A 144179-nucleotide genomic window follows, 5' to 3' on the forward strand; every position below is an offset into this window, starting at 1 on the left:
AACGCGAATGTTTAATTTCTTACCACACTCTTTCTTTCCCAGCCATTGCAATATTCAGGAAATAAAAAAAGTAAAGTAATACAACTTACAGGTTATCATAACTGATCTACATTTATCTTAGTGTGGCTAAATCAATCGCTAGCCCATTAACCTAACCTAAAATAACCTACAAAAAACCTTGTATAAGGAACTCACAATTTCATAACGCTTTTATTGATTCAAATATACCCGCTTTCAATCGCCTCCTTGTTAAAAAAAAATACGGCTTCATTGTCTCTTAAACACGTTAAACTTATTTTTTTAAATTTGGAGTATGAAAAGTATCTTATCGAAAATTAAAAAGTTAAAAGATTCACATACATGCATTACTATTCAAATGAATCATTTTTTTCTTGTCAAGTAGATATGCAAACGTTTTCTTGTTTTTAAATATAAGCAGGTGTTTAAAGTATACTTTGCGGCACTTACTTCCGATTGCTGTTTATGCTTAGCCTTAATGTAGCCAAAGCAACAACCACATTCCGAATTTCCGAAAAAACATACGCAATTACACAAACCATTTATTCTCGTCTTAAGTAGCTCCTAGATGTCACTCAAATAGCCTAAGAGAACAACGAAAGAAAATCTAAACGAAATTCTGAAACGTGTGAAAGAATAAGCACTAAAACAAAATCTTCTTCTCTCTACTATTATTGTGAATGATCCAATTAAATAGCGTTATCCATCATCTATTGCCATTGTTGTACAATCAACTTCGGGTGTCGGCTGTCATTTAATTTCATAAATTTATGACTAATAAGAATTGAAATTTATCAAATAAACTTCTCAAAAACATTCTTCAGTGTTGTGTGTTTAAATTGAAATCAAAATAATTTAACTTTCAATTGATTATCATGTTGTAATTTTTCAATAAAATAACTTGTGTGTGTTTTTGTTTGATGCATTTTTATTTTCATGCATCGAGAGGAGAGCAGAGCAAAGAAAAAGATAATAAAACACCTACACAAAACGACTCATCTCTTTCTAGCATAAATTGAGTAAGAGTCGAACTGCTTCTGCTTGTGCGTTTCTTCTGTCATATTTTATTTCGGAGTTGCTCTCGGTGGGTTCTTTTTCTCGCTCATTCTTTGCATTCAGTTGGAAAGCAGAGATCGAGACAAGTTGAGTGTGAATTTTTGTGTCTTCGCCGAGTGGGTGAAGAAAAGGAAATAAAAATAAAATAAATAATTGCATTGTGCAGTTAAAATCAATTAAACAAAATAAAAGTGCATTTAATTTGTCATTTCGAAAACAAATCTGTCGAAAAATAAAGAAAATAAGTTTAATTTGAAATTATTTTCAAGATCCCTGACAATCGTTTTCGTTACCTATCCCTTTTCCGTCTCGTCGAAAAAGGATTTTTTCTTGTGCAGCAGCAGGCAAGCAAGTAGAGTGCAAACGGGATGACGTACTATTTTCTTCCGTGTGTCTGAATGAGACGAAAAGTCTGTATCGTCTGGAAAAGGGGTTAGACGAACCTCCTTCCTCCTCTTAATTTTGCTTGTGCTTGTGTACTAAAGATTCAGATTGTGAATACTTTTCCTTGTCGTTTGCGTTGCGTTGCGTTTTGTTCTCCTATATTTTTGTTGTTTAATTTTTAATATTTGCTTGCCTCGTGTGGCAAATCTTGTCCGCGTCCGAGAGATAGCAATTTTTAAGGATTATCTTTATCCTCCACTCGAATCGATTTCGAATAACATGGATTCCTTGTCCTAAAAAGGATAAAGCAGCAAAATATCTATAACCCAACTAAGGACCCAAGAGGGCGCTTCCCAGAGCCATAAAATAAACTTTAATCGACCGGTGAAGGAGACGACGACGAAGAACGACGGTGAGTAATGTCAAAAGCCAAACAAAAAAATCAATAAAAATATCTTTTTTCTTACTCAATTAAATTTTCTTATTCCCTGAAGAAGTTCTGGGGAATAAAAACCAACAAAATTAAGGAATCGAAAATCATTCGGAAGTTGAAAACCATTCTTTTAGGTATCTATGAAATTTATTCTGCGGTCTATCTGGGAAATCATTTCAAAAGTCAATGGATACAAAAATTAATCCATAAAATGTGTAGGGATGTGCAAAAGATTATTACTTAAACAGACGGGGGTAGTTGGGAATGTGTGCTGAGTGAGGGGGTGTTGTTGTTCCTGTTTTGCGGGAAAACAATAGAAAAAAAAGGAACAGACGCAGTGCCTCGTAGCTCGTATCTGTCATCGTTTTGTTGCTGCTGCTCGCTGGATATGGTGCGGTGCTTACTGCTTAGTGCATGCGATAGACTTTACTTTGCATAGAAAATCGCAGCAGACGCCTTGTCTGGAGTTCTGGGATTGGGATGACTGCTGGGGGTGAGTGCACATGATGCTTGGCTGTGATGTTGTTGTTTTTGTTGGTGTTAGTTGGTCTCTTGTGTGATTTGTCATGAAAGACACAAAAGAGCATCCACCATCATTGACGTCGACATCGTCGTTGTCGTCGGCTCGCAGTGAACCAAGCACACAAGAATGGTTTTACGAGCCTTACCAGACAGACAGATGACTGCGATGGCAATGGCGATGTTGATGTCAACCATCAACCAAGTGTTGTTGGCAGCACAATCGCAACGGAAATGCACTTTAAATGGTGCTCTGCTTTGCACTTATTTTTCATACAAAAAAAAGAAACAAAACTAAAAGCAAAATTGATATTTTTCATTTTGAACTACTGTCAGTTGTGATTCGATTCGTTTTGTGGACGTGAATGCTTCACTCCGTTCGCGTCGTGGGTTGTCGTCTGAACCAACGACAACGTGGTTGTGCTGCTGCTGCTTGTGGTTGGTTATTGCAGAAATATCTCGCTTTGGATATTAAATAGGCAGACAGACAAACAGCAATTGGAAAGAGCGAGTGATTCAATTAGGATTTAATCGATATTCTGGTTTGTTGTTAGATCGACCGGCAGGTATTTTTATTTTCAGTCCATAAATGGAAGCCATAAACTCTTGCAGCTTGCAGCAGCTACAAAAACCAAAACCATTGACAAATTCTGTTGGGTGACTATGACTACGTATATCAACCTACCTACCTATCGACTGACGACTGTTTTGAATGTGTTCCAATTAGCGTTTTGAATTGGTATTTTGAAATTGTGCAGCAATCAGAACTATAGTTAGTTAGACAACTCATCCATAATTAATATGAGGAAAGTATCTAACTATGAACAAAGAAGTGCATTACATTAGTTTCTATTGTTTTAACCACATCAAAATAAAATATTGCAGAACTTTCAATAATTATAAGCAACAATAACATACAAATGCCTTAATAAAGTAGGGAAGCAGCCACTTATTATTTTTTGTTTGTTTTTTAATTGATACGTTTTTACAAACTCTATTAGATTTATTTTATTTATATTTAAGTAAGTTTCATTTTTGGTTTGAGTGTTTACTTACTTATTTACTTAAGGTGGCGCTACAGTCCTGTGTGATAGGGCCTCACTTATCAAACTTCTCCATCTAGCTCGGTCCCTAGCTTAATGTCTCCAGACATAGGTCACTTTCCACTTGTGCGCGCCACCTGATCCGCGGTCATCCTCTACTGCGCTGTCCTGTGGGTATGGAATTGAAGGCTTTCCGGGCCGAACCTTTGGTATCCATGCTCTACGTGACACGGCCATCTTAGTCGTTGGACTTTTACTCTTCTCGCTGTACAGCCGGTACATCTCGTCGTTCCATCTTCTGCTCCACTTACCTTCTATGCATAAGGGACCGTAGATCACACAAAGAACTTTTCTCTCGAAACTACCCAAGGTGCTTCCATCCACTTTTGTCATAGTTCATGCTCCTGCACATACGGTGCAGGAGCGGGATGATTTGGGTCTTATATAGCGACACTTTGGTCCCTCGAGAGAGGGCTATGCTTTCATAGTCCAAACAAACAGCGGTTAGCAAGAGTTATTCTTCATTTGATCTCAGCACTGGTGTTGTTTTCTGGGTTCATTGCGGGTCTAGGTAGACAAAGTCCTTAAATTTACGTTTGTCGATGGTGACGTTTTGACCGAGACATCGGTATTGTAAGTCCTTTTTTGACGACAGCATGTACTTTGTTTTGCACTCATTAACCTATAAACCCATTTTTGCCGCCTCTGCCTTAATAATCACAAAAGCCCCATTGACATTACGCTGAGTTCTTCCGAATATGTCAATGTCATCACTCATCAGTATATGGTAGTAATAGGACAGATTTTTGGAAGATAGTGCCTCTAGTGTTGAAGTGTAAGCTCTGCACTATTGTTTCAAGTACGATATTAAAAAATCGCACAACAGCGCATCACCTTGTCTAAAAACTTTTTTGACATCGAACCTTTATGGAGCAGCGTGAATTCTCCATGGTCATCCTAATACTAAGGTACAATTTATCGGGCATGCTTTCTTCGGATCATATCTTACAGGTAAGTTGGTATATGCTCCTAACCAAATTATCAACATTCAAGCCACCTGCTCCAGCGGCTTTGTAAGACTTCATCTTAGGTTTGGGCATTTAAACTATTGAATAATTGTAATCCTTCATATACAAGTTAGATAAAGTCTAACGTTCAGCTTACCTATGTATAAGCAGATCGCTTCGCACGACCCTATCTGCGGCACTGGACACCTTACTCTACCTAACACCTCTTGACATTTTTAACAAACATATAGCTGCAAGCTCTGCTATTCGCCTCAAAGCTTCGTCGCAGTGTATTAACAACAACATTTGCCACTCCGTAATTCTTAGGTATTTAGAATCAATTCCAAAGCACACAGACTACACCATTCCCCAAATACAATTCGACAGAAACTTCCAGATCTTTCTGGGAGGATAGGTCATACTAGGTAGACGAGTCAATCCATTTTTATGTAGATGGTTCAAAACCAAAAGAAAGTGTTGGTGGAGGTATGTAGTCTGAACGATTGAAATTAAGTCTGTCATTTCAGGTGGAACTATTGCCGATAAAAGAAGTCTTGTCCTGGCTTAGAGAAAAGGTGATATCAACATCTGATATGCGTATTTTCTCAGATAGTCAGGCCGCTATCAAATCTCTGGACTTTGTCTACAAACTCTATAACAAGCCATAACTGTCGATCATCTTTAATGGAGATGGCACAACAGTTTAGTACCTATTCACCTTTGCTGGGTGCCGGGCCATAGAGACATTCCAGGTAACTGTAAGGCAGATGAATTCGCCGGGAACGTAACAATACAGCCCATTCTACCACGTTGGCAAATGCTGGCATACCAATCGGTCCTCCAAGAGTAATTCTTGTGCTTTCTCAAATTCGTCGTTTGGATTCGGCATATAAACTGTAGGTCCCTTCTGGTAGCATTACTCGTACACAGGAATGGTTGTAAGTCACTAGGCCCTGGTTCTTCATGGACTGTTGTGCCACCCAATTTATTTCATTTTTACCCATCGAAACTAGATTTATTTAAAGTCATTACGAATTTCAGACTTATTACCAAAATCACCTATATTAAAACCACCGCTGGCTGTAAGCATCAACATTAAGATTTTACACTATCATTTAAAGCTTTTGATTTAGGACTGATTCGAGCTAGTTTGCTGATCTTTTGAAGAGCGAGGCAATCATGGGAGGAAGTGTTCTTCCTTCACCTGAAAAGATCGTTATGTTTTTTTTTTTCATTTGCTGTCTTGATTCCGAAGAGATATTTAATACCATTCGGAGCAATGGCGTTACCAGTTTTTGGAGTCATACTTAATTTCGTTTTATGGATATTAATAATCTTGAACAGTTTTCAAAGTACATAAGTGCTTAATTTATGAGCTAGTTTCTAATTTTTCATTCTTGTCTTGTCAAAGCACTGGTCAAGTATCAAATTTCCAAAGTCTAGTTTATGTTTTATGGTGAACTCGATCCTGATATAATTGGGAGTTTATTTCTACGGATTTCAAATAAGGCTTGTTTGCCTTTATCTTATTCTCAGCAAATATAATAATATGTTTGGATCATATTTAAGTCGCTTAAGACAACGATAACAATAAATTATTGATCAAAGCAATAAGTGATAATGATAAAATTATACAACAAGTGCTCTAAATTTGAATAGGTGTTTTCCATATCGGGCCACGAAATTTTCTTAATGAAAAGAGATGGACGACAAAATGAAAACTTTGAATTTTAACAATTGTTTTGCAGCAAAAGTTACAAAATAGGAGCAGTTATCATTTTGCGAAGTCAGTTAAGAACGAAATATCGAGTTGCTTATCTCCGGTCTGGGCGGTTGACAAAGATCAACTACGGTTATTTTTGTGTCCTATCTATGGCCTTCTCAAAATTAACAACAAACATAATTTTTTTAAGTTTATTTTAAATGATATATGCCTTTTGAAAATATTAACCCCTCAATTTTTCACTGAAACCATATTGTGATCGGAAATTTACTATAGATTTAGATTGAAAATTCATACAAAAACTTATGTTATTCAACACGACGCAAACAAATTAATTTCTCAAAAGCGAGCACAGACACAAAAGTTTAGTAATACGAATTCAATAATTGCATCAACTTTACTAACCTATTTTACCTAATGTTTAACTTTGGTGCACTTTACGATTTGATCTCGATTGTTTTAAACAGGTTTTTGAGAATATCCTGTGACTTTCTAAATAGGTAATGTTTTTTAAGTGCAAGTAAAATCTACCTACCTTAAGTTAAGGGGGTCGTATACCTTCGCACTACTGCTGGTGCGACGGAGTCGAACGGCTGGTACGATATCTTAGCTTCAGAATCTTGAAACTATTACAATTTTTTTACTTAATTTTAAGAACGTTGATTAGGTCTAGACACAAGGTTTTTTGAATATTTGAAAATTTCAAAAAATAGCAGCGATTTGAAAAAAAAATAATATTTTTTTACCATATTTTTCAATCTATTTTTTGAAAAAAGCTTGTGCCTAGACCTAGCGAGATGTTTTGAGAATAAGTAACGCTTTACAGATTTAGGACATCTTTTAAAGTTTCGTCAAAATCTTGCCAACACTTTTAAAAAACACTACTTTTGGGAAAAAGCTTTTAAAGATAAATGTTACAATGTAAATATGCAGGATTGGGCCGGATTTGAGGGTCTATATATCGTAAACCAGCTTGCTTTCGATCATATCCTTCACGGAGCATGTTTTTAGTTATGTCTTCATTATAAATAAATAAGCATGTAGAACACTTAAGGGGGTATTCTGGTCTAGAGACATGAATTTTAGGTAATTTTTGAAGTGCTGTAGAAAAAAGCAAGCAACAATTTTGCCATCAATTTTTGTATACATTATTTATTTACATTAGAAGCATACAAAAAAAAAATAAAAAAGTAAAAAAAAAATCAAAATTACGTTAGTTATCAGCTGATGGAGTGGTGCGTCTCAAAAATTTGGTGCGTGACAATACCCACGATTTTAACCCTCCTTGGAATCTGAAATCAAAAACTAAAAAAGATTATTAATCTACAATAATGTCGCAATGTCTGGAACTACGAAAAAGTTACAAACAGTTTTTTTTACAAAATGGCGGCTGTCTAAAGAAAAATACAAAAAATTTACCATTTTTTTGAACATTCTTCGATTTGTTAAAAATAGTAAAAATGAAAATTTGGGGATGGCCGTAGTTCCGGACGTAGACAAGTCCCTAAAGAAGACTCTCTTAAAATTTCAAGTAAATCGGTTCGGCAGCACCTGAGAAATCGTGGGTATCAGATTCAAAAAGGCAGTTCTGAGAAAAACGCGTTTAAAGTACCCCATTTTTTCTTTTGTTCTATTAGTTGCAGCCCAAACGATTTGGATAGCTGCTCAGCAAAATACTTATTTCTCCGAAAATAATTTGAATTTGGAAAAATCCTCGCGTAGACATATTCTTAAATAGTTAAACAATGAAAATATGAAAAGAAAAAAAATCGATTTTTTTTAATTTCTAGACCAGAATACCCCCTTAATAATTAAAATATGGTTTCTGGTAAAAATTATACAATGGCCGCCCTAGTCCATTGGAGTAGAATCTGTTGAAGCTTTTGGGCCGGAAGGAACATTTTACAGACTACAGAAAAAGCCATGATTGCTTGCATTAGTCAATGAAAGTTGCAATAATATACCAGATCCCATTGTGTTGGATCTTCGGCTCAGTATTACTAGGACAAACAAAATGTTAGGGTTGGTTTATTACAAAAGTTTGATGACAAAGTATTTAAAATTAAGTACCGATGTTATTACTCTAGAAAGTCAAAAAAAAAACAATATAGTACAAGAAATTTTCGTTATTTTATTGTACAGCTATAAAAAAATACTTTTTTATTATTTTGAATACAGTTAAAAGTTTAAGTAATAAAAAGATATAAAAACAACATTTCAACTCAAGAAATTATACACCAGTTTAGTTTTGGCCGACACTGTACCTTTGCCGTGCATTGCCCTGCTATTACATTTAAATTAAATGATCGGTGATGTCTTTACCGACCTTGAAAAACCCACACATTACTGTAAGAATACAAACAAAAATCTAAATCTAATTTATGGCCATCACTCAATTGTTTATATCCATCAAAGCCTTAAATCTAATTAAATATTTCTTTTATTGTCTTCTTTGTGCTTTTTACATTTGTTACTACTTACTCAATTATCTTGTAAAAGATGTTTTCTTTATGATTCTGAAATCAAATTCATAACTTTTAGCTTTAAAATAACTTCAAGGAAGGAAGGTACAAAAAATTACATAATAATGATACCTCCTAGGTTTCACTTAACCTCGGTCAATGGCCCTTTTAGAAATCCAACCAAGAAAAAAAGAGCAAGTTTTCAACTTTTATTTGTTATCGTTCAGACGACAGAGGCCAACCAAATATCCTACTTAATAGTACTTTTTCCACTTAGGTATATGTACAATGTACATATGTACTTTCATAGCTTAAGAACTCCACAAGCTTCCTTACATTTTCTAGGTGGAAGTCAGTTTTTTTTTCTACTGTAAATGGTCTTTTTAGTGGCACTCTTTGCGTAGCTCTTCTAGGAACGTTCTGTTTTTTTTTTCTTTAATTTGTTTTCTTATATTCCAACTTGCAATAAAGTGAAAATATGAATTTTAGGCAAAATGTCACGTACTGCCTGAGTCGGAATGAAATCTATACTTCAGGGGTGGGTGTTGAAAAGAATCTCTTGTAAGGGTTCTACCTATTTTAACTTACCTACCTTCCTTCCTGTCGGGTGGTTCTTCAATGTTGAATGTGGTTTTAGCTTCTTTACTTTCTGATGCTAAAGGCGATTTGGTGATATCAGAAAGGAAGTACAAAAGTATATATAGGTATAACTGAAAATAGTGTTGAACATGATATTCCACCTATTCCAGCAAGTTTTACAAATACCTATATATGTATTTTATATTTGACAATATGACTTGAGGTAAAGTTTCTGCGAATTTTTAAATTGTTAAATTGAACAATATGGTGTAAGGTGACATTGAGTAAAATTGAGAATTTTTGTTTTATTTACAAAAAAAGTGCACTTCTTCGTCGTATGAACTTACCTCGCGAGCTTTGATCATTTTCGATAAAACGAGATGTTCTATGAATCAAATGGATCATTTAATAATAAATTATTCTTATCGGTTCTAATACCAAATAGTATAAGGCAACAGACTAAATACGTGGTCAACTTGAAGGTTTTTCGATCAAAGGTTTAGGATTGTTTTTCCTGGTATTACATTCATGCAGTGCAGAGACGCTTACAGCTGTAAAATTGGTAGGAATTAATTCTAAAGAAACGACTATTATTATATATAATAATTAATCCGATGAAAATTTGCGTTCATATGGAAGTTCCAGCAACTAAAAGACCCGAAACATACCATTAGAATCACTCGAAAACATTTTTCAGCTGGATACATCACTATTTTTAAATGATAATCTGCAAGTACAAGCCTTAAAAGAATTAAAATTCTTTTAACTTTCTTTTATTTTATTTGTTTAAACATTAAAGTCGCTTTGAAAGCTTTACTTCTGATGTACCCCAGACAATTTCTTGAATCTGAGGAGAGAATACGGCCCGAAATTCTAGAGCAAAAATCTTTTGCAAAGAAATACTAAATCTATTTTCAGGTGATATCTGAAAATTAAATAATATATTGGCAGTAGATACAAATTTGCAAGTTGTTTTCCATCAGATGTCCTCTACTTCTGATGGAAGGCTTCTTCATGCTATAAAAAGGAATATATTAAATTTTTAAAAATGAGTGTTCTATGCAGTTATGTTATGGTTCGGACCCTTTAATAGTGTAAATATAATTTAATAAATAATTATGCGAAGAAACTTCTTAGAGTATATACAACCCGCATTGGTTAAAAAAAAATAAACCAAACCATACTTTTTCGAAATTACAATTTCACTAAAAGGCCATGTTTTTGAAATATCTACATTAACAAAATCGAATGTTTTTAAACCTTGATTTGAACCTAGAAACTAGGTTCTAAGAACAAATTGAGGACATCATTTTGAACCTAAAAAATTAGTTAGTTTTCGATAATTCTCATTAGTTTCGCGATGACTTAAAGGTTTTCATATGACTCTTTATGAAACATTGAAAAATCCTGAATGTTATGCTTATTTGGTTTTGATTCGCGCTTCAAAATCGGAACTCATATTTTAGCTATATGCACATAATTAAAATTTTTTTTTCAATATATTTTTAAAATTTGATGTCAAAATCTACCGCAAAATTTGTCTTTCCGGAAAAGAAAATAAGATAATGAATGTTGTGGTATTTACAGATTTCGAAAATCATCACCAATTTTCCTGAAAAAATACGTCAGGAATTAAAATAGCTTCAAGAAGCGTATTATAAGTTTTATTTTTATTTAGATTGGTTTTGAAGTCGAATTCGAACTAAGCCCATAAAAACCATAGTATAAATAGTGTGCCCAATATAGAACCTTTTTAACTAGTGTATCGGTCCAAACTAAATACGAAGAAAATTTAGGTCATGATCTAACAGAATTTTGTTTTTAAAAATAAGCACACACAGAAAGTGATAATACTACCCTTATTACGTAAGCACAGTGTCAGCACTAGGAAAGGGAGAGAGGGGTTGAAAGGAGGTATCGGTGCACATTTGTTATGAATTCTTGAATATTGCAATGGCTGGGAAAGACAGAATTTGGCAAGGCATTCCACATTCACATTGTACGGCTAAAGATCGATTATCTGTACTTGACAGTACGACCGAAGGTGGGCTCGAGGATATATTGATGAGCTTTCTCAGAAGCGCTAGTATTACGGTTGAACTGTTTAAGGGAGGAATGCAACTGGCTACTACTACCTCATCTACTTTAAGTCAGTTTCTTACTCGCCAATGTTTATGTCATAAACCTTAAGTCGGGAGAAAGAGACAAAATTGAATGCGCATTTGACAAATATTAGTGAATACTTTGAGATTACAATCAAATCCAATTTTGCAAACTTCAATCATTAAAGAAAGATTCTGTCAAAAATTTTGTATGACTCAAACATAGTTGTTAAGTTTAACTAAAAATGTCTATTGTGACTCATGTCGTTTTATGAAAAAGTTATAAAACGACGAGGCTCCGGGGGCGATAGTTTACTTATCAGTAAATAGATTCTTTCTATATTGCGAAGAAGGGTGAAGCGATAAAAGAACACTGAAGGTTACTATTTTATTTGAACACAATTTGTTCGCTTCTATAACAGTGTCGTTTTAATTAAATTACCACCATAATAACTATTCAGAGTGATTTTAAACTTTACGTAGCCTCTAATTAAAGTCAATATTAATAAGTGATTATTATATTAATGGGGTAATGATTAACTGCACTTTTCAGATCTACTGTGCCCCCCTAAGCAAATGTACTATAGGATGCTCAAACTACAGCACACCATCCATATTGTTTTCTTTGATAAATTTAGTTATTTGTCAATTTTTAAGAAGAATTGATATATAGCTTCTTTATTTCTATTAGAAAATATCTCTGAGATCTATTATCAACCCAATATATGGTCTGGTGTCGTCTCCTAGTCATTTCAAATGGCAAACTAAATTGTCTGTTCAACTTTCAGCAACCGGTGAGGCGACCTGTTATATTCATAGATTATACCGATTTAGTGCGATACAAGATTGAAATCGCTTATAGTTGTGGCCTGTATTAGTCTGGTGAGTTAATTCCAAACTTTTCATCTTTTGGTAATTTCTCAAATGAAGTTAAACATACAAAGTTTTCGAAACATCAGTTAACCACAAGCGCTGCATTAATCCGCGGATAATTTTGCAGCTCTCTTTTTGGAATCTTCGCTTAGGGAAGAGTGATTTTTAGTCACTCTTCCCCTTCCCCAATGTGGGTCCTTTCGACATCTATATTTTAACTCGTTCTTCTATCATCCATCTTTTTACGAGCCTCTTAGTGGGGTTACCACATAGTGAGAAGCTTTAGTTACAATCTATTAAATGCACCACTTAAACCTATTGTTCATTCATTGCACCTGGAGCCTTGCATTGGCGGTGAATCGTTTTGCTAGAAAGTTTGCCATTTTCCAATTATTGCCTTCGCTTTCGCCTTCTTTGTATTGAATTCGACCAACTAACGAATTCGAAGGCGAATTTGAAATGTCATAATATTTGTTGGCGAGTTGAAATCCGACAGATTTTTTTTGGGTGATTCACAGGCGAAATTGTTTATTATTTTTCACTGTTCGATTTCGTGGATTCATTCATTATTGTAGTAATATAAAAACGTCAGTTAGCTTAATTATAATTTTCTTATAATTTATCCACAATAAAATATAAAATTTTAAAATTCATTCATTCTCCTGGGCACCCGTTATCTTGATGATTCCTGGGATGCTTCCCTTTTAGAATAAATTACGCCATAATTGATTCTATATTTTAAACCTCGAGCTGAAGGCCCTGGTAACTAAGGCTTTGATAAAAATTTATTGAATTTTGTAATTATATTATTGTTTAATAAAGTATAATAATAATAATAATATTTTAAATGTAATATTGTTTATTGAATAAATCACCGCAAATTTCACAAAAACCAATCAAAACAAAATTTATTGAAAGCTGTCAAACCAAGTGTCAAATCACTGGAATATAGGAAGAAAAAGTCAAACCAGAAGTGTAAAATCACTGGAATATAGGAAGAACTATTTTCGGTTCACCGCGAATTTGTTAATAATGAAATACGCTAGTCGAATTTGGAAGGTCGAATTGGAAACGATCCGCCGCGAACCTCATAATAAGGTCCCTAGGTTTTTCCAAAGTTCGTACCAGTAGCTTTTGATAAGGAGGGTAATTTTGAATTGCTTATTTTTGTGAGCTTAATCAGGGGTGGAATCGGCTAAGATGATATTTGACTGTTATATTTTTGGTAGCCAAATTGACTATCACTGAGTTTTCTGTGAAAGATGATTCAACTCGATTGAACAAACAAGCTCGAATTGTCACAATTCATTGTTGCTATTGTGAAATTTTAAAATGATTCCTATAAAAAGTCTAAAAAGAATCAAATTGGATGTATGTATTGTTATAACATTCATACTTTTCTTGTGCTGTTTTGAATGTAATAAGCTTTGTGTGGAAGCTCAAAAATGCCATATTTGTTGGAAAATTAGTATCATTTTTTGTTTTGAAAGCTTTTTAGCTATTAATTTGACTATGACCTAACATATTTATAGATCAATTTCGATTATTTTGATTGTCATATATCAACAATCCCCCAGCTTTGGGCCCAGGCGGTATTCTCCCTTGACTTTTAGTTGATCGACCCGTTTCGTATGTATGGTTTTGCTCATTTAATCCGGCTTAGGATTTCCACAATTTAGGAACCATGCAAATTTCATATCCATTCGGGATCACATCACGCTGAATGTTTAATTTAGTGTAGTTGTTTTAGGTTTATTATTTTTTGCCAAAATTGGTCCAACGAGTAGATAGAGAACGGTTAGTCCGTCAGATCAGAAATGCACATAACATTATTCGAATATAAGTTCCAGGTAAATTCTCAAAACCTCTTATCGGCTCTACGAAATTCAAGTCACCTATTTTTGATGGAACAATTTCTTTTGATGTATGGTAAAGTTTTAATAACACTTTGATTTGTCCGTCATAACACAAGCGGATACTATCAATTCGGGTAATACCAAAGTCAGGAGGTAAGATGAACACCACTGCAAGGTGACTGCCACGCGACAACAAAACCTTCAATGAAAAACACACTAATAATTATCTGTAATTCGCCAGCGAAAAACGAAGAAGAAAGAAATTACCCGATTTTTTACATAATTTTCATATTTCAAACAAGTTTTCATTTGTAAAGAATTCAACATAAAGCTATTTAGATAAAATATATAATTTTAATATGAATACAATTCCATTCAAATGCCATGTCTGTCAACATCCATACAAAAAATGTCTGTTTAAGTTTAGAAAAATTAAAAAAATAAACGAGCCAACATTTTTTAATTACTTTAATTTGGTATACAAGGGAAAATAGTTTTCTCGCCTCGCGAGCCTTAACATACATAAATCCTATCCCGCCAGCCCCCTTCCTCATTCAAACATGAAACAATACTTATGCTCCCTCTTGTAGGTTCCTTCCTTCCGTCATGTTTTTCTTTTGTGGATCATAGGTACCTAACTCTTTTACACTGCTCTTGGCTCTTCTAAATGGAATACAAGTAGCAATACAAAATAAGAAAATAAAACTAACAGTTTTTAAATGTGAATATGTAGTATAAATATATGTATGTAGTTATGTAGTGTATAATATGAATTACAATGAGAAAGTTTTCTTATTCTGAGTTTTTCATTTAAGTTTTGTTTTTGTTTTGTTGTAATTGCGGTATTGTAGTGGCACAGGGTGTTAATGCCCACTATGAATAATAAACACGGTGTGATGTACTTTCTCGTAGAAGGAAAAGTTAAGAGTAGAGAATAGAGTTTTTGTTTGTTTATTTCTTGAGAGTGAAACATTAAAACCTCATAATTTCCATTACTAGCCATTAAACATGGCTGAAACAACGACATTTTATTATTACTTTAATCTTTTTTTAAGCGTTTTTAAAACATGGTTCATTGTACATTTTTTGGTGGGATAATGATTATGATGGTAAAATTATGAATAATAAAAATATAATATTTATTTTGTTTTCCTTAGCATTAGTCTTCGACTATATGTTATGTACATACATAAATGCATGACTTGGGAAAACAAATGAAATATGAAAAGCTTGACAGAGAGACAGACAGACAGAGTAATTTCGGTTACTTTTGTTTTTGTTAACATGGATTTGACGGCTTTATGAAATTTAGATTTTTGTTTATAGAATATCAGTTATCTCTAGGGAACTTGCTTCCCAAGTCAGAATGATGTTAAGGGATGTAATTCAACTCAAGTAAAGTAAGTACCGCGAGCCTGGTAAAAGTAGGTTATCAAACACAGATCAGCTGAAATAATGGGCGAGGCAAAAGCAAGTTTCTTTAAAATGCAATAAAATTCATATTTTTCAATGTTTAATGGCTTTATTAGTTAGAGCAAACGCAACTTCTTTCAAGTGCCGAATTGTTGACATGACAAAAAATTGACATCGTCAAGACGGCTCGATTGAGTTGTTGTCCAAATCTTTGTCTTTAATTTAAATTGAGTAAAAGTTGGTTAACATGGATCTGTTATCAGCCTCATTATCGAAGAGAAGAATGGTCTGATGAGGCCACCATTCTACAATTCGCACAATCTGTGATTGCATTGACTTTTTGGCAATAACGTGCAGGTCTTTCGGGCCCCATGTCAGAGGCTTTGGGTTTAACACCTAAAGTTTTATCACAGGTACTGCCTCTTGCGAGTAATTGAAAAGAGTAATACTTGAAAAGTGCTTTCTCCAATTATTAAGATGCTTCAATTTTGTTTGCTGATGTATCCGATGAGATGAAAATGATTTACGTAAGAAAAGATGATAGGGCGGAGAATAAAGTTTGCTTGGGGATATTTCCCATCGACTTAAATCAAAACTCAAATTATTGATGTAAACAAATTGCAAGAGCTATGTTTATATTTTTTACATTTCCAGTTTTTGAAAATAGAAAAAACCTGTGGGAATTAAGAAAACCGTTGCCCAATTCAAGCCAATGCAGGGGCCAATCTGCGAAACAAGAGGTCATTCGTCTTTAATTGCTGATTTATCGTACGCTAATGAATGTTGTCCACTATTACATTCATCTCAAGATTTTTTTGGAGATGCCTGCATCATTTTGACCAAAACTTCTTTCAAAAACGCAATGTTAGGGTTCAACAGAACTCATTTTCGAACTATATTTTTAAAACAAGCAAACATTTTTCGCTTAGCGTTTAACTAATCATTTGGTTCTGAGGATTTATGATAATGACTTTCAATCAATATTTAAAAAAACGAAATTGGTGTAGTTGTCAAAATAAACCGCTAAATGGCCAACCCTGTAGATACCCACACAACTTATGAAACCTAACCTTCAAGAATTTTTACTCTTCATTTAGCAAAAAAATAATTCAAGAAAGAAATTATATAATCTGAATATTATGAAAATAAATTAAAACTAAAATAAAATGTTCCATTAAATTTACTCGTTTTAAATGTTTGGCATAAGTAAGTAGCATAAATCACTTGGCTTATTATTAACATTATTTTCTTTTTCTTCTATAGGCACTTAGTGAGTACTGGCAATACAAAACTAAAGATTTAAAAATGTTCATCTACAAATCAAAAGTATTAAATGGATTTTCTTTTTTACACTTTAAAACAGCCGCAGACGGGGCCCCACTTTGGCATTATTCCCATGAGTTGAGTATGAAAAAAAATAAAGAAAAGATCCCACTAATTAATCAAAATTCAAATTAACGTTTTTGTTCTTCTTCACGCCTTGCATTTCAATGGGGAAATGCAGCAAGTTTTAAATTTCGATGTCATTAAAAAAGTTTCACCGCATGTAGTTCAGCTTCAGCACGTGAAAGCATGTTCATTGCGCTCGGCTCGGGCCGATACGATGCAAAAGTTCAATGTCGGTTTTCTCGTGTAATTGATTTTTCATTAGTTTTTTTTTTTTTTCTTCATCATTCTATTATTTTGTGGTTTGTGCGAACGACAACTACGTAGGTAAGATAGGTATGTCCTATTTTTACTACGACGAGACTATAGTGAAGAACACTTAGGATTGGAAAAATTAATTAGTAATGAAATGGAAAAGATATTAGCAGCTATGCAATGCTACCTACTGAATTTTATGCCCTGCCCTTAACCCGCATGTATTTCTTATCCGTTCCTTTCTATGCTGCAAGGCTGAAGGCAAAACAAAACAAAATACGAACAAAAAAGTAAACGAGAACATTGTGTCGACAATGACAGGAATTGTGGTTTTGAACGCCACAATTCTCGGAATTAAAACAGACAACAAGCTGAAGAGAGGTATAACTAGACCTACATATAATATTAACGTCCGTCGTCGTCGCTCACCCGTAGGTACAACATGCTTACGATTTGCATAAGAAATTTATTTGCGGCCAACACAACTGGAACAACTTTAGTCTCACAAGTTCATATTATTATTGCGCACTTTAAAAGGAATAAGGGTCGTTACAGTGTCATTTTAATAATAGAACAAGATTATTCTTTTAAGTGCACAGCACATAGATAATGAATAATGCATGTTTGGTTGTGTGTTTGGTCTTTGGTGTATGTATATTTGAATGAGGGGTACGAACACGACATTGACCAGCTGGAAGAACTTCTTTTTCTCTATAACTGACAGTATCAGGTTATGCGATTTGACATTGGTTTTGCATAATTTGAAGGCAGAAGGAAGATTTTATGACAAAAGATGATACGTCAATTGGCATTAGAATTTTATTATTATTAGTGACACACTTTTGACCTAGAGATTATTCAAATTGGTAGAAACTGCCATCGAACCCCTATGTTTTTGAAAAGGAAAAAAGAAAACAACCTTTGAAAAACAAAACAATTAAATAAAGATTACTGAAAATCGTGTTCATGGTAGGTATTATGGTTCAAGGATAAATTCTAGGTAACTAAACTTTTAAGTTGAAGGTATCGATTCAGTGCGGATATTGCTTAATTAAAGACCAAAGGAATTAATTTCTTCCTTGTAATTGTTTTCCTAAAAGAAGGGAGCATCGGAATGTAATAAATCAAGGAGAAGATTTCTTAATAGTTTAGTAAAAGTGTAGAAAGATTGTATGTTATACTGTGTAGGGGCCTATTTCACGAAACACTTTTTACAAAAAATTATATCCTACAAAGTAAAAGTGAAAAGTGTTTTACAAAATTTGCAAAGTGAAAAGACTTTCACTTTTCAAATATTCTGACTTTATTTAAAAAGTAAAAGTGTTTCATAAATTTAAAGTTCAACTTTTCAATTGATTCTTATCTTGGAAAGTTGCCAAGTAAATCTTAATAGTGTTTATTAAGATCAAATATGCATTTAAAAAAATCTGTGAATCAGTATCTATTATGGTTCCGTCAACACATCCAGCTACATGAAGAAATTCTCCTTAAGAAAAAAAATGTAAGGCTATGTCAGAACATTTTTGTGACCAGAAGACGGTTGCTTTGCTTATTCCGTGCATAGATGCAACACCGTAATATTGGGCTCCGTTCCTAGCTCAATGAGACTTAAACACATATGCCGTTGGCTATTGAATTAAAGTTTATTTATAGTTTAAGAAAACACAAATTCGATGGTAGTTTTTGTTAATCGAAAACTCTTCGATTGAAAAAATCGTTTACGATATCGAAATTAATTCATAGTTTCACTACTCTTTGGTCACTATCATTAACTTGTTTGTTTTTAAAATATTCTTAAAAACGGTTCTTTTTTGTATTAATAATTTACAGGAGCTTTTTTAAAGAAATCTTATTTAGATATAAATTGTCAAATTCATTTCAAGGTTAAGATGTAGATGCATTGATAAAACCTCCAAAAATCAGACATTATTGAAATTGAGACGAATCAACGAGTTAACCCAAAAATCTAAAATACATGTTATTTGATAAATTCGTCAAACTATAAAAATTTATATTTAGTTTGATAAAACAAAAAGAAGAAATACTTTGCAAAATAGCAAAACTTTGCACTTTGCAAATTTGAGTTTGGTAAATGGTATTTTGTACAGAGGAAAACCTTTCAATTCAGTAATTTCCTCTTTTCACATTTGCGTTTGCAATGTTGCAAAGTGAAAAATGTGTTAGACAACTCAGGAACGGACTTGGTAGTGAGATTACTCCACGGAGGATCCATATTAAAAAAAAATATAATAAAATTGTTTGCAAAAAATAAAACGCAATAATTGTGATTAGTGGAAGTATAGTTTTCCTCCGGCATTTTTGGTTGCTCTAATTTTTGCAATGAAACAATTAAGTTACATTAACTTTTTCAACGTTTCGGCAGGGATTAGTTAGATCAATGGGATAGAAATACAATAAAGTTTGCTCACTCAAAAAAAATAGGAAAAAGATTCATTTAATTAATATAAATTAAAAATAAAACTATAAATATAATTAGCACTTCGAAGAATGAAGTTAAGTCTAAATTGAATAAAGCTCAAATTGCTTTTAAGAAGAAAGAAGAGAGCAATATGCAGCAGAAATGTTTTTTGGTCTTGTTGTTTTTGTTACTGAGAATATGTAATGTTTCTAACGTGTATCGTTTCGAAAAATATTTCTCTGTCTGTAGAACTTCCACGTCCTCAAAGTTTCACCGCTTTCAATGCTGTGACTGGCCAGGGCTGTCTTCTAAGAATTTTCTAGCTTTATGTCGGACTTATGATTCGAGATGCGTTGTTTAAGAAGTTGTTTTGTGGTCCCCAATATAACACAGGTTGCACGGTTCATTTGATTTACCATTGCAGTTAATTTTGTAGATCACATCTGTTTGTTTGTCCTTATCAGGTTTCGTCTTTAGTTTACTAAAACAATGGTCAAGTGTTTTATTGATTTAAAAGCAAAGCAAACCTCTGTCAATTTTTTGGAAATGGATTTTTGAAATTCTCGGATAGAGTTGGGACGTAAACCATGGTTTTGTGGTGCGTTCTAACGGGTTTATTAATATTTTCTCGTGGAATTTGTATTTTAAAAGGAGACTTCTAATTATAGTAGAAGGATAACCATTATCACTTAAGATTTTGATGAATTCTTTCTCGTTGGCGACGTGGAATCTTACATCACTTATTTAAAAAAATTAAATTCAGAAGGTTGGACGCGCAGTATTAATGATAATATGCCTTGCTTGGTTTGATCGGAAATTAACTAGTATTCCAGATGCTGTTGGTTTTTGATACCAGGCGAAAGCAAACGATTTTCTTTACGGTAGATTTTTACACCTAAGAAAGATATTGTTTTGTTAACCTCATTTTAAATTGTGAATTGAATTTTTGGGTGGAATCCGTTTAGAGTTTTAAGTACCTCCTCTATGTTTCCATTATCCATTATTGCAAATATGTCGTCAACATATTTTGCTATGAACGCAGGTTTTTCTTCGATTTTATTTAAAACATGGTCCAAAACCAGATCTGCAATAGTCGGAGATGGTGGGTTGCCTATTGGCATCCCAAAAATCATAACTATTACAAAAATTGGTCAATAAATGAACTCAATTAAAACGCAATAAGTTCAGTTTCCGAAAATACACTGTCTGTTTTTTAGATACAAACCGGTTTTAAAAAGACCAAGAAGTGTCATATGTATCCATAGTAGACCCTCCAAATTCAGTGTTGATTATGAGGCTCTTAAGGGCCTATGTGACTGCCATATTGTTTTAAATTGTTAGAATTTTAAAATTAGATTTTTTAGGCATTGAGCTATTTTGGTATCATATGGGTCCTACGTAGACCACATGACAATTTTATCGAAAGGCCTCGTTAAACTTTTAGTTTATCCCCATAGTACTACTATATGAACAACTTGCCCAACGGTTCATAACCTGAATGGTCAATGTTATTTTGTTGTGCCCAAAGGGTCCAAACAGTTCTTTGGTAATTTTAACAAAATGTGTAATTTGGCTTGCCGCTCTTTGGAAATCTTTTGACATTAAAAACCATTCACACAAAATGTATATTATTATAGTAAAAACGTCTTTGTAGGTTCCCGTAAACCTTTTGGTGTAAATTGGCGGATTGTAAACTGAACCAATCGAGTCAAATTAGTTCATGATTTTGTGAATAATTCTCTCTTAATTTCATAAAACACTTGAGTCCTCTACTTTAATATATCAAATCAAACCAATCAAATACCAAGCGTAGCTTTACTAGTATGACCATAATCTCCTGTAAAAATGTTTTGTAGTCAAATTAGGTAAACATGACCCCATTATACGAGACTTTTTAATACTGTACGGAAAGCTTTAGGAAGAACGTCGGCAACATTAAATAGGGCACACTCGGGAGTGCGACACACACATGACATCTATTGGCTTAATGTACGTTTGTTGAAACAATTTATTCGGATCATTTGATTGTTATTTTTGAGGGATGGTAATGCTAACTTGACAATTTTTGTTCGTTCACGATCACGACATTTAATCCAGTTATTAGTTTTCTAAAATTTGAAACTGGTAATGCTAACTTGACAAAAATTTGTAGGTGGGTTAGGGAAAACAAAATCAAAACAAGAACAAAACTGGAACACCAAAAGATATTGAAAGCAATTAAACATACTATCGATCAAGCCTAATAGAAGACTGGCTAATAGAAGTGTTGGTTTTCTGGAAAACGGTTTTAAGTATTTATTTATTAAATTCGTTAAAGAAACTAACGTAAGAACTTAAGACTAATATTACATTTATTCTTAGATTTATAGATTTACAATGTTTTAAGCAATTTGCAAAAAAAAAGCTAAACTGAAGTGATGAAAAAATTTACTTTAAATGTTTTACTTTCAAAACCATCGCTTACGGAATGTAGCAAAAAGTAATACTTGTTGTGAACTGTTGTGTTGGGACTGTTTTTAAAATAGTTAGTTCTGCGTGATGTTGGACGTAAAGGAACTTGTCTTCTAATACTTGAACAGCTAAAAATAAAGTTTAATTGTTCCAAAATTGATGGTGCTATGGCTGACCCATTGATTAATTTTATAGTAAAGCACAGCTGAATGTACTCTCTGTGTTTAGAATGCAATGGAAGATTTATGAGCTTGAGCCTATGATTGTACGGTGCAAGTTCGAGCCTATTGGACTATGGGAAGAAATGGAGGCAGACGTGCATGAATCTTCTTTGTACTCCTTCTATTCTTATTATATGGACTGAATAAAAGGGAGCCCATATTATGTAGCCATATTCCAATATTGGTCCTACAAATGTTATAAACGGTGATTTTTTAAGAGCTTGAGAACTTTAAAAAAAAAAAAAAACGCATAAAATTTGCAAAATCTCATCGATTCTTTATTTGAAACGTTAGATTGGTCCATGACATTTACTTTTTGAAGATAATTTCATTTAAATGTTGACCGCGGCTGCGTCTAAGGTGGTCCATTCGGAAAGTCCAATCTTGGGTAACTTTTTCGAGCATTTCGGCCGGAATAGCCCGAATTTCTTCGGAAATGTTGTCTTCCAAAGCTGGAATAGTTGCTGGCTTATTTGTGTAGACTTTAGACTTGACGTAGCCCCACAAAAAATAGTCTAAAGGCGTCAAATCGCATGATCTTGGTGGCCAACTTACCGGTCCATTCCTTGAGATGAATTGTTCTCCGAAGTTTTCCCTCAAAATGGCCATAGAATCGCGAGCTGTGTGGCATGTAGCGCCATCTTGTTGAAACCACATGTCAACCAAGTTCAGTTCTTCCATTTTTGGCAACAAAAAGTTTGTTAGCATTGAACAATAGCGATCGCCATTCACCGTAACGTTGCGTCCAACAGCATCTTTGAAAAAATACGGTCCAATGATTCCACCAGCGTACAAACCACACCAAACAGTGCATTTTTCGGGATGCATGGGCAGTTCTTGAACGGCTTCTGGTTGCTCTTCACTCCAAATGCGGCAATTTTGCTTATTTACGTAGCCATTCAACCAGAAATGAGCCTCATCGCTGAACAAAATTTGTCGATAAAAAAGCGGATTTTCTGCCAACTTTTCTAGGGCCCATTCACTGAAAATTCGACGTTGTGGCAGATCGTTCGGCTTCAGTTCTTGCACGAGCTGTATTTTATACGGTTTTACACCAAGATCTTTGCGTAAAATCTTCCATGTGGTCGAATAACCCAAAACCCAATTGCTGCGAACGGCGACGAATCGACATTTCACGGTCTTCAGCAACACTCTCAGAAACAGACGCAATATTCTCTTCTGTACGCACTGTACGCATTCGTGTGGTTGGTTTAATGTCCAATAAAGTAAACTGAGTGCGAAACTTGGTCACAATCGCATTAATTGTTTGCTCACTTGGTCGATTATGTAGACCATAAATCGGACGTAAAGCGCGAAACACATTTCGAACCGAACACTGATTTTGGTAATAAAATTCAATGATTTGCAAGCGTTTCTCGTTAGTAAGTCTATTCATGATGAAATGTCAAAGCATACTGAGCATCTTTCTCTTTGACACCATGTCTGAAATCCCGCGTGATCTGTCAAATACTAATGCATGAAAATCCTAACCTCAAAAAAATCACCCTTTATAAAGAAGTTGAGAACATAAGGGTCATGTGAAAACCGTTTTATAAATCCGAGTGTCTTATTTGCTTTTTTTTGTTATAATTTCGTCATAATGATTTGTAAAAGTTAATTTTGAGTCAAGAATAATACCTAGGTCAGAGAAAATAGAGAGTTTAGTCAAATAAGAAGAGTCTAATTGATAATTGAAAGTCAAAACATTTTGTTTGCGTGTGAAAAACATTGATTTACATTTGTCTTTGTCTAGTAAAAGCTTATTTCTAAAACACCATTCGCGAAAACTGTTTAGATCATTTTGTAGTAGTAAACAGTCGTCAAGTGAGTCAATACGTTTGAAAATTTTAATGTCATCATCGTAAATTAAAACAGACGAGCTTTTATAACAGAAGATATGTCGTTAATGTACAAAATAAACAGTAAATTACCTAAGTGGCTACCTTGTGGTACACCAGAGTTGGTATACAAATAAGACTGCTCATTCCTAAAAAATTAAGTTTTAGGATCTATTATATAAGTACGACGAAACCCATCTAACAAATTTATCGTTAAAGCCTTGTGATTTAAGTTTGGAAGTTAATGTTTTATGGCACAATTTATCAAAGGCCTTACTGAAGACACATTCAACTTGTTTCCGTTTTTCAAACGAATCTAAACAAAGAGAACTGAAATCAAGGAGGTTAGTAACTACTGACTTATTTTGAACAAAACCATGTTTACCGTCGCAAATTATAGACTTACAATTAAACGATATGAATTTACAAATAATGGACTCAAATAACTTAGCGATGACGGAAAGTTTTGCAATAGGACGATCATTTTATATTTCATTTTTACTACCCTTTTTATGTATCGGTGTTATGTACTAACTCTTCCAAATTTCAGGAAAAATTGAAGATTTGAGCGAATATGAAGAGGACAGGATAAATAGGATACGCATTTTTTCAAAGTATAAGAAGGTACACCATTTGGACCAGGGCTATAACAAACGTCAAGTTCTGAAGCTTCGAACGATTTCATCCTCAGAGATCCAAAGACTAACTGAATTCAGATGAGGGAAATTTTGTGAGAGGGCCAATACCTCAGGCGTTTGGCAGAAGTTCGCTACTTCGAAGCATCTTCGAAAAAAATTTCATTTGAAATTTTTTCAGTCATGTTTTAAGTTTGTTGTTGAAAGACAAGCAGTTTGGATACCCGTCAGTATTTCTCTTACTATTAACATAGCTTCAATAGTTTTTGGGTTGTTTTTTATGTCGGTCTTAGTATTTAAAATACATTCATTATAAAGAATATTTGAATAGTCAATAGAAATATTTCTTAGCTCATTGTATATTACCAAGTCATTATCAGCTTTTGTTTTATTATATTTAATCCAGGCCTTTTTTCTTTTTAAGTTTTTTAGGCAAGAAGTCAAATCATGAAGGAGGTTTAGAAATATTGCGCGGCTTTCGCAATGATGTGGTCTCATAAAAAAAGTTAAAGAGAACACAGTAGAATTTATAGCACATAGCATTAATGTCACAGTTTTTAAACAAATGAATCCAGTTAACATTACATAACAGGTTCATTAAGCTGGGTGATGTCGGTCTTCTTCGACAAGTAGGGTATTGGCTGAATTTACAGAAATATCAGCATTGAGTGTGTCCGAGAAGAATACTAGGTCCAATATTTTGTTAAAGTTGTTGGCAATCCCATTAAATAGGCTAAGTCCACATGAGGAAAGACCGTCAATTGTCAAGAGTTCGTTGGTAGAGGACATGTTTATAGAGATAGATAGTTCTCATGCATCTGTTTAGTCCAGATCAAGTTTGGAAGATTGAAATCTCCTAAGACAACTAACTCGTCTTGTGGCTCGATTTGATCGTTTTTTTTTTGTCTATTCAAATAATTAAGTTTTCATAAACGTTGTTAGGAGAGCTTGGTGGTATATATGTATGTGGCGATAATGTAAAGCAGTCCTGTCTCAGTTTTAACTTTTATGCAAATCATTTCTACATCAGATTGATGAAAGTCGTATTAAATACTTCTCAATTAAATGTAACAGAAACATCTCAATGCTCATGTCATTCATTACGAGCTAAAGGCAATAAGACGGCTATTTTTTCCACACTTAATCATAATCGGATCTTATTGTGTTTTGACTTTTTTAAAAACTAATTTTCTTACGCCGCCGTGCCGTTTCAATATAATTTGTTTTTATTTTTAATGAGGAAACAAAATCAAAAGCGTCGTTTCTGATAAGAACTTTTTTTTACGATTGCACTATACTCAAATGATGAGTTTCCTAAATATTACTAAGAACATTCTTTTGAAACAAAAATGATAACGGTTGTGTGTATTTATAAATTGTTTGGAATTTTTCCTTGTGTCATTCTTCATGCACAAGGTAATCGCTTGCTTAAAGATAACAAAACAACGACCATAATGTCACCATATCGATTTGTTGTCATATTCCATAGAATGTTTCATTGTTTCTACAAAAAAGTGAATGACTCCTTACGAAATTTTACCTTCAATGAAATGTTTTCTAAAAAAGTAAAATAAAAATCCACACAATTTCTATAAGTTCAATATCCTAAATACCTGAAATGGATATCAAACAGCCAAACTTATTTTATTTTGCCAACCCCATAGCCATCATTATCATCATCGTCATCCGTTTATAAGTTCTAGAGCTTTGTTTGGTGTCAATTTATTACGCAATTCCCTACACCAACCCCCTAAAATGGTTTGTGTCACACTAGCTCATTGTAATTCTATGGCTAGCTCTTGTTTCGCATGGCCTATTGAATATCAAAATCATATTAGAGTCGCATCGTTTGGTGTGGGCCGGTCCATGAATGATTATCGTATAAAGATATAGAAGTTCATATATATGTATATTATATATATTATGACAGTGCGCGAAAATGATTAGATACTCCTTTTGCGTGCAACGTTCAAGTTGTGTATAGTCAGTCTCTAATTTCCGGTTGTATTTATTCCAATCACGAATTCGCTTTTGAACCAAGACACTAATTGTGCGGAGAAAGGTGATTGATATCTCGGGCTTGTTTATATTTTTGTGTTGTATGTTGTTTCTTAAAACGATTGAAGGAAATTGACCTGTTAAGTAGTGTTATAGTATGTATGTATGTAGTTAGTAGTTTAAAGTTTAGTTTCGGCAAGGAAGTGTGTCATCATCATCATTGGTTGTACTGTTAACTTTTAATTATGATAGCGTCTCTAAATATGTGGTTATTGTGAGGAAATACTCTTAATAGGGTGTTAGAATAAGACTTGGTTAATTATATTGTTTGTTAGCTTTAAACTTTATTTAGGTTACTTCCTTAGGTTTTCGGAAATGCCTTAATACCTATACCTATAGGGTGTTTCATAACGCGACATATGTATGTTCCCACTACTCCTGTAAGGTTTCCGACGATGAGTTTGAGCTCCATCCAGCTCTTATCGTACTCCGATTTGTCTTCCTCCTTGAGTGAGTGGATTCCAATGCATTGCGTGTCCTGCAACGCAGTCATTGCGTTTTCAAAGTGTAATTGACTGTCACTTGCGCCTTCATATAATGGTGTCAATAGTTATGTTTTGGATAAACGATTGGGCCAGAAAACCCGAAAGATGTTTTGTAGGTACCTTATTATGATAGTTTGCAGTTCTCTGATAATCTTTGTTGTTATTTTCCATTCGTATAGCAGTGCTGATTCAAAGTTTGAGTGGAACAGTTGTAGCTTTTCCTTCAAAATAATAGACAACATCCCGTAAGTCTCCTTAGATTTTTCTCGTGCGGCTAACGATATGTTGTTCGTTTCTGCCATTAATTGAGACAATGTTTCCAAGATAATGTGTAATGGGAACTCTTTACTTTTACTATTGGTTGTTCAGCAATGTTTATCAGAGAGGATGACTGGAAGGTTCCGAGGCTGAACATCTAAATTTGTCCCATGTTGATTTTCAGCCCCACGATTTCTGCGTCTTTCTCTACCCTTGTTGTCATATAATTGAGATCCATTATCCATTCCTGACAACATTACTCGCACACAGGAATGGTTGAGAGTTGTAAGTCACTAGGCCCTAGTTCTCAACGGACTGTTGCGCCACCCAATTTAATTTAATTTAATTATCCTATCAGGTAGCAATCATACATCGCCTACGGGCCTAGATGATTGAGATATGTTTTCAGAGTTTTATTCCTCCGTTTTCTGTCAAGGCTGCTCGCAACACACCACTTCTTTTTAAACTCCTTTGACAGGTTATAAAAAGGTAAAATTACCTCTTATTTATTCAAAATTTGTAATGAATTGGTTTCTATTTCAGTTGTATTTTGGAGTAATTAGAGGGGCTGTAGAAATTTGCCTTTTAATGTTCGCACACTCGTTTGAGACATCGGAATGATATAATTGGGTCTCACTTCAAAAAGCCAAATCGGAGAGCATGAGAAACGCTTTATAAGTATTCATGTTTTCAAATTATCCGTATGGGGAAAGTTTCAAGGAACATAACTAAACTCTGAAACGACTTTATCTATACAAATAAATACATTTGATGGCGCTCCAGCTTTTAAAGAAGCAGGATCTTTTCACTACAAATCCGGCCAATTATTTATTCTAATTAATAAGAAGGACTATTCATGACAAAAAACCAGGAAAAATTCAATGTTTCCCAGGAAAACAATGAAAATAGACCTCTATTATGATAGACTTTCGGACTATCTATCAAGACAATTATACTGAAGATAGGTTCCAAGAATGATTTTAACAGTTCAATACTTACGTCAAGTTTTCGATTTGTCTTTATCGGCCGTAGGGAGTAGATGAATTTTGCCTGGAAATTCATTATATTGAAGATCTGGGGAGTCATTCCGTAATTTAAACGATTATCATTAAAGATATCGTCAATAATTTGCTTCACCTAACTTTGTCACTTCTCCAAATTATATAACAGCGATGACGAACCGAACTCTTCTGTAAGGGAGATAGAACCACTCGGCGAAGCAGATCAACAATTCCGCCTACCCGCCCTCGACGAAGTAAAGATAGCTATAGCTGCCGAACTATTCAAAGCAGCAGGCGATGACTTGGTAGGGAGCATGCACCAACTCATTTGCAAAATATGGTCGGAGAAAAACATGCCCGATGATTTGAATCTCAGCGTAGTGTGCCCGATACATAAGAAAGGAGACCCTCTAAACTGCGCCAACTACACAGGCATCAGTCTCCTTAACATTGCATATAAGATCCTTTTTGCCGTATTATGTGAACGTCTGAAGCCGTTCGTCAATAACCTGATACCAGTGTGGCTTCAGACCAGGAAAGTCCACTATCGACCAAATATTCACACTACTGCAGATCTTGGAAAAAAGCCAGGAGCTTCAAATCGATACCCACCATCTCTTTATCGATTTTAAAACCGCGTATGACAGCATCCATAGGGAAGAGCTCTATAGAGCAATGTCAAACTTATCCGTTTTTGCAGAACGACGATGGAGAATGCACGCTGCTCTATCAAGGTCGGAAAAGATCTCACTGATGCATTTGATGTCAAAAAAGGTTTTAGACAAGGCGATGCATTGTGCAAAACTCAACCGTCAACACTAGAGACACAATCTTCAAAAAGGTCTATCCAACTACTCGGATACGCAGATGATATTGACATAATTGGAAGATCAAAGCGTGATGTCATTGGAGCGTTTTTGAGCATTGCGACGGAAGCGTAGAAGATGAGTTAAGTGGTCAATGAGGGCGCAAGATCAAGTATATGCTGTCATCAAAAAAGAACATTGAACAACAACGTCTTGGACAAAACGTCACCATGGACAGCTATAACTTTGAGGTAGTTAAGGACTTTGTCTACCTAGGCACCACTTTTAACACAGACAACGACATCAGCGCTGAAATTAAACGAAGAATAACTCTTGCAAATCGCTGCTTCTTTGGACTTAGAAGGCAATTGAGAAGTAAAGTCCTCTCTCGAGCATCTAAAATCACCATCTATAAGACAATCATCATCCCGGTTCTTATTTAGGGCGCTGAGGCCTCGAGCCTGTCAAAGAAAGATGAGAGCGTCTTAGGATGCTTCGAGAGAAAAATTCTTCGGGTGATTTTTGGTAACGTACGAATAGATAGAAAATGGAGGAGAAGATATAACGACGAACTGTACGGGCTGTACAGCGACACTGACCTAGTTAACAATATTAAAGTCCAACGGCTTAGATGGGTGAAGACCTCAACCAACTTGGCGTGCGAAACTGGAGACAGCTAGCTAGGGACAGAGCTGGCTGGAGACGCATGTTCGTTGAGGCCCAGGTCTGCCCGGACTGTAGCGTTACCTTAAGTAAGTAATTAAGTAACCGCTTAATAATTTAGAAAACATGTTGATTTGATATTTTTTATATATTGCAAGTAAACGTCTCACTAAAACATTAAAAAACGGTTCTATAATTGTCTGTTTTCATTTTGTTCGGACATATGGGTCAATGTTCCGAAAAAAAAATATAATGCAAACAATATCGCTTTAATTTCTCTACTATTCCAAAAGTTCAAAGACCATCAGATAATGTTGAATCATTTTACTTTCATCTACGTTATACACCTTTTCGTACAGTCCATTGTCAAAAATAATGTACATCTTAACAAGGGCGTTCTCAACAAAGATTACGTTGGCGTTGTTAATGGACAAGCAAATATAATTATGGAACGCAACACATTATTTGTTTTCATTATACATACATATCTTCGTTTATGCATAATAATTGCTACTATTGAGAGTCCACACTCTTCTATTTGACCTTCCGCACTTGGAACTACTTTATGTCTACATAAGTATATCAATGAACACAAAAGGCAACACAAGGCTTTAGTTATAATAATTCAAGCTGAAGAAGGTCATTCGGGATGTCAAAAATTGAAAACCAAATCTATACAAATTTTAAATGTGACCTAGATACTTAACTACTACGACGACGACGAAGACGACCGACCTATTAAAAACCCTCCCACTTATAGATCATCTTCATCATCAATTGAAAGCTGATGTGATGTGTAACTCGCTCGCTTGTTGACGCCCTATCGGAAGCATAATTATTAAAACTATAAGCTTGTCTATGATAATTTGATTGATGATTGCATATTCCTTAAGTAATGCTTTAACATGTCAATTTAAACGGAGAACCACTACTTCAAAACTGACATGAACAGCAAGGCATTCATGGCATTTCAAAAACATGTTTGTTCGCTTAAATTCATTTCTCGACTTGTATATGGAGAAGAAGAAGGTATGTATAAGTTTGTTTATACATATAAATTGCTACTATATATCTGCCGCAGATGCTACCAATTTCAAAACATACACTCGACTCGTGTTATATACTCGACTCGTACATAAAAGTTTGATGTGATGTGAGGAATAATTGCTTGCTCGTGCCCTGGCCTGGTATAGTTTTTCGCGCTTCTGCCTGCTGATGTCTAGAGACGCGGCTAACGCGGTTCCTTTCGGTAATTAAAATCGAAATTATTTCGGAAGAATGATGTAATGATTTTGGTTTTTGTACACGGACATGCTTCAAAGAGGGGTTTCGTGGAGGGGTGGTAGTACAAAGTAGCGAATGAGACATTTAGGCATGAATTATTCCAGTTCCAGCGCAATAGTTAAGAGCGGTTTCGTCGTAGTCGTCATCGTCATCGGCGATTACATCCATCCACCACACATAAACATAAACATACATAAGGCAGCTGCATGTTTATTTGAGGCAACCAAATAGCTTCGGGAAGTAATCCCAGTAGGAAATTTCAAAAAATTCATCGGTGAATCACCAACTTTTTCCTTGGTGAATGGAAGCTACACCCCATGAAAACATGGTGAAAACATCAGTGAAATTAACATGGGGATTGGATTGGCGTTCACCAAGTTGTGAATTTCATGGTGACTGTTCAGAGAGGAAATCACCAAGCAAGTGCATTTGGTGTATTCCAAAGTGAATTTTAGTTGATGAAAAATACCGTGAATTCACACCGGGGAAATCACTGGGTTAGTGGAGTTGCTGATATACTTGTGTACTTTACATTGGTGAAAAATGTGATGAATGTTCACCAAGGAATTCACTTTGCAAAATTGAAGGCCTTTTTCATAAATGAATATTGACCAGTGGTTTCCTTAGGGAAGCCAATGTAACTCATTCACTAATGCAAATTGACCTGGTGAAAAATGTCGTGAATGTGCATAAATGAAGTCAATCATGTTTTTATTATCGAATTATTTTTTACTCATACCTAAATCTTTGGATACAAATATTAAAAAAAAAACAGCCATGTAAATTTTTATGATTTTATTGAAAAAAATGCTGCGAATGAGCAGATTCCATTTTTTAGCTGCTCCGCGGTGACACACAAACTTTTAATGTCCGCTCTCATTTCGTCTATCATATCTTGTTGATTCTATACAAAATGTAAAGCAGATATATAGAAATTTAATTTAATAAAATAATAATAGTTATAATTACCGTTTTCTTAAAAATCCGCCTTGGCTGCTTTGTGGGTGAAAATTCAATGGAGTCCATTGCCGACTGTTTAGATCCGGAAGCCTTTAAAAAAAGAGCAATAAAATAGGATTAGATAATTGTAGAAAGGGATTTGTAATTTAAATGAAATTACCTGAATATTTTTCTTGTCCATTTGAACACAAATTCTACCAATTTACCAAAATATTCACTTTTTTACAATTATAATTTATTTTCTAAACTCTTTTTAATAACTTTAAGCTTTACTCACTTGTTGACACTATGAACAATGAAATTCAACTGAAAACTGTTTCTCGAAAAAACAACAATGCTCTCAAAAAAAAAATCACTTACCCCGAACCAAAAATACTCCATTACCAAGATCGGAATCTTTCGTACGTTTCACTCTCCCAAACCCGTTTGTTTACATTGTTGTATTTGTAATTTTGACAATTAGTCCATGAATAGATGTGAGAACAAACAAAAAAAAAACGATGCCGTGGGCTAGCGGCACTTTGCAAAGCAAAAACAAAATGGGGAGGTTAATATGTTTTTTTCAGGTTTTTCTTTTCACTTTTTTCGATGAAAAAGCCAGTTCTAAGTTTTAATTTTGCAGTCATTTTGTTGATAGCGAACCAATGTACATTTTTGTCTTGAAAAAAACATGTTCAACATCATTTTATTGTAATTAATTCACTAATTTAGAATAATCACTACGAAATTCTTCAAATTTCATAATTAACCTCGAATTATTGTATCAAAGATGCGTTCGAAGAACCATCAAATTAAGGGTGCGAGCGCAATTTATTGAATTCTACTAAATTTACGTAAATGAACGGCTCAAATATTTATTTTGCAATTAAAATCTGTATTAAATTAATTAATCGAAGTATGTAAATAGTTTTCTCCATAATTTAAGTTTGGGACTATTTTTCAATTTCATTTTGATTAATAAATATTAAATTTAAAAAAAAAAGAAGTATAAGCGAAAAATACCGTAGCTATGCATAACATTCTTGATTGATGGAAGCGTACGTGTATTTGCTATCAAACAAAACTATATAACACATCAAAGGAACATCAATGTTTAAAAAAAAATAATCAGAACAGTTATAGCGAACCTGTTTAATAAATGCAGAGCGAATAAAATGCAAATTTTGACATTTATCACAAAATTAAAATGTCAAAAACCGTTCTGAATTCATGCACAACTCATTCAAAAGATCATGTATTCGACTTGAATGTTTATTCTTGACGTACAGAAGTTTTTTTTAGTAAATTCCCACAGTTTAACGCATAATATAATTTTCATTGGTTCCTTAAAAATTTTTAATTACCAAAGTTCAAGTTTAATTATTATTTTTTGAAGGGTATGTATCGTAAAAATGCTGCTTATAATGAAAAAAATAATGAGAATTAATGAATAAAATTAATTTGAAGTCAATGTCTTCTATTATTCCCGAGACATCGAAAACCAAACATCAATTTTTACCAATTTTCCGTATTTTTTTTTTTGTATATTTTAATTTGTATGAAAAATCGGATTTTTATTTAAAAAAAATGTGTGTCGAATGTCGAAAACAATATTTTCTGTGAGAATAAATTAGTTTGAAGCCTATTTTTTAATTTTTATAAAGATATTCGAGTTGAAAATAAATTGTTAACAAGTTTTAATAATGTTCTTTTTAGGTTTTTATTTTTTGTAAAAAATCTACCAATTCGATTTGTCTCAAAATTTTACTGAATATAAAATTAGTTTAAAGCCATAATCTAAATTTTTTGAAGATATTAAAATCGAAGACCAATTTTTACCAACTTTTAATAATTTTTGTTTAGGTTTTTATTTTTTGTAAACAAAACTGTCAATTAAATTTTTCTCAAAATTTTACTGAATGTTGAAAACAATAAAAGTATTTCTTAAAGATAAAATTAGTTTAAAGCCATGAACTCAAATTTTTATAAAGATATTTGAGTCGAAAATCAATTTTTACTAACTTTGAGAAAAACAGAAAATTCGATTTTTCTCAACATTTTACGAGATGTCAAAAACGTTATTAATCGTTCCACAAAATTATTTTGGAGATACAATCATTTTGTATTTTTCTTACATATATCACGTTCTTCTTCTTTAGTATCACGTTGCAATATATTATATACAATTTAATTCAACTCTTTTGCATTTTTTTTTAGCCAAACTTTAGCCAAAACTGCTATGGAAAAAAAAAACAAACACGCAATTTTGTTCAGAGTCCTTTCTGCATTATTATCTGTATACAAAATTTATTTGAAGTCGATATCTCTTTTTGATTTCGACTCTAGGGACCTCGAAACTTCGAAAAATGTCAAAATTTTCATTTTGACAAATCGGACCGATTACAAAAACTTCCTATGGGAAGTTAATACTAAAAAGACTTTATTTTTTCCAAAATTTGTACTTAACCCAAGTTGTCATTTTCCAACGACTTTCTGCATCAACCTCATTCAATTAGTCTAAGGTAAATATAGACGTTTTTTTATTTACCTTCCAACTACACTTCAATTTAAAAATTATTATTCATAGTTTAATGTATGAAATGTATAATTAATCAAAAGATACAATTTAATGCATTTCCACACCACCTTAGACTTACAAATTATTTTCTATGTGTAAATACTTTTTTTGGGAAAAGAAGTTTGTGCAAGCATAGAAAATAATATTAAGTCAAGAGGTATGCATTTTGGCGCGTTAACCGATTTTTTTTCTATTGGGTGTTCGGTTTCCCCTGTAGGCCTATTGCACCCAAACTGAAATAAAAAAAGTTAGTTAAATCTATTTATTGCACTCATTTAGTTTGTATTGTGTGTAACCCTATTGCCTATTTCTATTCCCTAAAGATGCTTTACACAAAGCAACTTATTTTTAAAACATGGTTCTCTCAAATCTCTATTCCAAAATCTAACTACAAACAAAATTCTAACTCTAACATAGTACCTAAAAAAGAAATTTTCAGGAATGTTCCTGCAACAAACAAAACTAAAATTTGGTTTCAATACCTCTAACATTTTTCGAAGAACATCGTTTTCATGAGCAACGGTGGCGAATAAATTGCAAAACTGTTTTTCTATATCTAAAACATAATCATAAAAATTTGAAGGTGGAGCTAAAAGCAATTATCAAACTGCTTAAATGATGAAAATACTAACCTAATTGAAGATTCTGAACTAGCTAAAGTTGGCAATGGAACTTCACAAGTATGCTTCTCGTAGCATTGTCTGTACAACCAACCGCAGACATAAGCAAAACTATTTTCTTTTAAGAAATTAGTTATACTTATATCATCAGTTAAAGTGGCTGTAATACTACTTAAAGGTTCTTTGTCGGAGGGTAAGCAAACCTGCTTAGACACATTGTCTTTAAAAAAACTATCTAACTCTATAAAATTTAATTGCTCACAGTTCCCGGACTTGACAACCCTCAAATATCTAAGTCCCCAAAGCTGTTGAAAAATGGTCACAAAAGAATACGGAGACACCCGCCTATTGTTTCCACCTGAACTTCTAACGTCGCCAAAAAAATGCTCTAAGCAATCCTGATTAAGGTGTCTCGTTAGTATGTAACTAAAATTACATACCTTTAAATGTTCCCACATGGATAAAAGTGCCTCAATGTTAAGTAGCCAACCTTTTATGAACGAAAATTTGTTTGTTACATTCTTACCGCCGAACTCAATGACCTTAAATGAATGTAACATTTTTTTCGCGTCCTGCAGAAATTTTAACTGGTCTTCAGTACAACTGAACTTTGATTGAAAACGATTTCCAAAAGATTTCATAGACGAATTGAAAATATCAAAAATGTCGTTGAAAAAGTAGACCAATTCTGCAGTGCCTTTCATTGTATTAAAGCTTCCTCCTGAGCTGTATAAAGTACTGAGTGCTGAACCTACGGTATGGCTAAAAACTTGGGTGGCATAACGAACTTTCATTCGTTGAAATGTATTGGGATGAATATGATCAATAGTCAGCTTTGGGGCGCAACGCAAACTTAGTTTTGAATCTAAATTGTACAACTTTTCTATATCCTTCCAAGTGGCAGAAGAAGATTCACCAGAACAGGTGAAGGATATGTTATTTTTAAGAAGACAATTTCTTGAGCTTTTTATTAAATGGGGTGCATCGTAAAAACAAAAAATTTTTTGTTTGTCTCCCCCTAGCTCTATCTCAAAATATGGCTTGTCACTACTTATACCAAGTTCTCGGTGGAGGCCCCGAAAGTTTGCTCCTTGGTCAGAAACTACATGAAGTGGGATAAAACCACTTATTTGAAGTGCTTTTATGCACTTAAACAAAAGCTTTTTAAGCATAACGGACGGACAGGCGGAACGGACAAAATAATAAGCTATGGGATGTTTCCATCTCTTAGCTATGCCCTGGGCCATGATAACTAAAACGTTGTTAGCAGGCCATTGTGTTCTTAACTCATCTAACCCATAATCCTCAAATCCTATTATTCTATCTGTTTTCCCACAATACCTTAATTCTGTTTTCAATGACATTTCGTCCATTGAAATTGAACAATACCTAAACATGAAGGGGGCCTGGCTCATTTTAAGCTCTAAGCTTTTAATATTGAAATCAATATTACCAGGTTGGTTTGGCCAATTAGATATAAACGAACTAAGTGTTTTATCTGAAGGCAATCCTAAAGTCTCACGCATTAATCTGTAAGTTACTGGCGAAGTAAATTTTACTGAAAGTGCTAGTAACTTCATTTCGTAAGAATACCTAAAGCCTTTTGGCTGTTTTTTGTTATTATTTCTGAAATTTGTCACGATAACGTAGAGTCCATCAGACAAACTTTCCTTTAATTCCCTTTCAAAACAATCCTTAGCGGATTCTAAGCTAACCTTTAAGTTCTTAACTTGCTCTTCTAGCCTTAAAATGTGAGCATCCTTTTCCCTAACAGTCCGTTCAAGACTATCATTCCGGCTTTCGGAATCTAAAAGATTTTTCTGGGTAGCTCTTAAAGTGCTTCGCAAAAATTCTTTTTGTGGGGTATTATTTCTTAAATGTAATGAAGTTTGTGTAAATGCATCCCTTACCTGAGTAACAAACACATTTTCATCAATTTCTCTTTGGGGCTGTTCCTCTGTACCTGTTGGGAAAAAAAAGTCTTCATTATTTAGTTCTTGAGGAATATTCAATTCTTCAGGATGAAGAATTGATGTATCCCGAATGTCTAAATGTGGAATGTCAGGCATAGCACATCTGGATAACCGATTTTTGGCTGTACTTGTGAACATTATATCGGAAAAATGGTTTTCACACACTCTATGGCTTTTTAACAGGACATTCAGATTAAGCCGCTGTCGCCATAGCTCTCTGCTGCTACGTTAAGAAATAAATAAATAAAATCAAGTTTTTGAAAAAAACAATTATGACTTTCATACGATTTTTTGATGAAATAGGTACTATATAGAAATTTTTAGAAAAACGAATTTAAATTGAAAGTGGTTGTGAGAAACACTTAGAGGAGGATAATTATGACTTAGAACCGTTGGAATTATGGGAAAGGATCAAATAGTTTCGGAACGGCAGGACTTTGTAAGTGGGATTTCATGCATTTCATACGATTTTTTGATGAAATAGGTACTATATAGAAATTTTTAGAAAAACGAATTTAAATTGAAAGTGGTTGTGAGAAACACTTAGAGGAGGATAATTATGACTTAGAACCGTTGGAATTATGGGAAAGGATCAAATAGTTTCGGAACGGCAGGACTTTGTAAGTGGGATTTCATGCATTTCATACGATTTTTTGATGAAATAGGTACTATATAGAAATTTTTAGAAAAACGAATTTAAATTGAAAGTGGTTGTGAGAAACACTTAGAGGAGGATAATTATGACTTAGAACCGTTGGAATTATGTAAAAGGATCAAAAAATTTCGGAACGGTAGGACTTTGTAGTTTGGATAAGCCTAGGGAAAAGTAGAACAAGGTACATTTTCGTTGCGTTTATTTGGAACAAAGATTCAATCGATTTTTTAATTGTTTAAACCATAGCAGCATGGTGGTTCGATTAAGTTTAGTTAATTAAACATATTAATCAATTTATTACCTGTTATCATCAGGAGCACCGAAAGTATGGTTGAAAAATTTACAACCAAGGATGCATACGCGTTTCTTTCGTGATTTGTCCATATTTTGCATATGAAAATGAAAAGCTACGGTACGTCAATTTAACACTATGATTTAAATCCAATTTGTTTTTAAAAAAACAATTTTGATAGCTTTTATAAAAAATCAACAAGTTCGTATTGGAATTGAATTCAAAATTCAATGAAATTATTGAAGTTTCATAATTCACCACGAAAAATAACAGTTAATATTCCGTAGGAAAATTTTCCAAAGTGCTTATTTGGGGTGCCTCCACACTTTGTTTAAATTGGTTTATAGAAAATAAAACAAGCATTTTTAATATTATTGCATTTTAATAATTTCATTCCATTTGAGTGCTATGCACAGACAAAAACATCTTGTTTACTTCTTTAAGCGTTAAAATGATTGCTACTCAAGATATTTTAATACATTTTTTTATAAAATTGAATCAGTGGCAGTAAAATGTTTGAGGAAAACAAACGAATGTTCTATTAAAATGGTGATACAGTCTAGTTATTAAATATTATAAAAAATCAAATATATATTAAAGCATACCTAATGTTTGACAATATGAAAAAAAAATATATATATATTCCATATTTTTATTTTATAAAATATAAAATAACATTGCAGTATAGAAATAGAGTTCCAAAAATTAAAGGAAATTCATAAAATACACAAAAATTGCAATGATTTTTCTTTAGCATTTTTGGTTATTATGCAGAATTATTCAACAGACTTGCTTATGTCTGTTTTGTTGTTCTACAAAGTATTGAGTTACACTTTTGTCCATTTCTAATTATACTTAACCAGTTGCAGCTCATATTGCGTTCGCAAATAATTTAAGTAAACAAAATACAGTACTAATAAATCATTAAATATGTATTTGGTCAGTTTTATTTTAAGTAATATACATTTACAACATTTATTTGGATTGAAATTAAAAAGCTATATAAATCTTCCAATTTAAGACCATGTCAGCACTTCAGATTCTGTTGGTTAGGATTGTTTAGTTTTTGAACGAGGCCATAAAACATTCAAAATAAAGCATTTAGATGTGCCTGCAGACTATAATGAAGCATTTTGATGGGCCGGAACACTAAATGTGAGAATGTGTTTGGTTTTTGCATCATTTCACGCACACTTTCTCACATTTAATGTGTCCTTAGCTTGTAGGCAAACCGAAATGTCAGTCTGAGATTCCGATCTTGGTAATGGAGTATTTTTGCCCCGAACACTGTGCGTTGTTGTTGGAAATAACTTTGTTTCTAAGCAAACCAGGCTGACGATCGCGAATCGAAGTTTTTATGATATGTAAAAAACCCGAACATTGCAATCCTTCAACCATGCGTCGCCATCACCGTCGGTCGTTGTTGTTGGAAATAACTTTGTTTCTCGAAGCAAACCAGGCTGACGAACGGGAACGGCAATTTTTTATTGTATGTAAAAAACCCGAGCATTGAAATTCTAAAACTGAAGCCAATCTCCGTATTATTCAGTGCCAGGTAGAGAAGAAAAAGGCAAATATAAACAAAAACAAAACACCCATCTCGTGCTTCATATCGGGAATGAAATATTTTACAAGGAAAAAGATAGGGTGGATTGTATAATCATAGGAAAAACGCAATGCCTTTCAGTAAGGATTTCATTGCATGCTATTCCTAAATGATTCGAGTAGCTGATTTCCTTGGCGATTTCACACAAAATTTTCATTGGTGAGCAAATTTCCTACTGGGATGAGGAAGAGCAAGAACAAGTGTGCCCAAATATTTAACCTCAATATAGTTTTTGATATGGCGTAATATAATTTTGTGTTCCGAAAATTGAGTGAAACTACAATAGACATGAGCTTAGTGTATACGGAAATCAATTAAAAATGATGGTCAAGTTTTGTGTGGATTACATTTCAACCCTAAAGCTTCAAATAATTGAAGAAAGTCTAATTGTATAATTATTGAAGCATGTCTTTGATACCTCACCATGTCATTGGATCTATACAGATACACGATACAACGGAAGCTACCAAGTTACTGGGTTGGATGAATTCCGATTGTGTGGTCTTCTCATTGTTTGTTTCTAGTTGATAGTGCATAATACTCGAGACTGGGAGATGGGTCATTAATGCTTAATTATTTCGATTGTGCATTTTCATTATACGCTATGCACATAAACCTACATCTCGAGTAAATAAATGCAACTGAATTAATGAACTTAATTCCGCCTCAGCACAGACATTACAATCATCATAATATCGTATCGAAAGAAGAAAATAAATTGCCTTTTCTGTTTTACATATAATTAAGCTTAAAAAGTTGGTGTATGTCATGAAAGTTTATGATTGAGCCAAGTATTCATCATCATCATCGTACTCGTATTTGGATATAGCTGGTATAGTTTGGTACAAGTTACAATATTATACATTTCGATATTATAATACTCCGTGGCATAACTCTGGTAATCATACTTTAATTGCAATTTGTTGTTCTGAAAGTTGTGTACCTATATTTGGAAGGTATAATATGGTTGCATAAGTATCTAGAAAATTACACAAAGTTATGGGGTGGCAGAAAGTTTTTTTTGCTTCTTATTTTGGGAAATTAACGATGTGGCAGCTACAATTGATAGTTGGATAATGAGCACCTAGTTTTGCCAGTAAGCATAGTAAGTTTAATAGGACTTTTGACGGCCTTAAAGGAACGTTGAAACTTTTAGGTGGCCTTGCGATAAGAACAGTTGGAGAGGTGTACAACTGTACAAGTAACGTCGAAGCTAAATAAGGTTAGTCCTTATTCCACTCTATTTTCAAAATAGCTTCCTTTAATTTATCTATATCTATATATTTATATATAAAAATCAATGTCACTTTTCGTTGTAATGTTATAACTCAATAATGCCTTTACCGATTTGGCTAATTTAAATTTTGGTCTTGAATTATTCGTGAAAGTCCAGAGATTGCAGATAAATTTGTGTTATTGACCTATGTATGTATGTATATACAAAATTATAATTATAACTACAATATCAGACATAAATAATTTACATCATAAATTAGAGTTATCGTCGGCGGCGGCAAAAATTAAAATCAGTAACAGTCAGAATAACAATAAATAGGTACCACAAAAAAGGTGGTAAGTTTGGTAAAAAGCAATTTGTTGCAAATTTTCACAATTTCCCATAGACAAAACCCAAGTTTAATAACATTTTCACAAGCATTATCTTTCATTGAGTTCATTTTGACATTTCAGTTATCTAATAATAAAAACGATAAAAGAGACGATAGTGACAAAGTTACTTACTTACTTACTTAAGGTGGCGCTACATTCCGGGCAGACCTGGGCCTCAACCAACATGCGTCTCCAGCCAGCTCGGTCCCTAGCTAGCTGTCTCTAGTTTCGCACGCCAAGTTGGTTGAGGTCTTCACCCATCTACGCCGTTGGACTTTAATTCTGTTAACTAGGTCAGTATCGCTGTACAGCCCGTACAGTTCTTCGTTATATCTTCTCCTCCATCTATGCGTGCGGGACCAACAATCACCCGAAGAATTTTTCTCTAGAAGCATCCTAAGACGCTCTCATCTTTCTTTGACAGGGTCCAGACCTCAGCGCCATAAATGAGAACCGGGATGATGAGTGTCTTATAGATGGTGTTTTTAGATGCTCGAGAGAGGACTTTACTTCTCAATTGCGATTTGCAAGAGTTATTCTTCGTTTGATCTGTGGTCGTTGTTGTCTGTGTTAATAGCGGTGCCTAGGTAGACAAAGTCCTTAACTACCTCGAAGTTATAGCTGTCTTTGTTCAATGTCCTTTTTCGATGACAGCATATACTTGGTCCTGCCCTCATTTACCAATAAACTCATCTTCTTCGCTTACGTCGCAATGCTCAAAAACGCTCCACTGACATCACGCTTTGATCTTCCAATTATGTCAATATCATCTGCGTATCCGAGTAATTGGATGGCCCTTTGGAAGATTGTGCCTCTAGTGTTGACGGTTGAGTTTTGTACAATTCTTTCCAAAACGATGTTGAAGAAGTCGCATGACAGTGCATCGCCTTGTCTAAAACCTTTTTTGACATCAAATGCATCGGTGAGATCTTTTCCGTGCGTTCTCCATCGTCATTCTGCACAAACGGATAAGTTTGACAGGGATGCCAAAACCAGACATTGCTCTGTAGAGCTCTTCCCTATGGATGCTGTCATACGCAGCTTTAAAATCGATAAAGAGATGGTGGGTATCGGTTTGAAGCTCCTTGGTTTTTTCCAAGATCTGCCGTAGTGTGAATATTTGGGCGATAGTGGACTTTCCTGGTCTGAAGCCACACTGATAAGGACCAATCAGGTTGTTGACGAATGGCTTCAGACGTTCACATAACACAGCAGAGAGGATCTTATACGCAATGTTAAGGAGACTGATGCCTCTGTAGTTGGCGCAGTTTAAAGGGTCTCATTTCTTATGTATAGGGCACACTAAATCTGAGATTCTACTCATCGGGCATTCTTTCTTCCGACCATATTTTGCAGATGAGTTGGTGCATGCTCCCTACCAAGTCATCGCCTGCTGCTTTGAATAGTTCGGCAGCGATGCCGTCAGCTCCAGCAGCTTTGTTTGACTTAAGTTTAGATATAGCTATCTTTACTTCGTCAAGGTCGGGTAGGCGGAATTGTTGATCTGCGTCCCCTAGGTTGAGTGGTTCTATCTCCCTTACAGCGGAATTCGGTTCGTTATATAATTTGGAGAAGTGGTCTTTCCATATTCTCAACATAGACTGCGGTTCTACTACGATATTCACCTGATCGTCTTTACAGGCTTCGGTTCGGGCTGGTACCTTTTTTCCTGTTGTGACATCCCTCTATCTCCTCGATCGCTCGCTTCTCATGCTCTCTTTTTTTCCATCTAAGAAGCCGGTGTTCCTCTCTCCTCTTCTGCTCGTAGAGCTCGCAAGCAGCTCTAGTCCTTTTGTGCAGCGCCGTTTTGTGCGCTTGCCGGCATCGTCGTCAAACCAGGGGTTTCGCTGTGGTAGCCGTGTGAAACCTAGCACTTCAGAGGCGGCATCGCTGATGGCTACAGAGCAATGTTGCCACTGGTTTTTAATGCTTAATGCAGGCAGCATAGGACTCCTTAAGAGGTTATTAGAGCCTCGATCGGAAAAGGACATGGCAGTCTCTTGCGATTGTAGCCGTCTAACGTCGAATCTTCTCACAGTACTTCCTTGTTTTGGCTTGGATCGGGATATCTGTAGCCGTACCTTGGCTACAACGAGGTAGTGGTCCGAGTCAATGTTGACCCCTCGGAATGTTTGGATATCCTGGATACTGGAGAAGTGTCGTGTCGTGCGTCGATCGCGAAATCGATCAGCCTGAATCCGTTGTGGGAGGTGGTGTCGTGCAGGCTGTATCTCCCGATTGTTCCACCAAAGATGTCTTCTCTTCCTAGCTTGGCATTAAAATCTCCTAAGACAGTTTTAATGTCATAGCCAGGGCACTGCTCATATCTCTTGTCCAAGAGCTCGAAGAATATGTCTTTGGTGTCTTCATCTTTCTCCTCTGTTGGGGCATGCGCGCATATTAGGCTTATATTAGCGAATTTAGCCTTGATGCGGATTGTCGTGATGCCCTCGCTCGCACTATTAAAACTCAACACTTTTTGCCTGAGTCTAGTTGCAACAACAAATCCACACCCAAATAGACGCTGTCTTTGTTCTTGGTAGCAGTCGCCGTAATATACATCGCAGTCTTTTAGTTTTCGTTTGCCCGGTCCATCCCATCGCATTTCTTGGATGGCGGTAATATCTGATTGCAGCAGTTTAGTGCTTCCGCTAATTGTTCAGCTGCACGTGGTCTGTTAAGGGACCTAACACCGTTTGCTTTGGTTGTTAATAGTGAATCCGTCCGTATCCGAGGCTTGTTGGTGCTTCGCAACTAAGGTATTTTTTACGTGGCCAGGAAGTCACCCCGACGGCACAACCCCCAACCTGTAGGGCCAGATCCTTAGTATAACTCCAAGGATTTGGAGAAAGTTAGTCAAGTAAAATTTTCCTTCATGTAAAGAAGTCCCAAAAATCAGCTGATCATATGCTCTAGATACCTATCTTCTGCACCATCAACTAAAGGTTAATATTTGTGCAGTAAAGTCCAAAGTTAAAAATTAGTGACATCTGAAAAATTAACAAATTGCCTTGGTCTTAATTTTAGTTTCAAGAATGCATTTTTTTAACTGGAAATTAAGAACCCTCTAACATCTGAAAGTACCTAGTACCTAAAAGCTTTTTGATTTGTGAATGCAGTTGCGCTAATTTGACAGTTGACATGACACTTTTTAGAAATGACAATCATTTCTATTCTGTTAAATCAATCATATTTATTGTTCCGCAGTTGTATTATGCAATTATTATCTTGTTATGTCACTTTACTCGGTCATTGACACTTGAATCTGACGTAATCAACTATTTGACACATATAGAACCCAAAGAGCCAATCATCCAAAGTTCGACCTCGAATTCGTATTTTATTTTCGTATAATTTATTCAGCTATTATGACTTTTCTATTCGGAGTACACTGTACGTGCATTTAGGTGTAGTTTTAGTTTTTCAACTTGAATGGGCTGGTGCAGGCAGATTCAAAAACGATATAAAACACCCACCAGGGGTTGATATATACAAAAATGCATGAAGCAGAGGCATGATGCATATCATGTAAAAGCTTTAGGTAGTTAGTCAGTAGGTCGACCGGTGTTTATAGTTCTTATATTTTTTTTCTATTTACGGGCCTTGTTGACGTTGGTGGTGCTGCTGCTTTGCATGTTTTTCACGTCAATTTTTTTATATTGAATGACTGTGGCGCTTCCGAATGCTGTTAAGCATTCAAATGTACACACTCTTTAGTGTTTTGCTTTGATGGAAAGACGGGCAAAGTAGATAGGTAGATGTGTGTATTGTTGATGCTCCTACTTTATACAATACCACAGCAAAGATTTAGTTGTTATATTATGGAACATGGTCGTTTTTAGGTGGCTCTTGTGGTGGGAACTGCCACATTAATTGAGGTTAGCTCATGCAAAGTTATGGAATTAGGTTGGCTGGGGTCAGGGATTAGAGCCGACGACGAGGTACAGATATAGATAGCTCATTATTTTGAATTGATGGGTCTTGTTTCTTTGAATGTCCGGCTTATATACTAAACCTATATCCGGCTTAAAAGGCGCATGACAAGTTGATGCATATATACACTACACACCTAACATAATTTCGAGGAGGTAAAAAAAGGTAAAAACTGAAAAATATGTAGGTTGGTATGTTCTATACGAACATATACATATGTTCATTTATACTCCTTGTTTTTTAAGAGCTTGTCTTGCATCAATAATGTATTGAATGTGTGTTGTGGTTTTAAAATATAAAAGGTAGGAATGGTACCGTACCTGCATAGCATTGTATAAAATACCTACATTATTAAAAATTTCCAGGAATTTTACGATGATAAAACTTTTTGTTTTGCTCATCTTTATGATCCTAAATTGTGTATAACTGTATATGTAATGTCAGAAATCAAAGGATGAACAAAATATGTAAATTATGGAAAACATGCGTTTGGAATTTCCATTTTTTATGAAAAAAAAAATCATATTTTATCTTGTTTTAAGTTGGATTTTTTATTTGTTGATATTGTTTTTGTTTTTTGTTAAAAAAGTTGATGATTTCAAGAGTTTACATAACGCTTTGCACGAGTTTTAAAATATTTTCTAACTCAAAAACAAACTTCTGACAACAAAAGTACAAAGATAAAACGCATTAATCTTTAAGCCTGTTTATATAAATTGTATGCCTTTGAATAAACGCAATCCTGAAAATGAGGTAAACGTTTTTATACGTTGACATTTGAATTGGCTTTTTAAATAAAAATATAGAAATGTTTATATAAAATAAAAAATAAGGGACCAAAATGGCTTCCTTGTGGAACATCAGAGTTGAATGGGGATAGTTCAGAGTGCTTTTTCTAAAAGCAACTTCAGCTTTTTAATGAAAATGAATTAATTTTATGAATTTATCATGTCATATTAAACAGATCACAATAAGAACAAAGCAAAATATTTACAATTTTTGAATGCCATAAAGAAAACTAATTCTTCGTGTAATTTTTTTAATTTCGAGTTTTGTATCAGTTTGTCACCATGATCACGTTCTTTAAGATCGTTAGATTGTTGCTATATGGCTACGCAATAGACCGTGCTTACCCGAAAACAAGATTCGTTAAAATCCAACATTTCTCAAGTTACCATACAAAAAACCTCAACAGTATTGAATGATGTGAATCGTCCCGAAATGTCAATTTGTATGATATTGGCTGCGTTCAATCTCGGGTTTGATAGGGGCATTAAAATACCTTGTTAAAGGAGTTGGATAGCTGTCAAAAAATAAAAACAACTTTCAGCTGTTCACAAAAGGCAGAGAAACATTTAAGCTTCGGAGTCAAAATTGTTGTAAGATAAAACATTTATTGGATACTTCAACTGATTCAACGGACGATGATTAACTGATAGGTGCGTAACAAATGTGCATCTACAAAACAAGAACAAAATAAGTCAATTTTGAAGTTTAAAAATTAAATCATCATTACCTTCTAAAATTCGGAGGCAAATAGCTTCTTCATCGTCTATTACATATGTACATATACATCTTCAAATACAACTTCAACTAACATTTTGTATCTTTTTATTTACCAACAAATACAAAAAGCTGAAATCAATTTTCAAGTTTCTTGAAATTCAACCATTTGTTGAATCAGCTGTTCTGTCACATACCTACATCACCCAGAAACTCTTAGATACCTTTGGATTCTTTTTTTGACACCTCAGCTGTTTTTGATCAGCTGTTATTTTGCACGTAAAATACTAACAAAAAGGTATCCGGATACCCTTTCTGTCCGAAATTGATTGCAGCCATTGTGTTCCCACTTAAAGGCGAATTGCAAACTTTATATCAATCGAAAATCGCTGTGTTTTTTTATTTAAATTTACTTTTGATTCTACATTTAAAACTCAATTTATAATTCAGTGCTCAGTTGACAGCTTATTTGAGCTAAAGTTGATTGTTAAGGACTATTAACATGAGAGCGACAATCGAATAAACGAACATTCTTCCATGATGACATTTCTTTCAACACAACAAAGGCTATAATGACAGTTTTAAGCAGTATTCACATAACCGATGAGTGAATTACATAATGTGAATTTATATACGTTTGAAGACATATTTCCACACAAATTCTTAACAAAACGACAGCAATATAGTTTCTATTTGATTTATCATACATACTTTTACTTTTCAATATAACATATTAATAAATTTAATAAAACAAATTTATTCGTCGCGAAAAAAATTGATACGAACTGTCAAACTTTATTCGCGTCGTTCCACATTATCCACACTAGTAACGAATAAAATAATGGAGCGTACTTAACCTAAAAAATCATTCTTGTTTTGGTTTCGGTGGTGAATGGTGTTTGGCTGTGGCTTCATTCGCGACAAATTAAAAACTCTCATGTGAAAGAAACGTCAAAATAGACGAATATTCGTTTATTCGTTGGTCGTTGGTCGTTGGTCGTGCTCATGTGAATAGTGCTTTAAGGTAAAGGTTAGCAAACATTTTATTCGTTAAAATGTGGATCGTATGTGGAACGTGAATAATGTTTGACAGTTCGTTACAATTAGATTGAAAAAGTTAATTTAATTACCTTATCGTTAACTGCAGCTATGTTTTTTCATTTTTTGTTTTAAATTTGCTCAGAATTAAGGTTTATAAATAATCACATTTATACTTATTATAAAAGAAGATTATCCGAACGGTTAAAATTGATTTTTAAGAGCAACACTTACACATTTTAAGAGTCGATGGAACTTTGTAGTTTATTTTACAATATTGACAGATACTTACTTTTTACTTTAGTTGGCGCTACAGGGCACTGTGCTCCTAGGCACTTTCGCCAGCTTACTCGATCTCTAGCTTGATGCCTTCAGTTTCGAATACCAAGATCCCTCAGGTTCGGCGTTGAATACCTTAGCTTCAATGTTCATTAGCTCGCCATGTCCTAGCCATCTTAAGCATTGAACACACAGTTTTTTTACCAGCGGCAAGTTGCTGTACAGCTCGTATAACTCCTGATTAGATCTCTGTCAGATGATACTTTGCAACCGGACAGCGCATCGCCTTGTCGAAGTCCTCTGGTGGTTTCAGTCGAGTCTCTTCCAATTTTGACGTACCAACGATCATTTTCCACCGTTACCCTGATAAGTCGTGTCAGTTTGGTAGGGATACTAAAACTCAACACGGCACGGTATAGTTCGTTTCCGTCTACACTGCCATAAGCTGCTTTAAAATCGATGAAAAGATGGTGTGTTTCGATGTTATGTTCGTGGGTCTATTCCAGGATTTGGCGTAAAGTGAAAATTTGGTCGATGGTAGATTTTCCAGGCCTGAAGCCACACTAGTAAGGGCCAATTAGTTCGTCAGTATATGGCTTCAGGCGTTCACATAATATGCTAGACAAGATCTTGTATGCGATGTTAAAAAGGCTAATGCCTCTTTAGTTGGCGCAGAAAAAGCGGTAACCTTTTTTATGGATTGGGCGGATGGTGCTTAAGTTCCACTCGTCGGGAATGCTTTCTTCCAACCAAATTTTAATAACTAGATGGTGCATGCTTCTTACCAGATCTGATCCAGCGTACTTAAAAGGCTCCGCTTGCAGACCGTCATCACCGGCCGCTTTGTTCGACTTCAGCCTGGTGATTGCTAGTTTGATCTCACTCTGGTCGAGTGGGGATCGTCAACCAAATAGCTGGTCGCTGGCGGAATCGTCGACTTCATCACCATTCAGCAGCTGGTTGAAATGATCTCTCCAGATTTTTAGCATTGACTGCGTCTTGACTACGGTATTCCCCTCCTTATCTTTGCAGCTTCAGGGCGGCTAGTGAATCCCGTTGTTTTCTCTTTGACTCTTCTAAAAAAGCTCCGCACCTGTTTCCTGTTAAAACATTCCTGCATCTCCTCGGCTTCACGCTGCTCATGGGATTTTTTCTTTCTTCTGAGCAAGCAGTTCTCATCCCTTCTCTTGTCGACGTAAGGCTGGCGGGAAGATCGTGTCCTCCTTTGCTGCCACAATCTGTATGCCTCTGTTTTGGCTTTGTTTGCCTAAGTACATTCAGAGTCAAACCCGGGGTTCCTTGGTGGCGGCTGTGAGAAACCTAGCACCTCTTCTACAGCATTCCTGATGGATTATTTTCAAAGCTGCCAGTGGGTCTCTGGGCACATCTCGTCCGTTGTAGGGTTTCTCGCAAGCTCTAGAGATACTCGGTCGGCAAAGGCATTTAACATTGAATCTTCTCCTCGAGGTTGTTGTTCGCCTGAGAGCGTCCATGGATATTCGTACGCACAGTTTAGCACTAACTAGGTAGTATGCTAGAGGAGTGTCTTCTGTCAATAGCAACATGTTCGATTTGGTTGCAGGTTCGATCATTGGAGGACCGCCAAGTACCTTTGTAGATATCTGGGCGAGGGAATCTGGTGCTACTCAACACCATGTTTTTCTCGGCTTGGAAGTCGATAAGCCTGAGCCCGTTTCCAGATGTGATGTCATGTAGGCTATGTCTTTCGATTGACCTACTAAAGATGCCCTCGTTACCAATTGTGGCATTAAAATCTTCCAGGAGAATTTTAACGTCGTTTTTGGGACATTGCTAATATTTTTTAGCGAGGAGCTCGTAGAATTCTTCTTTGGTATTGTCATCCGTCTTTTCCGTCACGTCGGGGCATGCGCGCTGATAAGGCTAAGGTGGTGTAATTTGGCCTTAATGCGGATTGTCATCCAATAGTAGAAATCACAGCATTCAATCCTATTGTCTGGCCCATTCCATCGCATTTCCTGGAGGGCTTTAACATCAGCTTTGGCGAGCTGCTCTGCTTTGCGTGGCCGGTTGAGTGTACGCACATTCCATGTACATATACGTAAATCGTTGTCTGTTTTTCGTTTGCGAGGGGGAGGGGTTTGTCAACATTATCAGTACATTCATCCGAAGCTATTACTTGTGTTTTCATCACACTTTAAAATTCCCTTTCATGGCCGGCTTGTGAGGCCTGCGCATGACTGTAATCGTTAGAGCTGGTTCTTCAGAGCGATATCTAGTCTTCTGCTCCTACTTCCTAAAAAGGTAACTCAGGTGACACAGCTCTGCATCCGATGGATCCAACGTTCGTCGTTAAGTCACCTTTCGGCTATTCAGCGGGCAGGGGCACCACTAAAAGGTGACGATACGATTTTGCACCTACAATATTGACAGATATGTCAATATCCAAACGTTGGAATTGACATTTTTTCATTGAAAGACATTTGGCTATTGTCAGTTCATTGACAGCTATTGATAAAACGCTGACTAACTGCCTGAGCACATTAGGTAACTGGAACTGCATGTTACAGCTGCAAGACTGTCGAAAAGTGTCGTACTTACTATTTTTTACGTGCACACATGAAGCATGCAAATTTTTGACATTTCATGTTTCAGCTGTTTAATATTTTGTTAGACTAGTTCCACAAAACCTCAGCCAAAAACGACTTCACAATAAACAGTCAAATGCGCTGACAGATACGATATTTCTCCATAAGCTGTGAAATGTCAAAATTTATGGACGAAAAAGTTAAAAGTTGGTGAACCTTCGTAGCAAACACTGCAGTTGCGTTGCGTTATGTACGTAACATTCATTTCAGTATTTCGACAATCACCTGTACTTAGCTTAAGAAGTTTTTAGAGTCGCTAGTTAACTTCCTATAGGAAGTTATTGTAATGGGTCCAATTTGTCAAATTGAAAATTTTGACATTTCTCGACGTTTCAAGGTTCCTAGAGTCGAAATAAAAGATTTTTAGAAAGATGTGGCGACGTTTTTTTCGTCGTCCATAGCTTAATAACAAGAAAAGATATCGACCTCAAATAAATGTTGTTATGCTGATAAAAAGGCAGAAAGAGCTCTCAAGAAAATTGCGTGGGCGGTTTTTTTACCATAGCATTTTAAAAAAGGTGACAATTTTGGTTAACCCTAAATATCTCACGAACCAATGACTTGAATTAAATTTTATATAATATATTGTAACGTGATATCAAAGAAGTAAATTTTTTTAAAAAAAATTCATTTAACGGTTTTTTTTTATAAAACGAAAAAACTGGAAAAAAAATGTGTAACCTTGAAAATTTTACGAATAAAAAATGATTTTATCTCCAAAACTATTTTGTGCTACAAAGAACTTCTGGTAAAATTTTGAGAAAAATCGAGTTGACAGTTTTTTTTATAAAAAATAAAATCCTAAAAAAAAAAACATTACTCAAAGTTGGTAAAAATTGAATTTCAACTCAAATATCTTTTCAAAAAATTGAGATTATGGCTTTGAACTAATTTTATATTATAAGAATATATTATTTCAACATATATTGTTTTCAACATTCGGTAAAATTTTTAGAAAAATCTAATTGACAGTTTTTTTTTACAAAAAATAAAAACTTAAAAGAAAAATTTAACAAAAGTTGGTAAAAATTGATTTCGACTCAAATATCTTGTCAAAACTTTGGCTTTAGACAAAAAATATTGTTGTCAATACTTAATAAAATGTTGAGGAAAATCAATTTGTTTACAAAAAATAAAAACCTAACAAAACAACAATACTAAAACTTGGTAAAAATTTACTTTTACTTTTTTTTAATTAAAAAAAAAATGTTGTCTTCAAATTCAAAAAATTAGTTCGTAAATTTGGTAAAAATTGAAGTTCGGTTCTTAATATCTCTCAAATTAAGTTCATTCATCTAATTTGTAAAAATTTGAAAAATACTACTAAAATTGGTAAAAATGTGTTATTGACAAAAAATCTATTTAACAAAACTAGTTTGTTAAACTAAACTATTTCTTTATATGAAAAACATTGTTGGTAATATTCAAATGTTTAAGAATAATTCAACTAACAACCAACCCTCTAAACTTTTAAGCAAGACAAATAGACAGACGGGATGGGAAGTTATCATTGACGGTCGCATCCCATCCTCTTTTTTCAAATTGGCGTGTATACTTGGTAACCCTGCTGACATATAAAATAGAGTAAGTTACACCATCTAAAAATCTGCTTATCACTCCACGTGAAGCCTTTAAACGTGCTTGCAATCAAACCCTTGTCACAAAAAAAAAACGTTCACGAAATTATATACTATACTGTAGTACTGCATAATTTGATGGAGAGTGGGAATTGATTAACCTCTTGCCAATATTTGCCAAAAAAGTCAAAGCACATGGCCCTGGAACCATACACGCTGGTGTAGTGTATAAAGTATATAAATAAGCTAACATCCGTGTCGCCAATTTGTCGTCTAACCATAGATATAGATAAAATCGTACCAACTAACTATAGTCCCTTGCCATATTTGGGGGAAAAGTAACAATTTTAATATGCAAATTTCTATCAAAGACTGCGTCCAATATACAATCTATTCGTTAGTCATTCATTCATTTATGTACTTCTATCAGCAAGCAACTTCGTTTACAAACTCTATACATATTTTTAGATATGTTTATGGAATTTACATATTATTTGCTGCCTACAAAGTGTATGTGGTATTACTCATGCAAAGCTTTGCTGCTAAAAGACACCCATGTGAATACGTCAAAAAAGGCAATTTACGACACCCATTAATAAATTAATCCAGTCGCAATCGGAAAGAAGCAATTTATTTATGATTGCACGCGCACTTGTAACGCGACTCCAATCGTCGAAATCAAGATAATGTTCTTTTTCAATGCAATTTCCTGTTGCTTAAAAAACTCATTCTTGGACGATTGTTTACTTTTGAGATTTACATCAGAAACAAGTGAACTTATTTTGAGTTTTGTTTTTTGTGTCTTCACTGTAAAAACAGTTCCTGTTTAAACAACCATCTGTCAAATTTAAAAAAAAAAAGTCTGTGTTCGTTGCAAAAGCAAAAGCAGCTGTCACATTGTGTCTTCTTTCATTCTGACAATATGAGTGGATGGAAATACAAATTTTCTGAGGAGATGATAAATTCCTTTTTGTTTGTTTGGTTTTATAAAGTTTCTCATCATTTATAATAGTGTGCTCGTAGAATCCCCGACAATTCTAAAGTGTCCTTTTCTTTTTGTTGGGTCGATTTTGAATTCTTTTGTATTTGAAATTCAGTGCATTTCTGCAGGTGATGTATCTTTTTCTTGTGTCTCTTGATGAAATGAAATTGAAAAATTATTTATTTCCTCGTGAGTTGGTTGTTCTGTTAGGATAGGATCTCAACTGAAGCACTATCAAGGATGGGATAACGACTTCCCTTATCCTCTTGGAAATGATTAATATTAATGTTTAGCATCAGAATTAAATCGCAATGAAATTGTATCTGACAGTTGCTTTTTATATGTATTTTATTGTCCTTAGTTGATATTGAGTATTTCGTAGATGCATAAGAGGGTATTCTTTGCAGAAATAGAAGTTTATTACAAAATTATGTCATCCCAATCCCGTCACTGATGAATTAATTAATATTATTTTCACTTCTAGTACTTCTATTGTATTCGTTTTTACTTCTAGTACTTTATTAAGTTTACAAATATATATTGCAAATAATACATTTTTAGAACAATTCAACTCAACAATAATATATACAACATTTTAAAACAATAAGTAGAAGTTTTGGTGTAGGTTACCTCAGAATAATTTCTATGCGATTGTTTGACAGGTCATTTAAAAAGTCATCCTGTAAAACGAAATTTATTTAATTATTTTTGTTTTATTTTTTTTCAGGATGATTCGGAAATTAGGAAAACAGAAGTGGAGATGTAAGTATAGTTCTAAGTTTTAATATCAAAACAAAAAAATATTTTAAAAATCAACATTTTTACCGACTTTATTCGATCCAAAGGATATTTCAGCTGTTGTCAAACAGAAGGTGTTTTATTGTCATCATGTATGTATCAATGGCTGCGTTCAAACTCAGACAGATAGGATTTTCGGATGACTTTTTGTTAGTGTTTTAAGTTTAAAATAACAGATGATCAAAAGCACTGAGATGTCAAAAAAATAAATCCAAAGCTATCCAAAAATGTCTGGGGTGTGTAGGTATCTGACAGAACAGCTGATTAAATGGTTGAATTTCAAGAAGCTTGAAAATTGATTTCAGCTTTTTGTATTTGAGGATGTTCTGTTCTGCTCATTCAGAAAAAATCCACCTATCATTTCAATTTTTTATAATATTTTTAAAGGGCGTGTTCAAAAGACACGTATTTTTTTCGAATACTTTTGAAAATGCAAGTCAAGTTAAAAAATTAATAGAAACATATTTTCGCTCATTCTAAGTTTTTTCATTGTTAACGGTTTTATTTTAAGCGGGTCACGAGTTCCGTAATTTTCGGAAATAAAGCGAACAGCCAAAGCCAAACGATAATTTTTTTTTGAACAATGTCTCGACAACGAAATAATGTGATTCAACGGAAATAATTTTTAATCAGATAAACCAAACTATTATACTAAGCTTATTTCTCCTGCCAGATTTCCCTTCCTTCCTTAACCAATTTTCCTTCTTTTCCTCTCCTGTATCTCAAAGAGTATATTCCTTTAGCTTACAAAAAAGTGAGTGGCTTTTTCCAAGCCTGGATGAACCCAACTCAGTGACTTGGGTTTCGGTCGCGTCATTTTTTCAGCAACGCTCAGCTTGTTTGCGTGAGTGTGCCAACGCAGTTGCAAACCCAGTAGTCTTCTCTTACTCACACTTTAATCTCCACAGCTTAATGCAAGTCATCCCTGAATTCGCCGCGTTCTACTCTGACTTGTAGAGTGCGGGAATGCAGTGGGTGCATTCAGCCACCTAACATCCCCGATTCAATTTTGAATGAAAGAAAAGAAATATGATTGTTCACCCCACCGATATTTCCCAGCAAAACAAATATAATTGTGGAAACTTGATGGAAATTAGTAAGTTTCGATTAATAACAATTGTGGGAAGAGAAATGTAGCAGAAGTTCGCTACACGCGTTTTAAAGTTATTTCGTTTGACTTTCGCGCTGATTTGGGGAAATAGGGACTTACGTTATCGTTCCATCTTGTACATTTAAGTATAATGAGGGTGTAAAAGTTGGGCTTGAAGCCATTCTCCCATGGAGTAACTTCGGCATTCGGAGACCAAGTGTCAACCGTGCCAATTTTGGTTTACTGGAGTCAGACCATCCGTCTGACACTTATGGTGGTAATTATGCTCATTCTTTGGGGACTGGCTGTCACCCGTTCTTAGCATTTGACAAGACCGCCCGTCTGTCACTTTAGTTAAAGTAGAAAGCTTATCCACTTTATGTATGTAAAATCGACATCAATGATTATGTTTCTTTCCAAAGTACTGAGAGAGTGAACCGATGGCTGATGGACCATGGCTGCCCGTCTCTCTCTCAGTAGATTGTAGAAAACACCTGTAGGAATGGAGGAGGGAGGGACAAGAATTTGGATGACGGAGAGAATGGTTCTTGTCACGGTAATTTTTACTGTGACATCATTATCGAATTTTACGTAAACAACCTCGATATTTAACATACTCCCATTAAAATTTGAACGGTTCTAAAAAAAAAAACAGTAACATGTAGCCCGTCGAGAGGGAGGGGGAGGGGTAGTAAACCCCCCGGGCTCGCGATTTTCTAGGGGCCCGTAAAATTGAAAGCAATTAGGAGAGTGTTTTTTTTTTTCAATATATTCATTCATCATTAACATACCTATTTCAACTTTTTTTAGGGGCGCGATTATTATTGGCTTACACAGTTTTAAAATGTATGCACAAGTTTGAATGCGTCCTGATTTCTTCGATTTGGTTCAAAGTTCTTAGCGTTTTAAATGAAAGAAGTGTCATTCTTCAAGCCAAAAACATGACTATTGATTCGAAATCTCGACAGCTTGTTCTCCTATTTGAACATTATTCGAAATGGATGGGATCAAATTTTATCTGAATGCAAAGCAGTTGCTACTAGATTGAGTGATGTTTCAGAATCGTTCCACTCGAACCGAAAAAGGCAATTAAAGAGACATATTGAAGAAAATCGAGGAGCCGGACAGCAAATGGAAACAGACGAAGAAATACATTTTAAGAGAAACACCTTTTACGTCATAGTTGATTCAATTATATCTGGAATTTCTCGTCGGGACGATGATGAAAAAAAAAAATTAGATAGATAAATAGATATAGTACATTGTTTAGAAAAATAATTAGGAAAAATCGTTAAGGCTTGGCTATGCCGTCTGCCGATTGACTTCTGTTGAAAAATTAACAATGTTTATCTAATTAAAGTTTTTTTTGAATCAGCATTTAGAATAGCATTTTAGAATAATAAAAGGATTCGTTTATAATTTGATTCCGATAAGACATTGCTCTCAGTTTTTCATCTAAATTTGCAATAAGATACTGGAGGTCTTCATCGCAGTCATTACCATTTTCAACTATTCGAAAGTCTGTTCTACACTATGCAGCAAAGTCTTCTAGCTTCTTATACCACAGATTTTTGGGAGTCTTTCATCTGGCATATTAAAAACTTTTTTCATATAATCAATATGACATATAATAGTTTTGATGAAGAGCTGTGGCAATGCTGTCTCAATTGAGATCATATAGTTTGGGGTGTTTTTCGGTAAACGAAAGCATCTTTTAATGAAGACCCAATAAAGTTTTTTGACCGTTTCAAACGTCTCCCCTCCCCATACCTGTGCTGCATACATCATAATAGATTCCGCCACTGCAACAAAGACCTTATATTCAACACTATGTGATATCAACTGATATTAGCTGGGTTGAGAAGCATTTCTTCTATGTTGCGGATATTGCACTATTAGATTTAATCAGCTTTTCTTTAAGGTATGTTTCCATATTAAGATTGCTTACTTACTTACTTAAGGTGGCGCTACAGTCCGGGGCGGACCTAAGCCTCAACCAACATGCGTCTCCAGCCAGCTCGGTCCCTAGCTAGCTGTCTCCAATTTCGCACGCCAAGCTGGAGCGTTGATGTCCATCCGCTCTACATGACCTAGCCATCTTAAGATTGCTGGTTATGGTAAATCCTAGATATTTAAAGGATTTAACAATCTCGATTGGTTCTCTGTTATAATGCCATTTCTCATTCCTGGCTGTTCTACCAGAACCATTCCGGAATATCATCACCTTGGATTGGCTCAAATTGACTTTCAGCTTCCATAACCTGCAATACACATTAAGTCAGTTAATCATCAACTGTAGGGTTTCGGTCGAGTAAGTAAACAATATGACGCCATCTGCAAAAAGCAAGGCTTTGATGGGTGTCCTCGATAATTCAATACCACCAGGAAGAAAATCAATCAGGTCCTCTATGAACAAGGCAAACAAATTTGGACTTAAATTGCAACCTTGTAATGAACTTATTGCTAAGGGATTGCCAGTTAACTAGATAGCAATTTGAAAAGTATTTAACAATTTACTAAGAGAGTCCAAAACTTTAAACCTTTTCTAATTGTAAATTGCTTAGTGTTTTTTATTAAAACAACGAGCACCCAAACTTGTCTAAAACGTAAAAATAAACAAAGCAACTTCCCTTCGGACCTTTTAATTGGAATTCCCAGCTGGTGACTGAATCATTCCATCCACTGCTCTTGTAAGAATAATTGCAAACTGCTAAAAGTTAAAACAGCGATTCCGTGATTTTAACTTTACAAACTGTTGAGAGATAGTAAAGCATCTCTGACATGAGCTACTAACTGCAAAGTTCGAATATTTTCTTTTCTTTCACATGAACTTTATTTCTATTCGCAGACAGCGACGAATTGTAAATTTTGTCTTCATATTTTTCTCAGCCATGATCTTTCACACAAAAAACAAGACAAGAGTGGTATAATTTTGAGGTTAAGTTGAGCGCGAACAATTTATTCGTTGCAGTGTGGATGGTATGTGGAACGCGAAAGAGTTTGACAGTTCGTAGCAACCACACTCCAGTTCGTTACTACCAAAACTATACCACTCTTGTTTTGTTTGTGGAATAGGGTAATTATAAATTGACAGTTTGTAGCTGTCTGCGAATAGAAATAAAGCTCATGTGAAAGGAAAGTCAAAATATGCGAACATCCACAGTTCGCGGTTCGCAGTTCGTAGCTCAGATGCTTTAGCGGTTTGACAGACATAACAATAAATATGTAAATGTGCTTTATAGAAAACTTCATCAGATTGTAATATGTATTTCATGCTGTTATCTACTCGCTTCAGCTATCTGATTATGTTTTCATTGCACATACTAACTAACGGCTATTTAGCAATATTTTCCATTTAACAAAGTTTTAGTTTGTGTTCTAAAGATTTATACTGTTTGAATTGTAATTTGAGTTTTCTTATATTAATATAAATATAATGATTTAGTGATGACTGCTGACATGTGATTTTATGGAATCTTGGATTGTCATTTAGTGACTTTTGCTATTTCAGACTTGTAAAAAGCTATTTATTGGCTGCGTTCAATCTCGTTTTGGATAGGGTATCTTGGATAGGTGGATAGGTTTTTAGATACCTTGTTGAACGAGTTGGATAGCTGTATTGAGATAGCTGTCAAAAAATAAACACAACTCTCAGTTGTTCACAAAAAGCAGAGACACATTAAAGGTTCAAAGTCAAAATTGTTCTAAGATAAAACATTTTATGGATAATTCAACTGATTCGTCGGACGATGATGAATTGATAGGTGCGTAACAATTTAATAAAATTTGTCATCTACAAAACGAGAACAAAATAAGTCAATTTTGTAGTTTTAAAAATAGATCATAATTACCTTCCAAAATTCGGAGGCAAATATCTTCTATATCGTCTATTATGTACAGAACATCCTCAAATACAACTTCAACTAACATTTTGTTTACCAACAAATACAAAAAGCTGTAATCAATTTTAAAATTTCTTGAAATTCAATCATCTGTTGAATCAGCTGTTCTGTCAGATAACTATATACCCCATAAATTCTTGGATCACTTTGGATTCCTTTTTTTGACATCTCATCTTTTTTTGATCAGCTGTTATTTTACACGTAAAAGAATAACAAAAAGGTATCCGGATACCCTATCTGTCTGAGATTGAACGCAGCCATTGACGTCTTCTATCTGTCACTGTCAGATTGTTATTTCGTAAAGTCTTCAATTCAAGGAACAACTTTGTTCTTTTTTTGTGTTTCTTATTTTGTTATATGCTGCTTATATGTCTCTTTTAGTATACCTTTATAAAAACTCAGATTATTGAAAAACTGTATTAATCTAATTTAAATAAATATAAATTCTTGATAAAAACAAAAACCCCATAAGCAGCTTTAAACTATAGCGACAGGTTGATGGGGATCGATTACACGCGTTTTTTTTTCTGTCCATTTTCCCGGAATCCACAGCTTAATTCTTTATAAATTCTAAACGGTTTACTGTTTTCTACACTTAATTCGAGCGCTGAATAAATAAAACTTTATGCCAAGTTTTTTCTTTCTTTTCCGTTTGTTCGATATCATATTATAATTGGATTAATGTATAGACATCACTTCTTTGCCTAGTTATCGTCTTTGGCTGTCTGCAACCTACATTTTCCACATTTTAACTCAAACTTTAAGCACCTCCACAAAGTATAGACAACCTCAAAGTTCCAGCTAATTAAGGTTATTTTTATAGAGGCATAACCAAATTAGATGATTTTCCAATCTTTTTTTTTGATGGGCTGGGCTGCAACAACCGACCGACGAAGACGAGCGACGTCGACGACATGGTGGTGGAAGCTCCATTGGGGACAAATAATCGATATCTAGTTAGATGGAAAATCATCTTTGCAACGACTTAAGTGTGAAATCGACACATCAATGGGAATTAGCACTGGAACCACTAAATTTGATAGTAATAGGCGAAGGAGGTCGTTGTAACGACGATGGGATAATGGCAATCAATGTTTCATTCATGCTCTTAAAAAACAGTCATTTGGAAGTTTTTGAAATGAAAAACAGAAAAACATTTCTAGGTCAACGAGTATACGGTCTGCCTTCGCATCGATTTTAGATTATTTTGGTTTGTGCAAATAAATTTTACAGACAAAAAAAAGAATTTTGAATTAAAATAAACAAAACTTAAAATACTTGCCACAATTTGGGGTGAGCAAATGCAAATGAGAATAATTCAATTGTGATTGCCAACGAGAGGGGGTTGGATCAGTGTATAATGGACAACTTTATGTAATCAAAAAAAAGAAAAGATTGTTCACACACATAAACAGAGGCTATTGCTTTTGTTTAATTTAAGACGATTTTTATTTTTTGAGATGGTTTGCATTATGACGAAGCTCTTATGAGATTTTAATAAAGAAAAATTCTTGTTGAAAAGATGAAAGCAATTTCATAGTGGAATCTTTAATATTTCTGCCAGATTTTTAAAAATTAAATATTTTATTTATTTGAGCTGTTCTCCTTCCTGTTTAAAACGTTTTTTTTCCCGTAATTTTTCCATTATTTTTGGACTATTTTTAACTTTCGATAGAATTGCTTTTATTTTTTTGTGGTTGTGAACTTTTGATAGATATAAATAATACTTCAAGCTAATCTTTGATTAAAGAAATTATCTTTTAATTTAAAATGTTTCATTCCAAAATTTGAATAGATTATTTTAATTGGAAGATTATAGAAATTAAATAAAAATTGTCTCAATTATGATGAATTGGGTTTATGCACGGAAATAGCCGCGTTTTATTGGTAAGTGTGGCAGCAATGTAAAATATAACAGGAAAAACAACGCAAATCGCTCATTCAAAATATTTAAGAGGTTTGATTTTAAATAGCCCGGTATTTAAGCAGATATCATTTTTAAAGCTATAATCTTTTGAAATTTGACACTACTTGATAACGAAATTAGAAGGCTAAACGCTTTAAAAACGCATAACCATTGTTAAAATTCACTACAGAAATGGAAAAAACTCTGCCGTCACAACTAATCAATAGCGATTTAAAATTTCTTTATCCGTTTTTAGAAATCAAAATGAAACAACTTATTGGAAAACAATTAAATATACATGCATTTCCACTAAGGACTTGACAACTTGCCTAAGCAGAGAACGTACGTCGCGTAGCACAGTAGTGCGAGAGGGGAAAAAAGTCATATTTATTCTTTTAAACTTTATGTTAAAGTACTCTTAGATAACCCGAACGTATGATTTAAAAGTATTTTCTTACATATATATTGTATGTTCTGATTTACAAGCCCTCAAAGTTGAAAAATAATTTTACTCAAATCGCGAACCGTATTTTCAACAAATTTTGAGATTTTTTTTCCGAAATTCCTTTAAATAACTTCTCTGGCTTCTTAAATCCTTTAATTGGTCTATTTTCGATTTTTTTTTATCCGATGGAAATCTTCAAAAGACACTCGGTAAGAATCGGTACCGAGTAGTGTGGGACTCTTACCGCACTAAAACCACCGGTGAATCAGGACCAACCTATGAAAGATCGACAAATGATTTTTATTTCTTAATTTTTAAATCGCATTGGGTTAAGTTTAAGGTTATTACACTTTCCCGTAGCTTTTAGCCCATCAGCTCATGAGGCTTAATTCTTCTTAATCTCCGAACATTGTCTCGTACATTTAATACGGTCTCCATTTCAGAGTTAGTATGACTTTGCAGTCGCTGATTGTGTGATACAGCGTGTTTCTTAACCACTTCTGTAACCATTTCAATTTGAAGGTCACGATGTAGCTCGCTATTTCTTATATACCAAGGGGCATTTATTATTCCACGAAGGACCTTGCTTTGGAATTTTTAGATGGGTTCAGCATTTGTTTTCTTTGTACAGCCCCATAGTTGGATGCCATATGTCCAAACGGGTTTCAATACTTGCTTATATAACATTAGTTTGTTCTGGATAGATAGGTCAAAGTTCTTTCCTATTAACCAGTACATTTTTCTGTACTTCAAGTTTAGTTCTTCTCTTTTCTTTTTGATGTGTTCTTTCCATTTAAGCTTTGCATCCAAATTCATTCCAAGCTATTTGGCGGTATTGGAGTAAGTTACTTCTGTACTGTTTATAAAAATTGGAACATTGTTTATGTTTTTGTTTGTAAAGTTTATATGCGTCGATTTTGTTTCGTTTAATTTGATACGCCATTTGTGCGTCCAATCACTAACTTTATCGACTGCATTTTGCAATTTTTGTGTAGCCTTCGTAACGGATTTATCTGGCACCAATATTACAGTATCATCAGCAAAGGTGGCCATGATAGCGTTGATGTCCACTGGAATATCCCTTGTATATAACAGATACAAGGTTGGTCCTAGGACACTCCCTTGTGGTACACCGGCTTCAATTTTCTTAAGTTCCGAGTAATTTTGGTCGTACCGTACTCTAAAGAGTCGGTTCGTAACATAGGATTTCAGCATTTCGTAGTACTGCCTGGGGAAGTCCCTATGCAGTTTGTACTTAAGCCCCAAGTGCCAAACCTTGTCAAAAGCTTTAGCAACATCTAAGAATACAGACGAGCATACTTGTTATTTTTCAAGTGCCTTTTCCACAACATCCGTAATTCGATGCACTTGGTCTATCGTGGAATGTTTATTTCTAAATCCAAACTGATGGCTCGGAATTAGTCTTCTTTCTTCAATTATTTTGCTAAGCCTTTTCAGTAGCAGTTTTTCAAAAACTTTTGCAATGATTGGTATAAGCGATATTGGTCTGTAAGATGTAACTTCTGTTGGTGGCTTACCTTGTTTAGGTATAACAATGACTTCCGCAATTTTCCAATGATGTGGCACATTCTTAGTTCAAGGCATGCGTTTATTATAAATTGGAGTTTCTTGAAGGCTATAAGAGGCATTTCTTTCAGAACCTGGTGATTTTTTGTTTGACAACTTTTGTTGACACATTCTTCTTATTTCTTTGAGCGTGACAAAAGGTATTTCACATTCGTCGTTTCTGTCAACAAACTGTAAGGGATCTGTAGCTGTGCTTGCTGGGAATGGCTTGAAAACATTCGCGAGATGTTAAGCGAAGAGATCAGCCTTTTGTTTCGGGTTTCCGATCCATTTACCATCTTGAGATTTTATCGGCGGGTTTTGTGTCTGAGGTCTTTTTAGGCGCTTAGCTGCTTTCCATAAGGAGTATTCTGTAGAAGCATCCGTCGTCAGACTTTTCAGGAATCTACTTAGTGAATCATTTTTAAAATCAAAGATTCTTTTTTTTTAATTCGTTGTTAAGACGGTTAAAAACTACCTTATCATCTGGGAATCTCTTCTTCTAGCTCTTCTTTTTTCCAATATCAACTCCTTTATTTCGATAGGATATTTTATTTCTTTTTCTCTCGCATTCGAAATAGTTGGAGTACTTTCTTCTGCAGCCTGCTGCACATCAGCAATAAATTGTTCTACTTCATGATCAATTTGTTCAATTGTTTGCATAGGGGATCTTAGGTTTATAGAATTTTCAAGTTTGTCTCTGAATTCGTTCCAGCTTGGGATTACTTTTTTCTATTATTTCTGTTTCGCTCAGTGATAAAATTACTGGAGTATGATCTGATGATAAATCGTAATTACCTTCGACACTTATATGATTTCGTTTAGTACCTTTAACTACGAAAAAGTCTATAAGGTTGGCGAACCAGAAGAATAAAATTCGCAGTTGTATTTTCAGCCTGCTTGGTATAGCTGTTTACCTTTTGTTGTTATGAGCCTAGATCCCCATCGGGTGTGTTTAGCATTGAAGTCGCCACCAACAAGGAAGTTATGTCCTAACAAATGTAGAAGTTCTGCATAGTCTTCTTCAGTTGGAGAGCGCCTCGGAGGGCAGTATATAGCTGCTATTTTGAATTCTTTCTTTTTTATACCAATACTAATTGTTACTTACATGTTTTCTTTAGTAAACTTTGGTTCTTCATAGTGTGTTTAAGCACTTTTTTATAAATATTGCTGATCCTCCCCTAGCTTTGTCAGCTGGGTGCGGAGCGTGATAACATGTATAGTTTGGTAATTTATTATCAAGACTTTGTTCGATAGCGAGGTGGGTTTCGGACACCAAACAAATGTCTATATGCTCTATGTCTAAAAAGATGTTTAGTTCTGATACATGCTGTAAAATACCGTTTGCATTCCATGTTGCGATTTTGAGTGTTCTGTCCATCATTGTTTTCTATGTTTAAATCTTGTTGGTCAATCCTTTTCAGGATGAGTTCCAGCATTTCCTCATTCTTCCGCACATTTTTTACAATCTGGGAATAGGATTTATTTTCATCACTTTTGCTTAGTGCAATTGCTTTTCCCGGTTGATTTTTAGTAATGTTATCGACCGTTACTTTTTTGCTTTCAACTACTGGTTTTGTGTTGGTTAAGTTTCTAAACTAAAAAAAATATTGATTAAAAAAAAGGGCCAAAAGCTATCAAGAAAGTAAGTATGCCGGCATATGCTCCATACATTCATGTTAAAGCATTCACTCTTCCAATTACAGTAAGATGCGTTGGCCTTGTTTCAGCAACGCCCTAGCGAGAGAACTTCGTTCGAGTGATATAGCCCCACCAAACAACAGAAACCTGACAAATACAGAAATTGACCAACATTTACAACAGATGGACGAAACAATGAAACGAACGATGGAACGTACAACACCAAGTACAAAGAATTGGACCAAATGGACGCTTACAGAAACGCTGACGCACTGCGAAGGCACAAGAGTGACTTACTGACAAGACTCAAAAACTTGTACAGACGACTTAGAGACTCACATGACTTGGAGGTTAGGACACTGAAGTCGTGAATAAAAAATGTCAATGTGTTGATTAAGGAGAACTACAGGTTATCAATAAACAGGCACTGGGACCACAAGATCCGGTCAGTTAATTGAGTGACCCTAGTATGTTCCCCAAAATCAACAAGATATTCAGGAAGAAGAACTACAGTGACCTTCCGAGTCTGAAACTCCAAAGAACCGAAGAGAACAAAGACGTACTCAGGACAGCGCAAATAGATCCAAAAGAAGCCATCTTTGACGATTGAAGATCCACAGGAAAAAGTGGAGGCGATGGGAGCAAGTGTACAAGGTGAATGTTAGCATTCGCCCCAACCACGACCTGGAAACCAGAGCCCTACTTAATCACTTTTACCTTCGAAATGATATGACACAATGGCGATCTGAGAACCTCGGTTTCATGCGGTTCGATGACGATTCCTTTGCAAATGCCATAATCGCTGAGCAAACGGGAAAAAATCCCTTGTTCGTGACGGAGGTTTTTTTTTTGATTTTTTTGGCTAAGTGGGCTGCGGACAGCAAAATAATTTCAGATAAACAGTTCGGGTTCAAGGCGGGTCATGACACAATTCATGCTGCGTCTTAACTAGTTTCTGATATCCAATGGAATAAATCAAAACAACAATGCACAGGTGCTGTTCTGGTTGATTTGGAAAAGGCCTTTGACACCGTATGGTTAGAGGGTCTTTACCTAAAACTGAGCAGGCTTGGCATAAGCAAGCCATTGTTGTATATACTTTATGATATGCTTAACGGTAGAAAGGTTGTTGTCAAAAGTGGCAATTTAACTTTTACCACAACATTCTCAATTAGAAATGGTCTTCAACAGGGAGCAGTGAATTCGCCAATTCTCTTCAGCATTTACAACAGCTATCTGATAGGTAGTCTTACTAAGGCAATTGCGTACGCCGACGATCTAATTGCGTACAGAACGGCCCGAAAGGTTGAGGTTATTAGAATTCTCTTGCAGCGTGATTTCTACAAGATTCAGTGATATTGCGACGACTGGAAACTCAAAATAAATGTCGGAGACAATTCTGTTCCGTAATCCGTTGGCTGGGGCCACGAGGGATACGTTCAAGAATTGGCGCAAGATGGTCATCGTTGATCTTCACGGGCAGCCATTAGCGAGCAAAAGTGTAGTGAAGTACCTCGGTAGCTGGTTAGATCAGTATTTATATTTCGACAGACATATAAATGCTGCTCTGACCAGGGCCAGAGGAGCCTTCGCTCTGACGAAACGGTCCTATACAACGGGGCTTGAATCAACAAAATTGACAATTTCGAGATAAAACTCGTTCGAGGTCACATTAAAAGAGCTATGTGTTCGACCAACAATTTAATTTTCCGGGCGTTCTATCCGAACGACGAGTATTTTAAAAGTGCACGCTTGAGCGGCTTCATTCCACCAGTGGCTTTCCTGCGGTCTGATACAGGATAGATTGGCAGTTCCGCTAATCTACCACGTCAGACGACGAACCGTGGATAGTCGACTCCTGTACAATCGGGACGTCAGTAGGGCTGTGTCCGAACGGGACCGAACTGATAGGGTGAAGCAGGAGAACTAGTTTTAGTGGCTTCAATCGGCACTTGATAGTGAGTAATCGGGATGGGGTTTTAAGCCTTGGCCGGCTTACATACTTGTTTATAGTTTAAGGGTTTAGTTTTAAGTAGAATAGGCATGGTGGCACAAAACGAATTATTAATATAAGTTTGTTTTTCAAATAAAATACAAAAATATATAAAATTTAATTGAAGTAAAATAGATCTTAGGGCCGAAAGGCATTAGTATTAAGTGTTCTATTTTAACTTAGAGTGTCCGTATGGGACCAGTAAGTTAGTTGTAAGTTATGGATAATTAGGCTAGTTTTATGAATTTTTGTCTAGCTTTAAGATAGGTTTAAGGTTTAATTAACAAAAATGAACTAAAAAAAGTGCGTTGGACTGTCATGCAAGAGGTCTTGGGTTCGATCCCTGTCTGTGCCATCTAACTTTTTTCACGGGTGCTGCCTCTTGCGAGGTATTGACAAATCTTCCAAGAGTAATTCTTGTCATGAAAAGTGCTTCTCAAAGTAGCCGTTCGGATTCGGCATATCAACAGTATATCCCCTCCGTCTCTGACAGCATTACTCGCGAACAGGAATGGTTGAGAGTTGTAAGTCTCTAGGCCCTGGTTCTTCATGGACTGTTGCGCCACCTTATTTATTTATTTTTTCTCCAGTAGGTTGGACACCTAGTTCGTATGAGCAAAGAGGATAAGGTTCGGAAAGTCCTTTGTAGTAAATTTTATGGTAAGTGATAACGTGACAAAACATGCTTACGATAGAGAGATGGCGTAGACCAGGACGCTCGAAGCCCTGTTGCTCGCAACTGGATGGCATCGGCTCGCGATTAGGATAAATGGAAAAATTAAGTATATGAGGCCTGTATCGGATCCCGGTTGTCAATGATGATGATAATGTTGGACCTCTTTCAGCCCCACGCAGACTTTTATGTAATTATAGTTATCTCCAAGCCGCACGCCCTGCAGGCTGGAACTTAAAATTTGTTATTATAATCTTCATTTATTTATGAGTAAGAATAGATATTATAATAATAATTTAAGTTAACAGCAGCAGCTTACAAAATTCCGTAAACTCGCTTTTCTTGTCGAAATCACGCTGCAAGAGAATTCTAATAACCTCAACCTTTTGGGCCGTTCTGTACGCAATTAGATCGTCGGCGTACGCAATTGCCTTAGTAAGACTACCTATCAGATAGCTGTTGTAAATGCTGAAGAGAATTGGCGAATTCACTGCTCCCTGTTGAAGACCATTTCTAATTGAGAATGTTGTGGTAAAAGTTAAATTGCCACTTTTGACAACAACCTTTCTACCGTTAAGCATATCAAAAAGTATATACAACAATGGCTTGCTTATGCCAAGCCTGCTCAGTTTTAGGTAAAGACCCTCTAACCATACGGTGTCAAAGGCCTTCTCCAAATCAACCAGAACAGCACCTGTGCATTGTTGTTTTGATTTATTCCATTGGATATCAGAAACGAGTTTAGACGCAGCATGAATTGTGTCATGACCCGCCTTGAACCCGAACTGTTTATCCGGAATTACTTTGCTGTCAGCAGCCCACTTAGTCAGAGCCCTATTAATGATTTTTTCGAAAACTTTGCTGATGCTCGGAAGAAGACTTATCGACCGAAGATTTGACGGGTTGGAGTTGTCCTTTCCCTTTTTCGGGAGAGGATGAACCACAGCAGTCTTCCAATGCTCTGGATAATATGCACTATTCAGTGCATTGTTGAAGAGTGTGGTGTAAATGTCAATTGCTTCCATCGGTAAATGTCTTAGTACAACGTTGGATATACCATCGACACCTGCTGACTTTTTGTTTTTTATTGAATTAAAGATGAGCTGAAGCTCAACCTTCGTCACTAACAAGGGACTTGGTCCCGTTTGCTCGGCGATTATGGCATTTGCCAAGGAATCGTCATTGAACCGCATGAAACCGCGGTTCTCAGATCGCCAATGTGTGATATCATTACGGAGGTAAAAGTGGTTAAGTAGGGCTCTGTTTTCCAGGTCGTGGTTGGGGCGAATGCTAACATTCACCTTGTACACTTGCTGAAAAGCAGCTCCCACCGCCTCCACTTTTTCCTTCGGATCTTCAATTATGTAAAAGTCATCGTCAAAGATGGCTTCATCTGGATCTATTTGCGCTGTCCTTAGTACGTTTCTGTTCTCTTCAGTTCTTTGGAGTTTAAGACACGGAAGATCATTATCGTTTTTTTTCCTGAATATCTTGTTGATTTTGGGGAACATACTAGGGTCACTCGAATTAACTGACCGGATCTACAGTCCAACGCACTAACCATCATGCCACGGGTACTACAGTAAGTCTACTAAAGTAACGATCACAAGTGATATCTAAATAGCGCTCACAAAAAAAATGTGATAGAGCAGGTTAAGTCGACATAAGGGACTTGACGGTAAGGCAAGTTTCTGGTATCTGATTGGTCAGCTCCCAAAAAATTGTCTCCAAATTAAGCCAACTTTAATGAAAAGTTAGTGAAAAAAAATCTCCCTTACTATCAGGTCAAGTCTATTTATGTCAGAATGACAGTTGATCACGTTTTTTCATTCAACTGAAAGCTGGACTTTATTACACTGTGATTTATTTAATACATTTCGTGATGGAATTGTAGCTTGCCTGAGGAGTATAAAATGTTTTTGATAGTTTTTTAGTGAAGTAAAGTTCCAAGTTTAAAAGTTATGACACATTTGTAAACTAACTAGTTGCTTTAGTCAAAATCTACGTTCAAAGAATAATAAAGATATTATCTCAAGCGATACAAAGACTGGCACAATCAAGTTGCTGGTGGAAGCGAGTGCTGACGATGTTGTTAAACCTTCTATTGAACGATGTGTTGCTGTTGCTGGTGGAGATGATGACCTGAGTAATGATGTTTATGTTGTTGAGAAGCTGAGCACATGCTTGTAGATGATGTTGTGGCATATGCATTAAATGCTGAAGTAAGCTTCAAGGAAGCGATGCAGGGACAAAACTGTGATGAGTGGAAGAACGTCATATTTGATGAATTGAAAAGCTCAATTAAAAATGATACCTGGGAGTTGATTCATGAGCAGGCGATGCGAATCAAGGTCAGATGCCGGTTTGTATTAACAAACAAACGAAATCAAGATGGTTTTGTGACGAGAAGAAACGCCCGCCTTGTAGCGAAATATCAACTGAAGGTTCATCAGGTTGATATAACATCAGCTTTATTAAATAGTTCATTAAACGAAGAAATTCATATGAAGCCTCCGCCTTTGCTGGTAGATATCTTGGGGGGAATAATCCAAAGTGAATCAAAAACTAACATCACTGCTCAGAAGGCAAAAGTCATGTTGCAATCATTCCGTGACGAAAAACAGGTGTGTTTGCTGAAAAAGACCCTATATGGCTTAAAACAAGCCGGCTTTCAGTTGAACCTTAAATTTGACCAAAAGCTTCAAAATTGGGACTTAAAGCGACAAATTCTGATCCACGCGTTTACGTAGCGTGGAAAAATGGAAACATCCTGATTATTTCCATTTATGTTAACGATGTGCTTCTAAGGCTCGAAGGATGTGAACTGGATTTACTCAATTAAAAGTAAACTGATGATGGGTTTTGAAGTAAAAGACCTTGGAGAGGCTAAATATTGTCTCGATATCGAAATAAATGAAGATTCAAACTCCATTTCCATAAGTCAAAAGAGATACATTCACAAGTTATTGCAAAGATTTGCCATGGATCAAGCCAAACCACTTGCCATTCCCATGCAGCCTAACTCAAGACTTGTGAAGGATGAAAATTCGCCAGGAAAAGAAAGTCGCCCATATAAAGAGTTAATTGTGGGATTGATGTATGCTGCTGTTTGTTCCAGGCCAGATATATCTCATTCAACTAGTGTTTTTGCCCAGTTCAACAACTGTTACACGGATATTCATTGGGGTGCTGCAAAGCGCTATTTTCAAGGAACAATTGACTTTGGATTGCGATATTCTTCAAATCAAAAAGGTGTTCTTGGATTCGTTGATTCTGATTGACCGAGGTGCGTGATAGATAAAAGGTTATACACTGGATACGCCTTTACATTTTCTAATGCAGTCTAAAGCTGGAAGTCTCAAAAACAAAGGACACTGGCTCTGTCCTCCAACGAGGCTGAATACATGGGTATCTCAGAGGCTATGAGGAGGCTATTCATCTTAGAACTTTTCTTAAAGAACTTAATCTTTAAAGCTTGGAAAAGATCACTTTATACAACGCTAATCGTGGTGCCGGACTTCTTGCTCAGAACCATGTTTTTCATCAAAGGATTAAGCATATAGACATCTGACACCATTTTATTCGGGATGTCTTATCTCAAGCTAACATAAAGCTCGAATACATACCAAGTGAGGAAATGATGATGTTCTAACCAAGGCCCAACCTACACCAATGCATTACCATTGCCTTTCAAGACTTGGAATAATCAAGGTTTGAGCATTTCATTGAGCGGGCGTGTTGGACATACCTGGCAATTCTCTGCTTAAACTTTTGGATTCTTTTTTCTGCTTTGATCTTCCGAGGTGTAAAGTTATACAACAATTAAATTTATCTTTAAATATAAAAGTAATTACTGTGCCTTTTTATTAATTAAAGAATCTACCTAAATCCCTTGATTTTCATCAATCTACTTTACACAAGAAACTGTTATCATAAGGCCATTAACTTTGTACTTTTATTTTGATAAACTATTGGGACCACTTGAAAATTTCACTATGGCAACATTAACTTGATAATTCTTATTGCAAATTGTTTCATCAAATCGATTGGGTTTAATCACTTTTTAAATTCGGGAAAACCTGTGATAATCATCACAACCAATATTATTGGATATGAGGGAATACATTTTTAATTTTGGATAAAAAAAGGAAGAGGGCTATTATTATAAAAATTCGAGGAAAAGTGAATGATCAAGCTGAAAAAGCTGATATCAAACCTTAAGAGAAAAAGTTTTTCGCACAAAAGAACGTTGATACAATTTATAAATAATAAATTAATAATATATTATTTTTTTCGTGAATTCACTCATTTACACATATGAAGCTTTTTGAAGTCTTTGATTGCGTTTATTAAATTAAGAAGTTACATTTTCGAAAAGGACACAAAAATAAAATTTTATCAACCCTATTTTTCATGTGTGCTTGAATGATGTCGCTTCATAACTTTCGACTTCAACATCTGAAATGTCCCTTTGTAACCCGAAAATCAATTTTGCATTCAGTATTATTTAAAATTGGCACTTCGATTGCATATTCAATGAACTTTCTATATAATCTAACCTTTCTTCATTTTCTTTATTTTTGAAGCATCTTACTGCAAAATACTCGTTCATATATAAAAAGCATTCATCTTTATCGTCAAACAGGAGCAAGGTTAATTCTCCATAGTCATTTACAACAGGGTTTTATACTATTTGGTCCTCTTAAACAGATAGCATCAGGCAATCTATCAGAATCAATTTTCTATCGATTGTGGATATTTTCAGAAGTGAAATGTAATCAATATCACTATGGAGGAGTAAAATATGGGAACACTATTTATTTTTACATCACTTTTCATTCATCAACGTCAAGTATTGCTCTAAAATTCCAGTGATGTTATTAAACAAACAAAATTCTACATTGAAAAAAAGATGTTCATAGACTTTTAAGACTTAAAATTAAATGAAAGGTTTAAAAAAGAGAGAAAAGTTCTTCGTGTGATCTACAGTCCCGTATGCATCGAAGGGGAGTGGAGGAGAAGATGGAACGACGACGAGCTGCACGGGCTGTACAGCGACGTAGACTTAAGGCTCAACTATAATAGACTTATGCCCAATTTCATTAACAGCTTTTAAACATTTAACAGGTTATAAACTGTAAAATGGGATATTTTGGTTTCACCAAGCATTTTTAAAGTAAACAAGCTTTTAAACACCTTTTAAAACTAAATGCCCATTTTTGGCTCACTAAATTTTAAAAGTGTCATTAAAAAATGAATATGACAGATTGACGGCTGATGTTTTGTTTTGTAAAATTTGTATTCTCAATATTTGGAGATACAGAATGAATAGGTAAACAAATTCAATTCATCACTATTTATAATATCATTTTTATGATTTTAATTATTAATTAGAATATGAGATTGGTCATCTTCATCTGACGAAGAAGACGAACATATAGTTATTCGCCGTTCAAGAGTATTCCGCGTTAACAAGAATCCATTTTCAGAATATGATGATATTGACTTCAAAATGAGGTTCCGACGTTCCAAAGCATCTGTGGATCAGTTGTTGAGTTTGTTTGGTCATTATTGTGACTTGCAAAGAGGCGGTGGCTGATGTTAGTGGCGTGGTATTTATACGGTGCTTGCTCTGTGGTTACGGTACGGTGCTGCCGTTATGTGGCGTGTGTTGCAATGTACCGCAACAATACTGCTAATTTACTCCACGAATTGTTTATTATTAAAGATTTTTTGTAAACAGAATTTAATTATAATTCGACGTCGGGGTCACCAATATTGTGATTTGCAAATTAAAACAAGTTGAATCCACAAGTTCAAATCACAATTTATTATTTTTCCTTTTTTATCGTCTCTTCAGTTCAGATGCCACCAGTTGAATGGCGTCTTTTATTTTTTCATGTCGTCAATAGCATATAATATATATATATACATACACATCTAAGTCTGAGACATACTGGGTTTGAGATATACTTGATTTCTTCTCTCTATTCTTTGGCGACTCAAGCGCCATTGGTTAAATTGGGAAGTTCAAATTGTGGATTGCTCACACTTGGTTTTGTCACTACAGTCATCATTTGGAGCATAAAACTAAGCGAAATAAACCCGTCAGTGCCTTAAATCAAGTGCTTATTACTTTAAGATTTTATGCCACAGGATCTTTCCAAATCTGCGTTAGAGATATGTTTAATATCTCAAAATCAACTGTTTGTCGCATCGTACGAAAAGTAACCCGCCATATAGCATTGATGAGACCGCAATTTATTACACTTCCTACTGATCGTCATGATATGATGACCGTTCAAAACAAATATTCTACGGCTTGGCTAGATTTCCGAAAGTTATAGGTGCAATCGATTGCACACACATCAGAATTCAGTCACCGGGTGGAGCGGAATGAGAAGTTTATAGGAACAGAAAAGGATGGTTTTCAATTAATACTCAATGCGTATGTGACAGTAATTTGAAATTCATTGATGTTGTGGCACAGGGCCAGGAAGTGGGCATAATGCTAATATTTTTGACGATTCACTTCTCCATGGATTTCCAAATTGTTACCTACTTGGTGATGGTGGCTATCCATGTAGAAATTATTTATTGACCCCAATACTAAATCCTAATACTACAGCTCAGATTGATTGTGAAGGTTGGTTCCAACCCTTTTGGTCATTCTTCCTTTTGCTCTTGCCGAAGTTCTTTGAAGTTGGTGGAGCAGGTGGCGATAACGCAATGATTTCACTAATGTCGTTCGACGGAGTAAGTATTTGGAATTCTTCCAAGTACTCCGGAAGTACATCAACGGAATCACTTTCTACTTTGCTGTTAAAGTCCGCATTGGAATCGTATACGTTGTCTTCGGGAGTGAACTGCAATCCCCCCAACAGTTGCTCAAATGACTTTACGTTTTTGAAAGAAAAACAAGCTATTCCTTAACTCAAGTTTTGAGTGTTGAAATTCTTTTGCTTCTTACTCTATGAGTGGACATTGTTTTCTTCGTCTTATGCTTCAAGGACTCATATGTGCTTCTTAACTGCACAAAACTCCTTTCGCCCGAGGTTGTTACTGTGAAGTTAAAGATATTTGTAATCTCCTGCCAAGTTTTGTTTTTTTTTTTTTATCCACAGTCACCCCATCTGTGGCTTTATTTTCTATTGTGTTCTTAAATTAGGCAACAATATCTATCAACCCATTTTTTTCAGCCTCGGTATAATTTCTAACTCGTTATCTTTTTTTTTAAATTCGTTGTCATATATTATTTTTGAACGGCACTATTATTGAAACGGTTTGTTTTTGATTTTGAAGTAGTTTATATTTTGCGATTCTTGTCATTTATTTCAACATATAATGCTTTCTCTTTTTTTCTCACACAATTCGGTTAATAGAAAGAAAAAAGGAGTTTTATTTTTGCAGGGTTGTGAAAAGGACTCTATTTTAACAAAAATATCCCTGAAATTTCCCATTTTAAGCTTGGTGAAACTGACACAATTTAAAGGCCTGATAAAATTAAAAAAGCTTTTAGATAAAAGTGCTTTTAGTGTTTCTTTATGAAATCGGGCATTAATTTCGCTAACTAAAATGGATCGAGCTTAAGCAAATGTCAAATTTGAAACGCATTTGCTTAAGTTACTTGATTCCATAATGGTTACTTTTTGTTTTGACGATAACTTCTGATAACTTTTAGTTCGGTTTTGACATTAGCTTACTTTCGGTTAAGTCTATTATAGTTGGGTTTTTAGCCAGAGGGGTTATTATGAAAAACGAAACTCGTTCAAAATAAGGCTTATTCGTTAAATTGCGATTAGGAAAAACGATTGTAGTAGCACTCAATCGTCAAATTGCTATTAAGAAAAACAAGAATCTTAAAAATAACGATACTCGTATTTTTATATACGGGTGCCTTCAGCTCTCGTTCAGCTTTCGTTTTTAGGCAATTGTCAAATTTCATACATTTTTTTATTTTTGTTTGGTTGGTTTTGTTTTGCTAAGTGAGCAAAAAAATGTAAGTAAATAATAAATAAAATTGTGAAAAACATAAAAATAAGTTATTTCTAACCTTCTAGGCCTACAACTAATGCTAACTAGTTGAATTTGCTGGTAGCTTTTATAGAAACCAATCCAAGCATAGCAATAAATTACTTGCCGACGAACCAAAGCCAAATCCAAAATTCTTTGGAAGGCTTTGACTGATAAGCTAAATGCATGCGGTCCTCCAGAGAAACCAATGGATGATTGGAAAATGTTTCCTTAAAACAAAACTTTGTGTTTATGATTAATTCTATTCTTCTTTAGGTATGGAAAGATTTTAGGTACAATCTTAAGCGCAAAATGCGTGGAAATTTGCTGCATCGAAGTGGCACAGGGGGTGGCCCGAATAAGCTAAAAAAATATTCAGAAAATGAAAAAATAGTAATTGCGATTCTAGAACTAAATGAGGCAGTGGCAGGTAATTTATCAGGGAAAAATTCGGTGATCCGACTGATGCGAATATTCAATTAGCGATCGGCAGCAGCACCATTGTTAATGTGACTATGGACGAAGCCAATGAGCAGGAAGTTCTTCTCGCTATATAAGGAAGTCCTGTCCGGTTCCTCTTTGGTAACCACCCTCGGCCAGAAACCGAATGTCGCAGCTAATTTTAATACATTTGTGATGTATGTAGAATTGTTACTTGGAAGGTGAGGATCGATCTCTTCTAATATATATTTGAATGTGATCTTGTTTAAACGATAAAGAAGCTTGAACCTGGCAAATATTTTAGGAGTTTTTTTATACTAGATGGAAAGGATTTCACTTTACTCACGTTGAGCTAGGAAGTCTCATTGGGTTGTTTTATACGCATTTCCTCTTCTTCGTTAGTTGGGATTCATCTTCGCTTTTAAGAAAATAATCGCAGTGAAAAAATATTTTATAGAATTAAATTAAATGCAAATTAAATTTATTTTTAAAACTTCCTCGACTTTATTTATATTTTGACATTTGTTAATAGGAGTGAAGTTAGTTGATCCTTTAAACAATTATAATTTTTCGTTTTTGCGTGGCAACTTTTTTGTATATTTTTTCACCATGACTTTCGTTTCTTCGAGGTTCGTTTTTTCTGTCGGTAGTTTCGTCATTCATAAAAAATGCCCAAAAGGGTAAAAATCCAACGACTAAGATGGCTGGGTCACTTAGAGCGTATGGAAACCAATGCTCCGGCCCGGAAAGTCTTCGAATCCACACCCATAAAACAGTGCAGTAGACCGCGAATCAGGTGGCGAGCACAAGTGGAAAATAAAATAACTCAACTTGGAGCGCTAAGCTGGAGCTAGATGGAGTAGTTTGTTGGGTGAGGCCCTAGTTCACACAGGACTGTAGCGCCATCTTAAGTAAGTAAGTAAGATTAAACAATGTATGGAAACCTGGAGATAGCTCATGAACTTTTTAAAAAAGCCCATATTTTGTTCAAAATAAGAAAAATTGATAAAAAACAAAGAAATGAAGCAGGAATTCCGGATAAACCTCAAGCCTGAGATAATTCTTCTCATATTTATCAAATAACATCCCTGATCAGCACCCACTTTTCTCCAACTCTCATCTTGATATGAATGTACTCGTCGTATATAGAAAATTCTACCCACTCAAGCTTAGGATGTCGACAAAAGAGAAGGTTATACAAATTCCAGTTGAGATGAACATTCAAAGCAAAGGGAACCCCTTAAGCATCACATACTCGTTTTCATCCTCTCGCCCCGCTGACATTTGACTGACGTCACATGAATGATGCCAGGAGGTGAGTTCTTCCATTCAGGTCGCCGTGTCGTTTGTTACCTCTTCCTTCCTGGTTTTCTCCATTCACATCATACCTTTAGATACATCCTCCTACTGGGCTATTTAGCGCACACTAGACTACACCAATGTAGATCCCTCATGTGCTGCACGGTCGGCATGGCACGGTAACTGAGACTCTACCCCTACGAGTGTATTATGTTGGATAGACATTTTCACTCCCACTTGTGCTATCAGTTATTCCACTTGATTTGGGTTATGTTTGCGCTAAACGACATAGTGTCCTCTTTGGTTTTGACTTCTCATTTGCTTGCAGGATGTTTGGGTTGGGCCTGGGATTTCCATTGAATACAATACCTCACCCACCTATATGGAATAAATAGCTGGGAGATATGGTTTTGATGAAAAGAGCAGATTTATTTAAATGTTTAATGAAACACAAATTGAAACGTTAAATTGTTATATGAAAGACTTAATCATCTGTAAAGTAACATGTGTGCTCTGCGCTGCTGAACTCTTTCCTTTCGGAAATTAGATTGAATTGGGGGGCAAAGTTAATGGATGACATGTGTTTTGGGTGCCTGCACTCAATATTCTTGCGTGTGGTGAACTACGAGTCGGGTACATCTTTATGAAGACATACATACATCAGATGATGAAGTAATCCGTGATGGGTAATTTTAAATATTCTTTTTATGTTTTTTTTCTAATTTTATATGGTGATGAGCATGTGGCGCCATCCAGCCACTTAGACGATTCTGTTGATATTGCGTGATGTTGTGTTTAAATGAATGATTCATTTTAAGATATTGATTGAAACGCTTCACTGATCCGACTTAAGATTTCGTTGATAGTGATTTCTAATTTAGGAATTCTTTCACAGGAAATCCTTTGAGAGATATTCTTCCTGTCATCAGGTAATCTCACAACTTATTTGTCAAATTTTCAGACTTGACTTGCCCTTTATAGAACTACACCAAATGGACAAGTAATTTAATCAATTGCACAAAATGAACAACATATTCAAAAGACATTACCCTTTCACACAAAAAGGCACTTCATGAACCTTTCCTTTTTTTATGGAAACAGTTTATCTTTTGTGTATGCCGCAACATCCCTTATTGACTGACGGATTATATAATAATCCCACTCATTTTTCCATTGACCTATTGAATAAGACACATAATCTACTTGAAGCCATCCTGATAGGTTTCTATTTTGGCTTCAGTGAGTATAGGCTTTTCGTTATTGTTATACAGGTAGAGAAGGGAACCTCATACGTAAGAGAGGTACACTCAACAATGTTATAAATGTCCTTTCAGCACGTGCGTTGTAGGAAAGATTTTAGTATTTTTTGTATGCTTCATTTAACAACTGATGCATGTTAAGTTTACCCTTTAAACCTTCAATTTACTTTTACAGTGACCAGTGAATAATGAGTCTATGAACAAATAATGAAGAATCGAATTTTAAAATATTCAGATCAGTGATTATTGTAATTCATAAATTGGTTAAATATGTACATTAAATTCTTTACAGATTTGTTTAAAGGGAAATTTATTTCGTGTACAACAAACAAGGAGCAAGGAATTCAAAGTGGAAAGAATGCACAAAAGGACAAAAATCAGTGTCTAGACAGCGGTTCCCAATCTTTTTTCACTTCAATGCATATATGGCATTTTTCGTAGTTATATAAAGCAAACTTTTTTTCAAACTTCGTTTATTTTATTGAATTCAGGAAACAGTAAACTGAACTCGTCTTTTAACTTACTTACTTCTGACCACGATTTCTTTGTTGCAAAAAGATCTTTTATCGAAGAATCTGATGTCATGTCAATCAAGCACTCAAACTGCAGCGATGTGAGGGAAGGTGGTTTTTCCAACGCGGCAGAGTACGGGTTTATTACTTACTTACTTAAGGTGGCGCTAGTCCTGTGTGAACTAGGACCTCACCCAACAAACTTCTCCATCTAGCTCGGTCCCTAGCTAGATGTCTCCAGTTTCGCGCGCCAAGTTGGGTGAGGTCACCTTCCACTTGTACGCGCCACCTGATCCGCGGTCTTCCTCTACTGCCTGTGTCCTGTGGGTGCGGATTCGAAGACTTTCCGTGCCGGAGCATTGGTTTCCATATGCTCTAAGTGACCCAGCCGTTTTAGTCGTTGAACTGGCTAAGTCTAAGTCGCTGTACCGCCCATACAGCTCGTCGTTCCATCTTCTCCCCTTCGATGCATACGGGACCGTAGATCACACGAAGAACTTTTCTCTCAAAGCGACCCAAGGTGCTTTCATCCGCTTTTGTCATGGTCCATGCTTCTGCACCGTATAGCAGGGCGGGGATGATAAGGGTCTTATATAGCAACACTTTGGTCCCTCGAGAGAGGACTTCACCACTCAATTGCTTTCTTAGTCCAAAGAAACAGCGGTTAGCAAGAGTTATTCTGCGTTTGATCTCAGCGCTGGTGTTGAATTCTGCGTTTACAGCGGAGCCTAGGTAGACGAAGTCCTTGTGACGTTTTGACCAAGACGTCGGTGTTGTATGTCCTTTCTTGACGACAGCATGTACTTTGTTTTGCCCTCATTAACCGTTAAACCTATTTTTGCCGCCTCTGCCTCAATACTCACAAAAGCCTCATTGACATCACGCTGAGTTCTTCCGGTTATGTCAATGTCATCAGCATATGCCAGTAATTGGACAGGCTTTTGAAAGATAGTGCCTCTAGTGTTGACGAGTGAGCTCTGCAGTATTCTTTCAAGCACGATGTTAAAAAAATCGCATGACAGCGCATCACCTTGTCTAAAACCTTTTTTGACATCGAAAGGTTCTGTTAAGTTGTTTCCAACCTTGATGGAGCAGCGTGAATTGTCCATGGTCATCCTGCACAAACGGACGAGTTTGGCAGCTCGAGCTTTATACAGCTCGTCCCTGGTGTTCTTGGGTTTTTTCCAGGATCTGGCGTGATGTGAATATTTGATCAACTGTGGACTTTCCTGGTCTAAAACCACACTGATAAGGACCTATGAGGTTGTTGACGATGGGCTTTAGACGTTCACATATTACTTCTGAGAAGATTTTATAGGCGATGTTAAGTAGACTGATTCCTCTATAGTTGGTGCAGTTAAGAGGGTCTCCTTTTTTCAGGATCGGGCAAACAATAGTAAGGTTCCATTCATCGGACATGCTTTCTTCCGACCATACCTTACTGATAAGTTGGTGAATGCTCCTAACCAATTTATCTCCAGCTGCTTTAAAGAGCTCGGCATTCAAGCCATCTGCTCCAGCGGCTTTATTAGACTTCAACTTAGAAATGGCAATCTTTACTTCGTCTAAGTCGGGAGGACGGGATTGTTGGCTTTCGTCGTCTATATTGAAGGGATCATCCTGCCTTACAGCGGAATTCAGTTCTCCGTCGCAGTTACAAAGTTTAGCTTTGTATTTTTAAAAAAATAAATTTTATTATTTCTCTGTCACAATCTGCTTAATACTAACATATAATTTTCTTACTCACTAGTATTTATTGAAAACTTAACCTAAACTTAAGCTATGAGAACATTTACAAAATTATGTTCTCAGACATAATTTGATACTGTAATTCAGTATATTAATGCATAATCAGCACACGCGCCGAAATACTGTTGGAGTATCGCTTGTGCTGATTTGCTTACATTGCAATTTATCGCATTCTTACTGCGTGATAACTCTTCCCTCCTTAAAGTCATTTACCTGGGGTAGAATGACAGGAAGTTTAATTTCAATTTGCTTTGATTTTCTATTTTTACATTTTTTATAAATTAAAACAATACAAATTATAGATGCAAATATATACAATATAAAATTGGAAAATATAGATATTTCTTTAAAATTTTCAAAAATGTTAAGTTTCTTTATGTTTTCTAAATGTAAATCATGTAAATATTCCAAATCTAATTTTAACTTTTTTTCTGACAAATTTCCTTTTAATATTGGGGGTAGTATCTGAAAACTAGTAACTTCTGTATTAGAGTAATTTTTTCCATCTATATTAATTGAATCATTATTGAATTGAACCAGATATGTACCATTTAAGACTATTGTTTTTTCATTATGTTTGAGATTTCCTCTAAAATTTGAAATAAAAACGATATTATCTGTTATTAATTCTATAATGGGTTTCTTATAAAACTGAAAGTCACAAGAAGCATTTAATTGTTTTTTAAGCTGGTTTAGGCAATGGTCAGGTGTTAATTTTTGAAGTTGTTTTTCTTTACATATGGTAGTTTCTCTTATTTTGTCACATTTTTCCATAATGGAGAATGTCTCGTCGTGAGCTGTTATAATTTCATTACTTTCTAAATGTATCCTTTTATTCTCAATTACAGTAGCTCGTATTATAACATGATTATAAACTTTATTTGAAGTTTTTGGGAGCGATATTATATATAGCAAAATAGAATCCTTTTGAATTATGAACGGTTCTGCGTATTCCATAGCCTCTATTTCATTTGCATAGGGAAGTGTTTCTATTTCAGAAACTATTTTCTGTATTTCAGTTATATCTAATAGGTTTGTGTTGATAATTCCTGTTTTTGCCAAATGGTTTGCTGATACAATTTCTTTAAGTTCCTGTTTGAAGATAATTAATTTGTTGAATAGCATTTGCTCATATTTATCTATACTTGTTCTATCTTCTCGTCGAATGATTTTATTGTAATTTTCTATTAAATCTTGAGTAACTGATTTTAGTTCATTGTTAATTTTATATTGGTTGTTGTTATTTTCAATGATTTCATTTTGTGATTTCAATATGCTATCCCAGTCTGTGGCATCTGGGTTTCCGGCTATCCACTTCCATGCCGCGCCTATCCAATCTATGGATCTTTTGTCTCTATTCCTTATTAGTAGCTTTTGCAATAAGTTCTCTGAATCTGTAAGTTGGTTAAGAAGTTGTGGGTAGAGGATACTATTTTTGTCTATTTCTTTCTCGATGGTGGGCTTTATATTCAGTATAAGGTCTTCGTATTTTGTTAGGTTAATAACATGTATCATTTTGAAGTGGCCATGTATTATTTTCCCATTTCCTTGTTTTACTTCAATTAAAGGAGTGTTGTATTCATATACATTGAACGCAGCTGATGTTAAATATAGAAGTAACCTATAAAAAAAAAGAATAACTTTATGGAGACGTATTTTTAAGCTGAGATTTGTGGATCTTTCTTCCACTTTCGGTTAGAATTGTAACCCTGTTATCCTTTGCTACGACTTCTTTTGAGAAAAGAGGCTTTTGTTTGCCATCCCTACGTTTAATTGCGGCGTAAACTACATCTCCTACTTGATAAGTTTTAGGTCGGTGTCTATTTCGGTTTGCTCTTTTTAATTTATTTTTTTGATTCTTTTTTATACGTTCTAACAAATCCTCATTTACTTTTGACTGGAAATCAACTAGGTTTTGATAATTTAATCTTTGAGCCTTTCCTAAAAACACATCACTAGGTTTCTTTTTAGTGACAGAATGAATTGAATTATTATATCTGTCTACAGCTATATTTATAATTTCCTTTGTAGTAAAGTCTGGGTATTCTTTCTTTAAACAGCGACTCAATTCGATTATGGTGGAGTGCACTCTTTCTATAGTGCCATTGACTTCGCTTTTCTGTGGGGGTGTAAGATATAATTGAATTCCTAATGTTTTTATATAATTCGATATAATGGGACTTATGAAGCTACTTTCGTTATCCGTAACTAAGATTTTAGGGACTGTAAAATAATGTAGGATTTTAATTATTTTTTGCCTTAAATACAATGCAGATTTTTCTTTTATGTGAAAAAATTTAGAAAATTTTGAAAATTTATCTACGCAAGAAATAAATTTCTCGTGATCTATTTCAAAAATATCCATGTGAATTATTTCCGAGGGATAGGTAGGAATAGGTGTTTCTTGGAGTTCTGGTTTGTGGGGATTTCTATCGTATTTGCTTAAATTGCAAATTTCACATTTTTTTGTATACTTTTTTATTAGGTTCGTCATGCCTGGGAAGAAATAATTTTCTAAAATTTGTTCTTTATTTTCTTTATAATTTCGGTGAGCCCGATTATGTTCCTTTCGAATGATTTCAAACTTATTATTTTCATTTCCTATGTCTTGAACGAATTTTTGTGAGATACGGATTTTGAATTTGCTAAAAAACTCTTTGTAGACTTCCTGCAGGAGTTGAAGATAGCTTTCGGGAATTTTTATACCGTTAAGTATATTTGGGTTTAGTTTTTGTTTGAGAATTTCGGTTATATTTTCTTTATTGATCTGTTGAAGTTTAATGAAGTGTCGGCGATAGTTCGGGTGAGGCTCTTCATATATTTGCATGTTATTTCCTTCGCTAAATATTAGTTGGTTTTTAAAGACGTTTATTGGTGCCTCACAGTGTGGGATAAGGTCTGAATTATCCTCTTCTGCGCTGTGCATTGTTGCTGAACTTGAGTGAGTTAAGTTGTTAACTTCTAACTTCAGTCTCGATAACGCATCGGCGACTTTATTAGTTATTCCTGGCTTGTAGACAAGTTCATAGTTGTATTCCTCTATTCTCGATTTCCATCTTTTTAGTTTAGCGTTGTTATTTCTGTTGCTAAACGAGAATGTCAGAGGTTGATGGTCCGTTAGAATCTTTATTTTCTTTGCACCATATAAATAGCTCCTTAAACTTTCGAGAGCCCAAACTATGGCGAGCATTTCCTTTTCATTCGTCGCATAGTTTTCCTCTGTTCTATTTAGTGATCTGGAAATAAAAGTTATGGGTCGGTCTTTGCCCATTTCGCCCTGTGAAAGGACAGCTCCTATAGCAGTGTTCGACGCATCCGTTGTTAAAATGAATGGTTTCTCGAAGTCGGGGAAAATTAAAATTTCAGATGAGGTTAATAGTTCTTTTAAGTTTCTAAACGCTTTTAGTTCTACGTCAGTTAGTTGAATCTTGATTTTACTTGATTGGTTGGCTCTTATTTGAGCCTTCTCCCCTCTAGTAAGATTCGTTAATGGTTTTGCAATTTTAGCAAAGTCCTTAATGAATCTACGGTAATAGGAAGTTAAGCCAAGAAATCCTTTAAGTTCTTTTAGGTTTTCTGGAGGTTTTATTTTTTGAATTGCCTCAACTTTTTTAGAGTCAGGTTTAATTCCTTTGTTTGTTATCAGATAACCCAAAAATTCGACTTCTTCTTTAAGAAATTCAGTTTTGTCTAAATTTACTTTAAAATTGGCTTGTTTTAGTTTCAGTAGTATGAGTTCCAGATTTTTAAAATGTTCCTCAATTGATAATGTCGTCTATATAGACGAAACATATTTTCCCAATATACTCTCTTAAAACGTCATCAATTATTCTTTGAAAAATAGCTGGTGCGTTTCGTAACCCAAATGGGAGTCGAGTATATTCCCATTTTCCATTCATTGTGGAAAATGCTGTTTTTTGGATATCACTTTCTTTAATTTTAATTTGATGGAACCCGGACGTTAAGTCTATTGTTGTAAAATATTTCGCTCTTAATAGGCTTGCAATTGTTGTCTGAATGTCTGGTATAGGATAGGTGTCAGGAATTGTGACACTGTTTAATCTACGATAATCCTGGACTAATCTGAATTTTCTTTTTCCACTCGCGTCCGATTTTTTCGGCACAACCCACAATGGAGAGTTGTACGGACTTCTCGAGGGCCTTATTATTCCGTCCTTCAGAAGCTTTCGTATTTGAGTGTCAACTTCTTCTCTCATATGAATCGGATATGGATAGGATTTCGTATATATTGCATCGTCGGTTGATGTTCTAATTTCTGCTCTAATGTTTGTGTCAATTGTATCTTCATCATTTACAGGACCAAATACATTTTTGTATTTTTCTAAAATTGTTCTAAGCTGTATCTTTATATTCTCTGGTAAATGTGTGTCTCTTATTTCAATGTTATTTACTTGTTTAGATTCTTTCTGTCTTAATGGAATTTTAATATCAGGTTTGATTTTCAAAAAATTTTCTTTCCTGTCTATAACCGCCTCAAGTTCTTTCAATGTATCATCGCCGATGATACCATCAAAAGTTCTGAGTCCTGGTAATAAGTAAAATTCTAAAATTGTATCGTTTCCAATACTTTTAAAGAATCTTGCAGAAATTTTTTTGTTTATTTTAATTGATCCTCCAGCTGATTGTACTGAAAAAGGCTCATTTGTTGGAAGTGCTTTTGTAGCCAGTTCAGGTTTGATGAAGTTTTTATTCGCACCTGTGTCGATTAAAAACTTCAGTGTTTTATTATTTTTTGTTAAATATTCTATGTAGGGGATGCTTGACTTCCCTCTATCATAAAATTTATTTGTCCTTCTTCGAAATTTTCTTCTATGTCTTCATCCACGGCAAGGGGCGGTTCCTCATCGAATTCGTCTGTATATTTTTGAAGATATTCTTCTTCGTCAAGGACGTCGGTGTGGTAAAGGCGTTGGCGTTTTTGAGGAAGATTTTCGGAATTTGGGGTATTGTTTCCAGAGTTATGATTAGAATTTTGATTATTATAAGGTCTGTTCATGTAATTAACCTGTCTAGAGTTTATTGATTTATCAACTTCCATGGGGACTGGAGGTTTTGGTTGAGTTGGCCTTGGCGGTGGAGGTCTATTAGGGAGTCTAGGAGCATTATTACGTTGATAATTATTATTGTGTTGGATATTATAGGCCATGTTTCTATTTGGAAGATTGAGTTGAGAAGTATTATTATAATGCGGTTTTACAGGTCTAGGTTGATTCTTGAAATGTGACATTATCTGGTTGACTGGGGCAGTCACAGTATTAAAGCCTGCTTTTGAGTGTAAGGACATATTCCTAAAATTGAGGTTTTGTATTTCAAGGCACGATGCATATGCCTCAGGCAAGTTTTGTGGTTTTTGAATCATTAATATTTTCGAAAGATCGCCGTTAAGGCCGCGTATGAATACGTCAAGAGCACGATTTCTATAGCTCTCGTTGAGTGCGTTTATAGTTTCTGAACTATAGTCTTCCGTTTTTATTTTATTAATGATTAGGGAAAATTGATGGTTTACAGTTGCGTAAAACTCATCAATACTTGAAGAACCTTGAGAGAGGCTATTTAATTGGTGTTCTAAAGTACGAATATCCCTCTTGTCTGCATAGTGCAGAGAGAGACATTTTTTGATTGACAACCAATCATTGTCGAAAATATTATACGACACCAAAGCTGCATCCGCACCGCCTCTTATTTTTTGTCTTATACTTTGAAGTATAGACCTATAGATTGGTTTATTCTTTACAATTTCGTAATCCTTTAAAATTGATTCAACATTATGAATCCATGAGATGTATTGGACGGGATTACCGTCAAAGACATGTAATTCCTTTACGCAATCGGGTAACTTGCTTATTTCTTGCAGTTCCTTTTCCGTCTTAGGACCTGGTGGAGAAGTTGGAAATACAGGAATTGCACGTACTGTTTCTAATGAGTTTAATCTTCTCTGAAGATTTTGAGTAATTTCAATCTGAGAGTTGATTGCACCTGTCAATTGCGTAACAGCATTTTGTAGAGCTTCTATTTGGGCTTCCATTTCGAATTATTTTTGATTTAAAAAATTAAAGAGGAAATATAAAAATGTTTTCTTTACCCTTTCCCAATAGTTTGGCAGTTAATAGAATGTTCAGAAGTTTGGAATATTTGATGATTTTTCTTAAGTAAGAGAAAGGATTTGTAAGATAATATTTAGATTTTTTCTTTTAGGTGACTTAAAATCTTAGATTTTTTACAAGATTTCTTTTGATTAAACTTTTAGATAAATTTTGTTCAATTGTTTTTTATTTAAATATTTAATTGTATGTTTCGTTTTTATTTCTAAACGATAACTTCCTATATTTTGGTTATATGTATGTAATCTAATATTTTTTCTTGTGCAATGGTTTTTTTTCTTTTTGTCTGGTTTATTTTTTCAATATTCACTTTGTAGATATAAAATATTTTTTTCTTACAATTTAAATGAGTAATTAAGACTTACGATATCAGACTAATTTTTAAATAAATCTCCATCGAACAGCTTCGTGTTACTCCTTTTTAGTGTCCGCCGTTGAGTTTGGGTGGGCCTTACTGGGGCACTCGTCTGTTACGTTCGGATTTCCCTTGATTTCACGCCGGAATTCTCTTCACTTGTACTTCACTTGTGCCTTTGTTTCACAAAGAATATATCAGTTTGTAGCTTTGGGGTATTATTTTCTGGACTACACGCACTGAATTTAACTTGTACTTCACTTTTTTAATTTGTTTCACGAAGTTAAGATCAGTCTGTTATTTTTGTATTTTATCCTTGACAATTATTGCGCTGATATTATTTTCTGGACTACACGCACTGAATTTAACTTGTACTTCACTTTTTTAATTTGTTTCACGAAGTTATGATCAGTCTGTTACTTTTGGATTTTATCCTTGACAATTATTGCGTGTTTTTTTTTCTTGTACTTCACCGCACTTTTATCGTTTCACAAAGTTAAAAAGAATTTCCTTGCTTCAAAATCAGGTTAACTGCTCGGGCGCCAGTTACAAAGTTTAGCTTTGTATTTTTAAAAAAATAAATTTTATTATTTCTCTGTCACAATCTGCTTAATACTAACATATAATTTTCTTACTCACTAGTATTTATTGAAAACTTAACCTAAACTTAAGCTATGAGAACATTTACAAAATTATGTTCTCAGACATAATTTGATACTGTAATTCAGTATATTAATGCATAATCAGCACACGCGCCGAAATACTGTTGGAGTATCGCTTGTGCTGATTTGCTTACATTGCAATTTATCGCATTCTTACTGCGTGATAACTTCGCCGTTATACAGTCTGCAGAAGTGGTCCTTTCATATCCTCAGCATTGACTGCGGTTCCACTATCGTCTTTGCAGCCTTCGGTTCTTCGACCGCATGCTTCTCATGCCCTCTCTTTTTCCTTCTGAGAAGTCGGCGTTCCTCTCGCCTCTTCTGCTTATAGAGCTCACGAGTAGCTCTCGTCTAAATGATTTGTGGGCATTTGATACGGTATGAAAATACATCATGGACAAACAGTACGCATTGAACAGAACGCTTTTTTTTGTAAAGAATCAAGTCCAATCAAAGCACATCTTGACTGTTATGAAGGAGTATCAATTCTACATTTCAGTTGCCTAACAACAAATCTTGTGAAAGCCTTTTGAACTCTTTCAATACGAGTTATGCCAATGGAAGTAGAAAGACACCAAACAATTGAACAATACTCAAGGATCGGACGAACTAATGACATGTACACTGATTTCAGAGCATAAGGGTTAGAAAACTCGTTGCAGTTTCGCTTGACGAAACCAAGCATTGAATTAACCCTTGCAATTACATAATCTAGATGTAACGAAAAAGACAACTTCGGATCAAAAATGACTCCAAGATCACGAATCTCAGATTTGCGATCAAGAATCTGGTTGAACATATGGTAGTTGTGAATCATGGGAACTAAAATACGATGTGCCGTAAACACACACTTTGTGATATTTAATGGAAGGATATTCCTATCACACCAATTAGATAAAACATTTAAATCATTTTGAAGATTTTGCTGATCAATTCTATTTTTGATACAAAGAAAAATTTGTATGTCATCAGCATACATCAAACAAGATGCATTTTTAAGAAGAGAAGGAATATCATTAACAAATATATTGAAAAGAAGTGGTCCCAGATGGCTACCTTGAGGAACTCCTGATGAAGCTTGTATGATATTAGAGAAGAATTTCCCCAATTTCACACATTGTGTTCTTTTATAAAGGTAGCTGGAAATCCATTTCAGAAGCAATCCGTGAATGCCAAAAGCTCGAAATTTAACTAAAATAATTTCATGACAAATAGAATCAAATGCTTTTATAAAGTCTGTGTAGATTATATCTTCCTGATAACCAGATTCTAATGAATCGACGACATATTTACAATAAAGCATGAGATTTGTTGAAGTAAACATAAACCCATGTTGTTCAACGCAAATATGCTCTTTTATACTAAAATACAAACGATCTTTTACTATCAGCTCAAATAATTTAGGTATTGCAGAGAGCTTAGCTATAGCGCGGTAATTTTTAACAAGATTTTTTGAACCAGCTTTGTAAATAGGAATTATGTATGAGAACTTCCACTCATCAAGAAATACCCCAGTACAGAGAGATTTATTAAAAATTATTAGTAGTGGGAACACTAATGTGAATTGATATTGCTTCAGAACCAGAGATGGAATTCCATCTGGACCAGGATTAGAACGTTTCTTTCCATTTAAGAAAGTCCAAAAGGCTTTGGAATCCGAAGAAATACGGCTTTGGATAATCAATATGTATTGCTTGTGCAAATACTTGTTTAGAAAATCATATTCTTTACGAAATCGGAATTTAATTTTCTAAATTTGCTAAAAGCTTTATTCTTAACATTTTTTAAATTAATTAATCGTTTATTAGACCAAGGTGTTTTAAATGATTTCAAACATTTCCTTATTGGAATATATTGTCTTAAACCAACCGAAAAAATATCTATAAACTTTTCATACGCACCTTGAAGTGATAAACCGGAAAGATCATGCGTTCAGTCAGGTAATTGTTAAGTGCAACAAAATCTCCTTTGTTGAAATCAAAAAAATCATCATTAGACAAAAGTACAGAGTTTTTAACACAGTTTTCAAATTTTAAAATAGAACATATTGCAAATGATGAATTGAATTTTTTAAAAGTGGAAATTGAACTTGAATAATTTCAATATTAATATTATCTACAAAAACTAAATCTAACAATCTATTAAGTGAATTATAAATATATAGAATACATAGAATAAATAAAATTATATTCATAATCTTTCTTCATATTAAATGGAATAAGACACTTATCTGTGGTACCCGTGGCATGATGGTTAGTGCGTTGGACTGTCATGCTAGAGGTCTTGGGTTCGATCCCTGCCTATGCCATCTAAAGTCTTTTCACGGGTACTGCCTTTAGCGAGGAATTGACAAATTCTCCAAGAGTAACTATTGTCATGAAAAAGTGCTTTCTCAAAATTAGCCGTTCGGAGTCGGCATATAAACTGTAGGTCCCCTCCATTCCTGACAACATTACTCGCACACAGGAATGGTTGAGAGTTGTAAGTCACTGGGCCTTGGTTCTTAACGGACTGTCGCGCCACCTAATTTATTTATTTTTATTTTATTTTAAGACACTTATCTTCATTTGAATAATTCCATATAATATCTCCTAAATTAAAATCCCCAACAATAAATGGGTATTGATATTCCAATAAATTGCCTACGATATTTTCTATGTTATAAATATGACTTTCATATATATCTGTTGTACTCTTTGGAGGTATATAACTTATAGTAAATAAAATATCTTTACCAAAAAAGCTAACATTAATACATAATTGTTCAATATTTTCTCCAGTCTTACATAAAACAATACTTTTGCTTGGGTAAATGGATTTAACTGCCACTAAAATTCCACCACCTCTTTTTAAAAATTCTGTATATGATCTATCTAAACGATAAACATTATAATTAGAATGAAAAATTTCAGAAGACGAATGACTCGCATTTAACCATGTCTCTGTAATAATAATTACATTCTTCGGCCAGTTCAATGGATTTAGGGCAACATCAAATAAATGAATAGGAAATCCAATTTTAAATGTAACATACGCCAAATCATTTACATTCGTATCTTGTTTCACCAGCTTAAAACATTTTATTTCACCTTTATCGCAATTTATTTTCGCAGCCACATACTTCTTAATTGATTCTTCGCTAGTTAAAGCACTGAATTTTGAAATATGTAACCATTTATAAGGAGCCAGGGTAGCACTTCGGATTTCCAGACCCAAGGCAAAACAGGGAGGTGCTGGGAGAAGATACAACGTCGAACGGCTACAATCGCCAGAGATCGCCAAATCCTTTTCCGACCGAGTGACAAGTAACCTCTCTCGAAGTTCTCTGCCGCCAACACAATGTATCGAAAACCAGTGGCAACATTGCCAAGATGCAATCAGAGAAGCCGCCTCTGATGTGCTGGGTTTCAAACAGCCACCAACAAGGAACCCCTGGTTTGATGAGGAATGTCGGCAGGCAAATGCAGCCAAACAACAGGCACGCAAAGCGGCGCTGCATAAAAGGACGAGAGCTGCTCGTGAGCTCTATGAGCAGAAGAGGCGAGAGGAACGCCGACTTTTCAGAAGGAAAAAGAGAGGGAATGAGAAGCGTGCGGTCGAAGATGTTGAGAGGTATAAAAGCAGGAATGAGGTTCGAAAGTTTTATGAACAGGTGAAACGAAATTCACAGGTACATAAACCTAGAACCGAAGGCTGCAAAGACGAAAGTGGAAACATCATAGTGGAACCGCAGTCAATGCTGAGGATATGGAAGGACCACTTCTGCAGACTGTATAACGGCGACGAAGAACTGAATCCCGCTGTCAGGCAGGATGACCCATTCGATATAGACGACGAAAGCCAACAATCCCGTCCTCCCGACTTAGACGAAGTAAAGATTGCCATATCTAAGTTGAAGTCTAATAAAGCCGCTGGAGCAGATGGCTTGAATGCCGAGCTCTTTAAAGCAGCTGGAGATAAGTTGGTTAGGAGCATGCACCAACTTATATGTAAGATATGGTCGGAAGAAAGCATGCCCGATGAATGGAACCTCATTATTGTTTGCCCGATCCTGAAAAAAGGAGACCCTCTAAACTGCACCAACTATAGAGGAATAAGTCTACTTAACATCGCCTATAAAATCTTTTCTGCCGTAATATGTGAACGTCTAAAGCCCATCGTCAACAACCTGATAGGTCCTTATCAGTGTGGTTTTAGACCAGGAAAGTCCACGGTTGATCAAATATTCACATTATGGCAGATCCTGGAAAAGAACTCCAAATCGACACCCACCATCTTTTCATCGATTTCAAGGCCGCATATGACAGCATCTACAGGGACCAGCTGTATAGGGCCATGTCTAGTGTTGGCATCCCTGCCAAACTCGTCCGTTTGTGCAGGATGACCATGGAGATTTCACGCTGCTCCATAAAGGTTGGAAGCAACTTAACAGAACCTTTCGATGTCAAAAAAGGTTTTAGACAAGGTGATGCGCTGTCATGTAATTTTTTTAACAACGTGCTTGAAAGAATAGTGCAGAGCTCACACGTCAACACTAGAGGCACTACCTTTCAAAAGTCTGTACAATTACTGGCATATGCTGATGACATTGACATAATCGGAAGAACTGAGCGTGATGTCAATGGGGCTTTTGTGAGTATTGAGGCAGAGGCGGCAAAAATGGGTTTAACGGTTAATGAGGGCAAAACAAAGTACATGCTGTCGTCTAGAAAGGACATACAACACCGACGTTTTGGTCAAAACGGCACAATCGACAGACGTACCTTTGAGGTAGTCAAGGACTTCGTCTACCTAGGCTCCGCTGTAAACGCAGAAAACAACACCAGCGCTGAGATCAAACGCAGAATAACTCTTGCTAACCGCTGTTTCTTTGGACTAAGAAAGCAATTGAGTAGTAATGTCCTCTCTCGAGGGACCAAAGTGTTGCTATATAAGACCCTTATCATCCCCGTCTTGCTATACGGTGCAGAAGCATGGACCATGACAAAAGCGGATGAAAGCACCTTGGGTCGCTTCGAGAGAAAAGTTCTTCGTGTGATCTACGGTCCCGTATGCATCGAAGGGGAGTGGAGGAGAAGATGGAACGACGAACTGTACGGGCTGTACAGCGACGTAGACTTAGCAAGAAGAGTAAAAGTCCAACGACTAAGATGGCTGGGTCACGTAGAGCGCATGGAAACCAATGCTCCGGCCCGGAAAGTCTTCGAATCCGCACCCACAGGACAGCGCAGTAGAGGAAGACCGCGGATCAGGTGGCGCGCACAAGTGGAAGGTGACCTCACCCAACTTGGAGCGCGAAACTGGAGACATCTAGCTAGGGACCGAGCTAGATGGAGAAGTTTGTTGGGTGAGGCCCTAGTTCACACAGGACTGTAGCGCCACCTTAAGTAAGTAAGTAACCATTTATAAGGATTTATCACATCAATCTCAGCATTTGTATCATCAATACAATCTGTACCAACAACACGAATTGTTTTGACATTTAGTTCCATTCTTTGCTGCATAGTATTAGCAACAATACCACCAGTATGAACACCGACCACAGTAGCAGCAACGACACCATCAGAATCAAGAGATTTTTTTTCCTCCACAATAACATCACCAGTTACACTAGCATCAAAAGCAACATCAGTATTAGAAGCAATAGCATTTCTTTCTTTTGAAGAAATCAGTCGGGTTGCTTTTGCAATCGGGATGAATCCTTGCAAAATGACGTTTAAGTTTTGATGGAAACATAGCACTGTTCGGCAACACTTTGCCACAAATTACCCTGTAAGGTTTGTTGTTACTTGTCTCAGCAAATCCAAAATTTAAATACGATTCGTGGTACTTCCTTGTAACTGATATTTTTGTCTGTCTGGAAAGTGTGTCTTTGTCTTTTCTCGGTATTCGACTGATTGTTATAGCCTTAACCTGCCATACCGTTGAAAAAACAAAAAACTATTTGAATTTTTTTTGTAATTACCTAAGCTGATTTTTTTAAAATATGAATTTAAAATCAGACTGCTGCGATCAAATTTACAAGATCAGAAGCCCAAATTAACTAGTTACTAGTCCGTCTTGGAATTATTATATTTTTTTCAAATATTTCTGCGAAGCACTTGGATATTCTTGGCGGAGCACACTTTGGGAAACCCGGTGCTTGAGAATGTAACCATTGATAATTTTCAGAGAAAATAAGGGACATCGCTTGCAGTTAGTTAATTTTTTAGATGTCATAATAATAAATTGTTGAAATATACCGCCCTATTCTGCTATTCACGTGGATCGTATATTCCCTTTCACACTGACTTTGCATTCTGCTATCCATCGGGCGAACTACATTATCCCCAACCAATTTGGCATTCAAATAAACAGCTGTTTATGTAAAAATCTTGGGAATGTTGGATAAATTGCTTTGATTCATACAAAAATTAAGTTTAAAAGGAAATGGGCAGTATTTTATTCCAATTGTAAGCAGAGAAATAAGAGAATCCTCAAACAGAGAAGAAATGTTAAAAAGTGTCTTCCTTCCCCCAAAAATGTTAATATTCTTTTATTTATAAAACAAATATTCTTAATTTAGCAATAAATTAGTTTTCACTTACATTTTGCTTACAAAAGTTAACAAACCAGGCATGAAAAGAAAAATCCGCTGCGTTTTATATGCGGATCTGAATTGTATAGAATGAATGCTTTCACTTGAAAAGATACCGCGCAGTATTACCGACGTTACCGACAGACACAGATTCACTTCGAATGAATAGCAGAATAATCAGCCCTATCATGAATTCCATCGTAATCGGAAATTTTTACGAATCCTGAAAAACTGTATCATGAAATCCGTTCGTAGTGGAAAATTACATACAATTTTGCATTACGAATGGATTTCATGATACAGTTTTTCGGGATTCGTAAAAATTTCCGATTACGATGGAATTTATGATAGGGCTGAATGATTAGTGAAAATTCCCCCACACGAATAGCAGAATAGGCATGATAGCCAATTTTCACACTTAGACGAAGTGAAATAAAGCCAAATTGATTTAATTTCACTTTCAACGGTGTGGTTTGTCATTAATGGAAAGAAAATGTACATATACTCAACCTCGCATCTACCAAAATCCTATAGTTTGTCGAAGCTGGGGCTGAGCGGCAGCATTCTTACATCCGAAAAAATATGTTGGTCTTATTTCTCAAAATAGTTTCGCCATATTTCATTTTGTTAGAGTGCAATATGACCAACTGTTGAAAATTGGCCTATTTAACCTTTGTAAAGTTCAATAGGTCCTAGTTTTGAAATTAGTCTTATTTCACATGGCCTTATTCCACCGTGCAGACCAATCAATAACAACAGAACACTTCATGTCAGTTTCCTGTTGAAAGACCCACTTTAAAAATATTTCCTTAGCTACATATGTCAACATCTCATCCTCCTCATAGCTACATATGTCAACATCTCATCCTCCAGTATCTTAAAGTAAAGATATCCTACAACGTTATATGAAAAACTTCCACAGATCATTATACTAGATCCTCCATGGATAATAATTTTATATGTGTATTTTGGATGAGTTTGAAATTTGAAGACCTTAAAACCTACAATCACTCCGATCATTAGAATCTTCTGAGCCAAATACCAAGTTCAGTTAGGATCCCGGAAGATTTGAACTCTCAATGCCAACTTAAATCAACGTCCCTTGTCTTAATGAGAATTCTTATTAAATGATATTAATTTAACAAGCAAATGTTCCTCGATATAACTTTACGAAAGACTTACAGAACATGATGTTTTAAATGTTCTTCCAACTTGGACAAGTCATAAAAATACGTACACAATTTTTGAAATTTAAACTATCTCATTCCTAGTTGGACGGATATGGATTCATTTTCTACAGCAAACCTGCCGTTGCATAAATAAAAGCTCCATATAACTTTGCATACCCTACCCAGTGTCTCTGAAGATTCCTAAACAATACGAAATATTAAATGCAAAAATTAAACTTCTTATACAGAAAATACCCATCCAACAATTAAGTTACTTAAAAATCAACATTGTTTTATAAAAGCCGAGAATTACAAAAACAAATATGTATAGACGTTACCGTCGTCGTAGCATAAACTATGTTCTCATTATAGAAAAAGTAGTTAAATTTGCAAACTTGTCGAGAATGCTCCCACTAGAAACTACGGTCTCACGAAGCCATAAATAAATTGGAATAAAATTCATTCCAATTTTTCAAATGGTTGCACATCAAAGGAGAACCTTCCTTTTTAGCTCACTCATTCCACTTCCATCAATACACATCTTTCATCATTCACGTCAACAAAAACAACAACACCAACTAAAAGAAAAAATAGTTAAAAAGAAGAAAACTCTACATCATGCGCACAAGATCTCCCAGAACCACAACCAGAAACTGAACCAGAACTAAACAGCAAAAATAAAACTAATGACGAAATAAGAAGAACTCCTTCATAAAAATGTTCTCTGTTTTTCTTTCAACTTTCAACGGATTCTCGTGGTTGATTTATTCATTCGTACACACTTTACCTTTTAGTGTGCCTTCCATAAAAAAGAGGTGTGTGTTTTGGGGAAGTAAAATTAGAAAGGTCATCTCTAATCTCCTCTCCAGAGGGATTGGGCGGGAATTCCTAAGAAACAGGGCGTTAAATCAATTTTTTGAATAAAATATACGAATACCTATTTGTTGTTTTCTTAAGCTTTAACCTAATTCCGAAATTTCTGTTCTATTTTCAGAAGATACAAAAATCACTAAAAGAATGACTAAAGAGGAGCCACCAAAATAGATTAAGAACATTTAGTTAGTTTTAGAGACAGAACAAGAAGACACACACAACACAATGTCCAAGTTACCTGATAACGATAACCATCGGAATGACATCTACGAGAACTTGCCGTGCCAGGCAATGTTCAATGAGTCGGTGAGGAAGATCAACAAAACGACTGCAAATAATTCGCTTCTAATGAACAATTGCAATCAGAATAGTCATCGCGGAAAGCATTCGACTCAGTTGAGTACCAAGGAGATGCTATATGCAACTCCTCTCCGGAAATCAGACCGATATAGGAGTGGAGAACGTAGTCGCTATCACAGGACCTCCGGAAGCGGTGGTAGCAGCAGTATTGACATTGATAAAAATGAGAAGCTCACAAATGTCATGGAGTACAAATTGCTCAACAAAGACAATAAATGTCGCAATGGCAATCCAGACGATATCGAGGGTGACGTTGTTGATGATGCTGGTACATCAGCGTCTTTGACATGTGCCAATCAGTTGGAGGATCGAAGGATATTGAATTTCCTCAAAGACACAACTCAAATTCATAAGAAGATGGAAATCATTGGAAGCAGGGAGAGAGATTGCCCGAATGCCAGTTTCTCCTGTTTGGCCAGAGAAGAGCATTTTGCTAATTTGGTCCAGCAGAACTTTAATATAGACACTCCACCCCTATTGGTAGATGAGCCATTGAATGAAAATGACCAAAAAGATTCACAATTGGTAGAGGAAAACGATGAATTGCTGCCAGTGGCTGGTGAAGAAACCGTCGGTAATTTGGAAGTGTTTATGCATAAAAAGCAATCTCCAGATAAAGAGGTGAATGGAATCATTGCGCCTCCTGTAGTCATAGGACTACCAACCAAACCGGTGTACATACACAGAGAGTGGGTTCTTAAAAAGATCGCTTTATGCTTGGAACAACGAAATGCTGGGAAAAAAGCAATTCCAGGACTCCTAGGAGCTGCTGCAGCAGGTGCCAAGAATGAAATCGGTGCTGCAGCGTATTTATCTCGATCAAAGGTTGCCGGAGCAGCCTCCATGTACCACGGTTGCTTAGTCTTAGGATCGAACGGTTCGGGCAAGACTTCTATTTGCCAAGCGATAATGAATGGAAATTCCGGCACTAAAGGTATTCTCAATCGTAAACTTCTCGCTTGCTATCTGATCAATTCCCAGAACCCCGAGTGCCATAGCCTTAGTTTGTTCATACGAAAACTAGTCCTGCAACTTCTAAGTCATTCGAGTCTTATCCACAAGGAGGATAGTGAACGATTAATCGAGGATGGTTTGCTTTTCCTCAAAAAGGAGGAGCAACAAATGGAATCCAAGCTAGATGCGGCTATGAATAATATATCATTGGAAGAGAATGCCGAAGAAATCCTAATCGCTGAACTCAAGAAGAGTGTGGAGCAGGATGAATTTCGTGAGCGACGAACTTCTACTTCGAATGTAAAAAAATCTATGATACGTCAGAAGTCCGCCCCCTCTCCGGAGCAACATAATCAAATGCATTCAGGTGGAAAGAATTCTTATTCAACTCATCCACCATCGACTTCCGGTCAAAAGATAAGCAAAGAGAATGAGAAAGATGCTGATGGTACAAAGGCGAGTCCTGGAAAGAAAATTTCCAAGATTCCCGTTGCTATTAGCGCCAGAGTTGTGCCAAGTCCATCATCGAAAGGCAATAGCAACTCTATTCAGCAGGGTGGCGGTGAAGATATTGCTGAAGTGGGTGGAGATGAGATGCAAGACGAGATAGCTGCCGCCATAAACGAAGATGAACAACCTGAAGCTGAAAAATCTGAAGATCTGAACAATCTTATCGATTTTAAAGAAAAAACTGAAAGCCAATGTGAAATAACTCTAATAATTGGAGAAAATCATTCTGATGTGGCATCCAGCCTCCCACCGCCTTTGCCCAAACCAAAGAGTTGCCGCACCACAATAGCAGATGGCTACTATGAGATGTTGATATCCAATCCGGAGATATTCGAATGTCTTAATGTGGACAACATCGAAAAGAATCCTGATGAGTGCTTTAAGAAAGCCCTACTCTTCCCTTTGTTGGAACTTACCCCGCCAAAGACCGCACTTCTGCTGTTAATAGATTCCATCGATGAAAACTACATCAACGAAGGGAACCTGATTTCCACCCTGAAGGGTCGCTGTTCGACAACCCAAAAGAGCAGAAATGTAGCCGAGCTTCTCTCCAACCATATTCATCTGTTTCCGAAATGGCTCTTTTTGGTGTGCACCACAAAGAAGCAGACAAAACACATCACAAAGATGTTCACGGGCTTCAAGAAGATCACCTTAGATGATCTGAGGAAGTCGCATGTGGTTAAAGATGTACAAGAGTACATAATCAATAGATTGAACTCAGATTTCAAAGATAGCATTATGCTGACTAAGGAAATTATAGAGTCCTTGCATCAGCTGTATATCAAGTCTAACGGATGCATTCTCTATCTGGAGAAGGTGCTGAATGGCATCAAGGAAAACTTCTTCTCATTCCGAGAAATCAAGTTGATTCCTTGCACTCTGAACGGACTCTATCTCTACATCTGTCAGAAGTCCTTCAACAAAAAGCAATACCTAAAAATTCGGCCAGTCCTGAACATCCTTCTAGCTTCGACAGGCTTCGTTGACAAACTGTTTCTCTTCAATTGCCTGAGGACTCACAACTATACCATCGATGTTGATGAGTTCGAAAAGAGGTTACAGTTGATGCGGAATATCTTGTTGTACGACAGTGGACAGAGACGAGTCAAAATCTTCCACAACTCATTCTGCGACTGGTTGGTCGATGTGAAGTTCGCAACAAAGAAATTCATTTGCGATGTTAACGAGGGGCATGTTATGATCTCCATGTACTACATGCTCATCAGCGATACGTTGTGTGCTAACAGTGTGCGAAAATTTGTCTACCACATGATCAAGGCCGGTGAATATCTCACAAACAGGGATATCAATTTGGATTTGATCGTAATGCTTTTGGAGTCGAGAATCAACTTAAACGACTGCTTCTATACAAACCACTTGAACTGCTGTTCGATCTGTGAATCGGAATTCAAGAATGATGCTAATTTTTTGCCAAAGACCAGGAACATGCTGGAAAAATTTCTGGGTAATGAGCTAAATGAGGAGTTTGCCACATTTTTGTGCGACTTTTTTAAGCCTAGTTTGCCGACAGATGCTAAGATCTTGAAGTTGCTCATCGAGACGGGCATAAATAATGCTGATTCACAGGTGAGTTTGTTTTATATTATATCTCTCTCTATAAAACAATATATATATGCTTTTAACTTTCACGACAGACATCATGTGACTCCTCGCTTATGTCACCAGAACTTTCGGAAAAATCTCAAAACATTGATTTTGAACTTGCTGACTTGTTGTTGTCTAGTGAGAAATCTTGTTTGGTTGAGACTCAACGTCCGACAAGCCCATCAGAAAAAAGTGAACCACCCCATCCCGATAGTCAAGATGACAACAACAGTACCCTCCATCAGCTCTCGGACTCGAATCGCATCGAACTTCACAAAGGTAAAGCCTTAATTCACATTCTTGCAAACGATGGAAACCATCAGCTATTGGAGCGAGCTCTGAATGCTTGCAAGGGTCCTATTGATCTCGAAATAGAGGATTATAATGGACAGACAGCCCTTAACATTGCCTCTCGCAATGGTCATTTGGATGTGGTTAAACTTTTACTTGGGTTCACTCAAACTTCTCCTGAGGTAACTGACCATATGAAGCATGTCGATGTAAACCATGCCGATCGTGACGGATGGACTCCACTGCGATCAGCCTCTTGGGGTGGTCACACTGAGGTTGTCAAACTGCTAATTGGCTACAGTGGTTGTAAGATTGACTTGGCTGATAAGGAGGGTCGGACAGCTCTTCGAGCGGCTGCGTGGAGTGGCCATGAGGACATCTTAAAAATTCTCATCGAAGCTGGTGCTGATGTGAATTCAGTGGATCGTCAGGGAAGAACGTCATTGATTGCTGCATCTTATATGGGTCACTATGACATTGTGGAGATACTACTGGAAAATGGCGCCGATGTGAATCACCTCGATTTGGACGGGCGCAGTGCACTGTGTGTCGCCGCGCTCTGTGGATCCTCCGGCTATAGTAAAGTTATTTCTACTTTGCTGGAACATGGTGCAAATACCGATCAATTGGATAACGACGGAATGTCTCCATTGCTAGTCAGCTCCTTTGAGGGGAACGCTGAAGTGTGTGAACTGCTTTTAGAGAACGGTGCTGATCCCGATTTGGCTGATTTTATGGGCCGCACTCCCCTCTGGGCCGCCTGCACTGCTGGTCATGCAAATGTCGTCAAACTTCTGCTCTTTTGGGGCTGTGGCATTGATTGTATGGACTCAGAGGGTCGAACAGTTCTAAGTATCGCTTCGGCACAGGGAAATGTTGAGACAGTACGTCAGCTGCTAGATCGAGGACTCGATGAGACGCATCGCGACAATGCCGGTTGGACACCACTGCACTACGCCGCTTTCGAGGGATTCCATGACGTTTGTTTGCAATTGCTGGAATCTGGTGCCAAAATTGATGAATGCGACAACGAAGGCAAGACAGCTCTTCACCTTGCTGCCCAGGAAGGCCGGGATAAGTGTGTTCAATGTTTGTTAGAAATCCATTGTGCGTTCATTGACCAGAAGGCTCATGATGGCAAGACTGCCTTTAGACTCGCCTGCATTGAAGGTCATTTGGATTGTGTCCAAATTTTGTTAAGGTTCAGCTGTGATGTGAATTCAAAAGATGCCGATTCAAGGACAACACTCTATATCTTAGCATTGGAGAATAAGCTGGATGTGGTAAAGTATCTGTTGGATGTGACGGATGTTGACGTGAATATACCAGACAGCGAAGGCAGAACTGCATTACATGTAGCAGCTTGGCAAGGTCATGTTGATATGGTCAAATTGTTGATTACAATGGGTAGGTTTAGATTTTGGTATCCTTATTTGTGCTATGTTTTGAATTTTGAAATTTTTAGGAAACGCCGATGTTAATGCCATGGATCTGGAGTGCAGATCTCCTCTGCATTCTTGTGCCTGGCAAGGAAATCACGATGTCATGGGCATTCTTCTCTATTTCGGTGCTATGGCCGATCATGCTTGCAAACAAGGAGCCACAGCTCTTGGTATCTCAGCACAGGAGGGACACGAAAAGTGTGTTACTATTCTTCTTAAATACGGTGCCAATCCATACAAATCCGACCATTGTGGTAGGACACCCATCAAACTTGCAGCGAAATCCAATCGCAGTAACATTCTTAAAATCTTCGAAGGCTACACTAAAAGTAAGATACGCCTGATATACCCTTTCTCGTCCCTTGTTTAATCCAAACTGTTTAAATTACTAACTTCATATCCTCTTTTTCCCATCTGCCAGCAGATGAGTCTAACAATATTGATCCAACGAAATTCCACCCGAGCATGTTAAGGTCACCGGACAATCCTCCACCACAAGGATTCCTACCGCACCCATCAACCAATCAACAGTCCTCCCCGGCTGCCATAATCGGCAATAACAGTCTAATGATACCAAATAATAACAATATGCAATCGCCGAACCTCCTCAATGCATCCACCTCGACGCACAGTAGCAACAATTTTTACGAAAATACTATGCAATCGGACACGAGCAGTCTGCAGAAGCGCAAAAGTGTAATCTCTAGTCAGTCAACAGGAAGCAGTAATGAGGTCTGTTAAATATTTATTTGTTTCTTGGTTGAACTTTGTTTACTTAACAGTTTTCTTTTTTTTTAGGCTCCACTTACATTTACACAGCAGCTACAACGGCAAACAAAACTCAATTCTCGCAATAATCCTTTTGTGCAGAATGCACCAGTAGTCAGCTCGAAATATCCAAAAGGACACCAACGACATTCACAGCTGTTGCCAGATTTAAGTGAACATCAAATCAATATGGGTAAATACTTTTTGATATATTTTAGGTCACTTTTTTCAAAATATGTAAATGATCTTCATTTCTCTTGGGCTATAACAGAAAAAATAGATAACTTTCTTGACTCTCCTTTTGATATGTGGGAGCTTTTGCATGTAATACAAAGAGCAAAGAATAAAAAAGCGCCGGGTGAGAGTGAGCTATGAATTTTACAAAAATGCTCCAATTTGTTTTTTCTATTCAATCAAATTTATTTCACCGAATGCATTCCTTCTTCTATTCGTAAATCAATTATTATTCCACTTCACAAAAAAGGGGATCCAAATTGTGTTGAGAATTATCGAGGTCTTTCGCTACTTGATTCAATATATAAAATTTTCACTGGTATTATCCTTAATAGGATTAATAACTGGACTGACTGTAATAGTATCCTCAGTGAATTCCAGGCAGGTTTCCGTAAAGGGTACTCAACGACCGACAATATTTTCAACCTCACAAGTATTGTACAACTTAACCGCAAGAAAAAGAAAAACACTTTCGCTTTCTTTGTGGACTTTTCCTGCGCTTTTGATTTAATTCCACGAAATTCATTATTTTATAAACTTTCTTGTTTCGGATTAGCCTCAAAGGTCATCAGAAACCTTCAACAGCTTTATGAGAACACAACATGTTGGGTGTGGGATCAAACATCGTTGTCGGAGTACTTCTTGGTTAGCCAGGGCGTAAAGCAAGGGTGTTTGTTAAGCCCACTTCTATTTGCTCTTTATCTGAATGACCTTCATGAAGACTTACTCGATGGGGTGTTTGTGGCGAATATGGTGATTAAGATTTTACTTTATGCAGATGATCTCGTCTTGCTCTCCAACTGCCCTGCTGATTTGCAACTTATGATTGATCATCTTTTCAAGTATTGCTCCCTTTGGGGCCTGAAAATCAACTTAAACAAGTTAAACATAGTTGTTTTTCGTGATGGTGCAAGAATTTCTAAGAATCTTAAATGGAATTATGGACAGAACCCCATTGAAATAGTAAACCATTATAAATATCTGGGTGTTAACTCGATTGCAAAAAATGCAATTAATGCAAAGTCAACTTATATTAAAAATTCTAAAATAGTAATTTCTAAAAAACTTAAGATTTTTAACACTGCAGCTAAATCAATTATGTTTTATGGCACTCAGGTTTGGGGCTACAAGCGATTTGAGCAGGTTGAAAAACTATTTCGGTTTTTAATAAAAAAAAATGCTGTACCTCCCCAGTAACACCCCCAACTATATGTTACATTTTGAAACTGGCCTTCACTCTCTTTATGTTTAAACTCTACGACTCCATTTAAATTACATAAGAAAAACTCTTAAACTGCTTAGATCCAGACTAACACGTATCCTTGCGGAGGACACAATCGCTGTAAACATTTATTGGGCCCGCGAATGGAGAGATATATGCAATAACATAGGTTTAGATATAGATACTAACTGTTTTACTTCTCCATCTTCCTTGATCGATCTGCACGAAAATATTATTGAAAGCTTATAAATTTCGAAACCTCAGAAAACATCAGTAGTGCCAGAAATTCACAATTCCATGATCTTTACCCTCAACTCGAAAACTACTCTAAACCATATTTTTCCGACGAAAATTCTTCCCACTTGGTTAGCCTCGTTCTCAAAGCTAGGGGTGGGCTCCTCAATATTAACGCCAAAGCTTTCAAAAAAAAATACAGTCGGTATTTGCACAATTTGCAATCAAGATGAAGTGGAAAACACGTACCATTCTATTGGCAGATGCCCAGTTTTCAAGAACTCTAGACTTATATGTTTCGGTAAAAATATACTTTCTTCAAAAGACCTCTATGAAATTTTAAACGGCAAAAACTTTCAATCTCTCTTCAGTTTTTTAAATTATTGTTTAAAGTATAGAGAGTTATTATTAAATGAGTTTTGTAATAAAAAAAAAAAGAATAAGTAACGATTAATAGGAATACGAAATGTAAAAAATAACGTTGTAGTTATTATTTCAATAATTTTATAATAAGATTTATATTTGTATATAAACGGTGATTTTTTAAGAGCTTGAAAACTTAAAAAAAAAAAAAAGAAACGTTAGATTGGTCCATGACATTTACTTTTTGAAGATAATTTCATTTAAATGTTGACCGCGGCTGCGTCTTAAGTGGTCCATTCGGAAAGTCCAATTTTGGGTAACTTTTTCGAGCATTTCGGCCGGAATAGCCCGAATTTCTTCGGAAATGTTGTCTTCCAAAGCTGGAATAGTTGCTGGCTTATTTGTGTAGACTTTACACTTGACGTAGCCCCACAAAAAATAGTCTAAAGGCGTCAAATCGCATGATCTTGGTGGCCAACTTACCGGTCCATTCCTTGAGATGAATTGTTCTCCGAAGTTTTCCCTCAAAATGGCCATAGAATCGCGAGCTGTGTGGCATGTAGCGCCATCTTGTTGAAACCACATGTCAACCAAGTTCAGTTCTTCCATTTTTGGCATCAAAAAGTTTGTTAGCATTGAACGATAGCGATCGCCATTCACCGTAACGTTGCGTCCAACAGCATCTTTGAAAAAATACGGTCCAATGATTCCACCAGCGTACAAATCACACCAAACAGTGCATTTTTTCGGGATGCATGGGCAGTTCTTGAACGGCTTCTGGTTGCTCTTCACTCCAAATGCGGCAATTTTGCTTATTTACGTGGCCATTCAACCAGAAATGAGCCTCATCGCTGAACAAAATTTTTCGATAAAAAAGCGGATTTTCTGCCAACTTTTCTAGGGCCCATTCACTGAAAATTCGACGTTGTGGCAGATCGTTCGGCTTCAGTTCTTGCACGAGCTGTATTTTATACGGTTTTACACCAAGATCTTTGCGTAAAATCTTCCATGTGGTCGAATAACACAAACCCAATTGCTTCGAACGGCGACGAATCGACATTTCACGGTCTTCAGCAACACTCTCAGAAACAGACGCAATATTCTCTTCTGTACGCACTGTACGCATTCGTGTGGTTGGTTTAATGTCCAATAAAGTAAACTGAGTGCGAAACTTGATCACAATCGCATTAATTGTTTGCTCACTTGGTCGATTATGTAGACCATAAATCGGACGTAAAGCGCGAAACACATTTCGAACCGAACACTGATTTTGGTAATAAAATTCAATGATTTGCAAGCGTTGCTCGTTAGTAAGTCTATTCATGATGAAATGTCAAAGCATACTGAGCATCTTTCTCTTTGACACCACGTCTGAAATCCCGCGTGATCTGTCAAATACTAATGCATGAAAATCCTAACCTCAAAAAAATCACCCTTTATTTAGCCAATCCGACAGACAAAAATAAAAGTTATGTCAATAATACTGTAATATTAACATTACATTATTAAGATTTTGTGAAAAATTTTGTACTGATTTTGTAAACAATGAATTATTAATAAAATCTTTTATCTGTCTATCTATCTATCTAAATACTTTTTGTTACTATTTTGTGAACTTCTGTTTATCTTTTTGGTTTCATTAGCTCATTTCTTATGAAGGATATCTTAATATTATATTGTTGTTTGTTATCTCCCACAGCAGCATCCAATGAGGCAGACATGTATGATATGGAATGTATGTCGCCGCTTTATGCCACTCCACCACACTCACCCAGTAGTGAACTGAGTTCACCCGGACAATTGCCGTCGATTAATGCTTTCGAAGAAATCGGTGGTGCAACAAGTTGTACCAATCGCTCAACCAGTGCAGGAGGAGGAAGCAAATCATCTTCCACAGATAACCATTTCGCTCGAGATACACATATGCGAATCATTTTGGGAAATCTTAAAGATACCAGTCAGTCATCTTCAAAGTAAGTTTCACATAATCTACAAACTTTGAAAGTACTTATTGAACTTGTTTTTTTTTAGCAACAAATCAAAACGAAGCGGTATTGCAACAAATCCTGCAATGAGGATGATTCGTAGTCGATTCGATTCTGCCGCTCAGTTGATTCGACGAACAAACAACATGCTAAGCATCTCATCCAGTAATAATCAGGGTTCGTCGAGTATTGGCGTTAAGTCTGGAACTTTTCAGTGGCGCAAAGAAAGCCAAATGTAAATGTCAGCAACTTTTGCAATTCATAACAATTATGATCATGTGTGCATGGTTTGATCATCTTAGATTATTATTTAGCATTTTATGGTTTTTAATTCTTTGTTTGTTTTTCTACGTAAGAAACACAACCTGATAGAAAAAAGTGTTTTTGTGATAGCTCAAAATTTTGTTTGTCCTCATATTTATTTATTTTAATTTTAACCAACATATAAAAATATAATAATAATTGAACACTTAGTAGCTCTTAGAAGTAATTCTCACATTTCACATATTTAAGTCATTCTTTTTTTACACATTTTAGCATTGATTTGTTAAAAAAAATGTTTAAACTTAGATCATAATTATTACCATTTTTTATTTCTAATTTTTCTACATTGAGTTTGTTTAACTCATCATTAAAAAAAACAATACGTATTACGCCTAAAGTATAAATATATATTTAAATACAAACAAAAAACAACTGATAATTTATAGTTTATAAACATTGAAAACAAATACTCCTTTAAATAAAAGACCAAATGTTGAAACATTAAGACAGAACTTAACTGCACCGAGTAGAGAAAAATAAATAGAACTACATTCATATGCATTTATTAGTATTTCAATTATTTTAGAAAGAAAAAAGGAAAAAACAATTACAAAAACTTTAGAGGCCTATCATTTAATTTCAAGTAAAATAAAAAAATGCATTATCTGAACATTTAGATTACAAAAACAAAAAAAAACACATTACAATAATCATTTAATCAAAATGAACAATAAATACAAACATAAACATAAATATGTAACTTTAAATTATTTAAGCAAATCAATGATCGATTTTATTTCATAATAAAAAGAAAAAAAAAAAAGCAATTTATTTTATAGATACTTTTAGCGTTTAAATTCTCATTCAACTATATATCGCGATATAAACTTAAATTATATTCATACAAAGTACTGATTTAACATTTTAAACAAAAAAGAATAAATATAAAACTAAAATACTATATGCAAATGATTTTTTTTTTTTGTCTACAATACAATACACTTTTTATGAACAATTTTTTTAAATACGGTGTTGATTTAAATGCAAAAGTTGTGGTTTTATTTCTGTATTCAATTTCCAATGTGAAAAAAGTATATTATTTAAACTCGTATAATGTTTTATTGCACGTTTAAAAAACGTTATATTTTTCAGAAGATTTTATTGCTCTGATTTCGAAAACATATATTTTTGTTTGAATCGAAAAGCGAAGACTTATTTACAATAAAAGGATATAGGGTGAAGGCCTTGATGCAATGATGACCATTTTTCTCAACTTGGATCAAATTATACCTTGAAAAAATATCTTGAGGTAAGATTTCGAAATTGTCATTCAAAACCTTTTGTTGGCGCTCAAATGGAGTTCTCTATTTTGCTGATGACATGAAGATTTTGTTAAATAATAAAGTCCACCCATGATCGTATTCTTTTACAAGCCGACATTGATAGTTTCACATTTTGGTGTGGATTCCAGACGATAGCTTTTACTAAAAAACGAATTGGTAGTGTATTTGATTATTGTATATCACAGCAAAAACTCTGTCGCGACTTCACATTTAAAGATTTAGGTGTTCATTTCTGTTCCAACCTAGAATTTATACATCACATTCATTTTATTGTCAATAAGGAAAGTTCTACGCTTAGTTTTATAAAACGCTGGGCAAGGAAGTTCAATGTATAGGTTTTCTCCGACGACGCAAGAAATTTTTTAATCCTTCTGATCTGGCTAAATTGGCTTTTATACGACCAAAACTCGAGTATAATTCTCACATTTGGGCCGGTGCCCGAATAACGTACTTGAGCCTTCTGGGTAGAATCGAAAAGAGCTCTAAAAATGATAGAAGATCGTTCTCTTACCGAGACATTTTCTTCTCTTGAACACCGCCGCAAGGTATCATGCCTGTCATTGTTTTATCGATATTTTTATAATCAATGCTCTAGTGATAAAGCCAGTTGCATTCCTTTCCTTAAACAGTTCAACCGTAATACCCGTTCTGCTAGGAATGGGCATCAGTTAACCCTTGAACCCAGTTCCGGACGTACTGTTAAGTACAGATATTCTTTCTTTAGCAGCACTACACGAATGTGGAATGCTTTACCAGGCTCAATATTTCCCACACATTACAATGTACAGACATTTAAAACAAATGTGCATCGATTTCTCCTTTCTAATTCTATCCTCTTTTTCTAATTGCTCGCACTGTGTTTAGTCATTATAAAGGAATTCATAATCCCTTTAGTGCGCGCACAATATAAAAAAAAAATGTCACTCTTTCTTTGTACAATTGCCATGTTTGCCCCCATCTTGAAAATTCTTCGTAAGTATGGACTTCCTATTACGAAATTCATAGAAAATGTACTGAATCAATTTAACATAATTTTGTTCGCTTTGCCCTAAAGCGTCTTCCTTGGGAAGATTCTTACTATCTGCCTCCCTATGAACATCGTATTCAGCTTCTTCAAATGCAATTTCGCCATCAAAGGCGTGTTAATAGTGATTTGATATTGCTTCATGAACTCATTAATGGGGAAATTGATGCACCTTATTTGCTATCCTGTTGCATTTGAATTACCGAGATGGAACTCGTTACTTGCAGGAATTTGATTTCATACATATTGGGCAGGTTCAAACGACATAAGAGACTTGAAAGCAAGGCAAGTTTCCAGCATCTGATTGGCCACCTGCCAAAAAATTACATTCCAATTAAGGCAACTTTAATGGAAAGTTGACTGGAAAGTTAGTCAAGAAAAATCTCCCTAGCTTTTAAGTCAAGTCTACTTCTTTCAAAATGACAGTTAATTATGTATGTTTATTGATTCAACTGAAAGCTGAACTTTATTACTGTATGATTCATTTATTTTCTAGAAAACATAATTTAATGCTTTCTGTAGAAAGGTTCCTTGTCAATTGGGAAAAGAAATAACTAATTTTTCTTTACAATACAAAATTTAAATCGTGATGGAACTATGGGAGGAATAAAGCTTAAAGTTGAATGAGCGTTTTATATAATTTAAACTGTTCATCAATAGATTTAAATCCAAATAATGTGGGATGAAATTATTGTCCAGAACCAGTGCTTCACTACCTTTATTTTATTTTTCGTGTTAGGCTATAATTATATAATTTTCTTACTAACAACTAAAACATGCACTTATGATGAGCCCTTGCTTGTAGTTTGACGCGGTCGCGGCGAACATAGTTCTTTCTATATTCCAGTGATTTGACAGCTTTCCACAAATTTTGTTTGTTTTCATTGAATTTGTGAAACTTGCGATGATTTATTCAATATAAAATATTAAATTTAATTTTATTGTTGATAGTGGAAAGATTATAAGAAAATTAAAATAAAACTAACTCACATTTTTATATATGTAGCTACAATCAAGAAAGAATTCACGAAATCGAACAGTGAATAATGATAAACACTCTTTCGCCTGCGGCCTAACTATGAGGTTCGCGGCGGATCGTTTTCAGTTCGATCTTTTTAATTCGACTCGTCTCGTATTTCCCTATTAACGAATTCGCTGCAAAGCGAAAATAGTTCTTCCTATATTCCAGTGAATTGACACTTTTGGTTTAACTTTTTCTTCCTTTATTCCAGTGATTTGACAGCTTTCCACAAATTTTGTTTTGATTGAATTTGTGAAATTTGAGGTGATTTATTCAAAATTTTATATTTTATTGTGGATAGATTATAAGAACATTAAAATAAAGCTTACTCACATTTTTATATAAATGCAATCAAGAAATGATTCACGAAATCGAACAGTGAATAAAATTAAAATCTGACGGATTTCAACTCGTCACCAAACATTATTAAATTCGTTAATTGGTCAAATTCAAAACGAAGAGAGCGAAAGCAATAATTGAAAAATATCAAACTCGCTAGCAAAACGATTCGCCGCGAATCCCATATTCGTGCCCCTGGTTTAAAAAGTACGCAATATACAATTAAAAGTTAAATTAAAGGATTTCACTAGCTGAAAAACAAAGCACTGGGTTTTTATCGAAATCATTTAAACCATCTTTAGTGTTTTACTAGAGAAAAGAAAAGGTAAACAACCATTTCGATCCTAACTTAGACCCTTAAAGTAGTCCTTGAATTTATGTAATCTCAAATAATTCGTGAAGAATTTGTTTATTTATAAATGAATTCACAGATTCATTGATTGAGGAAAAATTTTAAACTAAGACTCTATAAATAAAACGGACAGTTCATTTATGTTCTTAAGAAAGTTTTAAACAGCTTACTTACTTACTTACAGTGGCCCTACAATCCTGTGTGAACTAGGGCCTCACCCAACAAACTTCTCCATCTAGCTCGGTAACTAGCTAGATGTCCCCAGTTTCGCACTCCAAGTTGGTCACTTTTCACTTGTGCGCGCCACATAATTTGCGGTCTTCCTTTACTGCGCTGTCCTATGGGTGTGGATTCGAAGACTTTTCAAGCCAGAGCATTGGTTTCCATGTGATCTAAGTGACCCAGCCATCTTAGTCCTTGGACTTTTACCTTTCTGACTAAGTCTTCGTCACTGTACAGCTCGTCGTTCCATCTTCTATACTCCCCTTCGATGCATACGGGACCGTAGATTACACAAAGAACTTTTCTCTCGAAACGACCCAAGGTGCTTTCATCCACTATTGTCACAGTCTATGCTTCTGCACCGCATAGCAGGACGGAGATGGTAAGGGTCTTATATAGCGACACTTTGGTCCTTCGAAAGAGGGCCTTGCCACTCAATTGCTTTCTTAGCCTAGTTAAGAAACAGCGGTTAGCAAGAGTTATTCTTCGTTTATAGCGGAGCCTAGTGAGATGAAGTCCTTGACTACCTCAAAGTTACGTCTGTCGATGGTGCCGTTTGGACCAAGACGTCGGTGTTGTAGTTCCTTTCTTGACGACAGCATGTATTTTTCTTTGCCATTATTAACCGTTAAACCCATTTTTGACGCATATGCTTCAATACTCACAAAAGTCCCATTAACATTACGCTGGGTTCTTTCGATTTTGTCAATGTCATCACTCATCAGTATATGCTGGTAATGGGACAGAGTTTTGAAAGAAAGTGCCTCTAGTGTTGACGTTTGAGATCTGCACTATTCGTTTTAAACAGCATTGATATGAAATACTATTAACAGTTAGGTTCTACATTTTACTTCACTCGAAATGTAATAGAAAACGATTCAAAACATAAATTGGAGTTCTGGAATTCACTTTTATCGAAATTGATTTAATTTATTCGAACTTAACACATTTTTCGAACTTTTAAATTTCTATTTTCAATTGATTTGAATCCGACCAGATTAAGTTGGAGTGATTTGAATTCACTTAGAGGAAATAAACCTAAGCTTTTGTATATAATGAACATGATTCATGAGAAGTTGCAACTTCTACCTAATATTTGGGGAAAAAGGCAAAGCATTCACAATGATTGTTCAATACACCAAATGCCTTTTCGATAACATTTTGAGTAAAACAAAGAGAAACTATACTTCCACACCAAAGTCTTTCAAACCGATATTTGAAAACTACTTAGCATCAACGCAATGATGTTATAGACTGATGTGATGTATGTCAGCTACTTTAATTTGACTTAAAGTGATTTCAAAGTTATGAAATCCATCAATTGATAGAACTCTGAAAATAATTTTACTCGATTTGATTAGATTTCATTTCACTAGATTTAAGCAATTTAGATGATAATATTTTAATAAAGGTTCAAATTCTGTTCACCGAAAAGAAAAAAACAAAATATTCATGAAACCTTCAGATATTTGAATGGATTATAAATAAATACTAAGATACTTCAAATTTTTACGGAAGAGATTCGAATGTCCTTTGTATCAACTTCAAAATATTCAAAAACGGAAAAAGAACCAATTTTATTCATAACCGAATTATTTCTCGGCCGAGTTCTTCAATTTTATAATCCACTCTTGTGGTTCATCCTTCCTGGATGCATTCATATTTGTACGCCTTTAGAAAATCAAAGAATACTGAATTTGTTAAAGTTAAACTAGCATGATATAGAAAATATTCTAAGATGATTTAAGCTTTTGCCGAGTATGAAACTTGCTATGGACCATTCTGCAATTCTTCATGCAAAAATTATGTAAGAAATAAAAGTTGAAGATTGAATTTTTAACAAAATGAGCAATGTTGTTAATGTTCAGTTGGTCTTATTAAAATATTCTCAATTTATTTATTTGTTGTTTGAGAAGAATTGTGTTTGATAATATAAGATGCTAACTATTATATGATTTTACATAATGATTGGCTAGGTAAGGAGTGGTACTATTATTTTGGTAGCTTAGATGTTTATGGTCGATGAGAACCATGAAACAAGTTTTGAAGAAAAGAAAGTAGGCATTTCAAAAGGATTCCTAAATCAAAGATTTTTCCACACAGCCTTTGCATTTAAATCAATGAACAAAAATCGAACAAACATAGTATACAATATTACAAAGTTAACAACACAACAACAAAAAATTTACTACAGGTCGCAAAAATTACAGTAATTTACACATACAAAATTTAAAACAAAAAAAAATTAAAATAAATAAATAAAAATAGCAGAATATAATATATTTTAAGAGAAACTATAATTGAAACGAATTTTTAGTGTTACTAGTGTTAAAAACAAAAGAAAAAAGAAGAGTAATCAAATGCAAATTATAAGCAATTATTTTAATATCTAATTTATGTACAGCATACTGTTTTAAATATATTTTAAGGCAATTAGAATAATTTTTATTGATTGGCAAATACAATAACGAAAACAAAAAAACAAAATAAATTGAAAGAAAATAAATTAAAAAGTCATAAGATTAAAACAAATTGGATAGGAAATAGAAATTTTAATTTAATTTATCAAATTGAAAAATTTTAAATCCCTTAAACTAATCAAAAATAAAATTTAACAAAAATACAAATTGCTCTCGTAAAATGTGCAGCTGTTAAAATTAATATCTGTTAACAAAAGTTAAAAAATAAATGTATTCCATTTTTTAAAGAACAAAAGAAAAAATCATTAAAATGAAAAATCCTGAATAATTTCTTTTTTAATTAAACAATTAATTGTTAAAAATGCTGTATGTATACTAAAACCTGACAACACAATTATAAAACTTGGGTTAAGAGAAGGAAAAACAGATATAAGTTTTCGTTAAGCAATGGAAAATATAACATTTAAAGTATTTATTTATTGCAATAAACTGATTAAAAAAATAAATGTATTAAACAAATTATTGCATTATAAGTTGAATACTATAGAAGAAGATCATTTTTTTAAAGGAATGGATTACACAATCAGTGATAAAGATGAAGGTACAAACGCATTCGAAAATATGATTTGAATTTACAAAGCAAATGGATTTTGGTCTACCTATTATCGACAAATGTGATATGTGTTATTGGAAAGCCAAGCCCTATCACATAATATTTTAGTATGGACACAATCCTGTAAACTAAGGGAAATGATAGTATTGGTCACTTTTGGATGAACTTTAAAAAAACAAGAACTTTTTTAAAAATCATAATGTTCCAATAATTCTCTTAACTCTTTGAATATTTTCTTTATTTTATTCAATTGAGGGAATCAAATGAATGGGAAGAAATATGCATCTTACTTACTTAAGGTAAAGCTATAGTCCAGGCGGATCTGGGCCTCAACCAACATGCGTCTCCAGCCAGCTCGGTCGCTAGCTAGCTGCCTCCAGTTCCCCACGCCATCTATGCGTACGGGACCAAAAATCATCCGAAGAATTTTTCTCTTGAAGCATCCTAAAACGCTCTCATCTTTCTTTGACAGGGTCCAGGCCTCAGCGCCATAAATAAGAACTGGGATGATGAGTGTCTTATAGATGGTTACTTTAGATGCTCGAGAGAAGACTTACTTCTCAATTGCCTTCTAAGTCCTAAGAAGAAGCTATTTGCAAGAGTTGTTCTTCGTTTGATTTCAGCGCTGGTGTCGTTGTTTGTGTTAATAGCGGTGCCTAGGTAGAAAAAGTCCTTAATTACCTCAAAGTTATAGCTGTCCATGGTGACGTTTGGAGCTCTTCCCTATGGATGCTGTCATACGCGGCTTTGAAATCGATAAAGAGATGGTGGGTATCAATTTGAAGCTCCTGGGTTTTTTCCAAGATCAGCCATAAGTGTGAATGTTTGGTCGATAGTGGCTTTTCCTGGTCTGAAGCCACACTGATAAGGACCTATCAGATTGTTGACGAACGGCTTCAGACGTTCACATAATATGGCAGAGAGGATCATATATGCAGTTTAGATGATTTTCTTTTTTATGTATCGGGCACACTATGCTGAGATTCCACTCATCGGGCATGCTTTCTTCCGACTATATTTTGCAGATGAGTTGGTGCATGCTCCGTACCAAGTCATCGCCTGCTGCTTTGAATAGTTCACCAGCGATGCCGTCAGCTCCAGCAGCTTTGTTTGACTTCAGTTTAGATATAGCTATCTTCACTTCATTGAGCTCGGGTAGGCCGAATTGTAGATCTGCGTCGCCTTGGTTGAGTGGTTATATCTCCCTTACAGCGGAATCCGGTTCGTCATCGCCGTTATATATGACCTATGAGTCAAGCTAGAGGTAGAGGGGTTCCACAGGTCAGCAGCAATACAAATTTCAACAAAACAGGGACTATGCTCAAAGTTTTTCGAAACAGATACGATGGATTATCTGTATGTCACATAAATGCTCAAAGTCTGCTCAAACACTTGGATGAATTTAAAAGTACTTTCAATGATTCCAAAATGGACATCATTTGCGTATCTGAAACATGGTTGACCGAACAAGTTGATAGCTGCTTATTGAGCACCGGTAACTTTAAAGTTTTCAGATCTGATCGTACTGTTTCTAGGGGAGGGGGAGTGGCTATTTTCATAAAAAAATGTTTCAAAAGCAAGTTAATAAGGAGTACAGACAATAATAGTGGATTGCAATACCTATTTATAGAAGTCACTTGTGCATCCAATAAATGTCTGATTGGTGTTATCTACAAACCTCCTAACATAACAGACACAAACGTCATTACAGACATTCTAGAGGAAGTAACACCTAACTTTAACCACATAATTATTGCAGGTGACTTAAATATTGATCTATTAGATAAACATAACAGTAGGACCAAAAATTTCAACGAAAATCTATTATCCATCAACCTTTTTCCAGTTAACACTGATCAACCCACGCATTTTACTTCGTCTAGCTCCACTCTACTTGATACATTCCTGGTCAATCAACCACATCTTGTGAACTTCTATGGGCAGCTTGATGTTCCCGGATTTTCCAAGCATGACTTAATTATCGCTTTTTATAACATTAACCTAAATCCGACCTCAGAAACAGAAAGCATTTCATTTAGGAATTTCAATGCAATCGATATGCAATCATTGGTAACAAGTATATATAACTCTAATTTAGAAAATATATACTACATATCAGACGTAGATGAGCAAGTTTATTTCTTTACTAACAAAATTAATGACCTTTTTGACACCTTTGTGCCAATTAAAAACGTGCGAATCAAAAACCCTGAAATAGGATGGTACACTAGTTACATTGATAAACTTATTCTGAAAAGAAATATATCTTACAAACGTTGGAAAAGGTTCAAGTTACCACTGTTGTTCATGCAGTACAAAACGTTAAGAAATGCAGTGAATATTCAAATCAGAAATTCCAAGCGAAGATTTTTTGCGTCAAGATTTAACAATGTTTCTTCCAAAAAATTGTGGCAGAACATAAAATCTCTTGGTATTACGACGAAACAAAAGATTGCTGAGGTTGACTGTGACGTAAGTGAACTAAACAAACAGTTCGTAAGTTCTGTTTCTGACACAAATAATGGTGTTGCGTTTGACACAAACTTTGAAAGAAGTAATGAGCTTCTCTCAAGTTTCAGTTTTAAAAGAGTTTTTGAAGTTGAGGTATTTAAGGCCGTAAAAGACATAAAATCGGACGCTATTGGACTAGACAATATGCATCCTAAGTTTGTAAAAATTATTCTTACTTTTATATCTCCTTTCTTGACACATATCTTTAATTCAATATTAACAAAGTCCTGTTACCCGGCACTATGGAAAGCTTCAAAAATATTGCCAATTCTTAAACAGTCTAATTCGCAACAAAAAGAATACCGACCAATTTCTATCCTACCATTCATTTCAAAAGCGTTTGAAAAGATCGTTAGTCAGCAGATAACAGCATTCTTGGAAACACGGAATTTAATTACACCGACGCAATCTGGCTTTAAGCGCCCAATACACGATACAATTATTGTACCGATTATCGTACAAAAGTTGAATCTCATGCGATGATTGTATCGTGTGTGTAAAACAAAGTATCCGCTGTACTGAAATCGCATTGTCGAATGCTATCGAGCGAAAACGAGAGGTTGCATACGACTGCTTTGATGAGAATCGTACCGTTTGTAACGTATGTGACGACCGTGAAACCGATGTTTTTGTTTTGACTGGCAGCAAGTTAGTAGGAGAATAGCAGATGAAAATGAGGAACTATTTTGATCAAATCGTGAGCTAGTCGTATGTGTGTGTGCTCACTTTCGATATCGCTACCGATATCGGTACAACTCAAGTCGGTACGATAGATTGTATAGTGTATTGGGCGCTTTAAGACCGAAACACAGCTGTACGACTGCGCTTCTTAAGATAAGCGACGACATACGACAACAAATCGATAATAATAAAGTCACAACTTTGGTTCTCCTTGATTTCTCTAAGGCGTTCGACACTGTTTCACATACAATTCTTCTGAAAAAACTGAGTTCTTTTTTCTTCTTTGAAAACTCAGCCTTAGCCCTCATAGCACAGTATCTAAGCCATCGAACTCAGGCTGTTTTTGCTAACTCTAGGCTGTCGGATTTCCTCCCTACCCCTAATGGTGTGCCCCAGGGATCGATTTTGGGACCACTCTTATTCACACTTTTCAATAATGACCTTCCATCTGTACTCCGGCATTGCAAAATTCATATGTATGCTGACGACGTTCAAATTCATTTGAGCTACAAAATCGGCATAGTTGAAGACGCAACTGCCAGAATAAATGAAGATTTGATGTGTATAAACCAGTGGTCCAGGGAGAATCATCTTAAACTTAACCCTAAGAAATGTCAGGCAATCGTCATCAGTAACACTGCAATAGATACTTCTTATTTCCCTAGTATTGAACTCGAGGGGAAAACGTTAAGTTACGTTAGAACAGTTAAGAATCTAGGGATTGTTTTTAACCAGAAACTTACATGGGACGATCACTTGACTTGTGCCGTTGGTCGAATATATGCTGCTTTGCGGGTTTTATATATATCTGCCAGTTGTCTTCCAGTCTCAATAAAAATGACTATAGCAAAATCTCTTGTCCTACCAATACTTTTCTATGGCAGTCCCATTTTCTGTGCCCTTGACAGCGCTAATAAACGAAAACTTCAAGTCGCGTTTAATAATGTTGTTCGCTTTATTTATGACTTGCGACGGTTCGATCATGTTTCGATGCAAGCAAGTAGTGTTTTCAACATGACCTTCAACAACTACATAAACTATCAAACTTTGACATTTCTTTTTAGACTTATTCATACTAGATCTCCTGAATATCTATACGAAAGGCTTAGGTTCCCAGTATCACAAAGAAGTAATGTTCTAATTGTCCCTTCTTTCAAATTCAGAAATTCAAAACAACAGTTCTTTGTACACGCTGTTGCCCTATGGAACTCCTTGCCTGCTAACCTGAGAGGGATACACAGCAGCACTCGTTTTGAGAACTCTTTAAAGAACTTATACAAATGCTGAAAATGTTTCCAAAATAAAAATCACTTTGTCTTAGAATTTAAAAATGTATGTTATTTAATTTTTCATCATGACCATTTATCTAAAAACAACTTTTCTCTTAACTTCAAGCAAATTGTAAATTTAGTGTACTATTTTGATTCCTCTTTTAATTTGATAAAATTTAAATCTGAACATAATAAGTATTAAAAATAAGACTCTATGTTTTAAAATGCTTAATGATAATAAATAAATACAAATACAAAAATACAAATATAATTTGGAGAAGTGGTCTTTCCATATTCTCAGCATCGACTGCGGTTCTACTCAATGTTCCTCTGATCGTCTTTACAGGCTTCGGTTCGTGGCTGGTACCCTTGGGAGGTTTTTTTTACCTTTTGGTAAAATTTACGAACCTCATTCCTGTTGTGACATCCCTCTATCACCTCGATCGAGCGCTTCTCATGCTCTCTTTTTTTCCGTCTAAGAAGCCCCTGTTCCTCTCTCCTCTTCTTCTCGTAGAGCTCGCGAGCAGCTCTAGTCTTTTTGTGCAGCGCCGTTTTGTATGCCTCTTGTTTCGCTGCGTGCGCTTGCCGGCATTCGTCGTCAAACCAGGGGTTTCGCTGTGGTGGCCGTGTGAAACCTAGCACTTCAGAGGCGGCATCTCTGATGTTGGTAATTTAAAAATTTTTAAGAATAATTCAAGTGACAACTTTTTTAACAAAACACGAAAACCTATAAACTTTTAAGCAAGACAAATCGATAGACATCCCGGGAAGTTATCAGTGTGGGTCGCATCCCAGCCTCTTTTTTAATTAAAGATGATCTGTGTAATGAACAAGAACGATATTTGTTATAACTCATTTTTATACCCCAGAAATAGAGAGTAGAAGATTTTAAACAATTTGAATTGAAATAATTCCAATTTCAACAGATTTCGGGATTATTTCATGAAATTCCTTTAAGGTGCACAAGGCAGTGCTTAATCTGAAATAAAAGTGTCTTGTACCTTATTTTTTAACATCAGAACTTCACTTTTCATATTTAATATTTGAATCAAAGTAAGATTTACTATTGACACCAAATCGATACAAAATTTTAAGTAATTCCAAACATTTTAATTTTACATATTGCACCCATAGAATGAAAGTGACCTAACTCATAAATTGCAACTTGTGGGAAATGAACAAAAAGTCTTCAAAAAAGTGTAATTTTGAGTAATTTTGATTGGATTTCTCACATACATATTTTAATGAAAGTTAATTATTTACCAAATTGTGTGAGAAATACAATTGAAATTGCTCACAACTACCATAATATCATAAGAATGTACAAAATGAAACAATACAAACAACCAATAATACTTTGTAAAGACGGACTTTGTTTATTTGGTTTTAAATAATCGAGAATTTAATATATATATATATATACATTATATTTTTTTTATTAAAATTACACTTTTTAACATACATAGTTCTAAATCGCAAGAAAAACTTATTAAATTCCTAATTACATAAAATACTTTTGTTTAATAAAAGGAGAACCACATGTCCACTGGTGATGATACGACACGACCTGAAAAGAATATGAAAACAAAAATTATAATTAACTTTTATTTTCTTAATTTAATGCAAATATGTAAACATTATGCCTTAAAAATTGTTTGAACGTTATACTACCAATAAAGATAAACTTAAATCTTTAAGGCCCTGTTTGCTCTGCTTTCGTTAATGAATTCAAAAATTCAAGATCTCAAGCAATTTAATCTTGCGAATGAGTTGCATTGGAAGAATTAAATATTCAATTTCAACAAATGCTACTCGTACGCGTGAAAAAAATAGAATAGGAATAGGACTTACGTTATAAATGCGAATAAAATTATGTATCTTTCCCCATGCAGCTTGCCTGTAAATACAAAAGTAGACATTGTAAGAATAAAGTTGAACTGTAATTAACTTATTATGGTTTTTGTTTCATCAAAAAGACAGAAAACAATACAAGACAACGCTATAGGCTATACGACGAAATATTTCACTGAATTTCTCTCTAGCGCTGTATCGTTTAGCTGTCATTTTAATAAATCGCCAATCATTATAAACCTAATAATCAATTCTAAATTAATGTTCGAGCCTTATACTACCAACAAAGATGTACTTTAATCTTTGAGGCCCTGTCAGCTCAGCAATTCTTTGAATTTTTTAATCTAGCGAATGTAGACTTTCATTTAACCAAAAATACTTATTGAATAAAATAAAGGTCTTTTAAGAATGTGATCTTATCGCAGTTACATGAGCCATAGCTTCTTTACCATGCAAATTAATAAATGTTCATTGAAATAAAAGGTAGAAATGTCAAGTAATAAGTTATAAAGAAGCTACATCACATCATGGAATATGTTTTAAATATACTTAGGTTTGAAAATAGTTACTTACCGTGCGTCGATCACTACGATTTCCATTGAACTCTGCAAATGTTTGCCATTCTCTAAATACATGTGTAGTGTATGGAAACAAGATTTCAAAGGCAATAATGTAAAATATTGAATCAATCAATACGTAGTTATATTTTTTACAAATTTAAATTATATAAAAATAAAAAAAATACAAACAAAAATAACAAATAATAAATTTAGTATGACAATAAAAAAAATAACCACACTTTGTGTATAAAATAAGAAACTGTTGTATAAGTAAAATAGAAAAAACTCAATACTGCATTTATTCGACTATGAGTTCATATTGGCCAACTTCTTTGCACATTTCATTGAATTCATTTACGAACTTTTTCATTTCGGTCTGTAAAAAAAAGTTTAAAAAAATTTTAAAGTTAATTTTAGCGGGTCTTGTGTCAACTCAGTTAATCTTCTAATTAAATTACATCAGTTTTTTTACGCTTGTTAGGTCTTGCTTTGTAGTTTTTGATGGGTCGTTTCTCCACTTCTTCTTCGTCTTCTGATACATCACTGTCTATGAAAGTTGCAAAGTTAGAAACTGCTTTGCGCTTTCTCTTGAACTGTCTGTTGTACGTTCGTCTAGGTAGCTGTTGAAGATTCCAAATTTATTTGAATGTTATAATCAATTATTATTTTAATATCTAGCTATTTGTTATTATTTTCTAGTCGGTCTTATCATATGTTACGTTGTCAAATCTATGTATTCACATATACAATTATTGATTAATATTAAAAAATTTCAAAACACTTTGTTCAAAAACAAGTCTATTTATTTGAAGGTCGATTCATAATAAACTGAAAAAAATAAAGTTAACGAACAAATTAAAGAAAAATTGGGTACATAGTTCGTCCTGTAATTGGGCGTGAAAGCCAACGTCTCTTTTTCTAAAATGTATCTCAAGAAAACATAAATATCAAAGATTCAATAACTTGAGTGAATTAATTCTTCCAACAACAGAATCATTTCCAAAAAGTGGACATAGAATACTACCTTCCAGAAATTTGAGATCAATCAGAAAAATTCGTATAAAAGGAGGTTATACAATACAACAATATTCTAGTATAGCTTTTAAAGCTGGGTTCTACATTTCACTGTCACTCGAAATTAAATTAAAATTCAAAATACAATTTGGAATTCTGAAATTCAATGTTATCAATATCAATTTTTTAAAAGTGATTTCACAACGTTTCAGTTCGGGTAGATTAAGTAAGTGGAACAGAAGCAATTTCAATATTCATGAAATGAAGCTTAACTGATTTTTGAAATAGATTCGCTTTCCCTTTAGCATTTTGAGTAAAACAATGATTCTTAAGAACCTTCAATACAATTTTTCAAATATGGTTCGGACCATTTATATCACTTTTAGAGGGAGATATTCCAGGAGGGTGAAGTGGACGTTTGACGAGGAACCGATAGTAAAGTAATACAAGTATGTGAGAGTTTTGATTGCATCTAACTTGAATCTTGAAAAACATTTACAATCCAAACTATCGGAAGCAAAGCGTGCTATGTTTTCTGTGTGGAAAAGTTACTTACTTACTTGAGGTGGCGCTACAGTCCTGTGTGAACTAGGGCCTCACCCAACAAACTTCTCCATCTAGCTCGGTCCCTAGCTAGTCCATGCTTCTGCACCGTATAGCAGGATGGGGATGATAAGGGTCTTATATAGCGACACTTTGAAACCTCGAGAGAGGACTTTACCTCTCAATTGCTTTCTTAGCCCAAAGAAACAGCGGTTAGCAAGAGTTATTTTTCGTTTGATTTCAACGCCGGTGTTGTTTTCTGCGTTTACAGCGGGGCCAAGGTAGACGAAGTCCCTGACTACCTCAAAGTTATGTCTGTCGATGGTGACGTTTTGACCAAGATGTCGGTGCTTTCTTGACGGCAGTATGTACTTTGTTTTGCTCTCATTGACCTATAAACCCATTTTTGCCGCCTCTGCCTCAATACTCACAAAAGCCCCATTGACATCACGCTGAGTTCTTCCGATTATGTCAATGTCATCAGCATATGCCAGTAATTGGGTAGACTTTTGAAAGGTAGTGCCTCTAGTGTTGACGTGTGAGCTCTGCACTATTCTTTCAAGCACGATGTTAAAAAAATCGCATGACAGCGCATCACCTTGTCTAAAACCTTTTTTGACATCAAAAGATTCTGTTAAGTTGTTTCCAACCTTTATGGAGCAGTGTGAATTCTCCAAACAAACGGACGAGTTTAGCAGGGATGCCACACCTAGAAATGGCTCTATATAGCTCGTCCCTGTATATGCTGTCATATGCGGCCTTGAAATCGATGAAAAGATTGTGGGTGTCGATTTGGTGTTCTTGGGTTTTTTCCAGGATCTGCCGCAATGTGAATATTTGATCAACTGTGGACTTTCCTGGTCTAAAACCACACTGATAACGACCTATCAGGTTGTTGACAATGGGCTTTAGACGTTCACATATTACGGCAGAGAAGATTTTATAGGCGATTTTAAGTAGAGTGATTCCTCTATAGTTGGTGCAGTTTAGAGGGTCTCGTTACTTTAGGATCGGACAAACAATACTGAGGTTCCATTCATCGGGCATGCTTTCTTCCGACCATATCTTACAGATAAGTTGGTGCATGCTCCTAACCAACTTATCTCCAGCTGCTTTAAAGAGCTCGGTATTCAAGCCAATCGCTCCAGCGGCTTTATTAGACTTCAACTTAGATATGGCAATCTTTACTTCGTCTAAGTCGGGAGGACGGGATCGTTGGCTTTGAATGGAGAAGTTGCATTCTAAGATATAGCGTTTTGCACATGGCTAAACACAAAATATTTCGAGCTACCGTAATTGCAATACTATTTTATGAAGCGCAAGTATATGGGTATCGAGCGTTTGAAGCTGTGGAATAATTGCTCCTTTTTGTTATTAAAAGTACTTTCAAGTTGCCAAGTACGGCGACGCCCAACTATATGATACATCTTGAAACATGAATGGGAACCCTCTTTTTAGACACACTTAAATTACATTTCAACAACGTGTCAAGAGTTTTGGAGATGGGTGACGAAAGAATTCCGCGAATAGTACTCACACAAGCTATCAATTCTGAAGTTTTGTGTGTTAAAGAGTGAAAGAAACTGAAGAAACAATATCAGCAGACGAAAGTGATGAAAAAAGTCGGCAACATGATGTACGATAAGTTTATGAGTTAAGCTAAATCATCTATTTACAGATCTTACTACAGTAAAGTTAACCATTTCTTGAACAACAACACCTACTTCTTGGCAAAAAAACAATATACAAAAAATCAGTTTGTTATTTAAAGTAAGAGGTGAACTTATCAACTTGAACTACATTCCTCACCGTCCAGAATTCCCAATATTGTGCGATTAATGCAATCGCAAAGAACGCGAAGATATATTTCATTTCCTGACTTGTTTAATTTAAAGACTTGTTTAATCTTACAATGAAGAATATAATGTTTTGTTCTTGTATGTTTTGAAGTCAATAAAATTAACTAACTAAACTATATCACTTTTTCTTTAACCTTGAAAACAACTTCACTCGATATTTAAATATCGATTTACGAAAAGGTTGAAAAGTAGGGGCTACATTACCTGCTAATTAAATTTAATATTTTAATTTCATGCTTTCGATTAGATCAATATGATTCCAATAGAGAAAACTTTTAAAAGGAAACCTATAATAAACTGTATGGAACGCTTTAATAAAATCTGTATACACAACCTGTTATTTACGCCCCAAGGAGTTGAGGCCAACATTTGTAAAAACGCCATCGATTCTACTGATCGATAATACTTTCCATTCTTGAAGGAAACACAAACATAATTTTAAAATTTTTCAAAATCTTTTGATTGATTTTGAACACATTTCGAAAGTAAAAGTAGATGATACAAAAAACTTAAAGATTTGGATAAAAATGAAAATAGATGAACTTACAAAAATTATGAAGGCATTCAAAGAGAACTGTAATTTCTGAAACTGCACAGAAAAGCGTTTCTTGGATAAAAATGAAGAGTGGCTTAGCGAAGAAGTAACACTACCTGTTGGCATACTTCCCGGAAGATCTAAATGTCGCCCAAGCAAAGAGTTCGGGGAATCAAGTGATCGTACAAAACGTCGAAAAACAGAGGAACTTTAAAAGAGTGTGTCCTTTTATGAACTGATCAACGCAGCACAGATGAGTCAACGAGCAGCGAGAAATATTGATGTCGCAAAATTGATGGAGGTTGTGACCAAAACTCCAACCAGGGCTATGAAGTTCCGGAGAGCAGCTGCGATGTGTATAAAGCTAAACAGGATTGTTACCAACCAAAAAGCGTAAGTGAGACAGTTGCCGAAGTGAAGCTCCAAGATTTAGTGGATCACACATGACGTTTGTATAAATATTTATAAATATATCACAACTCCAACAGTGCCTTGAGACCAGTGAAACAGCTAAAGAGCTCAGAAATTCGAAGATGACGATAATAGGGATGCAAATCTATTTTTGAGTTCCCTTGTACCTCTTCGTCTCAAGTATGGGAGTCAAATCTCAATGCAAAACATTCACTCTTCATCACTGAAATGGTGCAGACCAATACGGATTCTTTTTGTAAAAGAAAATAAGGACATAACCAATGAAGAAATTAAATACGTTGAAAAAAACCAGGTCCAAAATGCCACGAAAGTAAGCGAAAATATAACAGTCAACCATGTAATGCTTCCAACAATGGTCGATGGAAAAGTGTGTAACGCAGCTACGAATACTGCATCTACATTACGTTGTTACATATACGGAAAAACTTCAAAAAGTTTCAACGACTTGGATTCTACAAAACCGGAGAATGCAGATACTTTCACATTTGGACTATCAATATTACACGCCAGCATTAGGTTTTTTGAATTACTACTGCATCTGTCTGAAAAAAGTGACTGGGAAAAAATGCAAGTAGCCAAGAGACAAATACAAAAAGAGTTCCACGATAAAATGGGCTTACTGGTGGAAAATCCAAAGGCTGGGTATGGCAACACCTCGCGCAGATTTTTTAATAACCAAGAAGAAGAAGCTTCTTGGCATGCGTGGATTTAGCATAACTAAAAAAATTCAAGATTATATTAGAGGTGATATCCTCTGGTTATGAGATAGATTTTCAAAAATTCGCAAAATTTACGATGGATACTGCTAAATACTACGTAAACTTGTAGCAATGGCAGCCTATGTCTCCAACAGTGCATACTATTTTAATCCACTCTACCAGTGTTATATCCCATGCATTGTTGCCAATAGGCCAGTTGTCCGAAGAAGCTTCTGAAGCTAGAAATAAGCATTTCCGCCAATACAGGGAACACTTTTCACGAAAATTTTCCAGGACTGCATGCAACGAGGATGTGCTTAACCGGCTTCTATTGACGTCAGACCCTTATCTCAGTATTTTAAGGACAAACAAGACAAAAAAAAACTCTCGAAATTTTGACTGCAAATACCAATGACGAAGATGTTTCTAATGAAAGATGAAGAATAAATAATAAAATAAAAACTATAAAATAAAATTAATCCTGGTCATTTTTTATTATTTGCTATAAAACAGTTGCGGAAGGAAAAACAGAAAAGGATTAATCTGTTTATTTTTACTTGTATACGCGGTATCTTTATGAGGTGGTAGATTACATACATTGCACATGGGATTTCTTTTGCATTTTTGTTTTCGTATGACCAAGAATATGGCAAATTTGATAGCGCATGGGATTAGGGTAGTACTTAGACACTTTGGCCTTGTACCAACCTATTTCCGCAATTTTTTGGTTTTTGGTCAAAATCAGAATATTACCATCACGAAGTTGTGTTATTTGCGCATATTCTTTGCTAATTTAGTCAATAGCATACGGTTCTTTTTATTGCTATGCAGTGTATATATGGATTGAGTTGATGTGTCTTCGGATAGATTAGTACATGTGATATCTAGTTAACCAGGGGCGGATCGATATGCAGATTTTCACTAAGGCATAACACTAGTGAAAGTCTGTTATTGAAAAGTTCAAATTGGATTCTAGATATTACATTTACTATAGGCAATTGTCCGAATTTGTTGTTTTACGAGTTTTATACATTAAAATGAATTAAGAATTCCTATGCCACATATGTCCACATTGCATCAAACAGGCCAGCTGTTTTGGCATTGAGTGAAACTCAAATAGGTGAAGATTCCGATCATTCGGTATTCAATCTAAATGGGTATAACTTAGTGCCATTATTTTTTCCTCATAATGGACTAGCCGTATATATAAGAAATGATGTTGCATACCAACTCCAGCCACAATATGGTTTGTGCTCTAACACAAACTTTAACTTCATGTGGTTAAAATTCACGGTAAATAAACACATCATCCACACATGTTTTTTATATCGAAGTCCAAATCTGGACAGAAATTCAACTTTTAACGAATTTGATGCTCTGTCTGACTCCTTTCAAAGAATTGTTGCCCATTATCCTCACACTGAAATTGTCATTGCGGGCGATTTCAATGTACACAGTTCTTCTTGGCTTCGTTATTCTGGTCAGTCAACACCGGAAGGAAGGTATGTTGAGATCTTTGCTGAGTTAAATCAATTAACCCAGCTTGTCGATGAGCCAACTCGAATCCCTGACGTTGCAGGTCAATCCGCCAACACCCTAGACTTGTTTCTTACCTCTGACCCTAATAAATACACCATTAGTGTATTAACGCCTCTAGGCACATCAGACCATTGTATCATATCTGCAAAATTCTCATGTCGAAAAAACCCAGTTAAAAAAAAAACTCCTATGAGAACCGTTTGGCAATATGAGAAAGCCAACTGGGACGGTCACAATGAATTCTTCAGGAACTTTAACTGGTCACTATGCTTCCTCGATAGTGACGTGGATTCCAGCGCAGATATGGTTACAAATTTAATTCTTTGTGGAATGAGAAATTTTATCCCGAACAGGGTAAAATCTATCAAACCCAAAGAAAATTCATGGTTTGATTCGAGCTGTAAAGAGGTTATTAGGATCAGAGATGTAAGTTTCCGTTGTTACAAAGCCAACCCGACTGAGGAAAACCGGAATAAGTTCAAACAAGCTAGAAAGACAAGTAATGGTCATATTCGTCGAACCAAATTAAGGCAAAAAATACTACAATGTCTCAAAGGTAGTAAAACGGAACCCAGGTTTCATTTTAGCCCCTGGGCCATGCGGTTTTGATGGTAAATCAATACACTCGCGAATGAGTAAAACTATGCACTTGAAATGTGTATGAATGAGGGAGGAAGAAAATAGATGTTTGTATTGAATAAATTAAATAATTAGGTATTATTTTATTAAAGATAAAGAAGTCGAATTGACAGAGATAAAGATGCGTACGGCACGAAAGCTAGGCGGTGACTGTAATCTGTACTGTACTGACTAACCTGTACTCATAAAATATACAACTAAACCATCTATCGAATTCTTCGTATTTTAGGTTTAGAGGGTCTCAGGTATTTAAGACTTAGTTACCTGCATACTGGGGCATCAAATTTTAGATTGAAATTTGAACACCCGGATTAAGAAAATTTCACTCATAAAAAAAGGAAAAAAGGGATTTTCTAGGATAAAGTAAAAGTAAAGTTTTTTTTCTAAATTCTTATAAACTACAATATTTATCGGAATGAGGTTTTTAGTATTTGACTAAAAATATATCAGATCATTGAATATTGACAAAAAATGTCCTTGATAAACAAATTAAAAAAAAAATAATAATCGAAAAAAAAAATTCTAAATTTCAACTTTAAAACTTAATTCCTCAAAAACTATTTAATTAGTAAAAATTAGCTTTAAAAAATTATAGCACAATGTTGTACGTGCTTTTTTTATTTTTATTAATTTGTTTTCCTTCGGGATGGGCATTTAAGTGGGTTTTACTGTACCTAAATAATGAAAATTTATCCTTCTAAATAACTTTTTAGTCATTTGGTACCTATTTCATATGAAAAATGTGCCCAAATATTTTTGGCAACGAGTAGGCATTATTTAGATTCAAGGAATAATTACATTTTCACTCTTTCCAACTTATAGGCTGCGACATGAATCGGACAAACAAACAAACAATTATAATATTAGTATAGGATATTAATTATAAATGAAATGAGCCTTCTTATGATTTAAAAAAATACTTGTCTTATTGTCAATACAAACAATTTGAAAATTATAAAATGTAAGAACAACGAAAACTGATTTATGATAAATTTAATTTTGAAATAAAGGAACATTGGATTCAAATGCTTTAAATTTATTACTTAATGTCCAAGCCTTCCGGTAAAAAACTTGGAAACGACATCTTGTAGCAAGCAAAATTTACATCAAATCCTTCTTTACGAAATTTTTTTTATAAACTTTGGAGTGCGTAAAAACTACTGTCACTAGTCTCCGATTCAAAGGAAATCAATATCTTATCTACGACTAAGGCTATGGTACTTCCTTTTGCAATTCCGAGCACAATTGATAAGACCAAATAAGAAAAGGAATGATTGCTATTTCTATTTTTACCACTTATAGAATACAGTGAGTAGCCTGAAGCCTTAGAATAAATCATTTGGGATTTATTTAAATATTTTCTTAACACTAGAAAAATTACTTACCGATTCATCAAAAGTGGTTTCGGGTTCTAAATCCTTAAATAGATTAGACATATCACCAGTATCATTAAAACTATGATTATTTTGGTTCTTATCGATCATAGTCGAGCACAACATTTGCTTGAGGGTTCTTTGTTGAGGACCAACATTATCAAATACTGGTTTAATGCGTTCGTTTTTATTTGGAATTACCACTGGTGTATTAGGTCGCAACTGCTTGAGACGTTCCAGCCTTTCCTTGAGCACATTTTTATTCGGTAATATGGTTTTGTCAACGTTAACGTTTTTCGAATTACTCTCACTGTCATCAATTAGTTCCTCAAAACCAAACAAGTCTTTTGCATTATTCTTTTGAATATCGTCACTGGAATTACATAAGTTTTGAGACTGATTCACTGTGTTCTCATCGAAAACATTATCAATCTTAGAATTATTTGAGCTTCGGTGCGAGTTGTTATTTGAGCTATTTTTCGATTGATGTAAGCTTTTATTTGAATTATTTTTTGATTGATTTGAACTATTTTTGGAATTATTTTTTGATTGATTTGAGCTATTTTTTGAGTTATTGTTTAAGTTGTGAGTTGAAATGTCTCCCAATATATTTCTAGCGGTCTTGTTAATTGAGCTGTGGTTAGTTTCTTTTGAAATCGTATTATTAATTGAGATGTGATTAGCTTCTTTCGATTTGGAACTATTTTTCGATGTATCATTGGACTGCTTTCCGTACGAGTGTAATGCCAGGGGAGGCAAATTTACTACATCAATTATATTTATTGGCTTCAAGGGACTTCGGTAGTTCAACGCTTTTCGGGTATTTGTCAAAGCTTGCATATTGGCTTCATTTGTAATGGTGTTAGTACCAGGTGGAGCTGTATTCTCGCCATTGGAATCATTCGAAGAGAACGACGACAACGATTTGGATTTATTTTTGGACGGCGTCATTGGAATGTAATCGGACGAAAAAGACGGCAAATTATTTGAATCTCGCCCAAGATAGAAGAGATTTGGCAATTTTTCATCGGTTACTCGCCATGGTGATTTGTTTCCCGGTAATGGCGAGAATTGAGGTGCACTCATTGGTTGGGGGGTCATTCGAATCGGTGTTGATTGGTTTACAAAATGCATTGCCATTGCAAGAAGTTTCTTCTTATCCGTGATGGATTTTCTTTGAAGGGGTTTTTGGATTCGACCAGCTTGTTTGATCATTGCCGATCGAGCTAAATTGCTGAACCCGCGTTGATCTCGCACTTGCTCCTCATTTCCACCATCGTCAAAATGAAAATCATCATCAAATTGTAAACCATTATCAAAATTATCGTGTTGCTGATGTTTTTCTTGTTGTTGTGGTTCCCGAACTGGTGACTTTTCTGCTATAGGCTTTGGCGGCTTCTGCTTTATTTCTTCGGTTATTATTGGTTTTTTCTTCTGAACAACTCTAGGCTTCGCTTTTTTTCTTGGTACAACATTCATACCAGTGCCTTTTTTGTGCTTAGCAACAACTGCTTTTCCAGATTTGATCATCTTTTGAATAACATCATCAACTGGATTATTTGATTCTGATGAAGATTGTGATAGGAACTCGTAAACACTTTCTTGTTTTTTCTTTCTTTTGGATGATCTTGTCTGTTTGGGATTTTGTTGAGGTTTGGCTTGGGAAACTGAATTTTCTAAGCGAGAATGAAAGAATTTCACTGGACATCTTAAATCAATTGTTTCATATTTTTCTGTGTCATTGCCATTTTCATTTTTATTTTGTAAAAGAGAAGAACTTGTATTTTTGCCAAAATGTGTTTCCCCCAAAAGGTTTTGTTGTGGTGATGAGGCGGCGGTACTTTCTTCGCAAACTGTAAAGAGAAATCATTTTACAATTACATTAATTATTTGTTATTATTTTAAAAGTTAGACTACGTTTCATTTTTTTATTGTATTTATATCTAAGATGTCTAAACAAAATGCGAGATACAAACACGCATTGGTTCGGAACGTTTCATTTTCAAGGAGGGGAAAACAAACGCCCGATAAAGTATACAACCTAATTTTAATTCCACTAAAGAAATAATCTTTGTAATAAGTCCAAAGTTAGGCACAAAGGTAAAGTGTTTTCAAAAGAAGAATATTATAAAGACGAACTAAGAACTACAGGTGTACTATGGTCATTTCTATTCTACGGACACACCTCACTTGTCGTATCCAGAGATACAAAATTACTATTAAGCGGAAAGTGTAGAAACTCAAAACCTGCATGGTTTAATAAAAGGCTTTGCAGTTTGAGTTTAAATGGTAGACATGTGCATTCAAGAGGACACAAGCGTCCACAAGTTTTTCTCAAAACCAACCTCTTTCTATCACCTCCTACTCTCACCTCTCCGTGGTGAACATCGGGTGCCTAGTACCTCAACTGGAGATTGGGTTCCAACCCCAGTGGAAAGTTGTTGGGGGCAGCAAACGAGAATTGGGGAGAGGTGTTTCCATTAAGGCACCTCTCCTTATCCAGACGGCAGCGGAGGAATTCCCGAGATTTAATTAACGGTGGCGTCTACAGTTCACAGTGAACACCTTATAGGGCTTCTTCGTCTTATTCGGATCCCAAGCCTATAAGGAGCGGTTTTATCCGGCTCCCCATCCTTGAAGTTATACTTAGAATCAGGCCCTCCAGGTTGGGGGTTGTGCCGTCGGGGTGACTTCCTGGCCACGTAAAAGCTTTCATAATTGCGAAGCACCAACAAGTCCCGGATACGGACGTATTTACTTTTGACAACCAACGCAAACGAATAAAGGACAACGAAATTCGGATATGCACGTGGAATGTTAGGTCCCTTAACAGACCACGTGCGGCCGAAGAATTAGCGGAGGCCCCAGACCGCTATAAAGGAGATATCACCGCCATCCAGGAAATACGATGGGCAAAAAGAGGATGAAAAACTGCGATATTTACTATGGTGACTGCTACCACAAAAACCAATAGCGCTTATTTGGATGCGGCTTCGTCATTGGAGCCAGACTTAGGCAAGAAGTCTTGAGCTATAGGTGCATCAATGAGCGCCTCATGACCATACGCATCAAGGCTAAATTCGGCAACATAAGCCTGATATGCGCTCACGTCCCACAGAAGAGAAAGACGACAACACCAAAGATATGTTCTTCGAGCTCCTAGACAAAACATATGAGCAGTGGCCTAGCTACGATATTAAAATAGTCCTGGGAGATTTTAATGCCAATCTAGAAAGGGAAGACATCTTTGGTGGAATAATCGGGAAGAACAGCCTGCACGACAACACTTCCGACAATTTATTCAGGCTCGTAGATTTTGATGAGGGCCGAAACGTCATGGTAGCCAGTACGCTTTTTCCACACCTCAAAATCCCAAAGGTGCTTGGACTTCTCCAGATCAATCTACCGTCAACCAGATTGACCATATTGCGATCGACGCCAGAAATGCTTCCAGCATCATGGATGTACGAACTTTCCGAGGAGCTAACATCGACTCGGACCACTACCTCGTTGTACCCAAGGTAGCACTTCGGATTTCCAGATGCAAGGCAAAACAGGGAGGTGCTGGGAGAAGGTACAACGTCGAACGGCTACAATCGCCAGAGACCAAATCCCTTTCCGACCGAGTTACAAGTAATCTCTCTCAAAGTTCTCTGCCGCCAACACATTGTATCGAAAACCAGTGGCAACATTGCCAAGATGCAATCAGAGAAGCCGCCCTTGATGTGCTGGGTTTCAAACAGCCACTAACAAGGAACCCTTGGTTTAATGAGGAATGTCGGCAGGCAAATGCAGCCAAACAACAGGCACTCAAAGCGGCGCTGGATAAAAGGACGAGAGCTGCTCATGAGCTCTATGAGCAGAAGAGGCGAGAGGAACGCCGACTTCTCAGAATGAAAAATAGAGGGCATGAGAAGCGTGCGGTCGAAGATGTTGAGAGGTTTAAAAGCAGGAACGAAGTTCGAAAGTTTTATGAACAGGTAAAACGATATTCACAGGTCCATAAACCTAGAACCGAAGGCTGCTAAGACAAAAGTGGAAACATCATAGTGGAACCGCAGTCAATGCTGAGGATATGGAAGGACCACTTCTGCAGACTGTATAACGGCGACGACGAACTGAATTCCGCTGACAGGCAGGATGATCCATTCAACATTCCCGACTTAGACGAAGTAAAGATTGCCATATATAAGCTGAAGTCTAATAAAGCCGCTGGAGCGTATGGCTTAATGCCGAGCTCTTTAAAGCAGCTGGAGATAAGTTGGTTAGCAGCATGCATCAACTTATCTATAAGATATGGTCGGAAGAAAGCATGCCCGATGCATGGAACCTTAGTATTGTTTGCCCGATACTGAAAAAAGGAGACCCTCTAAACTGCACCAACTATAGAGGAATCAGTCTACTTAACATCGCCTATAAAATCTTCTCTGCCGTAATATGTGAACGTCTAAAAATCGACAACAACCTGATAGGTCCTTATCAGTGTGGTTTTAGACCAGGAAAGTCCACAGTTGATCAAATATTCACATTGCGGCAGATCCTGGAAAAAACCCAAGAACACCAAATCGACACCCACCATCTTTTCATCGATTTCAAGGCCGCATATGACAGCATCTACAGGGACCAGCTGTATAGGGCCATGTCTAGTGTTGGCATCCCTGCCAAACTCGTCCGTTTGTGCAGGATGACCATGGAGAATTCACGCTGCTCCATAAAGGTTGGAAACAACTTAACAGAACCTTTCGATGTCAAAAAAGGTTTTAGACAAGGTGATGCGCTGTCATGTGATTTTTTTAACATGGTGCTTGAAAGAATAGTGCAGAGCTCACACGTCAACACTAGAGGCACTATCTTTCAAAAGTCTGTACAATTACTGGCATATGCTGATGACACTGACATAACCGTAAGAACTCAGCGTGTTGTCAATGGGGCTTTTGTGAGTATTAAGGCAGAGGCGGTAAAAATGGGTTCAACGTCAACGGTTGATGAGGGCAAAACAAAGAACATGCTGTCGTCAAGAAAGGACATACAACACCCACGTCTTGGTCAAAACGTCACAATCGACAGACGCAACTTTGAGGTAGCCAAGGACTTCGTCTACCTAGGCTCCGCTGTAAACGCAGAAAACAACACCAGAGCTGAGATCAAACGCAGAATAACTCTTGCTAACCGCTGTTTCTTTGGACTAAGAAAGCAATTGAGTGATAAAGTCCTCTCTCGACGGACCAACGAGCTGTACGGGCTGTACAGCGAGGTAGACTTAGCCAGAAGGGTAAAAGTCCAACGACTAAGATGAATGGGTCACGTAGAGCGCATGGAAACCAATGAAAGACATCTAGCTAGGGACCGAGCTAGATGGAGAAGTTTGTTGGGTTAGGCCCTAGTTCACACAGGACTGTAGTGCCACCTTAAGTAAGAAACACCTCCCGCGTGACCATCCTACGCACTTACCATCACGTCACGGGTACTTCGCATTTTTTTTATATACGAGCAAAATTGGTAAGATTCATCAATTCTGAATTTTAAACATGTGTCTTAATTACCATAATTAATTTATAAAGATTAATTAGCCTTAGGTTTGTAGAATAGTGTTGGTGAATTAATAATATCTTACCGCTAACTTCTTGCACTGCGTTCTGGTATTGTTCTCCATTGTCATGGATTTGTTTAAATGCTTCAAATGCAACATCATCCTTTTCCTTCTCCTTACTTGGGACTGCATTCGCTTTCATATTTATGCTCAGAGGTACTTCAGTGGCACTTTCTTCTTCTACGGGATTAGTTTCATTTTCTTTTTGTTGTGATTTAACAACATTGTTCTTAGCCAAATTTTTCGGAACCTCAAAACCCTTTAAATTTGACCTCTGAAGTCTAACTACTGGGGATCTTTTTTTTCTCTCGACCGGCGGTTCCCCTGATTTATTCAACAAGTCTCTCCAAGTTGGAGCTCGCTTCGAACGACTTCGATTATTTGTCTCATCGTCACTTTGGAACTCTGCTGAACTTGAGTATCCTTCTTCGATGCCATTGCTATTGCTTCTCGACCGAGTAGCAACCTTTGGTGTATCCGAAAGTTTTCTATTTGCAGAAGAAGAAATATCTATGTCTTCTAGACTCATTTCTATAAGAGGAGTGAGTTTCCTTTTATTGATTTGCTTCCTCTGGATTTGATTGTTATTTGGAGTACGGTTTTGAGTTAAAGAATTGTCCCCGGAAGTTGCATGTGTGCCATTGGATTTTAGGTAATTTGCAAGTGAGTTATCATAACAGGATTTACGTCGCAGTTTAGGATTTACATTTGTTTTAGGTTCAGGTGCAGATTTGGTGTCAATAGTACTCCGCCTCAAATGAACACGCAGTTTACTACAGATGTTTTGCCTAACCTCTCGGCTAATATCATTATTTTCGGTTCTTTTGGATGTGGTACGTGATCTTTGATCGACATTTGTAGTTTCTTCTCCAAATGTTGTGCTTGACCAATCGGAACGAAGGCGTTTAAGTAAGTGATTGTTTTTGCTACTGTCTGAATCCTGGCGATATTGAGATAAAGCGTCAGGGCTAGAGGAAGAATTACCGCGTTTTGGATTTTTTTTAACGACTACTTGCTTCTTGACTTTCTTTGTGCTTCTCCATTCAGAATCAGAGTCAGATTCTGAACTGATTGACTCGCTTGAACTTTCAGTTGTATTTAATTGAACACTTAGCCTATTTTTCAGTTTTTCAGAATTTTCAATACATGAAGTTCTCCTTGGCCTACTGATAGCTCTCTTATTAGATGTACTCTGGACTTTCTCAGAACTCTCTGTACATGTTTTCTCTGGTTTTCTGATAGGCCTCTTATGAGTTGAGCCTTCAGATTCTTCATTATTTTTTGTGGAGTTTTTCATAATATTCTTCTTTGTGTTGCAATTATTTTTAGAAATTGGACTGAGTTCCAACACAGAAACACATTTAGTGTCATCAATCTTTTTGGTTCTTCTCGTTGAGTTATGGGCATTTTCACCGACATTTGTAGTTTCTTGATCAACTATTGTGCTTGACCAGTCGGAACGGAGGCGTTTAAGCAGGTAATTGTTTTTGTCATAATTAGATTGCGTATTGTCAGAGCCGTGGTCTAGGTTTTCATTAACTGCATGCTTCTTTGGGGTCTTTGTTCTTCCCTGTTCCAAAGAATTACATTTTGAACCCGATGTCTCATTTGAACTATCCATCGTACACAATAGAACCCGCTGTCTACTTGATGAAGAATCCGTGTCTCCCATGATTGCAGAATTGTTGGAAAGTGAAGCGTTCCTTTCTATATCTGGATTGACATTATTATCGACCTTAGAGACTTCCGTGTCCCTTTTCCGAAGATTATCTTTACCAAATTTCCCGTTCTTTTCCGGTGAGTTCTCTTCATTACTCCTCTGCTTTGTATTGCAAACATTTTTAAAGATCGGACTGAGTGCCAATCTAGAAACAAATTTACTTCCCAATGCCCTCCCATTGGACTTGGTGTTGTCTTCAACATTCATAGGTGTGGAGGTGAACTTAAGATTGGAATTTCTCATGAATGGCGTAGTAGCAAAAGAGAAATTCTCTAAATTTGATTGATGCCCTCGCAAAGGGGAACGCAATTTTTCTTGTGGTTTTCTCATCTTAGGGACTTCGGTACTTAGCTTAGATTTTGTTATCTTACCGTTTTCAACTTTTACCTTTTCTTTTTCTACATTTGATGTCGGTTTTCTTAATTTTGCCATTTTAAAAGTTCTCTTCTTTTTTTCTTGTAAATAAATTGGCGCAAGTTTTGCCGCGTAATAATGAATTCTACATAATTATGAAACTTTGTTTATTTTTAAATATTATACGAAATATATGTTTTAGAGTAATTGATTTGTATTAACTTTATTTTGTTTTCAATTATTTATTATAAGTTATTTCACAACTGATCTAATTTCTTTGGAACTAAAAAATTACGTTTTATTTGTTTGAATATTTTGTGTCATTTTTAAATATACAAAAATGGCGGCACGATGAAAAAAGTATGCGTTGGCATGCGGCGTTTATCGCAACCTTTCTCGACGTGATGTTTCATATGTTTCGTTGAGTTATGGTAAGCTTACTAGTTCGTAGGTATAAGGAGTTGTTTACATACGGTATTTTTGGATATTTGAATGAATTAAATGACCTCCTGGGAATTAATTTTCAAACTTTCAAGTATTGAAGTGGAAGAAGAGACTTTTCATTTTCTTTTTTTATGAAACTCGCTGTAAAGCCTAGTACGCTGCTGATGCGAAACGAAATTTTTCAGTGGTCTCCAAGTTTAGAGCGAAATTAAAACGAAAACCACAACGGAAAAATATTTGTGTAGAGTTCTGTCATCTATCTATATTAAAATGAAAAACACCGAAAGTCACGAGTAAACAATTTTCAATTTTGATTTATTATCAATTTTTTCCAATAAATAAATTAAACGTCAAAATTTCGCAAGCAATTAATATACCGGGCAATTAAATTGAGAACGAAAAGAGTGGAGAATTGTACTAAAAAATCTAGTACAGCTATCCACTAAAATGACACATTTCGTTGTTCAGCAGCGTACTGAAAAACGAAAAGCACAGCGAAATTTTTCGTTTATGATTTCGTCATGTCATTTTTGTATGGGAAATTTCGTTTCGCATCAGCAGCGTACTAGGCTTAAGTGTACAAAATAACAAATCCTGACAGTTTTTTTTTAGAATTTAATGTGAAGTAGTTAGATACTTTAGACTTTAATTCTGCTAGCTAGGTCAGCGTCGCTGTAAAGCCCGTACAGTTCGTCGCTATATCTTTTCCTTCATTATCCATTTATGCGTACGGGACCAAAAATTAACCGAAGAATTTTTCTCTCGAAGCATCCTAAGACGCTCTTATCTTTCTTTGACAGGGTCCAGACCTCAGCGCCATAAATAAGAACCGGGATGATGAGTGTCTTATAGATGGTGATTTTAGATGTATGAGAAAGGACTTTACTTCTCAATTGCCTTCTAAGTCCAAAGAAACAGCGATTTGCAAGAGTTATTCTTCGTTTGATTTCAACGCTGGTGTCGTTGTCTGCATTAATAGCAGTGCTTAACTACCTCAAAGTTAAAGCTGTTCATGTGACGTTTTGTCCAAGACATCGTCGTTCTGTGTCCTTTTTTGATGACAGCATATACTTGGTCTTGCCCTCATTGACCACTAAACCCATCTTCTTCGCTTCCGTCACAATGCTCAAAAACGCTCCACTGAAATCACGCTTTGATCTTTCAATTATGTAAATATCATCTGCGTATCCGAGTAATTGGATGGACCTTTGGAAGATTGAGCCTCTAGTGTTGACAGTTGAGTTTTGCACAATTCGTTCCAGAACGATGTTGACGAAGTTGCATGACAGTGCATCGCCTTGTCTAAAACCTTTTTTAACATCAAATGCATCGGTAAGATCTTTTCCGAACTTGATAGAGCAGCGTGCATTTTTTGACAGGGATTCCAGAACTAGACATTGCTCTGTAGAGCTCTTCCCTATGGATGCTGTCATACGCGGCTTTAAAATCGATAAAGAGATGGTGAGTATCGATTTGAAGCTCCTGGGTTTTTTCCAAGATCTGCCGTAGTGTGAATATTTGGTCGATAGTGGACTTTCCTGGTCTGAAGCCACACTTATAAGGACCTATCAGGTTGTTGACGAGCGTCTTCAGACTTTCACATAATACGGCAGAGATGATCTTATATCCAATGTTAAGGAGACTGATTCCTCTGTAGTTGGCGCAATTTAGAGGGTCTCCTTTTTTATGTATCGGACATACTATGCTGAGATTCCACTCATCGGGCATGCTTTCTTTAGGCCATATTTTGCAGATGAGTTGGTGCATGCTCCCTACCAAGTCATTATCTGCTGCTTTAAATAGTTCGGCAGCGATGTCGTCAGCTCCAGCAGCTTTGTTTGACTTCAGTTATAGCTATCTTCACTTCATTGAGCTCGGGTAGGCGAAATTGTAGATCTGCGTCGCCTTGGTTGAGTGGTTATATCTCCCTTTCAGCGGAATCGGGTTCGTCATGGCCGTTATATAATTTAAAGAAATGGTTTTCCCATATTCTCAACATAGACTGCGGTTCCCTGATTGTTTTTACAGGCTTCGGTTTGTGGCTGGTACCCTTGGGAGTTTTTTTTTTAAGTGTTCAGAGGCGGCATCTCTGATTGTGCAAGGCAATGTTGCCACTTGTTTTCAATGCTTGATGCAGGCAGCAAAGGACTCCTTAAGAGATTATTAGAGTCTCGATCGGAAAAGGACATGGCAGTCTCTTGCGATTGTAGCCGTCTAACGTCGAAACTTCTCATAGTACTTCCTTTTTTTGGTTATATTCGTAGCCGTACCTTGGCTACAACGAGGTAGTGGTCCGAGTCAATGTTGGCCTCTCGGAATGTTCGGATATCCTGTATACTGGAGAAGTGTCGTGCGTCGATCGCAATGCGGTCAATCTGGTTGACGGTTGATTGATCAGGAGATTTCCATGTCCCCTTGTGGATATTGAGATGCGAAATCGACCAGCCTGAATCCGTTGTCGGAGGTGGTGTCGTGCAGGCTGCATCTCCCGATTATGTAATCAAAGATGTCTTCTCTTCCTAGCTTGGCGCGCATATTAGGCTTATGTTAGTGAATTTAGCCTTGATGCGGAATGTCGTGATGCGCACGCTCACACTGTTAAAACTTAAGACTCTTTGCCTGAATCTAGTTCCAACAACAAATCCACATCCAAATAGATGCCGTAGTATACATCGCAGTCTTTTAGTTTGCGTTTGCCCGGTCCATCCCATCGCACTTCTTGGATGGCGGTAATATCTGCTTGCAGCAGTTTGGGGCTTCCGCTAATTGTTCGGCTGCACGTGGTCTGTTAAGGGACATAACATTCTCCGTACATATCCGAAGTTCGTTGTCCTTATTTCTTTTGCGTGGGTTGTCAACAGTGAATCCGTCCGTATCCGGATTCTTGTTGGTGCTTCGCAACTAAAAGTATTTTTGTACGCGGCCAGAAAGTCACCCCGACGGCACAACCTCCAACCTGGAGGGCCAGATCCTTAGTATAACTCCAAGGAAGGGGAGCCGGATAAACCGCTCCTTACAGGCCTGGCTCCGAATAAGTCGGAGAACCCTATAAGGTGTTCACTAAGTACTTCAAACTTACTGAAGCTGTAGACGCCACCGTTGATTCCATCTCGGGAATTCCTCCTCTGCCACCTGGATAAGGAGAGGTGCCTTAGTGGAAACACCTCTCCCCCCTCTCTCGTTTGCTGCCCCCAACAACTTTCCACTGGGGTTGGAACCCAATCTCCAGTTGAGGTACTAGGCACCCGATGTTCACCGCGGGGAGGTGATAGTATAGGAGTTGATAGACAGAGGTGGGTTTTGAGAAAAACTTGTGGACGCTTGTGTCCTCTTGAATGCACAAGTCTATCATTTGGACATCATTGGCCAGGCTTCACAGGTTTTTATTTATATTGTCTTTTTTAAAATATATTAGACAATTTAATATAAGTATTTAAATAAATTTCTTTGGCTGGGAAAATGTATGTGTGTTCACTCAATGGGAACCACGCTTATTTTGAAGTATGTAGAGGAGGAAGAAAAAGAGATAACAATATAAATTAGAACAGACGAGGTAGATTCGATGAAGTCGAGTCTACTCTAACACAAATAGGTATGTGTGTACAAGTGCCTGTGTTTTTATTTTTAAAATACAAAGTTAGGTTTAATTGGTATCAGAATTTTTGTGAGTTGTTTTACTACTCATACAATAATATTTACTTACATTCATAGTTTGTGTTTATATTGCGAATGTTTTATAAAATAAAGATACTTTAATAAGTTAATTTCACATCTTGTATACGTTTAAGGTACTGTTAGTCTCTTGTTTACAAGTTTATATTTCATGTTAGTAATATATTATGTCTAAGAGCCCGTTAACACGATCCCGAATCGGCGGTTTTGCCGTATCGTCGATTTTACCGTATAAGCCAGTGTTAATATAATTTAAATGAGTATATTCAGACGATCCGGCATTTAACTGTATACGGTAAAATTTCCGATTAGGTATATTTTGTCATTCGGTTTTGTCTCTGCAAATTGTTTTCGGTCGTAGGGCAAAAAACCGATTCGGCTTATCGTGGCAATGTATTTATAGACAGTGCGTTCAGACGATTCAATATTTTGACCGATAGTGCGTCATTTTTTGTTCGTACCGTCTGAACACTTCAACCGAAAGACACCAAATCGAGATAATATCCGATACGGTGAAAATATCGAATCGTGTGAACGGGCTCTAAGCTAACTTAAGTTTAGGCACTTATTAATGTTCGACATTTCATAAGTCAAATTTGTTATATATTTTCTTAACTTATGGATGTGTGTGCTTAGTTAATGGTTTTGTACATGTAGGTACATATTTGTTTTTGATTTAAATATATATTTTTGTATACATTTTTGAATATATGTAAATATTTTTTCTTAATTCAATGGTTTGTATATTACCTCTTAAGTAATTATTAGGAACTTGAGTTGCAAATGATTCACATTTTGGTAGGTATCAAATAATGTTCCTATTTAATTTTTGATTATAACGAAAAAATAAATATTTAAGTCTAACTTTAATTCTGAAATATTCTGTAATTAATCAATGTAAATTCTCTTTTTTTCCATTATTTTCCATTACAAATTTTTTTATAATTTACAGGCACTCAGGGGGTTATTAGTACCCTTTATATGTTTATATTTAAACACAGTGCAAGCATTAGGAAAATAGGGACGAATTTAAAAGGAAATACCGGTGCACTTAAAGTTCTGAACATCAAAATGGAAGGGAAAAACAAAGTAGGCTAAATTTCCACATTCTCGATGTGCGATTTAAAAAACAATCTCTATACTTGACACTACGCCCAAAATGAACTCAGGGGTAAACTGATGAGCATTCCTGAAAGTGCGAGTATTACGGCTGAATCGTTTAAGGGGTGGAATGTAACTGGCTAGTTCGACAGAACATTGTTTGTAAAAATATTGATAAAACAACGAAAGGCACGAAACATTGCGGCGGTGTTCTAGCGATGTAAATGTTTCGATTATAGTTCGATCGCCTATCATTTTTAAAGCCCTTTTTTGTATTCTATCCAAGAGATTTAAACTTGTTTTAGGGGCAACTGCCAAGATATGTGAATTATATTCAAGCTTTGGACGGATGAAGGCTTTGTAAATTACAGCCAGATCAGAAGGAGTGAAAAATTTCTTGCACCGTCGGAGAAATCCTAAGCACCTGGCAGCATTTTTGGCAATATCAAATATATGATCGTTCCATACAAGGTGATCTGTGATACACATACCAAGTACTGACAGTTGATTAGTTTCTTGGATGCAAGTGCCACTCATAGATAGTGGTGGCATCGGGGGTGTATTACGCTTTAACGACAGGAGACAGCATTGAGTTTTCGAAGCATTAAATTCTACACGGCTTTTGATTCCCAAAAGCGATGTAAAGATTTGTTCCAATGTTCGGTGAGATAGACCATGAGATCACCAGTGGACCTATTGCCATGAAAACCATACTGTCGGTCATAAAGAAGCTTCCGTTCTTCGAGATATTTCTTGAGCTGATAATTAATCAGCGTTTCCAAGACCTTGGAAAGAAGGGACGTGAGTGCTATTGGACGATAGTTAGAGGGAGAAGAGGATTCGCCTTTTTTAGGGACAGGCTGTTATTTTCCATCCCCTCGGAAAGAGACCTGTAGAGTAGGAAAGATGGAAAAGTTTATGCAGTGGTTTTGCCAGCAATGATGAACACCTCTTCAGAACAATTATGGAGATACTATCCGGGCCAGCGGATACTCTAGCAACTATACGAGTGCGAAAGAAGATTTGTCCCATAGAATCATTTACGCTCGCCAGAACAGGAGGACTCATGACACTTTCCGGTAGCGTCAAATTAACAGCAAACTGTGCTGCAAGCAAATTGGCTTTATCAATCGAGCTTACATAAGGAGTGTCATTGTGGACGAGCGTTGGAACCGAGGATGACGTGGTGTTTCGTACGTATTTTACAAATGATCAGAAATGTTTACTACCTTTGGGACATTGTAGTATTTTTTGCCTTAATTTCGAATCATGCAAAAATTTGGCTGAATATGACCATTACATGTCTTTCTAGCTTGTTTGAACTTATTCCGGTTTTCCTCAGTCGGATTGGCTTTGTAACAACGGAAACTTAGATCCCTGATCCTAATAACCTCTTTACAGCTCGAATTAAACCATGAGTTCTCTTTGGGTTTGATAGATTTTAACCTGTTCGGGATACAATTTCTCATTCCACAAAGAATTAAATTTGTAACCATATCTTCGCTGGAATCCACGTCACTATCGAGGAAGCATAGTGACCAATTAAAGTTCCTGAAGAATTAATTGAGACCGTCCCAGTTTCCTTTCTCATATTGCCAAACGGTTCTCAAAGGAGTTTTTTCTAAAACTGGGTTTTTTAGACATGAGAATTTTGCAGATACGATAGAATCTATGGTCTGTTGTGGCTAGAGGCGGTAATACACTGATTGTGTATTTATTAGGGTCAGAGGTAAGAAACAA

The 144179-nt window shown here is 35.7% G+C and overlaps 2 protein-coding genes and 1 long non-coding RNA gene across 4 annotated transcripts; 1 reads left to right on the top strand and 2 right to left on the bottom strand.

Moving 5' to 3' along the window:
* Positions 1-788: 788 nt before the first annotated feature.
* LOC129943350 (ankyrin repeat domain-containing protein 50) lies at positions 789-113958 on the top strand. Of its 2 annotated transcripts, none has more exons than XM_056052713.1 (9): positions 789-1870; positions 54166-54200; positions 96605-99897; positions 99966-101613; positions 101672-101977; positions 102070-102380; positions 102447-102609; positions 106169-106442; positions 106501-113958. In XM_056052713.1, the coding sequence occupies exons 3-9, from the start codon at positions 96709-96711 to the stop codon at positions 106691-106693; spliced, it is 6084 nt and encodes a 2027-aa protein (XP_055908688.1). In that variant the 5' UTR covers positions 789-1870; positions 54166-54200; positions 96605-96708; the 3' UTR covers positions 106694-113958. The 2 variants fall into 2 exon arrangements, with proteins under 2 accessions (XP_055908688.1, XP_055908689.1); XM_056052714.1 differs by having other exon boundaries at positions 102073-102380.
* LOC129943351 (uncharacterized) lies at positions 32049-32518 on the bottom strand. The gene is made up of 3 exons (XR_008781222.1): positions 32349-32518; positions 32198-32278; positions 32049-32132 (listed from the first exon to the last, which is right to left on the bottom strand). It is a non-coding gene; the product is annotated as an uncharacterized LOC129943351 (long non-coding RNA).
* Positions 113959-119865: 5907 nt separating the features above from the next.
* Positions 119866-137552, bottom strand: LOC129939390 (protein dalmatian). The gene is made up of 6 exons (XM_056047386.1): positions 135173-137552; positions 129571-131411; positions 121385-121546; positions 120940-121302; positions 120367-120412; positions 119866-120082 (listed from the first exon to the last, which is right to left on the bottom strand). Exons 1-4 carry the CDS (start codon positions 137298-137300, stop codon positions 121225-121227), a joined length of 4209 nt encoding a protein of 1402 aa, XP_055903361.1. The 5' UTR covers positions 137301-137552; the 3' UTR covers positions 119866-120082; positions 120367-120412; positions 120940-121224.
* Between the last annotated feature and the right edge of the window lie 6627 nt (positions 137553-144179).

Source organism: Eupeodes corollae, chromosome 1 (genome assembly GCF_945859685.1).
Source record: "Eupeodes corollae chromosome 1, idEupCoro1.1, whole genome shotgun sequence".
Classification (NCBI taxonomy): Eukaryota; Metazoa; Arthropoda; class Insecta; order Diptera; family Syrphidae; genus Eupeodes; species Eupeodes corollae.

What these genes read in the sequence shown, in the direction of transcription:
- LOC129943350 (XM_056052713.1), top strand. Translation starts at nt 96,709, where the DNA reads ATGTCCAAGTTACCTGATAACGATAACCATCGGAATGACATCTACGAG. An exon ending in TAAATAATGCTGATTCACAG is followed by an intron (nt 99,898 to 99,965) that starts GTGAGTTTGTTT and finishes CTTTCACGACAG; the next exon opens with ACATCATGTGACTCCTCGCT. An exon ending in CAACAGGAAGCAGTAATGAG is followed by an intron (nt 102,381 to 102,446) that starts GTCTGTTAAATA and finishes CTTTTTTTTTAG; the next exon opens with GCTCCACTTACATTTACACA.
- LOC129939390 (XM_056047386.1), bottom strand. Translation starts at nt 137,300, where the DNA reads ATGGCAAAATTAAGAAAACCGACATCAAATGTAGAAAAAGAAAAGGTA. An exon ending in AAACCACTTTTGATGAATCG is followed by an intron (nt 121,547 to 129,570) that starts GTAAGTAATTTT and finishes AATCTTCAACAG; the next exon opens with CTACCTAGACGAACGTACAA. An exon ending in ACAAGCGTAAAAAAACTGAT is followed by an intron (nt 121,303 to 121,384) that starts GTAATTTAATTA and finishes TTTTTTTTACAG; the next exon opens with ACCGAAATGAAAAAGTTCGT.